The sequence below is a fragment of the Lytechinus variegatus genome, chromosome 4 (assembly GCF_018143015.1).
Source record: "Lytechinus variegatus isolate NC3 chromosome 4, Lvar_3.0, whole genome shotgun sequence".
Lineage (NCBI taxonomy): Eukaryota > Metazoa > Echinodermata > Echinoidea > Temnopleuroida > Toxopneustidae > Lytechinus > Lytechinus variegatus.
This window is the reverse complement of record NC_054743.1, coordinates 44985843-45111242: the sequence shown is the minus strand read 5'-3', so window position 1 is coordinate 45111242 and position 125400 is coordinate 44985843. Positions and strand designations below refer to the sequence as shown.

General features: G+C 36.1%; 5 protein-coding genes and 1 long non-coding RNA gene across 6 annotated transcripts; 4 read left to right on the top strand and 2 right to left on the bottom strand.

Moving 5' to 3' along the window:
• Nucleotides 1-9378: 9378 nt before the first annotated feature.
• On the top strand, nucleotides 9379-9894 carry LOC121412712. The gene is made up of 2 exons (XR_005969655.1): nucleotides 9379-9422; nucleotides 9750-9894. It is a non-coding gene; the product is annotated as an uncharacterized LOC121412712 (long non-coding RNA).
• A 4969-nt stretch (nucleotides 9895-14863) lies between these two features.
• On the bottom strand, nucleotides 14864-15610 carry LOC121413014. Its single transcript, XM_041605778.1, has one exon. It carries the CDS (start codon nucleotides 15608-15610, stop codon nucleotides 14864-14866), a length of 747 nt encoding a protein of 248 aa, XP_041461712.1.
• A 2449-nt stretch (nucleotides 15611-18059) lies between these two features.
• Nucleotides 18060-36340, bottom strand: LOC121413013 (myosin-10-like). Its single transcript, XM_041605777.1, has 5 exons — nucleotides 36084-36340; nucleotides 32383-32602; nucleotides 30789-30937; nucleotides 30137-30241; nucleotides 18060-20447 (listed from the first exon to the last, which is right to left on the bottom strand). The coding sequence occupies exons 1-5, from the start codon at nucleotides 36338-36340 to the stop codon at nucleotides 18314-18316; spliced, it is 2865 nt and encodes a 954-aa protein (XP_041461711.1). The 3' UTR covers nucleotides 18060-18313.
• Nucleotides 36341-37495: 1155 nt separating this feature from the next.
• On the top strand, nucleotides 37496-45002 carry LOC121412711. The gene is made up of 4 exons (XM_041605486.1): nucleotides 37496-37553; nucleotides 42857-42976; nucleotides 43588-43659; nucleotides 44686-45002. The coding sequence occupies exons 1-4, from the start codon at nucleotides 37496-37498 to the stop codon at nucleotides 44868-44870; spliced, it is 435 nt and encodes a 144-aa protein (XP_041461420.1). The 3' UTR covers nucleotides 44871-45002.
• An 8343-nt stretch (nucleotides 45003-53345) lies between these two features.
• LOC121414164 (ornithine transcarbamylase, mitochondrial-like) lies at nucleotides 53346-79125 on the top strand. Its single transcript, XM_041607236.1, has 9 exons — nucleotides 53346-53536; nucleotides 62157-62356; nucleotides 64451-64538; nucleotides 65282-65435; nucleotides 67157-67279; nucleotides 70307-70360; nucleotides 73809-73958; nucleotides 77301-77432; nucleotides 78326-79125. Exons 1-9 carry the CDS (start codon nucleotides 53391-53393, stop codon nucleotides 78383-78385), a joined length of 1107 nt encoding a protein of 368 aa, XP_041463170.1. The 5' UTR covers nucleotides 53346-53390; the 3' UTR covers nucleotides 78386-79125.
• A 5326-nt stretch (nucleotides 79126-84451) lies between these two features.
• On the top strand, nucleotides 84452-89151 carry LOC121412710. Its single transcript, XM_041605485.1, has 2 exons — nucleotides 84452-84949; nucleotides 86788-89151. Exons 1-2 carry the CDS (start codon nucleotides 84582-84584, stop codon nucleotides 87419-87421), a joined length of 1002 nt encoding a protein of 333 aa, XP_041461419.1. The 5' UTR covers nucleotides 84452-84581; the 3' UTR covers nucleotides 87422-89151.
• The last annotated feature ends 36249 nt before the right edge of the window (nucleotides 89152-125400 follow it).

The following is a 125400-nucleotide window of genomic DNA, read 5'->3' as shown; positions in this document are numbered from 1 at the left end:
TTAAGAACGATTTTAAATTTTATTTCAGTTTTATTTGATTTCAGTTGATATTTAAATAAATTCGTGTAGTTTCAATCTAATAAATACCTCTGAAACAACCAAAATGGACATCAATTATGCTGTAACTTCAAGTACATAGTTTCGTGTGCGCGTTTACCGGTGATTTTGCTTCGCTTTCGCCATAGTCCACCCACTAAACACCCCCCCCCCTCCCCCTATCACACAAAATACTTTATTCCTACGAATGCCTGTTTTATCCATGTTAATACTATTAGATTCATACGATGTGGGACTGATGAGAGATTAGATCCTTCTAGCATTCATTCCGATGGTGAACACAAGATAACGGTGGATATGGTACATGGCGAACCAGTTGGGTAAGTCATAATACCTTATTTTATCAAACATTCCTTTTTTCCAAATTTGTAATTCAGATTCCATCTCCACTCGTATTATGATTTTTTTTCTTCATTGTGTAAATGCTTTATCATGTGCGAAGGCATAATGTAAGAATTCTTATTCATTCTATACACTTAACAATGACAAATGGCTAGCACCTATGGTAGTAATTATGCAATGTAATTCCAATCCTTGTCTTGAGCCCGTAGTCTTTTTTGCACAAAAAATACTTTATATTGTTCTAAATAGCTGGAAATCATATCAGCAATGATATTGTTAACGCCGCCAGTTTGAAGTGTTTTATAATCAAACTGAAGAACAAAATCCTCGAATCATATAAAGCAAATTCCAATCGTGTGGTCCGTGCCCAACTTCCTTACCCCCCCCCCCCCGTCCTGCTTGTCAACTTCTCTTTCTCCGTGTTCTCATATACATAACACGTACCATTGGCGGAGGAGCAGAGGATTATCTTTTGTGTTTGAGGGACGGCTATTGTTGCGTCCCCCCCCCAAAAAAAAAAAAATAACACAAAAGATAATCCTCTGCTCCGCCGCCTATGATACGTACTCTATTCCTCTTCCCGGTTCCCAACATTCTTGCATATCTTTTACTCTGTTCCTCCTGCTATTATACAGTGAATACTTCTAATGATGGGGTTGCAGCATCCAGGATCTGACATCGAGTCCGAGGCTGATGAATCAGACGACTCTCTAAACATTTAAAACTGAAGGACAGCTAATTTGAAACGAATGGTTGTTTCGGCAATCTTAGCGTTTAAAATGATTGTAACCGGAAGATGCTCTTACAGAATCAATATATTCCTAAACAAAGAAAAATTAACTATCAGCACGTAATTCGTAATACTGGTTCTAAATAAATAATGGAATTATCAGCCTGAAAATATAAAAAAATATATGCCGACATGAATCTTAAAATACAAGCCAAAGAAAAACTATGATATGTAGGTATAATATTTGCCTCTATCCGATTCTCCGACTCAGTGTTTTGTACTTACTTTGGCTACCAATTCTACAATACAATTAGGGCATGTGACATTTTTCATATTACTTTGTTTGGAAATTTATGTTGTATCATGCTCATTCATAATACACATCTCGTGTCATTCTGTATAATCCATACTACTACTTGCTCGCCTCTCTAGCTCTACATATATCTCTTTTCTGCTCCATTCCTTTCCCATCTAAACCCCTCAAAAAAGTTTTGCAACTCAGTTTTGGGGGATGTTATCTGTTTGGTTAATGAAGTATAAAAGATGAAACTGGTTTCATTGGAAAGCTGAATTATTCCTTTTTACAATGACATGCCATTTGCTGTGATTATGTAATCATGGAATATGCAGTCACCATGAACATTGAGAAAAGTCAGAAGTGAAATGTTGGAAAGTGCATTGATTTCTAACAAGAGTCTCCATTTCTATAGAATTTCCACCATGCAGGTGACAGTGAATGCACTCGGTCCATCCTCGAAACAATTGGAAACGACGCATTTTGCAACATTTCATGTCTAACATTGCTGCGTATTATCATGTCTGTGTATTTCATGATAACACTAGCATTACAAATTTCACATGATTGTAAAGGAGAATAATCATGCTTTCTAAAGATATCACTTTTACACATGATGATGGCACATTAAGAAATTTATTGGCACTCAAACTTGCAGTTTGAGTTGCAGAACTCAAACATGAGATGGCAACGAATTTTACAACATTTCATTTTTGACATTGCTGCATATTTATCATGTCTGTGTATTTCATGATATTGCTAGCATTACAAATGACACATGATTGTAAAGAGGAATAATCATACTTTCCAATGATACCACTTTTACATATGATGATGGCTCACTAAGAAATTTATTATCACTCAAACTTGAGTTGCAGAACTTTTTTTGAGGGGTTTAGTTGTCCTTCATAATAATGTTGTGGTCTAGTAAGACAACAATATTACCTGTATATATTCTATTTCTGTACAAATAATTTAAGTACTATATTCATATCCGCTGTTTTGTGCATTATTGATTTCATACATTATTTGAAAAGTGTATGAAATGTCTGTTGGAAGAAAAATAAGTGTTTACTTTAAAAGATTGCAGTGAATATGACTTATCGCTATGGTTAATTGTCCAAACCGGTCGTATTACTGGGAGCTTCCAACACAAAAGAATTGAGAGACGGCGTTGTGGACTTAACAAAAGGATTATATCTACGCTAAATAGACAATTATTTAATCCACTTACACTCAGTCCTAAGAAATTTAGGACAACATGTACCCTCTAAAAATTATTGGGTAAAAATGTTCAATAAGGGTAATTATGTGTCCAACCAACATTGGGCATTTCTTTCGGGCAATTCCATTTATCCAGTATGATGAACATTCTGCCTATTCTATAGTAATTGCTGCTTATTTTATTAACCTTACTGGACAATATTTTTCCGCATTTGGTAAAATTCTGCCCCGAATTGGTTGGACAGAATTATTACCATGGTGCTGGTTAAAATTTACCCACTATTCTTAACAGTGTATGTTTGGAGTCATTTTATTTGATCGATAATAGGATAAGCTAAAGATTGGATAGGAAGTGTAATGTGAATAGTACTGCGCAGCATGGAACTATAGTTCCATATGTACAGGCAGTAAGAATTTAAAGGTCAAGTCCTTTGCAAGAAAAGGAGGCATATCAATGAAAAAAATAAAGGCCAATTAAATCAACAATAATCGGATGTAGTATGACATTTAAAAGTGTGAAATTCCTTAGTTTTTCCTCATTCTAGAGTAAAACAAGGGTTTAATTGAAATCGTTAATTCAATGGAAATCCTTTCTATTGTAAAATCGGAAATAACGCACATTGGATAATAAAACCAAAATTTATAATGAGATTATGTTATTATCCTGCTTGGGATATAACTGTTTTTGGAAAGAGGCGAAACATTACTATTACAAGTTTTCTATCTTTTATTAGGTTTTGATGGAATATCCAGTGTTATGCTTCTTTTGAAGCCCTTATTTTATTCAAATGAATCTTTAATGTGTTATTGGATGTGCCTTTTAAATTCTATTCTGACCAACCAATTCGAAAGAGTCGAGGACAGCTAGGTGTCTAAGGGCCCGTCTTGCATAGAGTTGCAATTTATCCGATCATTTCTTTTTTGTATATTTTATAGTTATCTTGACATGTATTTTAAACTGCAGGGCGCCATTGTAAAGCAGTTTTAAGAACTGAAAAGGCCTACCCTGCAGTATAAAATAAATAAAACAAAATAAATAAATAATAAACTATGGAAAGCCAGCAAATTCAGCATATAAAATGCATGTTTGTTTCAGAAAAATTATAGACATAAACTTACATTTATAAATTCATTTTGTGTGTTCTCTTTTGTTTACAAAGGACATTTTGCAAATTTTCTGTAGAAAAAAATTATGACACTGATGGATTTCCATAGAGCTATAATACGATTGATTGGATCAATCGTAACTCTTTGTAAAACGGGCCTGCGGCGACTGTAAGACCATCCCTTGCCATCGAGGACTGTACTTGACCGAATATTGTTATTGTTATTACCGCACCGATCAGTAACTTTCTTTTAGAAATAAATAGATGTTCGTACACATAATTATTGATGCCTAACACGATACGTGCATTTATTGTTGGGACATACACTTTTCCTCTGAGCCTTGTGAATGCATACGTTGTAATGATCTTGGTAAAATAAGTTATCATTTTAATGTGTGATATGATATTATACAAAAATTAATCGAAGCAGCCTACGTGGAGAATGCAAACTACCTATTATGTTTTTGTCATAGTAAAAAATGATTATTTTATTTTGTTGTTGACATCATTGGTTAATGTATTATATTTATGTTACATTAAGTTTTTATATATAATCGATTTTGCGTGTGTAGCATAGCACTTGATGTGATGAGATTGAGGAAATCAATTGTAAAAAGCATGAAAATGGGCATATTAGTGTGTGTTCATCAGAATTCGGCACAACAAAGAGCCTACACAACTTGCAATTGACTGCAACCTACAGAAAAAAATATAGTTAAACAAGCTTTATACAATCGCAATTTTGTTTCAATTACTATACATATAAGTGCAAGGAGATGTATGCAAGTGTTTATCATGTTTATCGTAGTGAAAAATGATTTCATTTTGTTGTTGACATCATTGGTTCATGTATTATATTTCTATTACATTAAGTTGTTATATATAATCGATGTTGTGTGTGTAGCATAGCACTTGATGTGATGAGATTTAGGAAATTATTTGTAAATAGCACGGAAATGGGTATATTAATAATAAATAATGTCTGCGTTCATCAGAATTCGGCTCAACAAGGAGCCTAAACAACTTGCATAAGACTGCAACCTACAAAAAATATAGTTAAACAAGCTTTATACAATCGCAATTTTGTTTCAATTACTATACATATAAGTGCAAGGAGATGTATGCAAGTGTTTATCATGTTTATCGTAGTGAAAAATGATGATTTCATTTTGTTGTTGACATCATTGGTTCATGTATTGTATTTCTGTTACATTAAGTTGTTATATATAATCGATGTTGTGTGTGTAGCATAGCACTTGATGTGATGAGATTTAGGAAATTATTTGTAAATAGCATAGAAATGGGCATATTAGTGTGTTTTCATCAGAATTCGGCACCTAAACAACTTGCATGTGACTGCAACCTACAGCAAAATTATAGTTAAAAAGCTTTTTATGCAATCGCAACCTAATTACCGCTACTATAGATATAAATGCAAAGAAAGTATATGTAAGCGATTATATATATTGTAAACTATATGCCATTTGAATAGATGTATTGTTCAAGAAATTATGTTAATTGCTGTTAAACTAAGATAAGATGTGTAAAAAAAATCAGCATTGCGAATGCTAGAAAATGTATGGTGTGTATTATGTCAACCGAAAATAAACTTGCAATTATAATCCAAACTGTTTCCCAAGAATTTTCTCAGTATAATTTTTTTTATTGCTAATTGTTTACTTATTATAAATGAAAGCCATAATAAGCAAGAGATGCTAAGTACTTTTATCACCATTATCTTTCCCCATTGGAAAGTCCCCTAATTGAGCGCTATGGCTTAAGGCCTCATGGAGAGACATTCATGACTCTAAACTATATGTTTTAGTAGTTTAGACCCAATCGGGGAGTATATAGCGACAGAGCCACCCCCTCCCCCCCCCAAAAAAAAAAAAATATATATATATAATATCTCAAAGAATGACAAAAATTGGAGCGCTTTTGACAAAACGCGGATATTTCTAGAGGTAAAACTTCAATTTTATGGCATTAGTAGTGTTATATGGGAGTAAGGGGCGTTGCCCTAAATTGGTTTACTAGTTATCTTTCAAATAGAAGACAATACACATGCTATAACTATTCTAATTCTGGTATATCAGTTCTGAGGTGCGGTGTGCCGCAAGGTTCTATATTGGGTCCATTATTATTTCTGATTTATATCAATGAAATTTGTTTGGTATCAAACACATTGAATTAGATATTATTTGCTGATGGCACAAGTGTTTTCCTATCACACCGTGATGTTGATATCTTAGAAAACACCATTAATGTCGAACTTCCGAAATTATCTAATTGGTTTCGAAGTAATATGTTATCACTGAATGTTAGAAAGACTAATTATGTACACTTTAAAGGCAGAAAGTCATGTGCTGATCATGATTTAAGATTGAAACTTGACAATGCTTTGCTGGAAAGACAGACATCTACGAGGTTCCTTGGGGTCTATATCAATGATCAACTTAACTGGAATGATCACATGAAACACATCAGTAAACCAATTTCTCGAAATATAGGTATACTCTATAAAGTTAAGTACCTTGTACCTTATAAAATACTTTACATGTTGTACAATACTCTTATTCTACCTTATGTGTCATATTGCAATATTCTTTGGGCAACATCAACGAGTGTCACAAACCCAATTATTTTGTTGCAAAAGAAAGCAATTCGCATTTGTGCTGGAGTTGGTTACCATGATCATACACGCCCTCTCTTTATAAAGCTGCAATGTCTTACTGTTGATGATGTCCATTTTCTTCAAACTTCCCTTTTTATGTATCGGTTTAATGCCAAAATGTTACCTACCTGCTTTTCCAATATGTTTCAACAAAATAATACTATCCATACCTACCACACAAGACAAGCATCTAATATGCATTTGTATAACCCTCGCCCACTGTTGGCTCACAAATCTGTCAGACATTGTGGACCTGATGTTTGGAATTCGATACCTACTAGTATTAGGAATATATTATCAGTGCATTCCTTCAAAAATGCGGTAAAACGCATACTTGTCTCTAAGATGTAATTTCTTTAGCAAGACACATTTTGTTGCACTGTACATTTTAAACTTAAGGATTGATATAATTTCAAGTATTATTACGCCTCATACACTCCTTGTAAATATTTGTAAATAGTTGTGGAACATTATAATTTGTTTATTTAGTTTTCTTTGTTTTCTTTTTCTTTTCTTTCCCTTCTTTGAGTAATCATTAGTTTTGACTTTTCAGTATTGTTTTTATATTTATGTATGCATTTCATATATTCAAAGGTCTGACAACAGCTCAAGCATCTGCTTATTTTGTCATACCACTGCATGTCTGCAACCTTGTTATAATCAGTTATGTTAATGTTATGTTAATCATCACAATTATACATTATTATTATGTAAAATTCAATGTAATCAATTTGTGATGGTTACACTATGTAAATTATCATGACATGCAGAAACAAATAAATAAATAAATAAATAAATAAATAAGTAAATAAATAAATATTCGTGGTGAGTAAAGTATATAGGGAGGTTAATCTGGAAAAAATGCAAGGCAGTCTACTGGCAGTAGATCATACAGTTCGTACACTCGCACTTTAAGAGAGCATTGATGAATTCTGCATTTCGATGCTATTTTTCGAAGGAGCGTTTTGCGACCGAGCGAGAGAATGTTTGAATTTGAGAAGTAAAAACTTTGATTTTAGAGGACTTGACACGAATGGGATAATGCGTGATGCCCAAACAAAAAATGATCAATTAACGGCCAAAAATGCTGTCACGAGCTAAACTGCTCTAATTAACTTATTAATCTACAGGCTACTTAACCACCCTGAATAAAAGACCAAAGGATAATCAAGATATAAATGAAGTGATCAATTTAATGTCCCAAAATATAATAAGTCATTTACAATGAATCGTTGAGAACATAAGTATATTGGCAAACAGATATTCAATAAATCTTTGCATATGGAAATCATAAAATGGCATATATGCATAGGAGAAGGAGTATAATCATCACTGATTGATAGTCCCAAGATTATGAGAGGAGATCGATCTGAAAATAGGCCTTTAAATTATGTTACCGAAAGTCTTGGAAAGTTTATCGATTGCTTGATCAAACCTTCAATCGGGTAAATGTGGAGTTCGAAAACAGAAGAGATCGACAAACCACGACGACTACGAAGATTGGACGATTATGACGAGGAACAAGTATGCCGATGATCGACGACGACGACGAAGAACACGACTGACGTCATCAGCGAAGACACGTGTCCTTGAAGAATGAGGAACAAGAGTTGAGTTGAAGCTCTAACTTGGAAGAATTACGGTCGAGTCCGACGAACAGTAGCTTCGGCTGACTGAAGTGAGTCATTCCCCTCGAATGACATTGTGACTCATGACCTTGACATAGAGGGTAGGTGCTACCCTGACCTACGTTGACTCTACATTGACCCTAGGTTGACAGCCGTCTAAAATAGGAATAGACCAAATACTTAACAGCAAAGGCCCTAACAATATTCTATTCACAAAGACATCAGCTTATCAAAATTAGCTTTCATATTTATTATCAAAGTAAATGAATAACAAGCTTCTATTAGCATGAGCTTTCTGATAGTCAAGAAAATACATAACAGTTGAGAAATCTAATATAATTAACTCTCTCTCTGAATCGTAGATCAATAATTGACTTTAACAGACTTGAAAAATACAACTTTGTTCATTTTAGTAAGGATAATTATATTCACATTGAAGACTGGAGTAAGATGTCATTTGGTGACAAAATGAGCAGAATATATATATATATAAATCTGTCTTTCTTTCTGAAAACAGACATGCCATATTAAGCATAAGAATTGTTATAATATTAAAACGTATGAACCAAACATTACTTACAATTCGGCATCGAGTAGAAAGGAACCTCCCCGCACTGGGTAGGGTGGCACACGCCCTTTTCCTTGGTTAGGAAACACCCCAAATTGGACCTTTTTCTCCGAAATCAAAAGTGAGAGTGAGCTGGCTTGGCTTTTCTTGCCAGCACACCAAACAGAAATATGAAACACAAAGAGTCTGTAATCCTATACACCTGTTAAACCATAGTCTACTTATTATGACAACCCAGCCTGTTAAAATACCAAGCAACCTATCATGCCTACAGTTTAGTTACTAAGGTATGCAGTCCACATCTGTACATGGAGTTTAACAAAAGAGTTTAACAAAACATGGACTTTAACAAAGGGGTTATCTAATTGTGAATAAGATCCTACAAATGCATTAATATATACATGTGTCACGATGAAAATGCAATATCTTTGAATCAAAGTCAGAGAGAGATTGATGGTGAGGAGTTATTCAACTGTGCAAGACATACCTGTCTTGGGTTAGCATTTTTTCTTTTGAATAGGAAACATAGCAATGCACTTAATTTGGTTTTATACATTGTATGTGGCTTGCTAGTGTACAGAGAGTGGTCACACCTCAACTTGAACGCCATGAGGAAGGGAGAGTCGAATTTGGCTGCTCTGAAAAACACATTTGAAGATAATTTGTTTTACTTTTCTTCCTAAACTTGCTAAGATTATGCAAGAGCTACCTATTTTTATAATCCAAAGGCAGAAGAGTTAGCCTGTTATATCATTGTAACTTAACACTTTTTTCAAGCATGTGAAACTCAAGCCATCGGTAAGCGAATGAAACTTTTGTAATTCAGCTACTATAATTAAGTTATTTTCAAATGCTTTAAAGACATGGCTGAACTGTGCTAGACCATGGTAGAATATTGTATTTGATTTGTAACAATTCGAACTTGAAATGTACTAAAATCAGCAAATAATGCTTCATATAATGTTAAATGCAATGCATGTCAGTAATTGTTAACTGAATATGAAGTAATGTATGTCATTTGTATTCTGCACGTGTATAAAATAAATGAATGCATACTAGAGAATATGTTATGTGCATAAATGAATGCATAATAGAGAATATGTTATGTGCATTCTCAAAATGTAGATGGCACGTGATCTTGGGACTTAGGACGAAATACACAATCTGGATGACTGAGTTGGCGGTTTGAACTACATCGAAGTAAAGTCACCCGCACAGCAGTTCCAAACCTTCGATTTGCAGGCCGACTGTCATCAATCGTTGAACTGGTGAGCTGTATCAAAGCGAGATAATGCTTGAAATGAAACTGTTATACAGAGAAAGGATGTCAATCTTGTGAAGAAAACCTAAACTGATTTTCAGATAAGACATGTGTTTTTGTCGATGTTTTCATTGTTGAATGGCGAGTAGCCCAGTAGGCCTATGTATTGAGTTCGTGCACTGAACATATTGTAGAAGCTGATTGTAGAAGTTGTTTGTAGGAGTTCAAACTCGACACAGTTCTGGTGTCCGTCACAACTCACTATGATTAGTAACTGGTGTAGAGAGCTTATGATATTCGAATTGAAAGTTGACTAACAGTGCAGGATGGTATGAGAAATAATTATGTACTCAAGTGATATCGATCTAAACATTCATACAGGTACTAGAGTTATATATTCGAAATGGTGAATGATAGATAGGCTAATTCAGGGCCTAATCCCATCATTGTTGGAGTGAGGTATATAATTAATGTATGGATAGTGAGACAATATTATACAATTAATGCACATTTATGAGTGTGTTATGACGATGCAGCACACTCGAGGGTATTTACAATTATGCGAAAGCAAGAGGCGCTTGCGCCGAGTGCTTTTGCATAATATTGTGAATGCCCGAGAGTTGCTCGCATCGTCACTAACATCACGAATCTTAAAATGTGCATTAATTGTTTTATAAAACGGGTCGGCAAAATGATTTTTTCATGGAAATCTTCTTGTTCAAATCCCTCCAACTTGTGTACGATCGCACAGACGAAGAGATCACAAGACTGTCAATTATGACATCACAGGCGTATCTACTATGCGCGCCTAAGTAAGCGCATCAAAATCCTAACCAGGTACTGAACGCGTATCAGTTTTTACGCGCTACTGGAACTAATGCTGCACAAAAATTGCACGGTGTTGCACAAAAAATGCACAGTGCTGCACGAAAAATGCACGACTGGAAGGTTGCGCATAATTAAAGCATGAACACGTGACACGAATACGCACTCACCATTGGCTATGTACATCCTTGAACCCGTTTTATAAATTCACTTAATGCTAATTGTGCTAAATAAACCCTGATGATTGTTCATTATGGTAAATGGCATGTGTTGAATCTTTATTATTTGAGTCTCCATGTGACAACATGTATACGCATATAGGACCTACACCTATTTTTTTTTTGGGGGGGGGGGCACTTCAGTCCCCAAAGCCCTTAGTTTCATCTTCAGTGGGAATCAAGACAACCACGCAGCGTTGTACGTCACAGTTCCCGTGTTTCACTGCTGCATCGGCTCGCAGTTCAGAACCGCGAGCCGATGCAGAATCGTCTTTTTCATTGCGTGTAAACGCGATTAACTTGCATCGGCTCTCGATTCAGGATCGGCAATTTCGCAGTAGGTTCAGACCCACAAGCAGATGCAGAATGGACTTTTTTCACTACGTGTAAACAGAAAGCCGATTTTGCATCGGCAATTTTATTTACTTTACCATTATGACGAACTTCAATTCAATTCAATTCATTTATTTTCTCTTTCAATCTTTTTACATTTACAATGATAGTTCAATAGACATATTTACAAAATATAATACATAAATCATTTCTATAATACAATAATGCTATGAAATCGAAAGAGAAGGAGACCAACTAAAAAGCAGAGCTTGTAGGGTGAAGGCCCCCTTTCATAAGTAGATTTCATGAATAAAAATATGATAAAATAAAGAAATAAACAATACATAATACAATGAATAAAAAATAAACAAAAATAAAATATATAAAAATAAAAATTAATGAATCAGTATACACTGTATACAGAAATCATAAAACGATTAAACATATATACAAAGAGAAATTAATAAACACATTTACATATTAAGTTCTGAGTTACATAACTTTGTGGAAAAAAAACGATAATCTAATATGAATCCAGAAGATATTTTTTCAGTTTTCCTTTGAAATTTTGTATTGAATTACATTGTATAGTATCCTTTGAAAAAGAATTCCATAATTTTGGACCAGTAAAAACAAATGTCTTCTGTGCAAACGATGTTCTATTCAGAGGTAAATGAAAGGAACTCGCCTGGCGAGTAAAGTGCTTATGAATTGTATTATTTTTTACAAACATATTATTAAAAGGTAACGGTAATTGTTTATTAATAAACTTGTACATTAACTGTCCGAGTTGAAAAGAATATAAATCTTTAACCTTCAAGACTTTATTTTTCAAAAACAGAATATTTGTATGTGCCCTGAATTCTGCATGACTAATAATACGAATCGCTCTTTTTTGTAATATAAAAAGTCTATTAATTTGAGAATTCGCTGCGTTACCCCATGCAACAACTCCGTAATTCAGATAAGGTAAAATTAACGTTGAATATAATGATAACAAAATATAATGGGGTAAGAAGTGACTTAATTTTCTAATGACACCAATATTGCGAGCAATGATTTTACAAATATTATCAATATGTGTTTTCCAAGAAAGTTTATCGTCAATGAACAGTCCCAAAAATTTAGTAGATCGCACTCTTTGAATAACAGTGTCATTTAAAATTACATCTTTTGGTACAGTCGTAATCTTGTTGATAAATAGCATGTAGCTAGTTTTTGCTAGGTTAAGAGAGAGTTTGTTAGCTGTTATCCATTTAGAAACATTTTTTAGTTCGTCATTGAATATTTGCGTCAATTGATCTGGGTCGGGGTGTGACAGAAATATATTAGAGTCATCAGCGAAAAGTATAAATTGAAGCAATCTTGATGACATATCAATATCATTTATATAAGTAATGAACAAAAGTGGGCCAAGAATGCTGCCCTGTGGAACTCCACAAAGAACAGGTTTACGTTCAGAAATATTACCATCAAGTGAAACGAACTGTGAACGCCCGGTTAGATAATTCTTGAACCACTTTAGTGGTTCCCCTCTAATTCCATAATGAGAAAGTTTATAAAGGAGAATATTATGATCAACTGTATCGAATGCTTTAGAAAAATCTAAGAACATACCAATCGTATTCGCAGACTTGTCATAAGCTTTGGCAACTGTTTGAACTAAAGAAAGTATTGCATGGGAAGTGCTACTCTTTTCTCGGAAACCAAATTGAGTATCGGATAGGATGTTGTGTTTTTTAAAAAAACATATGGTTCGTATGTGAACCAATTTTTCAAGAATTTTAGATAAGTTTGTAAGCAATGAAATGGGTCTGTAGTTACTTGCTAAAGAACTGTCACCCTTTTTGAAGACTGGTATTATCTTAGAAATTTTCATTGATTTTGGAATATTTCCCGATGATAATGACAAATTGAATATATAAATAAGAGGGTCAATTATATAATTCATAGTTTTCTGTAGAAGGATGCTATCAATGTTATCGAATCCTGCACTTTTATTTAATTTTAGGCTAGATATAATTTTAATTATCTCCTGTGCGTTCGTAGGAGAAAAAAACATAGAACTTTGATTTCTATCTCCCAGATATTGATGAAATGAATGGGAATTTGTTGGTATACTTCTAGAGAGCTCAAATCCAATTTGTGAAAAATAATTATTGAAAATATTTGCCATCTGAACTTTATCTTCAATAATAGAATCATTATGCATAAGCTTAGTTATCTTTGAAAACTTTGGTCCATTATTGATGGTAGAATTGATCAATTTCCATGTTTTTTTAAGATCATTCTTGCATTGATTAAATTGAACATTGTAATATGCCTTTTTGGCAGTACGGATGACCCCTGTTAGTATATTCTTATAATTGGTATATTGGCTCCGAGTATTTTCAGTTAGTCTTGATATATATTTATAGTATAATCTATTTTTTTTATTTATTGAACGAAGAATTGAATTCGTTATCCAAGGTAATCTAGGTGATCTTTTATAATTTTTGGACTTGGGCTTTGTAAAAGGAATATTTTCATTAACATGACTCATGAAGATATCAATAAATGTTTCGTAGGACTCGTCAACACATTCTGTACTAAATACATCATCCCAAGTTTCTTCTTCTAAACTCTGTTTCAAACGAGATATATTTAGATCACTGTATACACGCCTCTTAGGTACATTATCTGGATAGTTGTTTGGCTGATATTGATTAGAACAATACATGAAAATTGGGAAATGATCAGACATGTCTGAGATAATTATACCAGCTTTAAATTCTGAACGAATATTGGAGAAAAAATTGTCAATCAGAGTTGCGGAAGTATTAGTAATTCTAGTGGGTCTAGAAATAAGTGGCAAAAATGAGGCAGAAAGGAATGTCTCTAAAAAGTCATTTGCAAAAATATTAGTATCACTCGCTAACAGGTCATAATTAAAATCTCCCATTATGATACATCTTTTGTTTTGAACAAAATGATAATGTAGTAAATTATTCAAAGTTTCTAGAAAATCAGCACTATTGCTGCGAGGGGGCTTATAAACAACTCCCAATACAGTTTTTCTGTTATCACGATCACTAATTTCAATGAATAAAGTTTCTGCAGTTTCATTCATTAAATTCATGTCTTCAATAATAACATACTCAAATTGACTCGGCACAAAAATTGCAACACCACCACCAATTTTATCAACACGATTATTTGTAAGTATATCATAACCTGGGAGTGCATTCATATTAATACATTTATCTGACAGCCATGTCTCAGTTAAACCTATTACTGTATTTTGGGAAACACCTGATTTATCTAAAAATAAGCGAAATTGCTCAAAATTCTTGTTAAGGCTTCTGATATTAAGATGCAAAATAGACAAGCAGGAAGAAGGTAAACCTTTGAAAATGTTTTTGGCTGAAGCCTGAGTGTAGTAGTTTGAGGATATGGCACTCGAAGCCTCATCATTTGGATCTAACTCAATTTTAAGTTCATCATTATTTACACCAATATCATAAATAAAATCATTGGAATCATTTGAAATATTCGTAATCATATCAAAGTCAATCATTATTTACATAAAACATGAACAATATATACATATGCGTAAGAGAGTTTTACTTAATTTTGTTCAGATCCTCTTCTCGATGAATAGCAACCGGTGGAACATTCGGGCTCTTCCTCACCAGAATGGTGCCATTCGTTGTCCATAAGAACTTGTATCCCGCCTTCTTCCTCTCGTCATTCGCTTTCTTTAGGAGAGACTTCTTAGCTGGGGCTAGATTTTCGTTGAGGAACACCTTTCCTTCATCTCTTGAGAATCCCAGTTGACGGGTTGATGTTTCCCTCAGTTTTTTACGGCCTGAGTATAGAGTATCCCTCATCCTCCTGGTTGTGAATCGAACGATGATTGGTCTGGCTGGACCATCTTCTCTCCTCTGACCAAGTCGATGTGTCACATCAATGTCGTCGTTGGATACCTCTGGTGAAATTTTCTTCATGACGTGAAGGACAGCCTCTCTCACATTCTCACCTTCCTTCTCAGGAACACCTGCCACTTCTAAGTTGATCCTTCTATGATATTGATCCAATTCATTCACCTGGTGTTCAAGTGTCGTCATCTTTGCTTTCAGTTGCTCATTTTCTCTCTTCATGGAAGCATTCTCACTACTCAGTCTTTTCACCTCGCAGGTGAGCTCATCCACTTTATCGCTAAAGAACTCAGCAGATTTTCGAAGCTCATCTTGACCAGATTTTATTTCATTCAGTTGTGATGTCAGAGTTTTGTTTAGTTTTTGAAGTTCAGACTTGATTTCAATGAAATCTTCGAACGTTATGGATTGATTTTTCTTAGGCCCTGGCATACCGATGACGTCACAATGACCCGACCTGATGAGATGGATGGAGATGGATGTTGCGCTTCAAAGATGCCTTATTTTAGCGTAAAGTCATGTGCGTCTTAGTGATGCGCGTTAGTATCTCGCGCGTGATGTTGATTTTCAAACAATATTGAATATTGAAATTGACGAAAATTAATGTTCTTACCGACGATAACGTCGCGGTCTTCAAGAGTCAAACACTAAAAATCACATCACTGTCTCTGGTGTCCGATCAGCTTTCATACGATCTAAAATTTAACTGTTATTTCCATGTGCTTTCGGCTATTTGTTGACAATATTCAGAGCAAAGCAAAAACACGTCTTCTCCCTTCAAAATTTCTCAGCAATTTCAAAGCGCACGGATCCAGCGTTGTCCTTAACCATGTTTACACTTAATCGGCATTTTAATCGACTTTTTGATAGCGTGTAAACGCGAGTAACTTGCATCGGCTCTCGATTCAGAATCGGCAATTTCTGCAGTAGGTTCAGACCCACGAGCAGATGCAGAATCGGCTTTTTTACTACGTGTAAACAGAAAAACGATTCTGCACCGGCAATTTGTGCGCATTTCATTCACTTTACCATTGTGACGTAATTGTGAGCGCACTGATGTAGCGCTGTCTTTATTATGACGTATATTATTGGTGTACGTATCATTTCAGGTTTTGCATAGTTTCGCAGTTCTGAACCGCGAGCTGTAACAACGTGTAAACGCAAACCAAAAGCCGATTTTGCATCGGCTTTTGGTTCTGAACCAAATGCCGATTAAGCGTAAACAAGGTGATTATGACGTATATCGTTTGTGCGCGGATCATTTCAGGTTTTTTGACATGATTCTTAACCGCGAGCCAATGCAGCGTGTAAACGCAGTGAAAGATAAACCTAAAAGCCGATTCCGCATCGATCGCATGTAAACAAGGTAAAAGTTTGGACAATGCTGGATACTGCGTCCCTAGGCCAGAACGCGTCATTTAAATTACGTCACAATCGAGGCCCAGTCTGCTCATGACAAAATCGATTCCCATTCTTAAAATCTAAAATATCTACATTTTAATGATTTTTGCTCTAGATGTCTGATTTGGCTGATGATAGCAACATTGACTAGCTGGCCTTCGGGGTGAAAGGACATATATTGCCCTCACTAATTTGATATCACCCTCGTCTACCACTAGGCCGATATAAATCTAGTTTTGGCGATATATGTTGTATCGCCCCGAGGCAAGTGAATATTGCTTCAATATTATTTATTGATGATACTGAGAAAAAGGAGAATGGGACGACAAAGGACTGCAAAGAACGTTCCATGGCGAAAAATTATATATAGACGTCTGACACTTACACATGCATATGCACACACCATATCCTTGCCTTACTTCACATCTTCTTTCCTTCCCCCAGGCCTTTCCCCCTACACAGGCACACACTCGCACATCAGAAGGGCAGAAATCTCGCAAAGGTAGGGGGACCAGGGGCTGGAAATTTTGACAAGAAAAAAATAATCACCCCAAATGTACGCTGATTTCGATCAAAATACATTTCACAAGCCCCCCCCCCAAAAAAAAAAAAATTATCTCAAACAGTAACTAAGGTCAATTCATGTTTTATTTCGATTCTGAATGATATATTTCCATCCAGCATGAAAGACCAATAATTAGTAGGGGAACATTTGCCATTATTCCCCCCCCCCCTCCCTGTGATTTCCGCCCTTGGCACACTTTCACCATCACGCACGCACACACACCCTCACACAAATATGATTTCGTTGGAATCTGAATTCTGTAAGCTCTGCACTTAATAGCACGGTATATTCACTACTGCGTATTATAATCATTATACCTATGCCATAGCTGAACTGCTTTATCTGAACCGCCATGTGTGAACAAAACGAAAAAGTCAACGAGGCAGAGAGACTGAATAAAAGTCGTGAACTGTGTATTGATATCTCATTTTTATTCATTTTTTTATAACAGAATAAGCAAAACAAACTATGGATTACATCACCTTACGCACAATCCCATTTGGAATAATCCTTATCATGTTAGTAAGCTGATTAATGAACTATACAGTTAAACACATGCATCTACATAGAGAATATGGTCAGCACAAAATTGGCCAAAATATTAATGATTATTTGTGAGGCCTTTTCAAGGCATGTAAGGGGAAAGTTAAACAGAATCACGTGTTAAACACGTATGCTGAATTTATTTCTAGCAACAATAAAAATAATATCCGAAAATGTGTGACTGTAACTGAAAATGACCATAGAAATGTAAATAAATCTGTTAGAGCTTATTAGTGACCGGCCACCTGAAACCAACAACAGGTCGCCAGAAAAAAAAAAGTTTTGTGTAAGCAGCCAAAATTGTTAGGCCATGAACAACAAAAATTAGCGAATCCTCTTCCTGAAGGAGTAATTCTTCTTCACTGTACTCCTCATATTAGAAGTTGTAAAGTTACCTAAAAGACGAGATAGAAAGGGTTTTTTAGTCACCAGAATTTATGGACGGTTTCACGTATATTTCAGTGTGCACTTCCCTCACGCATGAGTTTTCTCTTGATTCTTTGATGAATCACCATGGGGCATCACTGAGTTCGGGGTCCACAAAAGGCAATAAACAGTTCATTGTGGGCAAGTTATTTTTGGTCATTGGTGACAGCTCCCATATTGATAGAAAGGAAACTGAGAGTTCAGTCGATTTCTTGCAAGATTGGTGAATTTTTGCCATTAGCCATGCAATCACGGATGACCTCTTGGGCATCAACGCAGTTGTCTTTCTTGCCTACTGCCTGTAACTTACGCTCTAAGTCAGCATATTCAGAGTCCATCTTTTCAAAGCGTTCTTCAATGTTGGTATTGACAGAGTTAAGCTGTTGAATAAAACTCTGCAGCTCTGCCTTGACTCCAACCAAGTGCTTCATTCTCTTTCCAATATCAACACTTTCTTTTCCCCAATTGTCCAATCTCGTTCGGATGCTTGCATTAATCATGTTTATGTGTTCGACAGTTGTTCGCAGCTCGAAATTTTCTCTCTTGAGCTTGTACAACTCCGATTCCTGTTCTTTGAGGCTTTCGACTATCGTGATGTTCCTAGCTTCCGCATCAGAAGCTTGCTTGGCCAGTGCGTCTTTACTAGCAACTAGATGAACATTCTTCTCCTTGAGTTGAGCATTCTCTAACTCCAGATGATTAACAGTATCTTCTAAGGCGTCCACCTTCGATCTGATTTGATGGACCTCAGCAGAGAGTTCACTGCTCATCTTGCGAGTTGCTTTCAGATCAGATGCCAGCTTCCGATTCTCACGTTCAGCCCTCTGCCTGGCGTCTGAATTAGCCTGATTCTCTCCACGAAGTTGATTTGTTTCGATGGTCATATCCCCGATCTGTCCTCGTAGGATCCCTAGTTGTACCTCACTTTCAGCACTGATCTTTGATAACTTTGCTGCTTTGGCGCTTGCTTCCAAGTGAGATTTCTCCAGTTTTCCAAACTCCTCACTCAAGTTATGTTTCTCTCTTGACAGGCTTTCATGTTTCTTATTAAGTTCGAGGAGTTCCCTCTCAGCCCTTCGGCGATCTAAGTCCAGTTTTGTCAACTCGTCATTCGCAGCGTCGAGTTTCTCTTCTACGAAAATCTTTTCTTTGCTAATTCCTGCAACCTTCTTTTCCAATTGAGAATTTACCTTGTCAAGATTTTTTATTTCTTCTTGATACTCTTCGCATGCCAGTTCTGTTTGTTCCATGTGATTTTTCATATCTTTAGCCTCCCGGCTCAACTTCCCTATGCGAAGTCGAAGGTTGGTGTTTTCCTCTGCTAATTTTGACAGCTGGTCTTCCACATCTGAATAGACGTTCCTCAACCTGCCAATCTCAGATTTAAGAGCACGACTCCTTTGGCGCATGCCAACCCCTGGTTCTCTGCTCTCCTCGACACTTGCAGTCTCGGACTCACTACTGGTGACACTGGACAGGCTATTTACGCTTGTTGAACTAGTTGTGCAATGTACAATTGAAGTTTTCGATGATACTTCTTTATCCATTGTCTTGACAAGTTCCTTCCCGATGCTATCTCCTGGTTTCTTTCTCGTGTTGGTCGACTCGTCTTTGGTATTGTTTCGGCTAGCGACAACCTCAGCGAGATGTTTCATGGATGTCAACTTAGCAGCCGTCTCTTCCTCCAATCTCTTTTCCAGCTCTTGCTGCTGTTCCTGTATTTCACGCATTTCTGATTCCAAGGCAAACACTTCTCCTTGAAGCAAACGATTCTCATCTCGTAGCTCCCTGATAAGCTTTTCATCACCAGTCATGCCAGTAAATCGTTTTTCTGTTTGTTCACCCCTGTCAAGCTTTTCTATGAACGTTTCGCTCAGTTCTGTTTGTCCTTCTTTATCCTTCTTCTCCGCCCGTCTTTCCTTGACCTGTGTCCCTACTGTGCGGACACCCGATGGCTTCTGGTTAGATTTTTCAGTCTTGCCCTTTGTCTCTACCTTATGGCTTTCATCCTTTTCGCCGTGTGTATCGCTGAAAGCCTCAGCTACCCACTTTTCAATCATTGCGTCGTCATCGACAATTGCGTTTCTTTCGTCACCTTCGTCATCGATGTTCGTACTTAGCTCGACCACCGATTGGAACTGGTCAATTAGGCGGTCCAGGGTGGCATTGACATAGCCCGACACCTCTTCTTTTGGGAGCTTGCCACCCAGATGGTTTTCAGGAATTTTCCCGTCTTTACCACGGTTGCTGTATCGGAGGATTGCCTCACACAGTCTAGCAATGATGTCACTAAACGACCCTTCGATGTCAGACATTTCAGTGACGATATCAGTTCTGGATGCGACGGAAGGGGGTGGGATGGGGAGGGAAAATTTATTTATTTATTTATTCATTCATTGCAACTATGGCAGTTGGATTATTGACAATTCAAAGAAGTACAATTAAATTCACAATTACATATCAAATAAATATTTAAAAAAACCAGTGAGAAATTTGTAACAATATACACTGTACATTAATACCAAAAACAAACAGGAAATAATCAGTATAAGAAGGAAAACGGAATATGAAGATTAAGCAGGGAATGAAAACAAGAATATCAATTCAAAGCTGACAAAAAACTCACATGAAAGAGGGTATGGGGGTAAACAACCTAAACCGCAATTCCTAATAATGGTCAAACCAGATCATTCAGAATAAATTAGGATAGTTAATAGATAATCCTGATGGGAAGGAGAAAGATTTGGGGAAAAGTAATGAGGAATAAGAGGAAGGAAATAAAAAGGAAGAAAATGAAGAAGAAAAACATGGTGAATATGAAGAGAAGCAGAAGAAGAAAGAAAAAATGCAAAGAGGAGGAGGGAGTACGAAAAGGGGTAAGGGGTCAAAAAGTAGAAGGAATGAGGAAAGGAATAAAAAAATAGATGAGAGAGAGAGAAGAGGAGGAAATGGAAGCATAGAGAATGAACCTGGGAGAAATTGTACATTGCATCACTTTCAAGTATACAAACTCAACACTATAGCGAATCCAACGCAATATTTAGATATAAAAATGTATTAAATGTATGACATCGAGAGAGTGCTTGATCCTTTCAACAGAGTATTAAACAAACTCATTTTCTAAAGCGCGAGAGACTATTCTTGCTATTGAAGATTGTACAGACACCAGGGGGATAAAACTCTGTTTGTACCTCTTTGTTTTACACATTGGCAAGGGAAATTGTTTTTTGTTCCTAAAATCATACTTATACTTACTAAAATAAGATCGAATGAAAAACGAAATGCTTTTAGCGCCTATGTCGGATCAATTATCATCTATGCAGTACGTGTGAATGTTAATGAGTACTGTGGATTGTGAAGAATGATGTCAACGTTTGTAGGCAGGACAATACCAAAATACGAATATCATGCAAATAATGAATGTTTTGAATGCAATGGATAAAATATTTCAAGAGATGAAAGGTATCTCATCGAATTATCGATAACAAACAACCAACGATATGATAAGGACTGTTCTACGTTGCAGGTGTCATACAAATACGAACATTCGTCGATTATTCAGGCCATTATGCAATTTTGGATCGATTCATCTTGCAATTTTAAATCCATACGATTTTGTTAATTGCACAAGTGCACCGAGACCCCGCCCAAGGCAGCACAATAAAAACATCGTCGTTTAAACCGCGTGTTTTGTATACTGTATTTACGCGACAAGACCGATCACGCGCTGCATGAGCAAAGTTTGCATTACAATTTAAATAAATTTTAAATGACAAGGATCTATTCTGAGGTGATATACGAACCCCATTATTGAATTCTTTTTCATTCATGCAATGGACAGAATGCTTCATTCAGTAAAAGATGAATGAATGATCCAGATCAGAGTGGCGTAGTCGTATAAAGTGTTCAGCCCATGCACTCATAAGCATAGATTACTTGGATAATATATAATTACAGGTAGGCTGTCCCCAATAACATGAAACAAATTGTTATCTCACAGACGATAGAATAACCGAGAGAGAGAGAGAGAAAAAATATTTGAAGTAATTCAATTTGGGAAGCAAAGATACGCGAAGAGTTTGTATACAGCATGATTTGGAAAAAGGGCACTCGGATTATTCTTTGAAGGGGAATAAAGTATGGGTCATCGGAACGGCATCGCGGGTTGTTTTATAAAGTCGATTGCAGGTATGGTGCTCTCTCGGGCTTTGAGAGTTATACAGGATGTATCTAAAAAAGGGTATTTAAAGTCAGCTATCCGTAATTTTAGAAAACGTACTTGAATCTTTTAATTCTATCATGTATAACTGAGCAACTCATCGGCTTTAATTTGACACCTTGCCGGCATCACAATATTGTGGAATTATGTAACAAAGAGAACATTAGTTATGTTATACAACTTATTTATTTTACCACATATAATGTATGGTCTGGAAGTATGGGGTGGGACGTGCAAAACAACCCTGAACCCTATATTATTACTTAAAAAACGAATAGCTAGAATAATGACATTCAACCATCATACTTCTCACGGCTTATTATAATCACTCGGGTCGCGTTCGCGTTCGAAATCACTCGGGTCGCGTTCGAAAACACTCGGGTTTTGGATTTTTGGCGATTTTTTTATTTGGATGCAATTTTTTTTCTAACGTTGTCTTCAATGGGACAAACACGCTGGGAAAATGAAATGAAATTGAAATTCTAGTTTCGTTTTAAGCCGGCAAGTGCCTCAAATTAAATGCACTCGCCTACTGCTTAACATAACAAACAAGCAAATACATCCAGACTTCTACTGTTTTTGTACGAGGACTCCGAGTCGGAACTTGCCATATCTGCCACATCGATATTACATCGTCATTCCCATGTGCGGACATGCATGCCTGCATGCAATTGCCCCAAGGCGGGACCCGGCCACGGTCGGACACGGCGTGCATCGGTAGCATGGAGCAAGGTAACGTGAGTCGAGCCGAGTTAGATCCCACGTTACAGTGCCAGTCAGTCTTCAGCGGTATGCATAGCCAGCCATCCATGGTTTTATGCATATATACGTAATTAGACCAAAAGCTTCGGTCTCTGTAATGTTCGTTGTTCCGCTGAACTCCGTTAGCTCCACTCACCAATACAGAGACCGAAGTTCTAGCTCGATCTGTACAGGGACCAAATGGCCATATGTTTATGCATTATGTTCCAATAAAACGGGGAAGTGAAGTTGCGCGACAGCCGAAGCAATTAGTTACTGCATGTTGTTTCCACTCCAGATATTTCGACGCAGGACAAATAATGCTCTGACAACCAAGCTAACTTTTCGTCAGCATCAGTAAAAATGTGAATGGGCTTTTAAAAACTTATACTAAAACTGATCTAAAATTGATCTTAGATCGATTTTAAAATTGATTTTGGAAATCGATTTTAAATGAATTTTAAAATCGGCTCCCGATTTTACCACAATCGGCGATCACCTGCCAATCTTCGATCATGCCCTTGAAGGAAAAATCGGATATAAAATATCGGCGGACTGACTGGCACTGTAACGTGGGATCTAACTCGGCTCGACTCACGTTACCTTGCTCCATGCTACCGATGCACGCCTTGTCCGACCGTGGCTGGGTCCCGCCTTGGGGCAATTGCATGCAGGCATGCATGTCCGCACATGGGAATGACGATGTAATATCGATGTGGCAGATATGGCAAGTCCGACTCGGAGTCCTCGTATAAGAACAGTAGAAGTCTGGATCTATTCTAGGATAGTTGAGCCACATGGCTGATTTGCTTGTTTGTTATGTTAAGCAAATAAAAAATATCGCCAAAAATCCAAAACCCGAGTGATTTCGAACGCGAACGCGACCCGAGTGATTATAATAAGCCCTTATCACTCTGCTCCTTTATTTTATGATCTAAATATTCTCGATATTTTCAAACAATACCAATATTTGATAGGAGTATTTATGCACGATTTTATTAATAATCGGTTGCCGCATAGTGTTATTGATTATTTTTCATTTATAGACCATCCTTACAATACAAGAAATAGAGAAAAGCGAAATGTTAATCTTGGCAAAGTAATACCAATTTGGGAAAACAATCAATTTCATTTTATGGTCCTACTTTATGGAATCATCTGCCAAGTAATATTAGAAACGCAGTCGTAAGATGTTTAGCAAATCGTTAAAATTAATGCTACTGGAAAATTATAATTGATTTGGTATGGTAAAATACTGCCTGAAAACAAATAATTCTACATAAAATTTTGTCAATAATTAAGATATTTTTCTTGTAAATAGTGTAAATATGTTCACTAAAAATGATCGAAATTTTCTGCAACAGTTAAGTAGAATTAGTATTGAATTTGATTTACAATATTGAGATTTAGTTAAATTTATTGTTTAAACTATGATAATGACATTATTTGGGGCTAGCCTCGATTGGCATCTTGCTATTATGTTAGCTCCAATTACCGAATGTTTTGTTTATATATGATGTACTATTTTTTTGTAATTATACCTGACAGTGATATTTGATAATAAATTCAATTCAATATTGTCACCGTTCACTGAGTTATGGTGCTTCGAATGCGAAGGGTACAAGTTCTTCTTTTTCAAAGTTATATGTTTTATTGCATATGCACGAAACCATTTTTTAAGGTTTTGGTTTTATCACAGTTTTCCTTTCAAGTTCAAATCTCAGTAAAATTATATCCCCTTTCTTAACCACCGTAAATGACTGGCATTAACATATCAGCTGCAATGCTTCAATCTTTATTGATGACGCCATTCATCCACAATATTTGTAAATTTTCACCAACATCAACTTTTTCAGGGTAAATTCCATATCGATGCTGCATGTCTTGCATTGCTCTTCCAGCCATTGCGGGTCTGTATTCGTTCTATTCGTGATTTATTGGAAAACCGTCAAATTGGAGCCAAACCCTTTCCGAGAGCGTATCCCTATTAAATCAAAATAATTCTGATCATCATATCATTCTGAATCATCGAATTTCTACATGACAATACAATCAATCCCCGCAGGAGTGAATGACCTCACCGTATCCGTACTTCATACTGCCTGGTATGTTTCTATACATGTTAGTAGACTTGTTAACTGCAAAAAAAGGGCTTACGGCTGCATTTTTTAGTACAAATGTCCCACTTGGCACAAATGTTCCTTGAGTCAAAAGAAAAAGATTCATCCAAAGAGACACGCTGTATCTATGCAAATAAGCAAGTAATTTGCATAAATTTGCATATTATGTCGATATAATAAAAACAAGTAATTCAGAATAAATATTTCAACAGAACTGCCCTAAAATTTGAAATAAAGACTTAGGGTAAGACAGGGAAGAAAACTGTCATAAAATAATTGGGATATCCTTGTTTATTATTACCTAATTTACATAAATTATGCAAATTATAATTTAAAACAGAGTATTCTTTCAAGAATCCTGAACTGTTTTTATAAATAACAGCAATTAATACAAAATGTCAACATTCTACATGATAGAGAATATATTAGCGAAAACATCGATATGCTTCATGACAGTATTAGTGTCTTAATTTGCTTAGAAAGAGGGCAAATAATGTCAAAATGTATGACGTGATATTGCGCTAAAACGAGACCAAAACATCCTCTATGTCCAGTCACACTCACGAATCGGACAATAAAGCGATCAATGGTATGTCATTCGAGATAACACAATCTCAACACAATAGCTTCCATCGGCTTCTCGTATCGCTTTTGTTGGTGTGTCTGCCACACCGTTATCTGTGATACATACGGGCAAAATGCATTTCGGTATCGGTAAAACACTATTAATTTTTTTTATTTGTTTCTAATTGGTTTCTCTTGGAAAATTTACAGGAGATATTGCTTTGCAGGTTACTGCTTAAATGAAGCTCTGGCACATGAATCATGACGAATGTACCCCACATCAATCCATATTTTAACTTTGTTAAAATTTATGTCTTTTGGAGACCCCGAAGTGGCAAAACTGCATTCCCCCGCAGCATTCTCGCTACTTTACAAAACCAGTTTGACTTGTATTATCGACTTGGAAAAGACAGATGTATGAAACATCAGTGAACATGTTTCCTGAAGAGAGTTTTTTTTTTATTATTTAAGCCTATACGTCCACGGGAGCCCTCCGAATTTACTCCATCCTCTCTCTGTATTTCGACACTAAATAAAAAAATATCGTGTTTAAAAACCACCGGCAAGGCAAGTTGCGTTTTTGGTATAATAAAGCAACTTTTATATCTATATTTCATATTTATCTATATTAATGATATTATTAATGTTATTATTATTATTATTATTGTTCTGCAGTTTGTAATAATGTTCTAGCACAGTAAAGGCTATAACCCAACAGGAGCATGCCTAGGATACCCTTTTCCCTTTTGGTTTTATGTATTCAAAAATAGTTTATTGTCTTTAGAACTCTTAAAAGATTACTTCTCTTTGTATCAGGGGCGGAAATTTCTCCCAAAAGGTAGGGGGACAAGGGTCTGGAAAATTTGACAAGCAAAAAAATGAAACGCTATTACCTAAAAATTAAAGGTCATTTTGACGAAAATATATTTGACAAGCAAAATGTGCTGCGTGTGTTATTCTCGATAGATAGCACCCCTTGGAATTCCGGCAGATGTGACAAAACGAAAAAGAAACGTTACCCAAAAAATCATTTTGTAGTGCAATCCTTTTTGTTTATTTCCTGTAAAATTTATTGATGTAAATTTGAAAAACGAAAAAGGTTTAATGTAAAATTTTGGTCCCAAGAAATCAAACAAGCTTCAGCCTCTTCCAAGTGCCAAGGCCTCCTCTAGATAATGTAGATGCTGCCTTTAATAAGTACCCTTTTCCAGATGAGGGCTTCATTTAGACGATATTCTAAATATATATTGTCAAAACAAAATAAACGGTTTTTTGGCAACTTCGACAGGCCACCGTCACGTACACGAACTTATATCATGAGAAATAAAAAAATGCCTTCTATGTTTTTTTTTCAAGAGGAGAACGCAAAGAGGCTTTACTGTGTGTAGTAGAAACAGTGGCGTAACTACGGGGGCTAACAATCGGCTGGCCAAAAAAGGGGGAAAGGAAGAAAAAGCGGGAGAAAGGAAGAAAAACGTAGTGGGGTAAGAAGAAATTATATTCATTATAAAATGTTATATTATATTATAATTATGTTATATTACATGAAAAAGCATTTTTTTCAAACTTTATGAAACATTATTTGCTCACAGGGCCTATGACTTTATTGTTCCCGGTGCTGGCATATACCGTTTAAAGAGATAAATAATCCTGATGTACTAAAACCTCCTGTTTTCAAATCAATACTGTACACCAAATACATTACCTCGCAATTCGAGTCATAATTTTTTCGTGTAGTGACATTTGCTATTTTTTATGACTACTTAAATTGATTGCCCTATTTAAGGTCTAATATAACTCATTTCCTGTCCGTGCTAACGTTCGCATTAGTTATTTGGTGAGATGTCTACTCTTCAATGAATTTCTAAAATCAGTCCTTAAAATGTCTAGTTTTCTGATCTCAATATCAAAAATTTTCAGCTCGCGCTTCGCGCTCGCATCATTTGGTTAATGAAATACGTACAGTCTTAGTGAATTCCTGCAAACAAACAAGACTTAGAATGCCCCTCTTTAGGTCTGAATTTCCGAAATTTTCAGCTCGCGCTTCGCACTCGCAGTATTTGATTAGTGAGATGCGTATGATAATCATGATTACCATGTCTCCAAAAAATGCTTAATGTGTTTATATGTAATTGTAACAAACTCAACAAAGGTTGGTACTAGCATTAGATAACTTTGCTGAGATATGTATAATCTTAATGGATTCCTAAAATATATTCACCATTTTGGGTCAATATATACAAAAATTTCAGCTCGCGCTTCGCATTGTATAGCGAGGCAGGTTATCATGATTACAAAAAAATTGCTTATAATGTCCCTTTTTAGGTCTGAATATCAAAAATGTTCAGCTCGCGCTTCGTGCTCACATTATTCAATCAGTGAGATACAAATCCGTTTAATAGCACTGCTTGTCCCTAAAATGTTTCTATTAGGTCAGTATACCTAAAAACTTAGCGCGCTTCGCTCCCTAAGTGACTCGATTTTTTTGCTGGTGCCCCCCCCCCCCCCATTGCCGTGGCCCACGGTACGTCACTGAGAAGAAATTGGGCTCTCAAAATATTTAAATTCAACATAGAGTGGAATCAATAAAGGGCCGTGTGGCTGTTCTTCACTTTACCACAGCTCCTCTACATGTCAATTGAAGAGTATTTTCTCCTCAATCTATTCCAAGGTATCAATACAAACAAAAGTAATCTTTTAAGAGTTCTAAAGACAATAAACTATTTTTAAATACATAAAACCAAAAAGGGAAAGGGTATCCTAGGCATGCTCCTGTTGGGTTATAGCCTTTACTGTGCTAGAGCACTAATTACAAACGGCCGAACAATAATAGTAATAATAATTATAACAATAATAATATTAATAATAATTATAATAACAATAATAATATTAATAATAATTATAATAATATCAATAATGATGAATGTAAATATAAAGATATAGATATAAAAGTTGCTTTATTATAACAAAAAAACGCAATTTGCCTTGCCGATGGCTTTAAAACAAGATATTTTTTGTATTTAAAGTCGAAATACGGAGAGGGGATGGGGTAAATTCGAAAGGCTCCCGTTGGCTTAAATAATCAAAAATATTTTTTTTTCAGGAATCATGTTGTCTGATGTCTCATACATCTGTGTTTTCCAAGTACTAGTAGATAATACAAGTCAAACTGGTTTTGTAAAGTAGCGGGAATGCCGGGGAGATGCAGTTTTGCCACTTTGGGGTCTCCAAAAGATATATATTTTAACAAAGTTAAAATGTGGATTGAGGTAGGTTACATTCGTCAGGATTCATGTGCCAGAGCTTCATTTAAGCAGTAACCTGCAAAGCAATGTCTCCTGTAAATTTTCCAAGAGAAACAAATAAAACAAAATTAATAGTGTTTTACCGATACCGAAATGCATTTTGCCCGTGTGTATCACAGATTACGATGTGGCAGACACACCAACAAAAGCGATACGAGAAGCCGATGGAAGCTATTGTGTTGAGATTGTGTTATCTCGAATGACATACCATTGATCGCTTTATTGTCCGATTCGTGAGTGTGACTGTGACATAGAGGATGTTTTGGTCTCGTTTTAGCGCAATATCACGTCATACATTTTGACATATTTGCCCTCTTTCTAAGCAAATTAAGACACTAATACTGTCATGAAACATATCGATGTTTTCGCTAATATATTCTCTTTCATGCAGAATGTTGACATTTCGTATTAATTGCCGTTATTTCTAAAACAGTTCAGGATTCTTGAAAACTACTCTTTTTTAAATTATAATTTGCATAATATATGTAAATTAGGTAATAATAAACAAGGATAGCCCAATTATTTTATGACAGTTTTCTTCCCTGTCTTACCCTAAGTCTTTATTTCCAATTTTAGGGCAGTTCTGGTGAAATATTTATTCTGAATTACTTGTTTTTCCTATATTGACACAATATGCAAATTTATGCAAATTACTTGCTTATTTGCATAGATACAGCGTGTCTCTTTGGATGAATCTTTTTCTTTTGACTCAAGGAACATTTGTGCCAAGTGGGACATTTGTACTAAAAAATGCAGCGTTCAACCTCTTAACAAGTCTACTATGTAAGCATTGCTTACAACCTCGCGAATTTACTTCACTTTTTGAAAAAGTGGTGCGTTGGTATAACCGTATACATATACTGGAAAGTTGAGAAAAGTTAGAATCGCTCGTTATAAGTAACGGGGGCATTAAAAGAAAGTTTGTCTTGTGCATTTGCAAAAAAAGATAACTGAATAAATATAAAGTAACGCCTTGGGCGTAGACTTTTCACTGCAAATTATATGTAAATTTATGGAAACGCATAAAGGAATTTATGGAAACGCATAAAGGAAACTTGCATTAATTTATCTTACCCTGAGTCATTGAAGATCTCCTGCTTTTTTGATCGAGATAGAGGAGTTGCCAGGCCAGGTTCAAAACTTCTTGACAAGTTCCGAGCTTTCTTCCTTGCCAAGCCACTAAAGGTATATTCATTGCAAAAGAAATGAACGATTGATAATGCTTTAATATATTCAATGTTAAAATACAAATGATTGTTAATGTTATATTACATGTAAAACTTTTGTTGTTGTTCTGCTCTGAAGCGCATTGAATTGAATTGTATTACCAAATATCACCGTCAGGTACAATTACAAGGAATAGTACATCACATATAAACAAAACATTTGGTAATTGAGCTAACATAATAGCAAGATTCTAATCGAGATTAGCCCCAAATAATATCAGTATCATAGCTTAAACAATAAATTAACAAAATCTCAATAATGTACTTCAGTACTAATTCTATTTATTACTGTTGCAGAAAATATTGAATTACAAGGACAGCAAGTGGTACGGTGTCCAAAAATCCAAGATGGCTTCCAAAAATGGAGTCTTAAAATGTGATATGCTTACAAATGGAAATTATTGCCAATGCTAGCATGGGGAATATGATTTATTGTCCTAACCATGTTTAAGAAAAAAAACTGTTTGTGATATTAATTCTTGTTTGCATTATATCCTCACCTTCTTTGACCAACTCCACTGTTTGTCTTTGTCGCAGAGTTCCTGCGCATGCGCCGTTTTTCTTGAAGCACGCATTCATAATTTCGTTGGAGATCTTTGTCTGGGTGTCCATCCCTGTCTGCCACTATGCCATCAAGCGTGATGTATATCTAATGTACATATAACATGAACAACATTAAATGGGCGTTGTGGCGTGCGCCTGTAATCCAAGCTGTGGGGAAGTTACAAATTGATGCAAAGGTTCGAGCCTTGGCCATGTCTTCCGGATGGTGACGTTAAATAATCATATTTGATTGATACACGCCTTAAAAAATCAAATACACACATGAGCAACACATTTCGTAATTACATATTATTCACATGAAGACAGTGGGTGGTTTCAAGTCCAGTGTTGACCTTTTGGTGTTGGCGTTAGGTCAATTTTTACATGAGTATAACACCAAACATAAAATGAAGACGGTCCTGAAAAGTCACTCACAGGATGTTGAGATATCAATAATGTTATTTTGGATCATTTTTACAAACTCAGAATAGGTTTTGGAGCTAGGGGAAGCAATCGAAATTCCAACACTAACACCAACACCAGACTTGAAATCACCCAGTCAGGCATTATGACGCAATTGGGCCGGGGGGGGGGGGGGCGTCGTGTTCGGAACACTGCTTCACCAAAATGCACTAATCATAGATATTGATAACATGAAACAACCTCCATATAGATGTATTCGGAGCTACAGATAAAGCAGGAATAGAAAAAGTGGTCGCTTTTATTTTTTACTTTTTATTTATTCATTTGTTTATTTTTCTTAGTTATTAAGTTATTCGTGCATGTACGTAATCATTTTTTCTATATTCATTTTCTTTAATTTTTTACATGGGACAATGAAGGGACATTAGGAATGTACAGAGTGATAAGTTGCTGGGGTGGTGATAATGTGCGATTTATCACTGAATCCAATTGAATTCAAATGAATATTTATTTCCGTGCCGATTAACATGTTCTTCTTCGTTTGATATATATCAATGAATTGTGAATAAAATAATAGGACTAATTAATATGAGTGCAATATTAGATTGTGCTATATGGAAGCGTGAAACTCATAAAACATGTATGATGCCTTAAACATGTTAAACAACACAGCAGGACAAAAATTTGATATTTTTAAAGCAACAAACTAGCTAGCGAAAATTTGATATTTTTAAAGCAACAAACTAGCTATAGCTTTTAGCGCATGCATGGTCAATATTAAAAAACGACTCGGTCACCACTATGCATGCGCAATTCTATTTTTGAAATCAACCAAATTCTGCCGTTTTCTTCATATAGAGGGTAGGGTTAGAGTAATCTGCTGTACAAACCCTTCACTCGAGTTAAGGGTCTGAATGTGCAGCCTTCTCATGCCTTGTGTACTGAAGGTTCTCTCCCTAACAGCAAGTTTTGCATGTGCTAGTCTTTGCGTGGAGACACACTTGCTGATCAAAGTTTCAATCAGGGTCTGTGCCTGCAGACTAGGAAAAGAGAGCCCATCTACATGTAGCATTATGCTTTAATCGGGAATCACATGAAGACAATCAAGTGAACATTTGGTTTGAATACCTGTTTTCCGTTAAGGAAGACCCTGTCTTCATACTCGACGAGCACGACACATCGACCGTCGTCGGCCTCGCAGAGAGTGAGGTCGAAGCTACCAAAGTTTTTGCTGTAGGGCAAGGCTGGGGAAACAATGTCAGCGATCTCACGAGCATCACGGGGAGACGATGGAACATTTCCGAGTGAGTTTTCCAGTTTGTTCTCTCTTGTTTTAGGAAGCCCGTGGCTAACAAAAAAGGTAAATATTAAGAAAATAAAATAGTATTATTGCTGCATGTATAGCATGCCATTAGCGTTATGGGCTGGAACTGGTGAAACTTGGAACCTAAATCAACAAAAAGGATTCAACAATACTATACACTGTAAAAAAAACTGTGTTAAAACTGACACCAGTTGGTGTTAATAGAGGACCACACCCTGAAGTGCTAAGATTACACCCTAGAGATTGAACATAACACTAAGAGTGAACAAAAGTGTTGTAATAACACCTATAGGTGTTGAACTAACACTGTAAATTTAACACCGATGTAACGTGACTGGTGTGGTCCTCTATGTTACAACGGTTAACACCTCAGTTTTTGTTGCGTGTATATTAGTTAGTTAGAATCAAGTGGTGTATGGGCACATTTAGATGCATCGTTAAACATTTTTTCAACATATTCAACATGTACAGACAGCACAGCAGCCTGCTACACACAGGCCCAGCTGGTGTCAATCGACACCAATGTGACCAAGGGCGGCGGAACATGTTTTCCATTTAGGAGATGGGGTGGGAGGCAAAGCCAATGAATGCACTATAGGCCTATGTCAAAATGGGCATTCGGTGCAATAATTATTGATGCGAGCGCGAGGAGCGAGTCAAAGGTTTTCTAACCTCAAATATACTTTACTTCAAATACGGTATTTCATTTTTAAGACATTGCACGTTTCATTTCGGACTTTTGTCTACATTAAATAGCCCCCCCCCCCCCTCCCCCACCCTGAATCAGAATGAGTACTTTAAAGTATATCAGCAGAAAAATGGTGTATCAACTGTAAGGAAATTATCAAATATTTATTCACTCTTCTCTGTTATTCTAAAATGTGATGAGTTGGGCCCTGTGGCTTGGTTTTGAATAGCGTGGGTAAATTAAAGTGTGGAGTCAGGGGCCGCTGGACGGGTTTTTTAAGGGGGCTAAGCAAAAAATGTTTGGGATGATCATGTAAAAAAAAAATACGAACACGAGCAGGGTCCCGTTTCATAAAACTTAAACATAAAAAACAAATCTAATAAAAGTTAAAAGCTACAAAATTCTGCCTTTCTGATTGGCTGGTGATGAATTTGCTATATAAATTTGACATTTTGTTGCAATTGTATAACAAGTCTTATGGAAAGGTTCACAGGTGGTCATTTTATATTTTTGTACACGGTTTTGGAAAATAGTCTTTTAGAACTCATACGTTTCTCATGTCAAAATTCGCGTGTGTCCATATTTTGCGGATGGTCATTTATCAAGGAAATATTTAAGTTCTTTTCAAAAGTATTCATCGAACTACAGAACGAAAATTCGGTGAATTTGTCACTGTTTGCAGCAGTAAAAAAAGAAATCCGAACTTCTCAACAACTTGCTATAGGCCTAGACCTCTAATAACATTATGTATTAATAGCTACAGAAATATGGTTAATTTGTTGCAATAAATTAGGGCCTATATATATATATATATATATATATATATATATATATATATATATATATATAAAATGTCTTTAAGAAAATGGACCCAGAAAAAAAACATCTTTTAGCAAGAGAATTCGTAAAAAAAACTGTGAGTGAAACGAATTCTTCAACATATTGGCGTCCATCTGAAATAAAATGTATCACCTTTGAGCTTGAATTTCTGTTTCAATCTGCACAATTGTGTCCACAGAATTGACCACACTATTTCAGAACGTTTCTCCCATGCAAGCTCGTCGATCTGAATAAAATTTTATACCGTGAAACTCGCAAGCGTCTTGATCTACATTTAGACCTACTTCACATTTTTGTCAACATTTTTTTTTTAGTTCACGACCTTTCCGTTAATTTCCTAGCTATTAATATTTGATTTGGTTTTGTATAAAATGTGAATATTTCGTTATGATGTTTGCGAGCCTGATGAATAATTTGAAAGGTTTGGACACCCATCATCATCCAAGCAAAAAGCAACATTCCTTGAAGAAAAACAACATGATTGCAAATTTTGGGACTATATTATTTTTACTTTTTATCTATTTATTCATTTATATATTTATTTTGTTATAATTCTTTTTGGAGGGGGTCCTATGAAATTGTTTTCTTCATTATTATCATGTTTTCTGGTGGTGTGACTTTAGTTCGCGAGTTACCTAATTTTGCGCACGGTCGAATATCTCTTAATCTTGAATGACAAAAAAAATACCCCAAAAAATATATACAGTACGAAATTTTATTGAAGGAACGGTCTCAATTTGTAAAATATTGGGAACCTCTCGGCACAGTTGGTTACCTTTTGCGTCTGCTTCGAGAAAATCAGGTGGGTGTTTTATGAAAGTGATCAGTGCTGACAATTTCAGTGAAATCCTTGGTTTTGATATGCCGAGAGGCACTGGCCTCTGACTGTTACTATGGTAATTGTTGGAGAAAAGCAGCTTGTCAGTGCCGACAACTTTCATGAAACGGTCGATCTTATCGCCAGGCAGGCATCAAGAAATCGCCAGTTTGCAAGCAGAGGTCTCCAAATAATTAGTTCTTAAGGTAAGTGTGACACCATCAGAATGTATGGCATTTTTACCTCCATCTGATACGTTGGGGGTTGGGTGTCCGGACACTTTATATTTTTGAAGCCTTCTTTTTTGTGTTTGGATTACACACACAAAAAATGAATTAAATAGTTGTAATCCTCTTCTGTTTTGTTCTCTATAATATTTCCTAATATTTTGTACTAAAAATTGATGATATTTCGCTTGTAAATTTTTCCAAATGACTTTCTAAAATGTATCGTCCGGATACACAACCTGTCCGGACACATTATATTACCTATGTCTACTTGATTTATTTCTAAAGCTGTGTAAAACGATCGTGCGCAAATTAAAGTCACATCTTTTTATGACACTTTTTCAGCCAAGGGTGCACTAGACGATCATCATTTTTAGATCGCGATACCGGCAAAACCCTTGGCCCACTTTTTAATATTGTGTAGCGTTAGCGAATTTGATCTTGCATTCTGTCTGGTATATTTTTGTATTTTGATTAATTTTGTGTTAACTGTGAGGATTTTTTTTTTTGAAAATCACCTTCATGATAATTTCCAAAATATGCGCAAATTATGGTCACCCCATCATAGAGGTTTTACTTGCTTTAGTGCACAGTCAGATAAGAAGTCTTAATTAAATGTTCATGATGATTAGTAAAGATATTTCAATCAATATTGTCCAAATTTTTCACGCTTCAATAGATATCAAATCTAGTCTAGGCAAAATATTTTCTCCAGATGCCCAAAATATGGTGGATCTAGGCCTACCATTCAATATCTAGGCTAGCTACCGAGAGAGATTTAATCGAAATCTAACAAGTTAGGCCTTAAAACATATTTAGTTCTAGTTCAAGGCCTATCTCCTCTCAATCTCATCATTGCTTTATTTGTGGTCTAGACCTTCTATTATTCGATCTATCTCTAGATGTAACTTTTTTCTGTTGCATTCAACTCACCTATTGTAATTAGCCGATGTGGAAGATAAAAATCCTCTCTGCTGGTCCCCCGCCCTGTTCGACATTTTCTTGCTTCTCGTAAGAGACGGTCTGTTGTCCTTGCCATTCGGAGATGCTTCCTCGTTGTCCATCTGAAAAGCAGCACTCCGACATCCAAATTTACCTTCTCTACCCGGCGACGTTTTGTCACTATCGAGGGTTTCACGACTTATTCGCCGTCGAATCCGCGACGGAGAGAATGGATTTTGCAATGGCATTTTGAGATTTTTCTTGTCAAGCTCGACTAACAATAATCCCAATAAGCAATATTTTTCTCGCGGATATATAGCGAGTGTGATTGGTGATGCGTTGCTGTAGCAACCATTCAGCGCAATAATTCACGCGGACAAAATGTGACGTCATATATTTGCCAAGTGACGCAGTATTTCGCAGACGATCAAAGGAATAGGAGAAATTGAGACGGGTGTTGTTTCTTTCTTGCCGCCAAATAGACATAGCATTGCATGTTGATCTTATTATTGCTGCCAGAAGCACAGAATGGGCCTTTGGAATATCTAAGCCCGGATATAGAAGAAACAAAGTAGAACTAAGGGTCAAAAGCAGAAAGCAGATTGTGACAGACAAATTCATGGGCATTTCACATTCCTCAAATAAATATGAAAAAAAAAACTGCGCACAAGTTGCGCGATAAACCCATTGCACCATCATTTTATCATTATGACGTCATGTTTTTTGTCAATATGATGTCATAATACTTATTTTTTATGTTGTTTATATGGAAAATACTGGATGAGCTTTGGCGCGTAATAATATTTTATACATGTTTGGCATTTGCTACGCGCAGTGATTTTATTCGCGCGCGCGCGCCTTTTGTGATATTTGCAAATACGTGACGTGGCATTGAGGTGTGGAAAGCAATAAATATTTTTAGAAATTAGATTTTAATCTGGATAGGCATAAAGAATTTCATATTTGTGACTGATACTGATTTTTTTTAGCACGATCGTACGACCATGTTTGCAAGTGTTTGGCTCGGTGGTAAGTTCAGTTTTTGTGTTGGTTTCTCTTATTCAGTGTATACGGGCCTTACTACGAGGTGGGGGGGGGGGTAGGTGTTCAAATGTCGAGACATTACGGAGATTAAAAAAGGTATACCTAATACCGGTACCGTATTTCGATCTGGATTTTTCAAAAGTCGTGTATTGAATAACACTAGTAATCGTTGTATTTGTGAGTAATCTATTTGTGCTTTGAATGCACTCTGATATCATTATGTTGTAAATTGATTAATGGAATATTGATCAAGAACAGTTCTTGAAATTTCCGGCCGCCCCCCCCCTTCTATCTTCTCATTCTCTCGTTATTTTGTCCTTGCTCCAGGAACGGACTATCAACTCATCAACCTAAACTGCATGCTTGTTAATGTAATGGATCTTCTTCGGAAAAAATGCAATATCGATGATGAAGATGGTAAGCTAGTTGAGCTGATTATTGTTTACGTCATGGTACCGTATTAGCACTAGTATTAAACCCGGCAGAATTCAAAGATTTTGACATATTCCCGAAAATATTTAGAACTTGGGAATTTATCTTTATTTCATACCTTTGTTGTTTTCAGGGTTATCTGTTGTCGGTATTTTCTTTATCAATCTGTCAACTGTATGCGTGTAGGATCGAATTATGTGGCGATGGCCTTTTGCACTGAAAGGCACTAGTATTCGGATAGACAGCAAATCTCAAAAGGGCTTAGATTGCTAAATAAGATCTAGATCTATGTAAGTCTCTGGCTTTGATTAATTCCCTTTTTGGTCTCATCTCAAATGGCCTAGTCCATAGTCGGATGGGACGAGGGCAGATTGAGAGACAGGGCCATCTTTCATCGCTAGGTTGAATACTAGTGCAGACGGGTGCCAAAAATCATCGCCGTAAAATTCGATCGCCCGCGCACAGTCGACTGGTTGAAGAAAAAAATAACGGAAAAAGAATAATCAGCATTTGCTCTTCGAAATAAGACGGGTCTGAAATTCAGGTAAATTCTGTATTTCTATATATTTGAGGAAACCCTCCAAATGGGTTGAATACTAGTGCCCTTACGGTATCTATGGTAAGTGGGCTGGGGGTTTTCGGGTGGTTGGCTACATTTATAATTTGATCTTAATTGGACAGCCTGAACCAGCTGACCACCCCTCCTCACCTCTGGGCCCATGATGATCTGGGGACTGTTTAATGAAAGTTGTCAGCACTGACAAGTTGTCTTTCTCTGACAATTACTATAGTAACAGTCAGAGCCAATGCCTTTCAGCCAATCAAAACCAAGGATTTCACTGAAATAGTCAGCACTGACAATTTAGTCAGTGCTGACAACTTTAATGAAACACCCACCTGTTCAGGGGGTGGTTGTCATCAGTACGTTTATTTTTTTTTTTAGATTTGGGAACTCATTTTCGCCAGAAGGAAAAGAAGTAAACATTTGTGTTGGCTCCTGACAAACAGGAAGAGAATGGTTCCCCCCCCAAAAAAAAAAAAAAACAAAAACAACTAAAAAAAATTATACATGAAAAAAAAAATGAAATAAGACAAATAAATGAATGAATAAATTAGTAAATATATAAATGGGGTTAATCTTTAATTTTAGAGATATACACAAGAAAATAATTAAGTTACCCTCAAACAAACATCAATAATTTCCGAACCAATGCGAGCTTTTAGTATATTTGTACATGAGTGTGTAGGTAATTTTATAAGCTACTCTCTGAGTAAATGTTGTGGACGAAAACATTTGTGTTGGCTCCTGGAAAACAGGAAGAGAATGCCCCCCCCCAAACCAAAAAATAACAAAAACAAAAATAAATTATACATGAAAATGAAATAAGATAAATAAATGAATAAATAAATTAGTAAATATGTAAATAGGGTTAATTTTAAATTTTAGAGATATACACAAGAAAAAAAGTAAGCCCCCCTTTAACAAACATCAATAATTTCCGAACCAATGCAAGCTTTTAGTATATTTTTACATGAGTGTGTAGGTAATTTTATAAGCTACCCTCTGACATGTGTGAGTAAATGTTGTTAACATATTTTGCGTCATGCCTCAGTGAGCACCGTCAGAAGGCAAAAATGTCACTTTTCAAAAGTCACAAGTCAAATATCATGACTTTGATTCTTACTGGAACTAATTCCACATTCTTATCATGAAAAATCGTCAGAAGGCTTGTAAAAAGTACTTTCTAAAGTACGACACAACTTTTTTGGCTAAATTTCATGGTTGAATAAACACAAGTCCAAATTTGCAATATTTTGATTTTTTACACATTTATATCAGTAAGAATGAAAGAATATGATGACACTTATTCAGTGGCGTAGACAGGTCCTTAGACCTGGGGGGGGATGATCCCTAGCTGGGTCATACTTTATATATATATATATATATATTATACATGTTTATACATACATATATATATATATATATTAATATATAAATATAAAGAATGAAGGAGATAACGTACTCGATAAAAACAAAATATCATGGGCCAAAGCAGACGAGTTAAAGATAACAAAATAACACGATCTGCCTCATGGATTATCTCGTGTGTCTTTTAATCACTTTGCTTTCAGCAATAAACAGGGCATCCAGTAAGAAACAAACTTCCTTGCACATTTTCCATGGCAGTAATCTTTTGTTTGATTAATGACAATGACTAAAGATGATCATAAGAGAAATGTCATTCGTCGGATGTCTAGTTATCATCTTGGTCATGACAGTCCTGCTAAACATGATCTGGAATAACTAGTATAGTAGTATACACTTTATAAGAGTAGCGATATTGTTAATGATCAAACGAATGAATCAACAACTAAAGGAATAAACAAATAAACAGCCAAATGACTAAAAAAATATCAATTACAATTATAGTAATAGGGGTCAAAATAAAAAAAAGCTCAACATTATATTTCTTATCCACGTGCAGATATGCAGACACTGAAATGATAAGCTCACTCTGTTTAAAATTACCATGATTACAAAGGCTTGATTGAATTAAGTATGGAAATGAAATAAACCTCACCGGGTTGTCGGAAGTAAACTGTATACATACATTAGTAACTTGTTATAATTTCGATTCATTTCTTATTATGTACCTTGTTATGATGATTATGATAAAAACATAGGTAAGGAAATGTAACAGTTTATAACCTTCAAACCTAGAAGACTGCGCACGTACAAAAATCACTGGTATAAGTAATTCCAAAATACATTGCGCCTCGACTTCTTCTTGAAACTGGAAGACGTTTATTTTCACCCAATATAGTTATGCAAAACAGTCCACAGTAAAGGATTATTTCATTCCAAAATCATTCATTTACTAATTCGCTCCTTAGAGACTGAAAATTTTCACCTTTCCTTTGCAAAGTAGGGGTCGAGGACATGGCCAGCAGGGAAAAGGGTCAGTGTATGTGTATAGGTAATTTCTTATTAATTCGTTTGAACAGTGTTAATGTGTTATGAAAGCAATTGCTCTGAAAGGGAGTGATTAAGCGACACTTTCTTAAATCTGTAATGAAATATTTGAACTTATCTCCTTTGCAAATACATAATTATTATAAGGAAATGTACTTGGTGAAACTCTGAATAACGATCCTTAAATGTATATGACGACGCAAGACAGTTGTTATTACTTAAAACTTGCAAGTTGTAAATGCATATAAGATGATTGACTCTGAATAAAAGTCCAATTTTGATCATGTTTGTCATTGCTGTACGTTATGATTATTACTGCTATTATTATTGATTGATTTTAACTAGCATTCATTGCTTTATTACTTTATACTTTTGCTTCTTCCCCCAGAAACCTGGGGGGATGATTGTACACACCATCCCCCCCACCTAAAATTCTGGGGGGATGCATCCCCCCATCCCCCCCGCTATCTACGCCCCTGCAGTTATTTTGGGAAGAGTATCTTCAACAATATTCTTCGTTTCACGGTTCAATGAACATTTATTGAAAACCAAAAATACGATTTTCAAATATCATAGGCAAGTATTGTTTCGTTTTGGTAACTGAAAATGATCTTTTCTCAACTTCTTCTTTATGTTCACGACCATTTAACATGCTTCAATGATTCAAAGGCGTTTAATTAAACATTCACGCTTGAATGAACATGTGGAATGTGATACTCTTTTTTTTGCGTTATTGGGAAAATGCAATTCGTAACTATGGATATCTGTTAAAAACCTCATTTCATAGTTCATTTGATTTGATTTTTATGAAAATCCCGAAGTTTAATGCATCAGTGAGCACACGATATTCAAAAATTATGCAAATGAGAAGAAAGTTCAAAGCTTTGGCCCCACTCTGTGCCGTGTTGAATAGTTATTTTGGTGTCCGCGCCTTTCGGATAGTGTTACTCCGAAGCCATGTGCGAAGTTTCATGAAATAACTGTTGGCAGAAGTAGCAAAACCGTCCATGAAACAAACCCTCATTTCATATTTGTGAAAATTTTGACTTCTTCTCTCATAGACTTGTGTACATTATTGGTGCATATGTTTAAGAATAAGTAACCCCTCATTCAATGGTGGAACTTTTTTTCAAGGCTGTCTTTAGCAATGTCATTTAGAAGTAACGTTTATCAACCTATGGGCAAGATTCTGTAAAAAAAAAAATGAAATCGATATGTATATTCATGGATGAGCGAGCACGCATCAAAGTGGGAAAATTTGTATTTTCAATGTCACAGACTCATTTTAAAGGGTAATAAAGTGAATGTTGAGGGCAAATTCGGTTTCAACTGTTTTTGTTTTATCATCCATCATTTCTATCACCACACACTTTCCGAACTTAAAACATTTTCATGGTTGAGCGAGCACATTCGAAAACTTAGGAATGAATACTCTTATACAGCATAAATGTATTCTTTTCGTAACAATTTCTCATGATCAGTTTAATTTATGAGCAAATTAGTGGTGGACCCAGAATTTTAAAATGGGGGGGGGGTCTATAATCGGGGGAGCCACCAACATCTTCAAATTTTAACATGATCTAGCAAGTTGTAAAGGATACTACCATAACCCCCTATGATGATACGTCACAATACAAGGGCCGCGGAACAGTTTTCAAAGTGGAGGGTGGGAGCAGACCATGCAAAAAATCACAATCGTATGATCATTTTTACATTTTTGTACATGCTTTTTGAAAAAAATGTGGGGGGCTGAACCCCCCCCCCCCCCCGCTTCCGTGGCCCCTGCAATATAATGTGCTCACTCAAACATGAACATAAGATATCAAAATTGTGTGCGGAGTGGCTAAATGATGGATAGTAAGCCAGTATAACACCATATAACTCACCTAAAAAACAACTTTTGTCCAACATTGTATTTGCACAATCTGAAACACGACTCTTTTGACTTTCAAAAATGGTCAGTTTTAATTCAATCTTTGGTCAATCTCACATTTCCCCAGGAGTTGCCTAATGAGTGTAGAAATCCAATTACGTACACTCTAAAAAATGAAGTGCAAATAGTGACTGCACTTCGGAGTGCTGATTTGTCTAGTTCAAATTTGAACTAGACAAATCAGCACTCCGAAGTGCAGTCACAATACAAGCTCTTTAAGAGCTAAATTAGCACTTCTTTTTTAGAGTGAAAACTATCATATTTCAAAATAATTCCGTTCAAAATAGTTACAGCAATTTGATTTAGGGGGGACTTACTTTTTTGTTGTGTATAGATAAATAAATCAAACTAGTATATCATTAATAATAGTTTCGTTTCTAGTTTTGTTAGATCTAGCCGATGAAGAAGGGTTGTTGAAAAGTCTACCAGATTACAGTACGAGGGTGAACACCAAGCACCTGCTCAAACCTAGAGCTACGTATGTACCGATCAAGATTGAACGTAAGTATTTTCCACTCATTTTCAAACTCAACGCTCACAAGACATATATAAGTACAACGCAGGGGGTACTAATTTGCCTATGGTTTTAATGTGATTTTATCTTTTGATGAAGACAACTATTACACTTAAATCGCATTAGTTTATGTAGGTCCCCTATTTGGCTTCCTTCAGGTGATGAGAGCAGTGCCCTCAAAGTCTTTTTAGAATCCTATGTAATATGGTTTCGTGTCGGTGATTACCTTGAAATCGTGCTGGAATCTTATGTGAGGGTTTCTTTTATCTGCACGCAATGAGATGAGATGTAAACATATCCCCCACCCCACTGGCAAAAAAGAATTTGAATCACCACTTGGTATAATTATGACGAAATAAAATGTGAATGGGAGATCGACTCGACGAACACAACGATGACTCGTCATGCTCCAAGAGCCATTGAGTTGTTATACCCGTAGCAGTGGGGGTAACTATATAGTTTAACCTTGGTCAAAAGTTTAATCAATCAAGGACATCCACCTCCCCCTACCGGAAATTAAGGCCTAGCTACACGGCCCTTTTTTACATTTTATTTTCTAATTATAACCATAACGGTGCCGTCAAATGTTTTCTCTTAGGTGACGAAAACGATACAGTCAAACCATATGAGCCTTATGTACAGCAGCTAAAGGAGAATGCTGAATTTATGAGTAAGATGACTTCATTCTTGGCTTATATACGTGTACCTTATAATTTTTAAGTATATAAATCACATTTTCAATTTTTTTTTAATTTCAAATTGAATTTGGTCTCATTTTGCGTTGTATAGTGTCTTTATATGCTTTTCATGGCCAAATATATCACAACAGTAATAACTTTATCGCAACTGCTGAGGCATTGATATGTATTTGACGATATGTCTCATTAATACACAAGCCTTTACGCGCTGGAAAAATTTAATTCATCTCACCTTTTTAAAATACGCAATTTAAACCGGAATAAATCTTATTTCATTTAATGCGTGGCTGTGTGATAACAAGTCCCCCAACATTGCCCAAAGCCCTAAGTTTGAAGAGTTTGATTGATGACTTCATGTTTCGTCCAATTATAAATCAGCTTGAATCCAGAAAATGCTAAATAAATGGCTCCAATGGCGGATCCGGGGGAGGGGGGGGGGCAAAGCTGGCCTCGCCCCTCCCTTTGAGAGACACAATTAACATTTGTAATGTAAAATGCCGTTAAGACAGAAGTGTGCCCCCCCCCCTTGAAAGTGAAGACCTCTTTTTTTTCTTGTCAAATATTTGTGCCCCTCCTGGAAAATCCTGGATCCGCCAGTGAATGGCTCTACCTCTCTCTTGATTGGTCCAATAATATACATCATTTATTTTTAAAACCACTCGCTTTATAGAAAAAAATAATGAAAAATAGGTCCTACAAAGTAATCAAGTGAAAGAATATACACAAAGATTAATCGACTAATGAATAAATGAAAATGTATATTCAATAATGAGATTAATGCATATTTAAGGAAACTTGAAAGTTGAAACCAATCTGTATTTATATTGAACGCTTTTAGTATTGATCAAATCCGGCATCGATTTTCTTTAAAAAAAGAGGATATTTTAAAAATTTCCTCGACATATTGTTACGAGGCAACAAAAACAAAGAACAAGCACATAAGAAAAAAAAACCGTGATTCTACTTTTTCAAAAAATGTGTCGTTTGTCTTTCTTTAGATACCCTTCTGGCTCAGTATCGAAAGAAAGAGCTGCCAAATCAGGGAAAGAAAGAGAAGAACGCTAGTGGACGTAATCGTGCTTCGACATCGTCGAGCTCGACACCCCGAGCAACGACGAGTGCGTCCAAGATGAAGAGTAAAAAGGGTGGCACCACATCGAGAGCCGGAAAGGCCTCAAGATAGATCACTGACCGTGTGGTCACAGCCATCAGAAGCAAAGATTTGCGCCTGTTGATACACCGTTTCAAGAATGGCTATCGTATGAGTCTTACCCCAGAACATCCACTGGAAAAATCTAGCGCAATATTTTGAAAATAAAAGCATTTTTTAAGTACCACCATATAGTAAGAATCGTCTGATTTCCTTGTCTTACTGTAAAACAAACAATGACAATTATGTATGTTAAACTGAATTTTGATCACAAAAAATTTAGAGATTTCCAAAGATTGTTAATGATACATGAATGTTATAGGGCTTTTTTAAGTTTTTAAAATTATGGTGGCGTAGTAGAAAAATAAAAGCCTCAATGGCCCGAATTCCAAAAGGTGGTTATTAAACGTACGCCCGGTTGTTTTATGCAGATTTCCTTTATAAATTACGCTTATTTTACCGCGTATATTAAAACACATATTTAATGCTGATGCGCTGTCTCAGTGCGCCCAATTGATGCCTGTTGCCATGGTGATTTTTATCCACGCTATTTTTTCATGAGTCCACTGCAGTGTTTCCACAGCTCCAAAATAAATTTCCCGAAATTGGATTCCAAATTTTCTGAAATTAATAAATATTTCCTGGCATTTTCAAGTTTGATTTTCAACGGAAATCGGGCAATAATACAACGAGTGTAAATTTGTTCCAGGTGGCAAAAATCAGGGGATTTAGCATTTTTTTTTGTCCCGCCATCTTTAAAAATAGGGATAACATTACGAAATGCGAGCGCGGAGCGCGAGCGAAAAAAATTGAGGTATGTATGGAGGTTAAAATCATGTAAATATAACAGGAATATTAATAGTTGCTATATTTAATTGTTTCATTGTAATTTTCGGATTTCCCGGAATTTCCTGGAATTTTTTCATTTCCCGGAAATTACCTGGAAAACGTCTTGATTTCCCAGAATTCGGGTAATTTCCTTCAACGTGGAAACACTGGGGAGTGTTTCATCAACATTTTTGTCCGACAAGTTGTCAGATCTGACATCTTTCTCTGACTCTGATTGGCTGTGAGGCATTGTTACTATGGTAACTGTCGGATAAAATGGGACTTGTCGGATAAAACGTCCGACAAGTCCTTTCATGAAACGCTCCCCGGGTCCACTGTTTTCAAAAATTGGACTCATGAATAAAACAGCATGGTAACATGCTAGGCGTAAATTTGGCGCACTGTGACAAAAGCGCGCATCAGCATTGGATATTTTTCATACACACGCGTCCGATACGCGCTAAATTAAGCGTAATTTATACAGGAAATCTGCATAAACCATGGATTCAACCAACGAACGTAGAGGGCAGCAACACACAAGCGTGTTGCTCTAAGGAAGGTCAACTCCGCTCGAATTTTGTGACCACTCTAAAAAATAAGGGGGACTTTTCGGAAATTTGTCGAGTTGATTTTTTTTCATTTGTTAATTTCAAAAATTTTTTAATGAACAATTATTAGATCGGTTATTCTGGGTAGAAATATTAAAAATATTAATTTTAATTTTAAAGAAATTATTTAGCTTAAATAATCATGATTTTGACATTTTTCTCATTTTGGAATATTAAGTCTATGACGAGGATCCCTCTTATCTCTTATTTTCCTCTGCTGAATTTCGCTGCACCACTAATAAATGCATAGACAACCACCGTAATAATCGAGGTCATTTTTCTGGCCTGGGTGCGCCGAGTCTGGGCCGGTCGCGTAGCTAACTAGTGACGTTGATGATGCGCTGGGGCTTCAGTCGACTCGTCATAGATCTTCTAGCAACATAGACAATGACATCTAATTTGCCTGGTCTGATTTGAAGTGCAATTGCTTCAGGGCTGATGTTTATCAACGATGATTGTTCAAGGTCAGATTTCAAATTTTAAATTGCATTTGACTTTTAAGTCTATAAATCTTAATACAAGAAGGTGCATCCCCGAAATCCGGGTCTAATTTCAACTTCGAGTCCGAGACTATGGACGGCGAAAAAAAAAATGGCTGCGCGCTGAGCTGCACAGCCATGCAGGCGCTGCGTCGCGTCGAAGGTCGATAATCATTGAGCAACCAAACTTCCAAAGCCAAATTAAAGCTTGAATAAACGGCCACCTATTCACATTTTCCCTGGTTTTGTTCAATAATTTCTAAGAAAATCAGCCAATTGAGGGAAATTAATTGCAATGTTACATCGTTTGCAGAGTGCCATCATCGACATTCGTTTTGCGTTAGAAACCTTAGTTATAGATCTAGGCCTAGACTAGAAATGGGGGCTAGATAGATAGATTAGACCATCTTAATTTCTGATTTTGGGTAGAAAGTAGACTTGATAGACAGCATCCATATCTTAATTTGACCATTGATTCTGTGCAATCAATGTTTAAAGACTTTTACATAATTTGTTTGCCATATTGCAATTGGTAAATTTTCCTGGGCCTGCATGGCCTGGGGCTGGGCTTGGCTGGCAGAACGCGTTTTTTTTTTTTGAGAAATTTCGAAAGTGAAAGAGCAAAGTGACTGAGCTCGTCGTGATTTTATTTTTATGCATTTTCTGACTGAATTTTAAAGATTTCATGCCTAACGCTAAGGCCTAACGGTAACTTGTCAACCATATAATCATGATAATCTTCTAGTTCTAGACTTTACCCTGTATGTAGGCATTTAACGGACTAAAAAATCATAACCTCCTAGCGGCTAGCCCATGCAGGCTGGCCTTAATTGAACCAAACTTAGCTTGCATGGACCAACCCTCAAATGGTCTAGATTTAGGCGTCCTATACTATAAAGACAATGTGGAATTCGTCTGTTTTGAGTTGATTATTATTTTAGTATTTTTTATTGTTCCATAGACTCATACCAACTCATACCAACAAGACGTGCTAGATCTATATATATTCTAGATCTACTTAGATATCCAGTGTGGAACAACATCTTCAACAAACAGATCGAGACTGGTCAAAGCATTTGTCTACAGTCTAGTTAGACAAATAAAGTTTTCTAGATCTTTAGACTTGGGTCTATCGATCAACTAGACAGGAATAACCGTCGTTTCTGGGGATTTATTCAACAATTTCTGACATTTTACTATAACCTCCATCGGTGAGTGAGCCAGCGCAGTTCAGCAGAGCAACCAAAATACAGAGACTGAAGCTTTTGGTCTATCGATCAACATGATCAAGATCTAGGTTAGATGTAGACTTCACTTATTACTGATTGGAATGTATTTCTAAATTTATAAGTTTTGGGGAAAATGGTGAAAAGAAATAATAACATACTACTGATAGATACGTGAATTATTTTTTTAATACCCATTGGCATTGCTGCCTGCTCTAATAAATAAATAAATAAATAAATGAGTCACGGCCTATATGGACTGCAGATAAATGCTGATCGACGCCTAGCAGAACAAGTACCAGTGCTAGACTAGGGGGTTGAAATCTAAGCAGACGACGGAGCATAATGTAGCTTAAGCATAGAATGATGATGGGTTCAGCGAAGAGCCCAGAGAAAATATATAAGGGGGACATATTCAATCCCGAAATGCTTTGCGAGTGGTCACAAAATCGTCTCGGCGCAAATCACCTAATTCAGCCGTCTGGTGAAATCGCTGATAACAACAATCACCGATTTGGTAATGATTTTAGTTTCCTGAAACTTGCATTTGTAAAGTTTTAAATATCAAAGTATGTTTTCATATTTATGTATATCCCTCAACATATTTTTTAATGTTATTTTTGATATCGTTGTAGTCATATTCTTTCATATTCGTTTCTTGATCACTACTAATTTGTTGTTGTATTGGATCGGTATTTGATTTCGTTGTCATGAACAATAAAATATGCGCGCAGCTCAGTTGCATGCGCGTATCGAGTTGACCTTCCTTAGAGCAACACGCTTGTGTGTTGCTGCCCTCTACGTTCGTTGGATTCAACCGTGTGTTCTCAAAACCACCTTGTGAATTCGCGCCAATGAGATCACAGACTGTGCGCTCTCAAACAATCAGAAGCAAGGATTTACGCCTGTTGACAGGCATACACCGTTTCAAGAAAGACTCTCATGTTAGTTAGTCTTGCCCTCAACAACCACTGGAAAAGTGCAATATTTGAAAATAAAAATATGTTGTTTCTTCTTTTTTAAGAATATAATAAGAATCGTTTGATTACCTTCTCATAATATAAAACAAAAAACCGACGATTTAATATGTCTGATTGTATTTTAATGACAGACAGGTTAAGTCGTCCTTCCATGCCTTCGGCGGTGCTTTCCAAAGCTTGGCATATGCCATATTGTGGTTTCTTTTTTTCTTTTTTTTTAATTATGGAGGGCGTAGTGAGCAAATCGATAAGCCCAAAAATGTTTTTTTGCAAATTGTGAATATCATAGTTACTCATATTTTGTCTGGAATTATATTTTAGTACTCTTTATTTATGATTCATGCAATAAATGCTAACACATTATGTTTATTATGTAATGAAAAACTGTATTATACGAATGTTATGGATGCAGAAGAAAATAATAAATCAAATCAAACATAGGGGTGAAGGAGCCAATGCAAATTTTCCATAAGGGACAGATATTGTCGGATATAATTATCCATACATTATACAATTTTACCCGACTAATAACCCACGTCTGAAGGAGGCTATTGTTTTTTCCCATTCTAGCCTGAGGCTGAGATTGATCCGGCCCAGACTCGAGAATAAATTTGAGTGATGGCCTATATGAGGTAGCTGCTTTCGATATGTGGGCATATATACCTACAGCTTTATGTCGCCTTAGGTTGTCACTTCATGATCGCGATTGCAGCTGCGAGATCGTTATTCCCAAAACGCTGACCTCAATGCACGAAAGAAAATAAGATGAAATAAACGTAGATTCAGATTGCGGGGCGCTGTGGCCCAGCGGATTAGTCTTCTGACTTTGAAACGGGGTCGTGGGTCAAATTCCATCCATGGCGTAATTTCCTTCAGCACGAAATTTATCCACATTGTGTTGCACTAAATCCAGGTGAGGTGACTGGGTACCGGCAGGATTAATTCCTTGAATGCATGAGCGCTGAAAGGCAGCTCGAGCTAAAGTCGGGGTAATAACGCGCCTCGGAATAGAATATTTCTAGATAGATGGCGCTATTATCATTATTATTGCTATTATTATTATTATCATCATCATCATTATTATTATTATTCATTGTTATCATTAGAGAGTGACCTCACATCCTCCGAAAAGGTCTCTTAAGTTTTGCAACCCGGGCAGCAATCGACTGTCTCCCAACTCCAGAAAACTTGAAATTGTGGAGCAAGAAACTTAATGAAACATGTAGCTTGTGTAGATGTAGAGGTTCACTTGTGAATATTCTAAATTCCTGCTCGATAGCCCTTGATCAGGGCCGGTTTGCGTATAGACACAACAGCATATTGCGTCATATTGTAAATGAATTGAATAGCAGAAGAAAACATGATTCCCGTGACAATATTTGCAGATCTTCCCGGGTTTAGAGTGGGTGGGGGAACGATTTCGCCTAACCTTATGCCGACAACTGAAAAGCCGGACTTGGTACTATTCTTCAGAGATATACCAAAAGTAGTGATGGCTGAGCTCACAGTACCATTTGAGCCCAATATTCCAAGAGCTAGAGTGAGGAAACTAGAACGATATGCACAGCTGAATGAGGATATTAGGGCAGCCAATTGTGAAACACAATTGATTTGTTTTGAAGTTGGAAGTCGAGGTGTTACTAAAGAGAACGGACAACAGGTTAAGAAGATTTTCCGCCTTGTAAATAGTAGAATATGTAAGGACACCATTCGCAAGATAAGTAAACTAGCTCTTGTGGGGTCATATTTGATCTTCAATGCTAGGGCAGAGCCGCAATGGACAGATATGACTCTTTTAGACTGTTGAATTTCATTGCATGGGAAGGCTTTTCTCTTTCTCCACTCACCTTTCCACTCTTGCATCTCTCTTTCTCTCAACCCTCTTTTTATCTTTCTCTTTCTCTCCATTTTTTTCCTCTCACCTCTCTCCCTCTCTCTCTCTTTCTCTCTCTCTCTCCCTCTACCATTTCCCTTCTCATCCATCCATGCTATCTTGTCAGCTCATCTAGTCTTCTGGATGTATAAGTAATTAGAGGATTTTTGTAAAGAATTAATAAATTATATGCCAATATTGCAATATCTCATTTACAAAACTTTATATTGCACTCCCTTACTTCTTCTCATTCCTCTTTTTCTTCATTTTCCTTCTCCTTTTCTGCCTCTCCTTTTATCCTGTTTCCCCCTTCTTTTCATTCGTCACACTTTTTCCACCTCCTATTTCCCTTCATAAACTTCACTCATTCTATCTCCCCTCTATCCTCTCTTCATTTCAGTTGTAAGGTAGTGTGCTTGATCTATTTCAATTTTTTTTTCCTGCAATCACCATATATAATCGTTTCATGTAAATTTGATTGTGATATGTTATGTATTGTTTTTCTGTATTTTTTATTAGTCCTGTACTTCGTCCTAAAAAACGAGTAACCTGGACTTATTTTCATTGTTTGTAACTTCCCTTTGTTTTGTTTTGAATAAAGGTGATACTAAAAAAAAGTAGACGCATCAATTTTGTTATGGATATCGATCACCGTTTGTAAAATCATTCAGGTATATTTAGGGGCGGAGCGACAAGCTAGCAACCGACCCTCTTTTCGATTTTCAAGGCGTAGAAATAAATGGGGAAAGGAGGGGCATGAAGGGGGGGGGGGCGACAGAAGAAGACGGTACCTCATTATGAGGCTTACTTGAAATAAGAAGAATCGAATACTGTAGTATTCAATACTATTAAGGACTACATAAATTACGCATCTTTTATTTTGTGCTTGATTTTTAATTTATATTCTATTTTATTTATTCATTTTTTGGTAGGGGGGGGGGGGCTTCTGCGCCTTATTCCTCAGGCTTTCGGGCGGTTGCGGGTTGAATGCCCCTTCCCCCTGTAACTCTAGAATCGAAAGTGCTTTACACAAATGCACGAAGTTAACGCTGTACGTATGACAATGGCAATTCATAATTCCCTTGTCACCAATAGAGTTAGTATTAGAGAAAACCATTGTAAAACGTTCAGAATCATCATTTAGCATTTCATCAAATAATTTACAGATCATTTAGAGTTAATACATTCTTTAAAAAGTTTAATACAAAATATAACTTTAAAGCATTGAAAATAATTTGATAATTACGGTTGAAATAATGCATAGGTACCCTGAAGCTTCTAATTATAAAATTAATGTACAATGGAAATTTACGTAATTATGATAAAAAGAAGAAAAGGCTCAAAATGTTATATTTCGAGCTTGGCAAAGGTTAGAAAATTTTAAAATTTTGATAATTACATTTGAAATATTGAATATCCACTCAAGTCAAGATGTATATTATTTAGTCAATGTTGAATTTTGTTCATGCTTTTATTCAAATTCAATTAATTTATCATGTAATTATTTGTATTATGTTTAACTAGGAAAAATAAATTGAATTGAATTGAATGATGAATCTTATTCAACATGCCATACATTAATTGCTCACCTTGCTCAATTTAGTTATTTAGCATGAGCTTTCTGAAATGAATTATTATAATTGAAGATAATTCCAAAATATACAAAAGTCAATGTAAAAAAACCGACCAAACGAAAAAGCCTTAGAACACATCTTGAGAGTTATTGGCACAGTACCTGCAAGCTGGCAACTTTAACATAGTCTGCTATGCAGACTCTGAATGGATCGTGAGGTAGGATCTGCTGGTTTGCGAATGAAACCAGCCTGAAAGGGCAAGCGACATATGCAGCCTCAGTAGACATAGTCTGCTATGCAGACTCGTTGAATCAGTTGAGGTACCCACACTGCATATGTGGGTCTACATTTGTAGACTAACTTTAATACAACCACTTGTTTAATTTTATGTGTTTCCTTCCTGTACACATAGGCCCGTTTTCTGAAGTCGGGTTTAACTTAAACTCAGGTTTAAAGTTGTGGTTTAAGTATAGGCCTAAACAGCCAATTGTTACATAAATCACTAACAATAGAGATATCATATTTCAGCTCATTTGGCTCTCAAATCATTCATAATTGTCTAGCGGTTATAAATACATGATTGTCTTCACGATCGATGCATCAGGGAAGAGCACAGTAAACACAAGAAACTTACAACTTGATAAAGATTTTGACACTTTTGGCTTCCCATACTTAAACCACAACGTTAATAAGTTTAAGTTAAACCCGACTTCAGATTACGGGCATATAGTTTAAGAAACTGTCAGTTTGACCCATTTTAGGGGAGTTGGGCAGTATCTTGGAATTAGGTAGGTAAGCAAGTAACTGTGAATAGTTTAGGCAGGCAACTCAATAAATAAATACCCAGAAAGTCTGGGTATTCGCCCCCCCCGTACATGCAGCAGCTGCATGCAGCTAGCTGAGCAGCGATTGGTCAAACTCCTTTGATCACGTGTTAAAGTCGCCAGCTTGCGCAAACGTGTACTGTGCCGATACCTCACTCAGGATGTGTTCCAAGGCTTTTTCGTTTGGTCGGTTCTGCGGCGTCATAAGCAAGGAATTGGTGCCTGCCAAGTTTAAGGTCACATCTCAAATGCAGTATGCGAGCCTTCATTCCAGCAAAAGTCTGTGCAATGATGGTCAGGACTCGGGGTAAATATAAGGACCTGATGACCCTAACATTTTTTTCCAGTTCAGTCCCACTCGCTGATATACATGCTGGGTCGTGTCCACTCACACAGTAGTTTTTTAATTTTAGCACTCTTTCTACCAATAACTTCCGAACATTATCATAAAGGACCCCATAGCTTTTCTTTACAGTTGGTCTGGTCACCGTCAAGTGCAACCGAAGCGGTACAAAGTTGATTTTCACACCTGTGGTACGTGTACTCGTCACCTGATCGGTCATTTCTCAGAGCTACCAATATACCGGTAGGCCTACCAATACACTCTAGGCGATAACGCAATACTTACCCGTGTTAAGAAACTGGGACTCCACTCACGCGCATTTGGGCTGCCCTAGCTTAGAACTAAGCTTTGTTTCACGAAATATTGAATATTGTTATAATTCAATACATGTAACTAATTAGATCATTAGTACTGTTTAATCGGTACTCACCGGTTCTTTTCTTGAATTTTCTTGAAAATTCCCACGCTTCTGGCTTCAATTCTGCGATAGATTCTGTTGCCATAGACAGCTACACATGCAACTTTATTTATAATGGAGCGCCCCTTACGAGAGTCGCTAATGCCGCGGAAAAATTGTTAGGCATTTTGGCCTGTGGTCAAGGCGTTCTTCTGTTCTATTTTTGTATAGGTATGAGATCGAAATCACAGCGACTATTCACACTGTTCCATAATGATTCCGAAAGGAGGTGCAACACCCCCCACCCACATGGGCGCAAATCCCAGGGGGACACTTCCCCCTAACCCAAAATAGTAGGGGCACATTATCAAATGTCCCCCTACTATTTTTGTTCTTTTATATATGATGGAAAGAAATAGGCCTACATCATTTAAATCGAAGTAAAACATGTATTTTGGACGAGACGACCTTCTTTTGGGGGTGATAAACCTTCCTTTTTGTTTTTTTTTTTTAGTTTGTTTTTGTTTTTTTTTTTGCCTGTTTTCCAGCCCCTGGTCCCCTACCTTAGATTTCCACCCTTGCCTCCCACTACTCTTGATATTGTTTGCGAATCTGTTTTGTAAATTAAAGGGGAATTTCACCCTGATAAAAAGATGATGAAAATATGAGAAAAATCATTTCAAAATATCGATGAAGGTATTATTTGACAAAAAAATGGAGTTGATAGAATTTAGAATGCTTGATTTATTGTGACGTCTATAACGAGCAGTTGCTCTATCCTAAATATAAAATGCCCAAATTTCCCATTTTTAATGGTCCGTAACGACCCACTTTTTTCTTTTTGATAACAAGTATGAATTGATATAGGCCTACTAAAATGTACCATAAAAATCATTATCATGTATTTCTTGACATTTCATTTACTTTTTTACCATAATAATAGCTGCTTGCAAAGGCCTACGCCGTCACAAAAAAACCCGGGGGGGGGGGGCCACTTACATTGACGAGTGGATACCATGCGCGACCAAAAAAAAACGTAAAAAGGATGTCCTTTTCACGATAGGGCACGTTACCTACGTAACGTGATAAGGGTGTGAAAAACACAAAAATAACGAAAAAAGGGTATCTATTAATTCGCTAGGAAAACCGTCGTGTTTAGGGTCTAATTTGCGGGGATGATAAAACAAAATCAAAATGTTTTATAAAGGATGTCCTTTTTGCTCCAACACTTCGTGTTTAGAGTCCGATTTGCGCGAGGTGTAGAAGGTGGGGTCGTACTAAACCAAATAAGGTAAAGCCGACGACCGAAGGACCCGTAACAATAAAACATTCCTGTACTTGTTTAGGGGTTCATTTCAGGGAATATTTGCCAAGAGTATCGTTTTGTTTCCAATACTTGTTAAGGGTAGGGTTTCACACGCCAATACTTGTTAAGGGGTGCATTTTCAGAATATGGAAATTACGTGTTTAGGGTGCTTTTCGAGACCCCATGGTCGCGCATGGTATCCACTCGTGAATGGAAGTGGCCCCCCCCGGGCAAAAAAAAATCTTACCTTTGAAAAAGATTGGTGGGGGATGGATTTTCCTCGAACGCATACCAATTTTTTTTCTGCTATTTTCATAATAAACTTTAAATGAATTCAACTTTGCACTACTTAATTTTTTCAAAGACAAAATAACAAAATTACATCTCGTCATCATCATCACCACTATCATTAGCATCACCATCATCATCACCACAACCATCATCATCACCAAGATAATTTTCATCATCGTCATTGCCATCATCATCTTTTTTTTCTTTATTTTTTCCCCATCCCTTCTTTTTTTTTTCTTCCAATATTCCTCCTTTTTTTTAGAGCGGCACACCGTCATGCTCCCTCACTGATTATCCGCCTCTATATGCTTGGTGTTGTATAAATTGGCGGATACCTGAATGAAATACTGAAGAGAAAATAAGGAAAGGGAAAAAGTAAGAAGAAAAAGAAGATGAGGAGAAGAAAAAAGAAAGCCAAACAAATGAAACAAAACAATGTCAAAATTTCGTAATAAAGTCTTCTACGTCAGTTTAATAATGATGTTTTCATTGAAATGAGAACAAAAAAAGAATTGAAACCATAGGCGGCGGAAGCGGGGACGTTCCCCCCTAAATTTGTTGTTGACCTTTTTTTTTTTTTTTGCTTGTCAATTTATTTTCCTACGTCCCCCCTAAAATGTTTGGGTTGAGAGCCTTTTTTTTTTTGCTTGTCAAATTTTTTTAGGTTGTCCCCTCCTAAAATTTGGGGCTTCCGCCGCCAATGATTGAAACAATGAGGTAAAAAGGACTACATTATATAGTGTAAAGAAATAGAGGGAAGCTCCGAGACAATAAAAAGGTTGAAAAAGAAAAAAATGTGAAAACACAAAGCTCTCACAACATGAGCATAATAACAAATAATAACAAATAAGCGAGGACAAGTAGCTGAGGGACCCCCCCCCCCCCAACTCTCTCTCTAGTTATCTATCTATCCGACTCGATTATATAAGAGAAGAATTTACTAATCAAAATATTATGAGCAAAAAGCACGAGCTGATATTTTTTATGAATATTCAAAACTGATAGAGAGACGCAATCGAATTAGACAAAATTGATGATCTGAGAATTTATTGTTTTTAGGAATTCATTAAAAGCATAAAGTTGATCAGCATTAAAATATGGCAGGCGCAACGCATGAGCTAAAGCTTTATAGGCATACACCGATAAAAAATTTTAAGTATTTTTGGTAATCATGAAAAAATTGATAATTCATGAAAGAAAGCTCAAATCCCGATGAGGAATATTCTTATGAATTGACTTAAAAAAAAACTGTGGTAAGCCCCATTTAATATTTGATTATAAGTCGAATAAAACAGTAAAAGCTGAAAAACGTTCGCATGATATTTGGCAACCTCCCCCCCAAAAAAATAAATAAATAAATAAATAAAATATAAAAAAAGTTTTTAACTATAATAATGATCGAAGGTAATTTTGTCTCGCGTAGAACTGGACAAATGAAAAAAAGATTGTCACTAAAAAATGAAGGTAATTTTGACCCACGTAAAATTTGGCGAGCCCCCCCCCCCCAAAAAAAAAGGAAAAAAGGTTTTAACAAGCAAAAAAAGGCTAAAAAAGAGAAAGAAGAGACAAGAATAATTATGAACGAAATATCCCCATTACAAATAATGCTGTGATCATCATAAGGGAGGGGTCGCATAACTAGTATGAACAACGTATTTAATTCCAAAATATTTACTACAAATCTCAATAGGGGGATCGGGCAGAAATGCTCACCCCCACCCCCACCCCCCCGATCCGCCAGAAATGCTCACCCCCACCCCCACCCCCCCCCCCCCCCGATCCGCCACTGATTCCAATCAATAATGACATTTATCTGCAATACTGATACTTTGGAATCAAGGTACTGAAGATTGATACGCTTTACATAAATTATGAACGTCTGACAAAAAGATAATCTACCGATCAGCTGACCGATCAGCTGACCAGTTCGCGTATCACTTCGGAGTTGATCACTCGTCGCAGCTGTGTGGAACGCTCACCGAAAATCAACAAAAAGGGCCTGAAATGTAAGTTTAATGATAATCTATTTTAATTTGAACTAAGTTTAATTAATACTTTTAATGTCTCCCCACCAAATGAAAGTCATATCACTTAACTCCAATTTGTATTAAGGCGTACATTTACCAAAGTCTTGGGTTGGAAATCAGAACAGCATTGTCTAACCCATATTTTTGGGTAATGTCGCCTATGAGGTCCATACATGTTAATGTTTGGACCTCATTGGTACTATGAGTGTACCAATATACCGGTAGGCCTACCAATATTAATTTTATTCGTGAGACTCAATCAGTTTGGACTCTTGTTCATCCCCTCAAATCTCTGTCTCATGTAACCCAGGGAACTCCCGCCCACGTAGCGGGCGGGAGCCCAGGATCTTACGTGTAAAGGCATACTCACCTGACAAGCGTGAAGTATGGTCAAAATAATTCTCCGAATAAATAGTTAAAACAGAAATCAAGCACTTACCACGATTATATGGATGAAGGCCTAACAAGTGGCAGTTTTTCTGACATCTGGGCACAGACTGGAACCTCAAAAAATGAAAAGTTCTCTCCTACCCCCGTTTCGATCGGCCATTTTTATGAATTGTAACGCTACGCGGGCGGGAGTTCCCTGGGTTCACTCATTCAATGAACAAGGTTATGATATAACATTGTTCTCAGTTACATCCCCATGTGTGGCAAAATAATGGTAGCAATGTTTGGCTTAATTTCTCTTTTTGTATGGGACAAATGCTTGATTTTCTTAAACTGTCAGTTTTCATTACAGCTATTCATCATATAACTTGGCACTTATGTAAACTTAATTCTTTAAATTATTTTTTTTCTTAATTAAAAATAAAGATTGAAAAATGAAAATTTTCTTGCCATATTACTTTCCACCAATAGAGGGCGTACACAAAAATATGTCCAAAATTCAAGTTTTTGAGCGCTCTGGTGAATACAAAAATTATTCTCAAGTTACTCATGAAAAATAAATTGCAACTGTATGAAAATTAGTAATTTTGGTCACAAAAGTGATATTTTAATGATTTTTCAAAGTGTGTGTTATGTACAGCATTGGCATACTATAGTCCTACCTGTAGATTCCCCACAGGCAGGATGGTTGCAGTGAACAAGTGCCTGGGTTATGCCTCACGCAACTATCACAGTTTATCCCCATATACATTGTACACAATGTCTGAGATCTCACTCACTCATTCAATGAACAAGGTTATAATATAACCTTGTTCTCAGTTATATCTCCATGTGTGGCAAAATAAGGGTGGCAATGTTTGGCTTATTTTCTCTTTTTGGCAAGACTTCCATAATATCCCCTCCACTAAAATTGAAGAAAAAATATGGAGAATGTTTATCAAGAATTATCTAACATATAGAGATTTAGGAAGGAAAAGTCGGATACATACCAAAATATGGCTTTATTCCGTCAAAAATTTGAGTGTGTGTAATTCCCAATGGCATCGGTTTATTTAGTCAGAAAAATGAATACCCAATACTCTTGGAGAGTAGACTAGTCGTAATATCGGTTGATAATTGTTATGAAACCCATGGCTTTCAACAATTCCTGCTAGCTCAGTGAGTAAGGCGACAGACTGGAGATGCTTCTTTCTGCAGTGAGAGGTTCGAATCCAAGTTCCCACCGGAAGTAAGAAGAAAAAAGAGAAAGAAGGGGGTTTGGGGGAACTATTTTTTTAAATTAGTGTAGGGGACATATGGAAGTCTTTCCCTCTTTCTTTGGGGCAAATGATTGATTTTTTTACATTGACAGTTTTCATAACACCTATTCATACTACTTGGCTCTTATTTCACTTTGATTCTTTAAATCATTTTTTTCTTAATTAAAAATAGAGATAAAAAAATGCAAATTTTCTTGCCATATTACTTTCCACCAATAGAGGGCGTACACAAAAATATGCCCAAAATTCAAGTTTTTGAGCGCTCTGGTGAATACAAAAATTATTCCCAAGTTACTAATGAAAAATAAATTGCAACTGTATGAAAATTAGTAATTTTTGTCACAAAAGTGATATTTTAATGATTTTTTGAAGTGTGTGCTCTGTACAACATCGGCATACCATATGTACATGTAGTCCTACCTGTAGATTCACCACAGGCAGGGTGGTAGCAGTGAACAAGTGATTTCACTCAGATTCACTGAAAATCTCACGCATAGCATGCATAGCTGGTCTTTGAACTTGGCATCTCTGATTTCTTCTTCAAGAACAACTGACCAATCTTGACCTAAGTTAGTCTTGAGGACTCCATGATGATGATGGCTTTTTTTTCAATCTCACATATACTTCTTCATCATTGAACAGGCCTTCATATATGTATAAGAGAACCAGGTAAATGAAGATGGATTTCCCTTAGAAATCTATCTGTAGATAAAAGAATCACGTAAAAAATATTTTTATTTTATTAATTAACTTCACCTTCCTACGCCTAATGCGTAGGAAGGTTTTAAAAAATCTTCGGTAAAAATTGACAAAATGAAGGTTTATTACCAGATTGATATCGCGTAGACCCCTCGATCCACATGTAAACAACGCAAATACATTAGCAGTAAATCACGTAATAAATTTTAGTATTTGTGAAATGATATTTTTTATCTATAAATTGTTCTTCAAAACGGCATTGCTTATCGGAAGTACGTAATACACAAGCGGTGGAAGGTCGACGCTATTATATTTGCGTTGTGAAATAATTTTGGTCACTTTAAAAAGGTATCTTATTACCGAACGTGTGTTTTCTATTGGAAAAATTTAGAAGACGACAAAATCACTGATGAGCTATTATGACCATATTTTAAAATATTAAGACTTTGAAAATTTGTTTTTGACAATTTTTCATCATCTTTCTATTCAAGTTCCCTTTGGAAGGATGTTGCAAAGTTTTGAGCATATATGAAATTATTTTCTGATGCGTACGATGCGCACGTTCGGTAATACAAGGTCGGTCGGTAATACAATCACGTACTATACTGTAGAGTAAAATAATTCTGTGATATCTATTAATGCTTCAAAGCTAGGGTGGCCCAAATGCATGTTAGTGGAGTCCCAGTTTCTTAACACAGGTAAGTACTATAGGGGTGTTGCCTAGAGTGATACTTAGTAGTACGAGGTTAGTATGCTATATACCAAGGTACTAACCTTCGACACTGAACTGGTTTGACCCTGGATCTTTAAGTCCTTGGCAAACATCGCTTCATTGCAAAAGTATTTGCGGAAACTTATTCTTGCTACTCGTCGGCATGATCAGGGGTTTTTCCGGTGAGTAGCCATACAATCGTAATTAGTTTCAAATTTTTTAATCAAAATCATACAAAATCGGCTTACGCCTACCTCTGCTCACCCATGGGCGCATTACTGCCGCCTTGTACAGGAAAATTGAAGGCACGGCGCATGCAATATTGCAACAAACTCCCGTGAATTTCAGAAGAGGTTTTATGAAATCAAGTCCTACAAAACTTACCTAACGATATGAAGTCAATTCCCTCTAATATGATGAATACCCCTCAAATAGCGTCATTTAAGCGTTGATTTTTCTTAACAAAATATGGAGCTTGCTTCTATTCCCCAAATTTTTTGTCTAATTTAGCTAAAGAGGGCTCACGATTAATCTTCATATCAAATCAAGGACACTACAAGGGAAAGACTAGGCACAAAAACTAGAGATTGTATTCAATGGGAGGAAATTGTTTCAGCATTACTTCTATGCGTTTGAGATCACATGCTTGATATGTAATTAAAATCATAAGTCAGAAAATAAAAGAGATTTAGTCATACACTGTCGGTTGGACATGGACCCCCAACATTGGTGGCATCTAATTAAATATGCAAATTAGATCTTTTCCAAGGATGAAATGTCCCATATGTAACATTTTGAGGATGTTTTTTTTTTAGTTTTTTTTTCAGAATACAATACCTGTATAGTTGAATCTCTTGGAAGTTCTAATTTATTGAGTATGAACATGTTATAAGACACAAAAATTTTCAAAATTAGAGTTTACCTTATAATTAAAAGTTAATTAAAAAAAAATTGATACCAATTGGACACATGTGTGGGGAACATTTAACACAATTTTTTGATCATGTCACGCCATGTGTGCCAAAAAACAGCATGAAGTATGAAGTAGGTCTTCTTGTAATTTAGCCTACATGTAGTCAATGTGATGACAGCAGCACTGGCATTGGCGGCGGAAGCCAAAAATTTTAGGAGGGGACAACCCAAAAAAAATTGACAAGCAAAAAAAAAAAGGGTTTCAACCCAAAAATTTTAGGGGGGACGTAGGAAAATAAATTGACAAGCAAAAAAAAAAAAAAAGGTCATCAACAACAAATTTAGGGGGGGGACCGTCCCCCCCTCCTCAAATTTAGGGGGGGACACGTCCCCCCTGTCCCCCCCGCTTCCGCCGCCTATGAGCACTGGTACATTGAGTTTTCTGAGACCAATGTATAAGGGAGAGTGTCTTTACTGGCTGTGTGCCTAGACTTTATTAAAGTAGATTATCTTTCCATCAAATCTTTCCACGAAATTCAGACTACCTGTATACATGAGAAAAATCAAAATTCCACCCCTTGTTTATTACAGCTGGTCTTCTCTTGTTGGGCGTCACTTCCTCACACTCAAATATTTCACAAAGGGTGAGATTGAGCAACTGCTGTGGACCTCGGCAGACTTAAAGATCCGCTACAAGCAGAATGGGGAGGCCTACAGACCCCTAGAAGGGAAGTCGGCTGCTCTGATATTCGAGAAGCGTAGCACTAGAACTAGAGTTTCTAATGAAACAGGTAAGATTCCATTGCCTACTGAAACCGAAACCCCCAACCATGTTAGGAATTACAAATCAGTAGTCATCCAATTGTATATTGGCTTCAGTAAACAAAGCCATCAACGAATGTGACTAGACAGTGGCAAAAACAACAAAAAGTCACCAGAAATGAATCTTCAACTAAATGTGAGGTCTATCGGAAACTGTCATTCATGGTGATCTACATACATTTTGTCACAACTGCAATATGTTACATTTTTTAGTACATGTACATACTAGATAATTAAATGTTATGGATGAGATTAGTTGTGGCCCATATTCTCAAAAGAAGTTTCGTTTGCACCTTCTTTGATAACTTGTACAAATCCATGGAGTATGCATATTTCTTGTATTTATCACACTTCATTTTCAGATTTAATTGTCAGCTTTTGCCAAAAGCATCTCATGTATGATGAAATAAGAGTGATTCTGTACAAAAAAATCTGCATCGTCCATGGATTCGTACCACGATGCACTAAAAAAAGGAAAATCTTTAGAGAACACAGACATGTTTACAAGCCATGTGCAATAGGCCCCTTAATCCCAAAAATCAATATACAATGTACAAGTGATGCACAGATGTGAGTGATTTGGTAGGTTTTATAGCCAACACATGGCTAGCCATGTAACTGGTAAATTTGCAGTGCGTCCGGGAATTACTTATGCATGGCAAATTTACCAGACGCATGGATAGCCATGCATTGGTAATTACGTTACTTTATATGCATGGTCATAATTTTAATTTGCACAAAAAACCCACCATTCTATATAACAAATGATACACAGGTTTGTTTGTGCATTGGCAGGACTAGTGATAATGCGGTAACTATGGAAACTAGTCTAACCCACTCGGTTACGCCTCATGGGTTTGACAAGTTCCATTCCTTATGCTCACAAAACTTTAACCAATGCACTCACATTGTGAATATTTTTTATATTATATGAGCATAATGTAATTTAAGGGACTTTATAAACCCATGAAGCATAGCAGAGTGGGGTTAGAATAGTCTCCATTGTTACTGCATGCTCACTAATCCTACTGATGCACAAACAAACCTGTGCATCATTTGTTTTATAGAATATTTGAATTTCTGCAAATTTTGTTTCTTTTTAATCATGTTTAAGTAATTACCAACGCGTGGCTAGCCATGCATAAGTAACTACCGGACACATGGCAAATTCACCGGAGCATGGCTATAATGCCACTTTGATCCTGCTCAGAATGGTGCTCCATTGTTTTGTCTATAGATGCTGAAATGGGAGGATTAGAAACAAAAGGACACAAGCCTGGAACTAATTCAGATTTTACATGCGACTTGGATATCTGTAAATGTGCCTGCAGCCAATTTCACTTTGATGATCCTGGGGGGGGGGGGGGGGGGGGAATTTGCAAATGTACAGTATGCACACAAATGTAGTGCAGTATGTGCCTCAATTTGAGTGCTGAAGCTTCAGTGCATCAATCAGTTATGTTGTTATGTGATGAGAAGACATATCTCACATATTCAATATCATATCAATACATAATCAATACTTCTACAGGAAGTACATGTACATGTATACCAGCTCCAACTTTCATTAGAAAAGTATTACTCATTCTTCTTCCAGCTAAACTTCTGACGCACACACATTTTATGGGTTTCTTATTCACTACATTTCATGTTCTCCCTAAAAGGTCAATGCGCCTAATTCAGAGTAAAGTTATGACGGTACAGAATGTTTTGGCCAAGCATCCCAGGTTGACCAGCACCTGTTTGATCGTAAAGAGTCTAGACCAGACCAATATAAAAGGGGTTCACTTCTGAACCAAAATCAGATTACCAGCATACAGACAGCTACAGTAGAGTTTATATTTTATACTGCACAATTTATATTATCTTCATATTCAGAGTATAGTCACCATCAGACTTACTTATCATCTTCAAGAAATATATATGAACTGTACACCTTGCATTGATTTGCCTCTTATTAAGTCTGTTTGAAAGTAAAAGAGCAATAAGATCCAACACAACATTATATCAAATATTCATCATGTAATGGTGATGTCTTTTTAATTGATGTCATATTCAAACAGGATTTGCTTTGCTTGGTGGACATGCTGCTTTCCTATCACCTGCTGACATACATCTTGGTGTCAATGAATCGGTTACAGATACAGCAAAGTAAGGTTGTGCTCGATCCTCACTCTGTGCTCATCCCCCACCCCTTTCTCTCCGTCTTTGTCTTGCTCTCGCCCGTGCACTTTTGAGACCAAAATTGCGACCCCCTGGTACTCTGTTCCTAATTACACAACATTTTGTGAGTGCATGCATACCCAAACATGAATTTGTGTACAAATCCAATGCAAATAGTGTTTATAGCAAAAAATCATAAATGTACCACTATTTTTTCCTTTTGCTGAATCAAATCAATTGATTACATCTTGAATATGGTAAAAAATAAAGTCTCAAACCAAAAAAGTAAAAAAACACAGAAATACATGCGAAATGTAGACAAATCATTAGTGTAAGAAAATATGTGTTTACCAATAGTCTTACAACTAACAAATGAACTACCCTCTATTGCCTGGGCTTATTTGAAATGGCATTCTGGGGGTGGGGCAATTCCCTTCCTGCCGGGCATTGATAGCACAATCGTGTCATGAATCAATGACTCGGGCCATAATGTGTTGAATTCAAAAGGGGATATACATTTGTCTCCCCAGAAAATTTATGGATCGACCATATTGTGCCCCTGTTTATTCACGCACTTTTACAAGAGTGCATTTTATTGGAACTTTCTTAGTGCATGAAAGCAAAGCATAGTTACGTACAAAAATATGCTTAGTTCCTAGTACAGCTGAAACTTCTTTTGAGAATACTTGCCCAAGTCATATTTTCAACCAAATTTTTATCTTCCTTTATAGAGTCTTGTCTGGATTTGTTGACATTGCTCTTGCTCGAGTTTACGACCATGAAACTCTCCTCACCTTATCAACAGAGGGCTACATTCCAATCGTTAACGGTCTCTCTGAGATTTACCATCCTCTCCAGGCTCTGGCGGATTTCCAAACCCTCCAGGTATTATATGAGTATGTGGTCTTAACATTTGAAGCAGTTCCGTAGATATTTTCTCTGTTTTTTTGCGAGCAGACCTCAAAAAAAAGAGTTTCAGCAGAGCCGAGAGTCATTTTTTGTGACAGATTGGTTTAAAGACTGTTTTCTTGAGTCTGAAGTATTTTTATGGAATTTGATTTTTAATAACTAGCAAGGATATCAAGGAATTTAAGTATATTTAGGACAATTACAGAGCCTCATTCAGGAAAGAAAAAAAAACAAAGAACATAGAATCCTCTTCCCATTCAATTTTTGCCTCTCAAAACCTTTTCATGAAAGCTCTCAACTTCCAGTGTCGAGAAGAAAACAATATGATGTTTCGTAATGTATTAGCTGCATAAACCCTTAATGCCATAAACACATTTTTTTATAGTTTCAACGAAGATGAAGCAGTGACGATGTTGCAGTGATAAGTATCTGCTTCTTTTGTAGTAATCAGCTTTCTCAGATAAAGAGATCCTTGTGGAGTGCAGTGTTATATTAGTACATTAGCATCAGTTCATTAGTAGCAATATAAAGCCATAGGTGAAGGAATGGCTATCTTTGTAGTATCATTCATTTCAAACCTGAATATTGCAGACATTGCTATACCTAAAAATATCTTGTCCTCTTGATCTTTGTTCTACTCTACACATACGTTAGGATGACCTGAGCAAATTTAGTCATCGCAAGATCAAAGGTGACTTCAGATGAAGTTTACCGGAGTGTGTAGTAGGGGAAGGCGGGGTAAGTTGTGACACTTTTTGCATTTTGCATGTTAGAATTGATATGACTAGTACTATTGTAGAAATAAGTACCTTGCCTTTAAATTTGATTCTTGGGAAATGTTTTTCACCTACATATAACTTTCTACCCCCACACTGAAAGTCATCGTGACCTTTGAAAAAACCGATGTCAAATGGCTCAACTTGCCCCATATATGGGGTAAGTTGTGCCACCGTCTGGGGTAAGTTGAGCCACAAAAACTACGTACAAAATGTATGGGGGAGAACCAGCATGTCAATTTTTTTTTTAAAGTCTTTTCACTTGCTAATTCTCTATAAATACTAACATCCTTTAAAAGGAAAAAAGCAGTCATGTAAATTTGCTCCTTTCAGCCTGCATTTCAATCAATTTTTATGGTTTGTTTGTTTTTTAAGATACATTACCATAAGAATTACCATGGCTCAACTTGCCCCATGCTGTTTGGCTCAACTTACCCCAGTCCGAACTTAGTGCGATAATTTTGTATCCACACATTTATTATGCATCCATCATATAAAAGACTATGACAAGAATGAAGATCCATACCTGGACTAACAATGTTGTTATCATGTCTTTACTATATTTAAAGACGTGTGTGTGAATAAAGCACTTATCTATTTCACACTCTTTTTTACTTTTTTGGCTGAAATTCATACTTTTCCCTCTAAAAAACTACTTTTTGTTTCAAAGTGGAAAACAATGTGGTGGGGTTAAGGGTTATGCTATGGGTCATCAATACATGACACCACCACAATATCTGACTCATTCATTATTGGCCTGGGGCTGGTGGCTCAACTTGCCCCTATGCTCAACTTACCCCGCCTTCCCCTATACATGTATTCTTGGTCAGGGGATGGCAGAGGCATAATGTTAACTCTATTCAATCTGGAACATTGATGTAGTTTTCTATTTTGTTTTTTCATCATCTTCATGTATGATAGGAGCACTATGGTTCTTTGAGAGGGTTGACCGTAGCATGGGTTGGAGATGGAAATAACATTATTCATTCCCTTATGATGGCAGCTGCTCCTTTGGGAGTCAACGTGAGAATTGCAACCCCCAAGGTATAACCAAACACCATTTGTATCCCGTGTAGATGTTAGTGACAGAGTTTGTATTGAGACTGTGAATGGATGGATAAATAATGGATGGATGGGTTGATGGATGAATGAGTGAATGAATTAATAAATAAATAAAAATTGATAGACAAATAAATAAATAAGTGGATGAATGAATGGAATTATGGATGGATGAATGAATCAATGAATAAATGGATGGATGAATTAATTAATGAATGAATGAATGGATGGTTGAATGGACAGACAGATGGGTGGATGAATGAATTATTGAATGTATGTATGATAAGTAATAATTGAATAAATGTAAAGGCTCAAATGAATGGATTCAATTGAGTGAGTGATTGGGTGAGGGAAGAAATGTTTGTTTATTCTTGAAAAATAATGAAAAATCGTGCATCAAATAATGTATTGCTATAAGGTTGGAACATCTTGAAATTTATAAAGCATTTCAAAGAAAAAAAATACCCCCCTCCCTGAAAAAGTGACAATGGTGCTTTTTAGTTTCATTATCAGTTGTGACGAGATATTCTGTCAGTACTTGATATTTTTATGAAGTTCATATTTTTCTTCAATATCCAGTATTAAAAACAGCATACACAGGGTTGGCGGATTTAAATCACGTTGATTTAAATCGCGATTTAAATCACCATGATTTTTTTTAAAAAATCATTGATTTAAATCATTTCCATTGAAAAATGTACAAATCATGGACAAAGTATTTGTTCAATGCAGTTTTAATTCTTCAAGTCAACTGAAAAACTTTGAAATTAACTTTATATCAATAAAAGATCAACAAAGTCTTCATATCTACTTAAAACAAATTAAAATCAAATTAATAAAATCAGGTAATTAAAAACTACAGATGAATGTTGTCAATAGGTACTCATTTTTTGTAAATTATGTCGAGTTTTTCTTCTGAAATTTCACATTCTTTGTCAGTTATTATTAGTCAATTTCTTTCTTAACGTAAAGTTTTCACATAATCCAAAGACATTTCAGAGAGCAGTTTGTAAAAAAAAAATATATAATATATAAAAGTCAATGAGGTAAGGTTTGTTGGCAGTTTTCCAGTTTTGATCCTTTGCCTACACATAACTACTTCTGTCATGTGAAATACAAAAATGATACCTGCATGTAATCAACATATTTAACATGCCTCTTATTTCGTATTGTTACATTTATCATACATTTGATGTTTTGAATAACATAATTATAAAAATCACATTAACATAATGTAGTAGAGTCATAATTTGACTGTTGAGAAGAGCTTTCTCTTATAAACCTTTTAAGTCACTGCAGCTCATTTTATGTTCAGTGCTACAAATAATGGAAGTTTTGTACCTGCATGTAATAATGGAAAGAGCTCTATAACAACAATTTGCAAAACTCAGAATAAACATTTAGCACTGCACTTTAATGTTAAGATGCAGGTACTTCAGTTACAATCATTGGCAGTTGTAAGCTGTGTCTCATTTAAAATAAAATACTTCTTTTTGTAATACATATGTTGTAATTTAAGCAGTTATGCAGTTTTTATCCTTTAAGTTAAAAGTAAGTAGATTTTTTTCATACTTCATGAATCAAACAGATTTTTTTGGTAGAGAATATGGGAATAAAAATTGTAGATTAATGTAAAAAAAAATCACAGTAACAGAATGTAGTATGGTCACCCTTTGACTAAGCTATCTCCTATATTGTTCTCCAAAACTGAGAGTTTTGCATCTATATCTGTAGCAAGAGAAGAGCTTTTAATAAAAAAGATCCTAAACATATACAGTTGTAGTTTCTTTTTGACTATTGTAAAGCTGTGACTAATTGAAAAAAAATCATTGATTTGAATTATTTCTCTTACAATATACATGAATACTAGTAATTGGCAAAGGGTTTGTTGGCAGTTTTGATAAGGGATTTTTTCTCTTGGATTTTTTAAATATTTGAATGAAAAATCCTCGAGGGGAAGTTTCTCTACTCACTGGGAATTCCCAATGGAATATTCCTTCATAGGCCTATGTATGATAGAATTAAGTTCAGATACATGATTCCTCAAATTTATTTTAATTGTCCATTTTTACTGGATTTTAATTACAAAATATGTGGTTAAGAACAATATTAGGGGTGAAATGTATAACATCAATATTGATGTCATTGTAAGAGTAAGGGGGGGATAATTACCCTTTTTTTCGAAGGAACTTTAAAAAAAATAAAAAAAATCTGATTTAAATTTAAAAAATCTGATTTAAATCAAATAAATCCGATTTTTTTAATTTAAAAAAAAAATAAAAAAAATCGCCAACCCTGAGCATACAGTATTATGTGGAATTCACTTCTTGCCAACGCATTCCCTTAGCTCCCAACATGGACAGATATATGATTAACGTTCATTCATATTTAATTAGCTTCATGTGAAACCTTGTACATGTACTTTCCATTTAATTATGTGTTATTACATGGCAGTCATGGGCCACTTTTCGACAACATCAGCCCCCCCCCCCCCCAAAAAAAAAGAAAATGATAATAATAATGCTCTCCTGCATGTGTGCATGGTAGATTGCTTGAAATCTGTCAAATAAATGAAAAATGCATGCATACAGCAAGGTTCTTGTACGTGATGCTAGTTGATGTAGAGTTTACCTCCCAGGCATGGAATTATGCATTGCTGTTATTTGTGTAACTGCCTGTTAAAACATGGCCGAAACAATACATGTATATTTTTGGTGAGCTTCCCAAACCTTGTATTTCCAAATTTACAAATCTTGAAGACTTTCCAGAAAAAGATGTGTAGTAGACTTATCCCAACTTGTAGCAACCTCACTTTTCATGGAAAAAAACCCAGACATCCAACCCCTGCAGAAAACTCTTTCAAATGGAAAATTAAGTTTGCTACATGCATACAGTATGTAAGAATTTTGAAATAAATATTTTTTTCTGAATTTTGAGATGCAGTTTTTTTTTCAAAGGCCTATCAACATTATGTTATTATCGCACATTCGTATCATCTTTTTTTATTCATAGGGTTATGAAGTCTTCCCACAGGTAGAGAAAGATGCAGCTAAATTGGCAGAGCAAGTAAGTGCGTTATATTGCATTATCATGTTGCACATTACGGAACCCAATACTGCTGGATAATGTCCCAAGGTGGCCTTGTCAACTGTAAAATGTACGGTTGAGGGAGGGTTCACCCCCCCCCCCCTTATTGCCTGGCAATGGGGAAGATCAGGTCAAATTAATTACAAAATGGATTATGAGTTGCTGCCAAAGGCTTGATATTACATTTAAGGATACTTTGAATTGTATAGGCCCTACATGGAACCAATAGAGACCAGGATGACTACTGCTAGTAATAAGACAAAATGAATTTGCTGAAACACAAATTATACATTGTATTTTTAACAATATAATTGCAAGCATAAATTACACAACTTGTAATTAGTATTGTGTGGCACATTGCAGAGTATGTAGTAGATCTGGGCCCAGTCTTACAAAGAGTTGCGATTGATCCGATCAATCGTAACTCTGGAAATCCATCAGAATCGTAATTTTTTCCATGAAAAATTGGCACCATGTCCTTTGTATGAAAAGAGAAGTGCATTGAATTTTCAAGAAAACAATTCATGCATGAATGTACATCAGAGAAAATATTTTGAATAAACATGTATAGTAGATGTTGACGTTGCTGGCCGTCCATAGTTGCGATCGATCGGATCAAAGGAGAGAGTTGGGCATTGGGTGACCGACAGAGAGAAAGAATGTTGAAAAAATCTCAATAAAACCACTTCGATGACAAAATAAAGAGATCTACTAACATGGAAATGTAACTTGGCCTCTAGGTGAGATTGGATAGCCCATTAGGAAGAGCTCAGGGCCCAGCCTAGTCCAGATTGGACCTTGTTGTTTGGAAATGCCCTTTCCCAAAAAGCTAACATAGAGGGCACATGTCTCCCAATCTCTAATCAGCGACGAAGATGAGTGGATTGTCGCTGATTAGAGATTGGGAGACATGTGCCCTCTATGTTAGCTTTTGGGAAAGGGCATTTCCAAGCAACAAGGTCCAATCTGGACTAGGCCCAGCCTTGCAAAGAGTTACATGTACAATCGATTTGATTAATCCCAACTACATGGAAATCCATCATTGTCATAGTCTTTTTTCTACAGGAATTCCGCACAATGTTCTTTGTGGACAAAGAGAAGCTATAAACTAAGCTTCGGAGGGGAGTTGAAATGTTATTTATTAAAACGATAGACCAGGCAATATCTGTTATATTATATAGTATATGTGGATTCGCCATCAGAAATTGCATTCATCATCTGGTTCAAGAGCAAAATTCTTGCTACAGCTCTGATCCGTCTACGTCATAAGAGATTTTTTTTTAAATACATCAAACGCGTTCTTCATGCAATCGACGCGTTAACACTAGCGCGTACATCAAATAAACTATCTTGTTGCGCAACTTGTATGCAGCGAGTGACGTCACCTTAGTGGATATAACGCCGCAATTGAAAATACTACGCAGTATATTCCCTGAGGTGACGTCAAAACCTAGAATATAACAAATGCGATCCTCGCAGCTATGGTCACGTGATGGCGTATTGACCTATCACTGATTCGAATCTACATAACCTATGTAATATTATACAGATATTGCCTTCCTAGAGTTTGAATATAACATTTCCTTTCCCCGATGGAGTTATATTTTTCCCAAGGGAATATATTTCGCCCGAAGCGCGCAGCGCTGAGGGAAAATATCCCGAGGGAAAAATATAGCTTCGGAGGGGAGTTGAAATGTTATTTATTAAAACGATAGACCAGGCAATATCTGTTATATTATATAGTATATGTGGATTCGCCATCAGAAATTGTATTCATCATCTGGCTCAAACCCGAAATTCTTGCTACTGCTCTGATCCATCTACGTCATAATAGTTTTTTTTAAAATACATTAAGCGCGTTCTTCATGCAATCGACACGTTTACACTAGCGCGTACATCACCTACTTTGTTGCGCAACTTGTATGCAGCGAGTGACGTCACCTTAGTGGATATAACGCCGCAATTGAAAATACAACGCGGTATATTCCCTGAAGTGACGTCAAAACCTAGGATATAACAAATGCGATCCTCGCAGCCATGGTCACGTGATGGCGTATTGACCTATCACTGATTCGAATCTACATGACCTATGTAATATTGATGTTTATGTCGCTGGCTTTCCATAGTTGCGGTTGATCGGATCAGTTGCAAATCTTTCCCTCACATTCCTTTTCTGCAGATATTTTTTCAAACGTAGCAATTTAAGCGTTTCATACTGATAGACATGGCCGTAAGATTTTGCCCTTATTGTGATGTCTCTCCATCACACGGATACTTAGAGTTTGGATGACCAGCAATATACGTTAACATTTTTCTATTCCAAAGAGATTAAAGGCCCATTTGAGCACCACAGTTTTTTCGATCACACTCGTAAATTTACATTAGATGTACATGTAGGCTCGAATTCACAAAGGTGGTTTTGAAAACCCACGGTTGAGTCCATGGTTTATGCAGATTTCCTGTATAAATTGCGCTTAATTTAGCACGTGTATAAAACATGTCCAATGCTGATGCGCGCTTTTTGTCATAGTGTGCCAAATTGACACCTGTTACCATGGGTAGATACGCTATTTTATTCATGAGTCCACTGTTTGAAGAGTGGACTCATGAATAAAATACAATGGATAACCACGGCAACAGGCGTCAATTTGGCGCACTGTAACAACAGTGCGCATCAGGATTGGACATTTTTCATACACGCGCCCGATCCGCGCTAAATTAAGCATAATTTGTAAAGGAAATCTGCATAAACTGTGGACACAACCGTGGGTTTTCAAAGCCACCTTTGTGAATTCGGGCAGTAGGGTCAGTTGAATATTTCTGAAATTTTCTATTTTTTTTGCGCTGCTTTGTGTGCTATAGACATATAGGCACAAGTTAGTTGGTAGATCCGCGAGGGGCTCAATATTATTGTTAAATGCATAAATTATGATAAAATGTGATGCTAAAGGGGGTGTGCACTGTGTGTGGTCTCTCATTGGCTATGTGTGATAAATACATAGTCTTAAAATATGTTTTCAGATACTACAGATGATAAATTTACCTACAGTATATAATTCCATTTGTATAGAGAAACTATTATGTTTTAAGAGGAAAAGTAATTCCTTTGATACTCAAGTGGTATCATAATTATTGCAGTATAAATGTTTTGAGTAGTTAATTAGCATGTTATCATTCAAGTGGGTCGATATTACTAGACTAGCATTATGGGTCAGGAATCTGGCCAGGTATGAGTAGTTGAGGACTCGAGATGGCGTTTTTGGTTCATATGTGCTTTAAGATATCTAGGTGAAAAAACTACGTCTTGTTGTATTAGTCTCTGCCAACTCCTGTCTGCCCTAAAGGAATGAGTTAGCGACTGAATGTTTTTGATCCCTTGACAATGTAACAAACTGCTTTAAACCTGTTCTGTCTTTTGCTTCAACAGTACGGTACATCCTTCTACTACACCAATGATCCTATGGAAGCGTGTCAAGGGTCAAATGTCATCGTCACAGATACCTGGGTCAGCATGGGTCAGGAAGAAGAGAAAGCAGAGAGATTGAAGGCGTTTGATGGTTACCAGGTCAATATGAAGGTATGCAAAGCAGAGGGGAAACAAAGAATGGATTTTCCCTCAAAAAAATGATTGGTTGATATAGATAATGATTATTTGTATATTTTTTATATTTCCATCCATTTGTTCACTTTTATTAGAATTAAAACCAAATTTAGGATCATTTCCCCCTTTGAGAATAGCTATAAGCTATAAGCCATAATGAAACCTTTGGAACAAGTAAGCTTGTGTGGAAACATAAAAATCAAAGAAAGTTTGAGAAAAATCAAGACAAATAATGAGTAAGTTATGAGCATTTGAATCATCTTTGTCACATTGCCAATTTAAGGATCTCCATAGCATTAGTGATCGCATTAATCAAACGCTCATAACTTTCTCATTATTTGTCCAATTTTTCTAAAACTTTCATGGATCTGTTTCTTTGATTTTTCTGTTTTCACAAAAGCTATCTTGTTCCAAAGGTTTCGTTCTCCTTTAATGAAAAATGTCTAAGGGAGTAAAATGGCCCTTGATGGGCAGTCTTTTTGCTATGATATATTTTGTTGAATAACCTTTTTTTCATAACTGAACACAAAACAGGTTGTCTGTTTGAAAATGATTTACTTGTACTTTCCTCTTTTAAGGGATGATGAAAACGCATGATATCAAGGTTTAAGGGGATAATTTTGATTAGCATTTGTGGTCAAATGAGAAAAGCTCTCTGCTTTTATTTTGTACAGTCCTGTGTAAAAAGTCTTTTGTATTTAAGCAGTCTTTATATCGTGGGACAAAGTGCAATGTGGCACCAAGAGTATTATTCCCTAAAGATATTATGCAACTCTTTTTTATTTCCAGTCTTGTTCATATGGCATTTACTAGAAAATGATATATAAGATGGGTTGTATGAGAGAAGGCTTCTGATTGGTCAGTTGCCCTCTTCTTGCAGTTATGTAATCTGGTATATGGCCACAATTGTGGCATATACCAGTAATTTCTGCAAGGTGCATGCAGAGCTGCCAAGTAGTACGATTTTCACATATTTCATACGGAAATCAATTTAAAATACAGCACTACGCTTTTTCATGATAAAATACAGGAAAAAAAAAACAAATTAGAGAAGAAAAGGTATTGTTCGCCCCACCAAGCATCCGGGAGCTTTCGGGCGGAGATGAAATAATGGCAGCCGTGTGTTGCTGCCCTCCCTGTTCAATGAGTTGTGCTATCATCAAGGCTTTTAGATTAGAATTTCCGATATCCTGGCGAATCAGTGCTGGCGACAAGTTCCAAGCGCAAAGCAGCGGCTCAAATCGCGATATATAGTGACTGGTAAATACGTTTGTAATGATGATGACGTCATCCAAGATGGCAACTTATGTTGACCACAGGATCGAAGATGACGATATTTCGATCATCATTTGAAAGGCATTAACGGTAACTGCTGTCTAAGGTACAATATTTCTGAATTTCATACATTTTTCCATAAATATGGATGCAAATTCTTTTTCACAATGTGACAATTTATGTACAAGAAAACGATTGGAAAATCAAATGCCAAATGTTAGATCTAACGTTACTGCTAATTTAGTATGTTGTCTGTACGTATGGGCCTCCAAGCTCTTCTGTCTATGTATTGGTGAGTGAGCCAATGCAGTACAGTGGAACAATCAAAATACAGAGACTGAAGCTTTTGGTCTCGTGTGGGGTGCAAATGTAAGAAGTGATCAAACTTTGCCATTATGCATGCATATTTATCTCACATGGTGAAAATACAGATTTATTTGTCAAAATACCGATTTAGGGGGATAAGAATAATGAAAATGTAAAATACAACTTGGCAGCTCTGCACATGTAGCTGGTGTATAAACTCTACAAACCCCACAAGCGCGCATGATATCTAGGCAGCAGTGCCCCATCCAGCAGACTGCACGCATACGTTACACCTTCACTTTTTACTGAAAGCGATGAATTAAATTGTATTGTGATGTCGCCTCCTAAAGCCTTGCAATGGTAGGCCTTCATTTTGGACAGTTCAGATTTATTTTCACACAATATCAAGTCAGAAGTGTTCCCATCTGATATATACATAGTATATGCTAATTGTGGTTCAATATATAATATCATTTGTATACATAAATTTCTAATTTCTCTTGTGCGTTTATTTCTCATATAAACGCACGCGAGAAATTTGAAATATATGGACGCTCATATCATGGTATATTGAAATCCTTAGCATGCGCTATGTGTATGATTTTGAATTAAATTATTTTACATTACAATGTAAGCAAATTTATAACTAAAATGAACCTAAAGACAAGAGGCAGTAAATTGTATGGCTTCCTTATTGTATCCGGATAACACTTCCCCACACTCCATCAGATCGCTTGCAGGTTGAGTGCATGAAAACCGTCCTTCCCAGATACCATTTTCGTCTCCAAAATATGGTTGTGATTGGAATCAACTGGTAAAGCCCCAGTCACATATAAACATGGATCCTCAATATTTTTAACGGCAGTTACAGAATGATCCGTGCAGTTTTGGAATTGTTTTGCCCTGCATGGAGCATCAACGAGCACGGATGTCTGTTACACACAGCCCCGGTGGGGTCACTCAATATGACTTGGATCAACTGGGTGTCATGTCAGCTACACGGACCATGCCGGATTGCTCTGCCAACACTGCAGTCCAGGGTTGATGCATGATGTTTTTGACCCTGCAAAACCTGCTGTGTTGGCCTCCCGCGGTTCTCAAAGGATGCCCGAGGCGTCTGTATTGATCTCTAGCCTGACCACCCTGAAACTGGTACAAGGGGGTTCGGCATCGACATGTGACTGGGGCTTAACCCTAACCAGCACGGGCACTTAGGGGTATTGCTGAAGCACCCCCCCCCCCCCCTTTGAGATCTTGGCTGCGGAATGGTCATGGAATACAAAATGTTGAGGGTGTTGATTCAACCTCCCCCGGGTGTTTCAGGGGGGCGTTTCATCATTATTTTTGTCCGACAAGTTGTCAGATCTGACAACTTTTCTGGATATTGATTGGCTGAGAAGCTCTGTTACTATGGTAACTGTCAGATAAAATGGGACTTGTCGGATAAAACGTCTGACAAGTCCTTTCAAGAAACACTCCCCAGGATTATGTTTATGCAAACTGATTCCTTTGTATTCATACAGGCCTTTGATTTTTACTAAGTAGTCTCTTTATTAACCGAATTTTTGCCTGTTGACTACTGGAACTTTTGAGAATTTTAAGTATTCAATTGTCAATAAAACAAAAAGATATGCTTAGTTGTAGGACCTAGGAAAATGAATCTTAAACTGCTTCCTACAACAACACCAAACTCAAAACCTAATGCGTATAATGTATATTTTTATTTTGCTGATGTAGATGTGTGGGGTAGCCCAGAAGGACTGGACATTCCTCCACTGCTTGCCCAGGAAAATGGAAGAGGTGAACGATGAGGTGTTTTATTCTCCTAGATCCTTGGCATTTCACGCTGCAGAGAACAGAAAATGGACTGTGTTCCATGGTAAGTATCTCTAGGGGGGATTATTCTATTTTATATTTAAATCCCCCATATACTGACCGACCCTATGTTCCTTAGATAAATTAATGATAATGATAAAAAATTGTAACTTACACATAATCAATTGAAATTGCTCTATGCGCTTTGTACAAATTGCTCTCCAATATTACAGTTGCACTGAAACAAAAATAAATATGTTTTCAAATTTCTTTTAAAATGATTCAACAGAAGTACTTGATCAAAGTTGAATTGGTAAACTAATCAATAATAAAAACAAGCTTCCCCCCCCCCTTTTTAAACTATTCTAGGAATGTGTAAAATTGTAGTGTCCTCACTTGAACGAAGTCTGTAATTTGGCCGGTGTGGGGATCTAAGTAAAATATAGAGGTATTCGGGTGCCATTTTATGCGTACACTCAAAAACTAACATTGCAACTTTCTAAGATATTCTTTTGTCCACTGGTAACCAGTGCAAATGTTTTAACAAAGGAGTGGCCTGCTCATACTTCTGAGCTTTCAAGATAATCCTAGCGGTGCGATTTTGAATGCGCTGGAACCTTTCACGATCTGTTTTATTGATATTGATCATTAGAGAATTTGAGTAATCTAGCCTACTAAGCACGAGAGATCGGATAGCATAAGACATGACAAAAATAATGAATGAGGAACACCATTGACTCTCTCATTTGCATATCACTGACTTGTGCATATAATTGTTTTGTGAAAAGTAAGGACAATTTCAAATGTCGTAATTTTCTTATTTTACATTCGATTTAGATGAAATTTTCAGCGTTATGTTTGCATTATTTTTTTTTCTGAATTAAAATTGACATTTTTTCTTGGGTGGAGTTAACTCTTCTTTTTTCTTCTGTCTGATTTTCTTGCAGTCCGTCATGCTCTCTCTACTAAAGGATCACACACCAACAACGCCCAAACCAACATACTAGGAGCATTGCCATCGAAGACCTTGCATTTTAGATGGATTCTCATCTGCACCGAGTCAGTATCATGAAGACAGTTCTAATTACATTTTATATGTAACTTGTGTATTCATCCTTGTTCCAAATCCCTAGATTTCAAATACTGTCCACATCCGATATTACTAGATGTCGTGATCCCTCAGGCACTTGACGCATTATTGATAAAAAATCAATGTGTACAATTTCTGACCTCACCTTTGAATTGATGAAGTTTTAGTCTTACAAAGACATAAACTCTGCAATTTATTTTGTCAGACATGAAGCCTTTATGACTGTAAGCCAGAGACGAAATTGTAGGGGGGGGGAGTATTCAAGTCGGTCGCCGGTGAGGCCCATACAGTACCAGACAAGCTAAAAATGAATTCACATCCTACCGGGTACCCATTTAGCACCTGGGTCGAGAGTGGCAAAGTGTGGATTAATGCCTTGCCAAACGATGCCAGACCGCATTGGGATTTGAATACACGACCCTCTGTTTGCAAGGCGAGAGTCGGCACCACCAAACCACCGCTCCTTAATCAATAGTGATTTGCATGTTGGTACATATATAACTTTGATAGAGATTTATAGTTCACTATGGTGTCTTGTACAGGACTGTTTGGTTAGTAGAATGGGTAATAACAATGAAGTTTATATGACACCTAGATAGATCCTTGTGATTTGACTGGTTGTTTGATATCGTTCATTCAGTCCATTTTGCAATGACGTCATCATCAGCTGTGCAATTTTGGATCCATTCATCGTGCAATTTTGGATCCATACAATTTTGTCCATTGCACGTGCTCACCGAGCCTGCGCCTGCAGGCACCAGCAGTACGCGTGTTATAATGATGTAACAATGAACATACCAAACTCGCACTGCATGAGCATGTTTGGCATCAAAATTCATGAATTTCAAATGAAGAAAAATCAATTTTTAGGTGTCATATAAACCAAATAATGATTTTTTTTCATTCATGCAATGGACAGAATACTTCATTCGGTGAAAAATGAAATAATGATCCATTCAACTCGGCTACGCCTTGTTGAATGGATCATTTCATTTTTCACCCCCTGATGTAGTCTGTCCATTGCACTCATTAACATTCATTATTTGTATAATATTAATTGGAAGACGCAAGAAAGTGGTAAACTAATCCTCTATATTGTGTCACCTTCAATTTCCCATGTCGAATATTCACTGAGGAAATCTTTAGACTAGATTATGCAAGTCATGATATACTGTTACTGTACTTATCTCCATCGAATTTCTTCAAAGTTAAATACATGTAGATTACTGTTGTCCTATAAATTTGAATTAGGCCAAGTTGTATGTGTTGCATGTTTTTGAATCATGATTGTCATCGCTGCACATGGAATCAAATTGCATGTTTGGTGAAAATTGTTTTACTTGCACTGAAATACATTTGTTAAAGAACTGGCAGTCAAACTGCTTTTGTAGAGAATTATGATAATATCTAAATGCAATAAAGGGGCATCCGTGCACTTTTCATGCCTTTTGTACTAAGTTAAAAACATAACAAAATTTTTCCTATGAGGTGTTTCATTTTATTTTATTGGTGTATTTTAGCTGAATTGGGAACTGGTGGTGGTGGGGGTGGGGGGGGGGAGTCCACCTGACTTTGGTACTGCACAATCTTTCCAGTTGTAAAAACTTTTAGAATTGTTGAACATGTTAACAGCCATCGGAATACACTATTGGAAACATGCGCAACCCACCACACAACAGCAGGGTCTGCTTGAGGTGAGTCCAATGGAACTCGCTGGCTTGTCGGCTGCCTGGCCGGGGTTAGTCTAGTCTGTTCAGCTGGCCTGCCTGGGGCAGTCCAGAGATTTATAACTTCAACCATGAGAGTGGCTCCAAGGTTTTACCCTAAAAGGGTCGGCTATTTAGACACCTAAGAATACTGGGGGGAGGGGAGCATATTTAGGTAATTCAAGCAAATTATGACGTTTGTTTTAGCCTACAGTGTCAATTTGAAAGGAATCGATGTGAATAGAAATCACGATATTACCGTGAAACTTGAAGAGTAATCCCTTTCAGCAGCTTCAAAGCTATCCCGGGATGAAAACATTCTGTGTGTCAATGCGAGGTGCCGTGGTGAAGTGATTTGAAATGTCACTTACATGCATTAAATGTTAATTTTGCATTGTGCAAGTAAGAACTGCCTCTTGGTTTACAGCATAAGAGACCCAGCAGGAGCCTGAATGGCAGTGCAGCCTTTAGAAATACTGGTGGGTTTGCTCCTATTACAACAGCTCCTGGTGCATGTAGCAGATTCCAAATTTTCATTTTGACAGTATGTGCAAGGAGCACAAGTAATCATCTGTGGTTGCTTTCGGGATAGCATTTCTAAGGCTGTTCTGTGATTTTCAGTTTTTAACCCCCCCCCCCCCTTCCTTTTAAGGGTACCAGAGCAATTTTTTAAAATATATATTTCAACATGCATTAAATGTATGTTAGTGAAAATATTTACTTAACTGAAATATAATCATGATCGCAATTCATATCATTTTCTGCTTTATTTCATTTAATTCTCGGTTATTAAAAGATAATATTTAAGGTACAGTATTTATCCTGTTTTAAGTTGGACGTCATGTTTTCATTCTTTCGGTAGATTGGAAAATCAGTTGCTACAAGCGTTTTTAAACCACATTTGTTGTATGAAGAACTTTGTATCAATCAGAGTAGTAAAGGCAGTATTTATGAACATATTAGAATTACAAGAAATTGTGTTAATGATTATTGCCGCGTACCCATGAATCTAAAATCTTTTTACAGTTAAAGGAGAATGAAACCATTGGAACAAGATAGTTTGTGTGAAAACAGAAAATCAAAGAAACAGATCAACAAAAGTTTGAGAAAAATCGGAAAAATAATGAGAGAGTTATGAGCATTTGAATATTGCGATCACTATTGCTATGGAGATAGCAAATTGGCAATGCGACAAAGATGTGTGATGTCACTGATGAACAACTCTCCCCATTACTTTAGTATATATTTCACTTGAATTGCCTCTTTTATCACATCTATCCATAGATCATGTGTTCTTTCTACATGAGGGCATGTAATACATATTTTTTAAGAATACATAATGGATAAAGAGTTTGTATCATCGTAAGAAAAAGCAAAAAGAGACATTTTGAGGGTATTCTATAGTCCACCAAAGGGAAAGTTGTTCATCAGTGACATCACACATCCTTGTCGCATTGCCAATGGGAGGATCTCCATAGCACTAGTGATTGCAATATTCAAATGCTCATAACTTTCTCATTATTTGTCCGATTTTTCTCAAACTTTTTATTCTTATTCTTTGATTTTTCTGTTTCTACACAAGCCTATTTGTTCCAAAGGTTTCATTCCCCTTTAATTTAAACTGTAGTACAGTGGTTGCTATTCATTGTACTGCTGTACTTAAACATATGGGCCCGTATTCTGAAGTCGGGTTTAATTTATACTCGGGTTTAAAGTTGTTTAAATATGGCAAGCCAATTGTGACATAAAATACTTACAGTAGTGATATAATATTTCAGCTCATTTGACTCTCAAATCATTCATAATTGTCTAGGAATTATGATTAGATAATTGTCTTCACAATCAAAGAACCAGGAAAGAGCACAGTAAACATAAAAAAAAAACATACAACTTACTAAAATTGTTGACATTCTTGGCTTCCCATAATTTTAGCCCAGAGTTAGACCATGGTCTAAGTTAAACCGGACTTCAGAATACGGGCTATCATGTAATGTATTTATTTTTAGGTGATGTACGCTTTACAGGGTTCCCTTACACTGTATTCTGCTTCTTTGTTTTCTTCAAATTTGTGCTGAAAATTAAACCACTTTTGAATATTTATGTTTCCTTTCAAGCCTGCTTTCCTGAAGAAAATCATTTATTTGCCGTCCGTCTGTTACAATGAACTTGATGTGAACAAGAACAATAAGCAGCAACTGAAAATTGATTTAGGATGGAGAGAGAGAGAGAGGAGTGATGAAGATAGATGAATAAAGAGGTATGGATATATATATAAAAAGAAAACTGACCAGGGAGAGGGACTGCAAATGACAAATCAAAAGACTGCTTGAAAGGGAAAGAGTGAAAAACGGAAGAAACTGCGGTGGAGTGTGAGTAATTAAATGAATTGATTGGCATTGCACCACATTGGTGGCCAGTGGTGCCAAAATATAAATGAATAACGAACATCTGCAACATCGTCAAAATGAAGTTGAGTTTAAGCTTCAAGCCAACCTAAAAAAAATTAAGTGACCTCTTAATGTTGGTTGAAGCTTAAACTTTGTCACCCCCATGTTTTCTGTTTCATTTGTTTTATTGTATGCAGTAATGATGTTCTGTATCTTGGCATTGTTTCTGTTCGATTTTCTTTGAATATCATTATTCATGGATGGATGGCCATAGCACGTATGGGGTGGATTGTTAGTTGTGCTTGCAACGCTTATTTGCTGGAAGTACAAGCGAGATCAACATGTGCATGTTTTGTACGTGTGGATGAATTATGAGATTCAACCATTCACCTTTCATAAAGTAAGCTCAACAAGATGATGTTTCTCGTCATGTTGACATATAAGTCGAATTTGGGAGATATCCCGCCATATTTTGTTCTAATTATGTCGACTTTGAAGGAAGGTCAGGTATTTCATCTTAATTTTTAAGAAATCTTAAAATTGTGTGCAAATTAACGATAGATGTGTTATCATACCAAAGTCAACTTTTTTAAACTCAAATTCTGGCTTGGGAAAATACTCTGTCGTTACCTACTGCCTACATGATAAGGAGATCATGTCGACATCTCCCCGGATGTAGAGGGACCAGTGGCTGGAAAATTTGACAAGAAAGAAAAAAAAAGATATCACCCTAAATGCATGGTCATTTCGACCAAAATGAATTTGACAAGCAAAAAATACCTTGTGTCCCCCTCCGTTCTATAATGGGTAGGGGAGGGGGTCCGTGTGACGTGACAACATTATGCTGACGTGACAACATTATGCTGACCTTTCCAGGTCAACATACGACCATTGGGCAAATAAGCCCCCCCCCCCCCATAATCGGCGGGGCTAATATGTCATCATTAAGCAAAATTTGAAAACACACCATTCTTTCTTGTTTTAATGGTGGCTCTGAAAAGAGCCGTTTTTCTCAGCCACAGAGAAGTAATATCTGCAGGAGAACTAGCTGATCTACCACGGCTTCGATGAATTCTTGAGATGAACTGGCACCGTTGCTTGGTTGTTGATTTGGTGAATACCTGCTTGATCACCACTTGAAGGTTTAGCGATGGGTGCACTCCCCATCCCCGGGATGGTGGATGGGTTCGCTTGCTTCTTTGCTTCGGTTCTTCGAGCTAGCACGATACGACGAGCCATCTTGATCGCAAGTCCACGAGTTGGTTGGGGTGTCGCCAGGCGAGAGTGAGATTGAACGGTGAAGAGAAGTTGAATGAGAGTTTTCGACGGTTGCTCTGGCTATTTATTGGGCACAGGCCATTCGCTGATCTACCATTTTAACCATGTCTAAAGCAGTATTGATTGATGGTTATTTTTGTTCCCTAACACTATGCGTATGTACGTCCAGAACAACTGCCTTTGTTAATAGAGTGCATGGATCACGTCTTTTTTCATTTATTATTAACTTAATCCTTTGATAGTGAAGTAAGGAGGGTAATAGCGTTCCCGGATACTAATTAAGCTTCCCGGATTTAAATAGCCTGGTGTTAAAATGAATGATAACTAGTTAATCTGGTCAGACCCCCCCCCTCCCTCGACCTTCTTTACCCAAACGTCCCAATCTTTCTCTTGTTTGTCTTTGTAAATAAAGTGATGATCTCGTTTAGTTTGTATTGGTGTTTTAACATGGATACATCTGAGCAAAACTTTTGGTAGGTGGTTTCCAAGTATACATGGAATTAATCCGAGAAAAAGAAATAGAGAAACATGAAAAGGGAAGAGGGGGGGGGGGGGGCATTTTTCTTCAAAATTCTGTATGGGTATTCTTGATATACAGAGATAAGCAAAAAAAATAACGCATAGTCATGTACATCACAATGATATTGTACAGTCCAAAGTTTTATATTTTAAGTATTTGAACATTGAACATAAACATGATTTATTTTAAGGAATAAATATTTATACAGGCCACCTTACATGTATGCTGATAATTCATGCATCCCTGAATTTATTCGTGCTAAATCATTTATTCATCCATGCAAAATCTATTTTCTCCAATCGAAAGTGTTCATATACTTTTAAGATCATGGCGGACAAGCAAGTCAAAGTTGCGTTGTGGGGAGTGCCTCGAACGATGTCGACGGTGTTTACAAAATGCATCAGTGCCATTGACGGGATTGAAGTTTATCTGGAGCTTTATTCGTATTCTAAAACAGCGAATGGCGTTTTCAAATCAGCGACCGGTCGTGACATGCCAAAGAAACTGGAAGGGAATGAGGCGGTATACGCCGAAGTCGTAGAGGTGTTTAAGAAGGAAACGAATAGCACTTTGATACCAAAAAGAATTTCGTGAGTATTGCGCTGAGGAATTAGGGTGCCCTGATGCAACTCTTTAGTTACCATTTTCTATCTTGCTGATATTTTTGGCGAAAAGATTATGTACGGCGAATTAAAATCGAAATAGCGATCAGATATTATGATTTAAGGGATACTCTAGGTTGGACATATTTGTATCTAAATAAATAAAGGAAAATTCACAAAGCAAATCGCTGAAATTAAATCTCATCAACCAGATAACAAACAGAAAAGTTATTGAAATTTGAAGTTTAGCAATATTTTGTGAGAACAGTCATATGCACGTCGTCAGGAAAAATCAATAGGTGGGCTGATGATGACAGTTCCCTACTTTCCTTTTTTTCTTATGGTATTACATGAAATCATAGTTATTTATTTTTTTCATACATGACTGTTTGTGCAAAATGATGTGACTATATTATGACGAAATATGTTGCTACAATAAATACCTAATACACTTAATTTGCTGTCAATCCCATTGTATTAGTTCTTGGTAGAAAAAAATTGGAATAAACCTAATTTCGTATGATAAAATACAAGAGAACAAGTGGGATATGACATTATCAGCCCACCAAATGAATATTCATGAAGACGTGCCTAGAATTGTTTCACCGGAAAAATCTATAAAAATTCAATAACTTCGTTATTTTGTTAACCTATTTTGATAACACTTTTCAGTATTTTTCTGTGTGAATTTTGCTTCCTTTTTTTGAGAGTAAATATTTTCAGCCGGGGTATTCCTTTAAGGTATAGGGTCGTTTATATGTTTGCTTTACTCGCTCGTACATTTTCAGGGAAATTGCACTCTAAACATCTTCAGTGCCTTCAGACCTTAGCAGTACACCCCGTAATGATGTCTGATCACAATCATTTTTAACATCAAATAAGAGACAGCTCCTAAAAGTCAAATGCAATATTCTCCAATTCACCCTGTTATTTCGGGTGTTATATCTGCTGAACTATATGATGATCAGACGAGGTTTCTACAGTACAACAAAATTTTGTCTTCAGGTTTCTGTTCAATGAACCTATAGTACCGCAGTATTTCGGGTCATATCTTTGTACCCAAGATCTCGGCTGCGGCGTCTTAATGCGCCTTTGATAGCTGAGACTCTGAGCAGCGTAATTAATGTTTGCGGCTGCTTAGGGGAATTTCATTGACTCTTAAAACAAGATGTTTGCCCTTTAGATTAGTATTGCAATTGGTGAGCAAAGCAATTAATGTATCATTATCATTATTATAATAATTCTATCGTCATTATTAGGCCATTTTCACCATTTTTACTTTTCGTTGCACATCATTATCCTAATTACTTCGGTATCAAATAACATGCAATGAAATTATTTTCATTTGTGAAAGTTGAAAACAAGGACGCGATTATGATTTTTGGATAGAAACTAAATTTGCATTGGATTTGTACGTGAAGTGCCATATCTCTCGGGATTTACGTCGATCCGAACTTTCCACATTTTCTACGGGGAAACTCTTTGCATCGCGTCAATTCCTTTGAAAATACAAACACAATCCCAATGGACAGCTGAGACGTATGACCCTGGACGACAACTAATTTGCAATTGTTCGTTTTGTGCAAACCTTTGGATGATCTGTTGTCCCAGTCCACAAACTTTTGACTAAAGCCTCTCGGCTCTCCAATGTGATTTTGATTGGATTTTCAAAATATAGAATTCGATGTGTTCAGTTGTAGAGAGGTTCCCCGTAGTTAATGCGAAAAGTCCCTAGAGATTCGTACTAGACCAACATGTTCTGTTTTCTCAATTTATGAAAATTGGAGTCCGATTCTCATTATCACATGCTTTATGTTTTTTTTCAGATGTTGTGAAATCAAACGAGATTTGGAGACTACGAAGAGTCGGTTCGTCTTTATAAAGGAGATGGCCTTTACAGATTACATCCTAGAGTATCTTCCTGAAGGCTTCAAGCATGTCTTCCTTATTAGAGAACCAACGAAGGTCTACACGTCTTTCCGCAAAGGACTGATGGCATTGGGAATGTTTAATCTTAATGAAGATGATGTCGACATCATACGCGACGATAAAACACAAATACAGCCGATGTCGTGGTACAAGGAACAGCATCAGTTATGGAAATATGTTAAAGAAAATATCGACCCCACTCCCATCATCATTGACGCTTACGATCTAGCCAGGAACCCACAAGGGATCTTGAAACGATTCTGTGAAGCTGTTGGATTTCCCTACAGTGATAACCTTCTGCTGTGGTCGCCGAGTCACGAGTTCCCGGAGAACTTCGTGACGGCTGGCGAAAACCTCTTCAGGTCGTTCTCTGTGATGTATAAGACGGCATTCAGCAGCACACATTTCATGGCGCCTTCCGAAAAGGGACCATTACCACGTGATCAGCTGACAGATGACGTCATCCAATGTGTGGAGTATTCCAATCCATTTTACCATGAGATGTACAAGGAAAGAATGCAAGTATCTTGAAAATGCCCTGTTCCTGCTCTATACAAATTAAGAGAGCTAGCGCATCTGGCAACGTTTTTTTTTCGTTTTCTTTCTTCCTTTGTTAATTTGCAGCGTCCCCCATGAGGAGTATAGGTCTACACTATCCAAAATATAAGATGGTTTGATAGATAATGGGATGATCCCCTATATATATTGCATAAGGTGAAACCAGTTATCCAATGTAGGCCTACATGGTTTCTCGTCCTACGCACTGCACTATTTACATGATTTGTGTCGGCAATTTTTGTTTAATTGTATGCCTATTTTCTTTTGATATTTTTTGGGGGGCTAAATGTTGCATTTTTGGCAGGATTAATCGTTAAAAAATGAAAACTGTTACCAAAAATTACATAAAAAAGACACTGTATCATGCTCTAAAATGTGATAACTAAATGTGTTTTACCATATATTGTTATGCTTTCAGGTCACATTCGCTTTTATTTATTTTTTTTTTTTTTTGGGGGGGGGGGTATCAGAGTACTCCGAAACTCTTAGGTTTACTTAACAGATCTGTTTTCTTATTTTTGAATCTTGTAACCGCAGATCACCTTTAAAAATTGATTTTCAACATTTCTTAAAAGGTGATATTCTATTGATTATCAGTTATTCAAATGATACATCTTTGTAGTCTATAATAGTAAATTCTTACAATGTCTTACATGCAGGTTGTATGTTAAAGTACAGTTCTGTATTTTCGCCAACAGATGATATTCCAAAGTATTAAGCGTATAGATATTGAACGCTCCGGTGAACAGCAATAAATAAAAAAAAAACAGACGATACTTGAATATGGCGAAGTGTTTTTCTTTGTAAATTCCAAGAATTATATTTGTGAATTTATTTTACGAATAATGTATAGAATAATCAGCAAGGGTGATTTTAAGAGGCGGTGGAAGGGATCGTTTTAATGGTCCAGGTACGGTTTATTTTTAATTAGTGTACTGCCATTTCGTCCAATTATCAACTCGTCTTTTATCATTTACATGCGTATCCCGACACAAGCACCTGGTGCTTTCTAGTTTACGTCTTCTTCCATGTACATGAATTACATATTGTGTGTACATTCATTGTCATATAACACTATATTATTGATTTTTCTATTTTATATGAGTTGGAACCTGTGTGATGTCAATAGGAAGAAAAGAAATGTTTACTTCAATTGAGTTAAATTTGGTATACCATCAATTCGTCAACTAACCACATGGTCTAATTGCATTTCGTCCACTCACCATTTCATCAAATAACTAGTTGGTCCAATAGCCATTTTTGCCTAATATACCGTTCGGTCTATTTCGATTTGTAGTGTTAATAGGGCGAAATGGACGTAAACGAAATTAATATTAGACCATCTGGTAATGAGACGAAATGGTCGTAGACGAAATGGTGGTATTAGACGAAGTGATGATAGACGAAATGGCATTAGACTATTAAATGAAGATAGACCATGTAAAGAGTGGATGAGTTGGCTGAAAACAAGGTCAGTTGAGAAACTGTTTTACATCATGGTTCTGACATTAAAAACATTTGGCAATATTACCATTGAGAGGTTATGGCTATATTAATCTAATAGTTGTAAAAGATTGTTTTTAACAATAGAGAATAAGTACGTGCGACCTAATTTTTCTATTTCTCATTTTTCGTCTTTTGTTTTTCATTGTTTTGTGAAAAGGAATTATTACAGACCATTAAACAACTAAATTAGACCCTGATGAATAAGCAGACTTATCAGAATAAAAAAAATCACCCGCTGGCATTGGCGGCGGAAGCCAAACATTTTAGGAGGGGACAACCAAAATTATTTTGACAAGCAAAAAAAAAGAAAAAAGGTCTTCCCCGTCCCCCCCCCCCCTCGCTTCCGCCGCCTATGCCCGCTGGTGATAGAAATGAGCCATCTCGGCATGACATTGTCTCGTTATCTGTCATGTGGCATATCGCAATGCTTTACCCGTATGTGGCTAATTTGGTCTCAAAAGTTGCGTGAGACTTAAAAAAGTCACAAAGAATTGCGGCACTTTCTTAACATGCTTAATGCGTTTCAGAAATATCGCGCGAAACGTTGATAGGGGCCCCCAATCCCTTTGGGGTTATTAATGCTACCCCGATGTGAACAATCGGGCGATTCCGTACGTTCGTATGGGGCAGTGTCGAGTCTCTTGGATGATAGCTTGAGCAATAAGAAAATATTTCAGTTATAATAAATTTAAAGTAGGAAATCATGTGAAAAACCTATTACCAACAACAGTGTTTGATTTGGGGTGAATTAAATGCAAAAATGTGTGTCGTACGGGACTCAGAAATGTCCCGTGCGACAAGCAAAATTTTCACCTCTAATTCAGCGATTGACAACATATTTTTGTTGGTTGTCATTTTTGGATGACTACCCATGCAGTAGTACTTTATTATTACCCCAAAACAAATTTAAGTTCAACGTAATTTGGACAGTAGGTTGAATATTTTGTGAAATGGTTGATTTTTATAGCATGGAATCGCCTATCTATTTTCCGTTCCATTCTGTTTACATTTTTCGTAATTTATGCTATGTATTTCCATAAAAGCTACCACTCGTTCTATAGAATTTGATAACTCAGTAAATCAACACTCTTTACACGTGTTTCCCGTTTTCTATTTATTTATAATATAAAGAGTATACAATGAATATAAAAAACACGTAAAAATGGTGTAGAAAATAACACTCGAATGGCAGGAATAAAAATAATTTTGGCAACAAGCCATTATTCCCATTTCCAGCGATATATAGGCCTAATAAATTGCTGATGACGATTTACGGTACACCATGTGGAGTGTTATAGAAACAGGATAGAAGACGAGAAGAAGTGGATAGGCGAGAAAGTGGAGATATGAGAGTAGAGTATTCTTTCTTGAAAATAGTCCTGAAAAGGACTGAAAAACCAGAGGGAATGTTGATTGAGAACAGCTTGAGTAGTAGAGCTGATGAGGAGATGCTGGCTTGAGTCGGCGAGTACAGATGAGTACTAGAGAGACTCGACGTTCGGACAGGTTGACTGTCCGTCTTCAGGAGTGTTTTCAAGAAAGAATACTCTACTCTCAAATCTCCACTTTCTCACCTATCCACTTCTTCTCTTCTTCTTTCCTCTGTTTCTATAACACTCCACATGGTGTACCGTAAACCACATCAGCAATTGTACATGCCACCATGCAAACCTTCAAACAACAGGTATAATAAATTGTACTTCAAAACTAATTCTAACAAAAATATTTTATAAATGGCTAATAACTCTATCCGTAATCGCAAATCCCCCTAATTCATCAACATCTAAATAACGCCTAAAAATGAAAAAAAAAAAACCCGGAGAGAAAAGTATAGGGGTTCTGAATCGTCCTCTTCGATTGGAGGGTCTAGCTACTCAAGGCATTAATTTCCTTCGGTGACAAATTCCCAATAGGTAGCCCGAAAATGGTTATCATCGATTAGCAGTAGTCAATGAAGCCCCCCATCACGAACACGCTTATATCTTACAGCAGCAGCTAGTCTTAATGTAGAACATTTAATACTCGTCTGTTCCTTTTCCTTTAAAAAAAATATATGTATAACTGATGGAAAATACACTTTGTACAGATTTGACCTTGATTACATAAATTTATTGATGGCATTTCTATGCAGATATGTTGCCTCAACAGCAATAGAATTTGTTTCTTGGTTAGAACTAGTGTATTCAACTATAAACTTAACCTGGAAACTGGGACTCAGAATGAATTTACAACAGTGAAAAGTCTGATATCATTTCTCAAATCCATGACCTTCATTGCTGATGATCAATATTTTGATAAGTGAACAGCCAGAATCTTAGAAAACTTTATGAAAAACTGTATACAAACTCTATGATATGACATTGTAGGGTTTCATACAGTAGATTACATTATGTCCCGTTCTTGCGGTGAAAATACAAACATATACATCACATTATACATGAGTTCATGTGGACCTACTCTAGGCATAGAGCAATGAAACATGATTATTAAAAAAACACAAAATGCATGAATGGTAACATTTACAAAAGTCTGATCTTATCCTCTGTACAAACTTTATGAAAGTACAATATTAAGGTTATAGTGATTGCGTAATTACATAGACATACAAATGTATATACAGCATCATATCACGTGCGCTTGTTAGGCGTACTCCAAATATAAGAACAATTACAGCAATGGAAAACAAAAAAATACAACAACAAAAACTACACAGAGTTACGTTCAAGCAACATAATGCTCATTAGTATATACATGTATCAACTTTTATACAATTTACACCCGGTACTGTAAGATTCGATACTTACACTGTTAAAAAACCCGTGATTTTACAGAAAATAAACAGAAGATTTTGCAGAAAGCAATAACAGAATCATTCTGTAAATTCATAAAACACGAATTTTTCTGCAATTTAACATAACAGGTCTGTTAAAAAAAGGGGAAAAGGGTGTTTTATTCAAGGAAATTTGTAAGATTCCATACACCAAATACCAAATTCCTGTAAGATTACGCAATTCAATAAGATTACAGATGATCTCGAGACTCTGCTGCAGGAACTTCTTTTATTTTAAGGATAAATTTTCTAACAGTGTATGCAGCAACCAGCAACATTGTGAGGTTTGTATATAGATTGTTTAACATGTTGAACATCATTCTTTTTTACTTCAACTTTAATTGCGACTCATTTGTAACTGATAACCCATGGTTTCCTGCACGCCTGTTTAAGGTATGCCATGTACTTCACATTCATTTTACTGCCCTTTACTGACAGAAATGGTTATCTTGATCTCTTTTGTGTCATTACTTTTTAATTTCATACCTTTTGTAGGCAACAAAGCTTATCTTTTTCCTTTATTTTTTTATTATTTAGAATCTTTACACGATTATTTAAAAAGGAGGATACGCTCTTCATGCAGCATCCTCCATTCATACCAGTTTGTATGATTGATTGTCTTTGTAGTACTGCTTATTATGGGAAGATGTACAAACAAAACATAGCAGGGGCCGCGAAAATGTTAAAATGACCATATGATTGTGATTTTGTGCCTGGTCAGCCCCCACACCCACACACTTTGAAAACAGTTCCGCGGCCCCGGCCTGCATAGTGTAATCGCGGGAAATGAACGATTTAAAAATTAAATGAAATTATGAAATGACATAGTCATCGGAGTAATTTTAGTCGATCAATCTAAATGCTACATGTACAAGTCATCGAACCAATGATGCAATCAGCAATGTAAATAATCGTTGCTTTAATAAACACATATAGTATTAAGTAGCTTACATTTCTCACCTAAGACTAGTTTATATACAAATCATGTCGTTACCATATTTACAAATGATATGTAGATACAACATTCATCCTCATATCAGACATTAAAACGATCACTTGTTTCTAACCAAGATCACAGCAATGTGAAAAATAAATGTAAAATAAATAAACAAGAAAATTAGCATACCGTATCTTGCATCAAAAAATCGATTGTGAACGAAAATTCAATAATTTCTGAACGAAAGTTTATATCTGATCGGTGAAAAAAGTTGATTTGAATTAGTAAAGAAAAATCTAACAACTGAGCATTACGCTGAAAATTATCGGAAGTGAAATAAAAAAGAGTTGACAAAGTTTCGTTTTTTACTCAACATAGCTATAACCGATAATATGCAATTGAGAGATTCGATGTTGTCCATTACTCGTTTTTTCTTTTTTTTACTTTTTTAAATTATACAATTTTGTAATGTTTAATGAATTTACAATAATATAAAACTTGATTGAACCACATAAAATTGAAAAATGTTAATTTACTCGGCTCCAAACATATGTTGTCCTTTTTTGACAAAGTGTACTGACACCATGGAGTGGTCTCATTTGTCATGTTTGTATAGATCTAATCATTTTCAAACAATAAAATACTTAACGCCCTATAACATCAGATGCATTTTAATACCCCCTGGTATAACGCCCAGGTCGGTCATTTAACTGTCATAGTACAAGTCATGACGTTCATGACGTTGCCAACTGATCGACAGCGGGAGCATATCTACCTCTATAACTATTCCGAATACTGTACGATAAACCGAAATGAAAAAACAACCCCTTTGTTTCATGTTGGCTGCCATGTTAGGATCGTCTGAGTCGTCATGGCCTTGATGCCGCAACTTCATCTTCGAAAGTACTACCTGTTTGTTGGTATATGAGAGAAGAGAGAGATACTTACATATAAGATTTTTGCGAAATGGAGGAAAAAACTAATAAGAACATGAGGAAATGGCGAGAGAGAAGCCGGGGGTGGGGGGCAAATATATTGATCTACACACGCGTTACAAAAAAAACCGCGTGAAAAAAGGGGGTGTCTTTTAAAGTTTTGAACGCGGACCGCGCATGCACTCGTTAACCCTAAAGATCAATTGAGGACTGGTTGGGGAGGGGGCATCATGCCCCCACCCCCTTCTGATCTCGGCCGCCGTTCGCGCGATCTCACCGAAATTTGGCACGCACATTGCTTACCACGTAAACTACAAGACAGTACAAAACAAAATCTTGTTTAGTGTAGCCTCTTTTACTATAGTACAAGTATAGGCTAACTTGTACATTATACATGCATAACTCAGTGGCGTAGCTACGGCGGGGGGGGCACGTGCCCCCCCTAGGATTTGGTGTGCCCCCCCCCCCAGGTGCCCCCCAGAAAAAAATTGCAAGAGCAAAAAACAACGAAAAGAAAAAAGGGAGAAAGAAAAAATAAAAAGGAAAAGAAGAAGAAAGACAGAAGAAAAAAGAAGAGGAAAATAAGAGGAGGAAGACGAGTGAATGAAATATGATGGGAAGACTTGCAATAAAAAAAAATCTTTTCATGTTACTATGTAAATTTTTTGCTGGCGCTTCGCGCCATAGTTGCCTGTTCGATGGGATTCATATCTTGCTCAATAGGCTGATGTGGGGCAAGTTTTGAAGTCAATATGCAAAACATACTTTAGCTCGGACATCGAGCTTTCATTATTTTTTTTTCATTTACAAATTTAAATGCTCTGTAAAATGTCCGTTTTATGGTCTACATATCAGCATTTTAAGCTCATGCTGCGTGGACCCATTGTTTGATTTGCCAAGTTTATGTTGTCTACGTGTATTCCATAATGTTCCTTTAAACAAATGTATTCAGAATGCCCAGATTTTAGGTCTAAATATAAAACATGCGCGATAGCCTGCATGTTCTTTATTTAAAATGTACTTGAATTATCCAGTTTTACATCAGAATATCAATGATTGTCTGCTCATGCTTCACGATCGCATTATTAATGATACCCAATTGACTATATCATATTTATGAATTACAAAAGATGAATAGAGTGTCCCGCTTTTAGATCTAAAATCTCAATTTTCTTCCTCTCGCGCTTCGCGCTCGCATCAATTGTTTAGTTACATACATTTCTCATTAATTAATACAAAAATTGGTTAGAATGCCCATTTTTTTAAGGTCGGAATGTCAAAAAATTTGCTCGCGCTTCGCGAAATATGTACCGTTTTCGTGGGTAACTAAGGGCAGTCATTAAAAGGTCCCTTTTTGATAATGCTAAAACAGTTGATAAAAAATTCTGTTCGCGCTTGGGGGTACATTTGAATCTTGTTCAGGATCACACTTAACATTGCCCAGAAAATTAAATGTTCAGGAAAAAATACATTAAAGTAAAAAAACAAATGTTTATGTTGTTTTATAAGAATAAAACTAAGAAGCGACTAATACAGGTGAAGATACTTTTGGGCCCCGTCCCCTATTGGCGAAAGTCGGATCCGCCCTTGTGGACACATACACACACACCGGAAAAATGGCCGGTGCCCCCCCCCCCTGAAAAAGCAAGCCCCCCCCCCGGGAAAAAATCCCAGCTACGCCACTGGCATAACTAAAATAAATAATACTACATTTAATTCACTGAAATAACACTTAGAAAACATGAGAAACTAGGAATGGGTTGAAATAATTCGGGAATTTTTTAACTTCATCAGAGAAAAATCAGGGAGTTTTGTTTTCTTGAAAAGTTGGGAACTGTGATTGGATTAAGCCAGCCGTTAAATTTCTACAGTAGATCGTATACATAGAGGTGGATAAATAAACATCATATTTTTCCACCTCTACATGTATATTAGCTTTATTTTACAGAAAAATAGCAAATTTGATTGTTTTTCACAAAAACCTTCGAAAATCCCCTGAAACAGACAAAAAATCCCTAAAGTTTGTTTAGTCCCCATATATTTTTCGTCCCCAATGCACAGACTTTGGAAAATCCCCACTAATTTTCAAAATATTGTTGGGGATGAAATATACGTCGCTCTACATGTAATTGTACTCCCCGGGGCGCGCGTGTGAAGATTTGACGCCGGCGCGCGGAAAGCAACTTTAAAATTTTCACCAGAAAATTGAAAACAAGTCACCATTCAGACTTTACAAATTAGAGGCATGTAGACGAAATTAATGTTAGACTATCTGGAAATTAGACCAATTGCACATTAGACTAACTGAATAATGGACCAAGTGAGGATTAAACCAACTGGTATTAGACCAACTAGTATTAGACCATCCGACTATTAGACGAAATTACAATTAGACCAAAATTTAGACCAAGTGACAACTGGGCATAAGACCAAGTGGCTATCAGACCAAGTGTCTATTAGACCAAGTGGCTTTTAGACCAAGTGGTCATTAGACCAAGTGGCTATTAGACCAAGTAGTCATTAGACCAAAAGAGAATTGGAGTAAGGGGGTTTAGCCCGAATGTTGTTAGCCCATCTGATGATTAGACCAAGTGATAATAGACCATCCGTCAGTAAGCCTAGGGAGTGTAGTAAATAAGCGTGTACCATGATGAAAACGCACTCATTAATTTCGACTTTAATATTAAAGTTTCCAACGCGATTAGATGAATATATTCTTTACGCACATCTTACTACAATTAATTGTTAAGATAACGTTACATTTTTGGGTATGCATTGTAAGCTAACGAAGTAAACTTTACATAATTAGAAGCTCTTATCATTAGGGTAACGTGGTTATGCTCTCTCTTGAATAGTCATTTAAATTCAACTTTGGCAACAATCTTTATTTCTCTCATCTGCTTTTTCTATTAGTGATCACACACATCCCTGAATGCATTTTTAAAATGTTATTTTCTTGCCTTTTGGCCAGACTAATCGAACAAAAACTTTAGCTTCTTATTCCGCTACAAGTATTTGAAAACATACTTTCTGTCAAAATATTTATTATGAATTATGATGAGATTAGAATGATAAGGACATGTCGACGATCGGTTTTAAATTTCACAAAATTTATTGGAAAATATAATGGTCTCTAGCCAGCTTTCCGTGGAAAGTGTAGAAGTGTAAAATTAGTTTTATATTACATAATTGTGTAGTTACCAAACACCTAGATAATTCCGTTGGAGAGGGGATCTGGGGATCTGATTGCACAATTAGAGAGAAAAGAAAATATTTGATAAAATGAGGTCTGATGACTTACCCCTCTGGTTCGCCATGTACTATCTCCACCTGTATCCTATGTTCATCATTAGAATCAATGCTAGAAGGATCTAATCTCTCATCAGTCCCACATCTTATGAATCTAGTAGTATTAACATGGAGAGAAGATGCATTCGTTGGATTAAATTGTTTTGCGTGTTATGGGGAGGCTGATATTTTGTGGTTTGGCTCTAGGGAAAGTGAAGTAAAATCACCTGCAAAGGCGGGGACAAAATAAGGTTAAATAATGGACCTACAAGACATGAATACCCATTTGATAGGTTAAAATGTAAGTATATAGAACATAAGATGTGCATAAAATTAAAAAGAAAATAAAATGCAAAGACAAGGTGTTGTCATTTTTAGCAGAAGAGCATCTACCCATCCATTTCCAGCATGGCCCAGCAAAACAAACTGACCCCAAAATAAACGCAAGACAATAACTCACTCCGGTAATTCTCGTTCGAATATTTTAAGCAGTACCAGTACAAGTGGAATGCCTCTGGCCGTCTCACCTGCATCACGCGATTCAACATAGCAGCAGTGCTGACTTTGAAAACTACTATTACTCGCACAAGAGGTTCAGCGATACTTGGTTACTCTTATTTCCACGTTTTATGAACTAGACCAATACACTTTACAGAAATAGGGTGGTAATTCAACAAATACCCCGAATGTGGCCAAAGTTCATTGACCTCACATGACCTTTGACCTTGATCATGTGACCTGAAACTTGCACAGGATATTCGGTGATACTTGATTACTCTTATGTCCAAGTTTCAAAAGTCATATCAATGAACTTGCAAAGATATGATGGCAATTCAGAGATACCCCATTATTGCCAAAGTTCATTGACCTTTGACCTTGGTCATGTGACCTAAAATGCGCTCAGGGTGTTCAGTTATACTTGATTACTCTTATGTCCAAGTTTTATGAACTAAACCAACATACTTTTAAAGTTATGATGGTAATTCAACAAATACCCCAATTCGGCCAGTTCATTGACTCTGAATGAACTTTGACCTTGATCATGTGACCTGAAACCTGCAAAGCATGTTCAGTGATACTTGATTACTATTATGTCGAAATTTCATGAATCAGATTAAAAAACTTTTAAAGTTTGATTGTAATTCAACGGATACCCCCAAATCGGCCAAAGTTCATTGACCCTAAATGACCTTTGACCTTGGTCATGAGACGTGAAACTCATGCATAATGTTTGGTGATACTTGATTAGCCTTATGTTTAAGTTTAATGAACTTGGTGCGTATAATTGCTGATGTGATTTACGGTACACCATGTGGAGTGTTATAGAAGCAGTGGATAGAAGAAGAGAACGAAGTGGATAGGCGAGAAAGTGGAGATTTGAGAATAGAGTATTCTTTCTTGAGAATAGTCCTGAAAAGGACTGTAAACCAGAAGGAATGTTGAGTGAGAACAGCTTGAGTAGTAGAGCTGATGAGGAGATGCTGGCTTGCGTCTGCGAGTAGAGATGATGAGTAGTGGAGAGACTCGACGTTTCGGACAGGTTGACTGTCCGTCTTCAGGACAGTCAACCTGAAGACGGACAGTCAACCTGTCCGAAACGTCGACTCAACATTCCTTCTGGATTACAGTCCTTTTCAGGACTATTCTCAAGAAAGAATACTCTATTCTCAAATCTCCACTTTCTCGCCTATCCACTTCCTTCTCTTCTTCTATCCACTGCTTCTGTAACACTCCACATGGTGTACCGTAAACCACATCAGCAATTGTACATGCCACCATGCAAACCTTCAAACAACATCTTGGTCCGTATATTTTCTAAGTTATGATGACATTTCAAAAACTTAACCTCATGTTAAGATTTTGACATTGATTCCCCCAACATGGTCTAAGTTCATTGACCCCAAATGACCGCCGCCGTCGCCGTCGGAAAGCGGCGTCTATAGTCTCACTCTGCTATGCAGGAGAGACAAAAAGTATGTTTAACTACGTCAATACGTGCGGTCGATTGTACACATCAAAGGGGGAATTAACTCAATCTTAATAACTGCCATATCTTTAATGTCATGCTTAAACACAGTATAAGATCATACTAGACAACGGATTTGAGCTGCTTTCTATGAGTATTTATTTTACGTTATACATAAAATATCATTTATATAACATTGTCCATCGAGTTGCATAAGCGTTTCTTGTTATGTTTTAGCAGTTTGTGTGTATCTTTCACAATAAAGAACCGAACAATGGACATTTATAAAGGGTGTAACTGAATCAAATCATTAAATGGCCATCGCTAATCAAAAGATGATAGAAATGAAGGAAAAATAGCTCACCCCAGGATCCTCAGATTTTTGAAATCGGGTGTTAAAATGGAAGCTTGAATGATACGTTCGGCGTGATCGTTACCGATGTTGATATCTGTGAATGTGATCTTGACAAGCTGAGATGAGACATTGTGGAGAGCATTGGGTAGTGAAGTGGGATCATCATGGAGAGAAGCTGGTCCCCTACCATACTCATGTGTTTGAATGGTGAGCTCTGTCGCGGCTGGTAGATGGATCCTCTGGATGACGTCACATCTGATCGTGTACCGTCCCTGTATGGTGATCCTCTTCACATTGTCAAACATCGAACCACAATCTTGCCATCCTTCTAGTGCCCCATCAGTAACAGTCAAATCAGTCACAGTTGAGCTCGTGTTGCATTTATCCTACGATAGATGCATAATAAATAAATAAATTATAAAATATAAGAGATTGATTGATTGATTGATTGAAATTTATTTCTGCGTTCAACATGTTCAACATAATACAACATAATCAATTATTACATAGATTTTACAATTACATGTATATACATTTTAGACACACGTATCATTTACGATCTCTTTCTGAATATAAAAAAAAGTATATGAAGAATATTATTTAACTCAATTTCAGAACGCAGGAGACCGTCGTCATGAGCGACCTGCTTGATGTTGACGACGGCCTCAGGGTAAAAAAAGCGACATGTAAAACTTACACATTTTTTGACAAGAGGTCATGAGGGTGTAGTGCAAGTGTAGTGCAAGTACATTAGAAGAGGGGTCAAAATTCATCATTAAAAAAAATAAAAGTATAATCAATGTGGCGGATTTGAATACAATGATATTAGGTTGCGCTTCATAGTGGCTTTAAAGGAATAAAGTGAGGAACACATTTTTGTAGTTTCGGGTAAATTGTTCCATAAGTCGGGGCCATGGTGTCTAATTGATTTATGAGTTATTAATAACTTTGGGTTTGTTAGGTGAAAATTTCCAGAAATACGTGTAGGGTATGTGTGAATTGTACTGTTTAGATTAAATAAATTTTGAAATGAGGAGGGAAGTTGGTGGTTTTTGTATTTGAACATAAAAACTGCAACTTGCATGACATTCAAATCAGAAACCTTCAATGTTTTGAGCTTACAGAATAGTGGATCAGAATGAGAAAAATAAGACGATCCTGTACAGATACGAAGAGCCCGCTTTTGTAAGGTGAGAATAGGGTTGAGTTTGGTAGTTCCACAATTGGCCGAAACAATATTACAATATGTTATGTAAGGAAGTACTAGTGTATTGTATAGTAAAAACAGAGTTACTCGTGGTAACATAAACTTTAACTTATTAATAATTCCCACGCCTCGAGAAATACATAGTGTAACATGATTTATGTGATTATTCCAAGTTAAATTCTCGTCAATAATGACACCCAGGAATTTCGAACTCTTCTTTTCTTCGATTGTATTGTTGTCAATGTTAATATTAATTGGATTATTATTCACATGGATATTGTTATGCTTGAAATGTATAAAATGGGTTTTCTGAATATTGAGAGAAAGTTTATTGCATTTGAACCATTTCGAAATTTTTATTAATTCGGCATTCAAAATATTTTCTAGAGACTTAAGGCTCTTATGAGAATAAAATATGTTAGTGTCATCTGCAAATAAAACAAAAGATAACAGTGATGATGTATTGATTATGTCATTAACGTATAATAAAAACAGAAGTGGACCCAGGATAGATCCCTGGGGGACACCACATTTGATTGGAAGAGACCGTGAGTTAATACCATTAAAAGTCACATACTGTTTTCGATTGCTTAAATAACTTTTAAACCATACGAGCGCCGAGCCCCTTACACCAAAGGAATACAATTTCGAAAACAATATATCATGATTAAGAGTGTCGAATGCTTTACTAAGGTCTAAGAAAATACCAAATCTTTATATCATGATTAAGAGTGTCGAATGCTTTACTAAGGTCTAAGAAAATACGAAATTTTTATTAATTCGGCATTCAAAATATTTTCTAGAGACTTAAGGCTCTTATAAGAATAAAATATGTTAGTGTCATCTGCAAATAAAACAAAAGATAACAGTGATGATGTATTGATTATGTCATTAACGTATAATAAAAACAGAAGTGTTTTTATTATGTGTTCCTCTTATGAGGAATACAATTTCGAAAACAATATATCATGATTAAGAGTGTCGAATGCTTTACTAAGGTCTAAGAAAATACCAAATTTTATATATCATGATTAAGAGTGTCGAATGCTTTACTAAGGTCTAAGAAAATACGAAATTTTTATTAATTCGGCATTCAAAATATTTTCTACAGACTTAAGGCTCTTATGAGAATAAAATATGTTAGTGTCATCTGCAAATAAAACAAAAGATAACAGTGATGATGTATTGATTATGTCATTAACGTATAATAAAAACAGAAGTGGACCCAGGATAGATCCCTGGGGGACACCACATTTGATTGGAAGAGACCGTGAGTTAATACCATTAAAAGTCACATACTGTTTTCGATTGCTTAAATAACTTTTAAACCATACGAGCGCCGAGCCCCTTACACCAAAGGAATACAATTTCGAAAACAATATATCATGATTAAGAGTGTCGAATGCTTTACTAAGGTCTAAGAAAATACCAAATTTTTATATCATGATTAAGAGTGTCGAATGCTTTACTAAGGTCTAAGAAAATACGAAATTTTTATTAATTCGGCATTCAAAATATTTTCTAGAGACTTAAGGCTCTTATAAGAATAAAATATGTTAGTGTCATCTGCAAATAAAACAAAAGATAACAGTGATGATGTATTGATTATGTCATTAACGTATAATAAAAACAGAAGTGTTTTTATTATGTGTTCCTCTTATGAGGAATACAATTTCGAAAACAATATATCATGATTAAGAGTGTCGAATGCTTTACTAAGGTCTAAGAAAATACCAAATTTTATATATCATGATTAAGAGTGTCGAATGCTTTACTAAGGTCTAAGAAAATACGAAATTTTTATTAATTCGGCATTCAAAATATTTTCTAGAGACTTAAGGCTCTTATGAGAATAAAATATGTTAGTGTCATCTGCAAATAAAACAAAAGATAACAGTGATGATGTATTGATTATGTCATTAACGTATAATAAAAACAGAAGTGGACCCAGGATAGATCCCTGGGGGACACCACATTTGATTGGAAGAGACCGTGAGTTAATACCATTAAAAGTCACATACTGTTTTAGATTGCTTAAATAACTTTTAAACCATACGAGCGCCGAGCCCCTTACACCAAAGGAATACAATTTCGAAAACAATATATCATGATTAAGAGTGTCGAATGCTTTACTAAGGTCTAAGAAAATACCAAATTTTTATATCATGATTAAGAGTGTCGAATGCTTTACTAAGGTCTAAGAAAATACGAAATTTTTATTAATTCGGCATTCAAAATATTTTCTAGAGACTTAAGGCTCTTATAAGAATAAAATATGTTAGTGTCATCTGCAAATAAAACAAAAGATAACAGTGATGATGTATTGATTATGTCATTAACGTATAATAAAAACAGAAGTGTTTTTATTATGTGTTCCTCTTATGAGGAATACAATTTCGAAAACAATATATCATGATTAAGAGTGTCGAATGCTTTACTAAGGTCTAAGAAAATACCAAATTTTATATATCATGATTAAGAGTGTCGAATGCTTTACTAAGGTCTAAGAAAATACGAAATTTTTATTAATTCGGCATTCAAAATATTTTCTAGAGACTTAAGGCTCTTATGAGAATAAAATATGTTAGTGTCATCTGCAAATAAAACAAAAGATAACAGTGATGATGTATTGATTATGTCATTAACGTATAATAAAAACAGAAGTGGACCCAGGATAGATCCCTGGGGGACACCACATTTGATTGGAAGAGACCGTGAGTTAATACCATTAAAAGTCACATACTGTTTTAGATTGCTTAAATAACTTTTAAACCATACGAGCGCCGAGCCCCTTACACCAAAGGAATACAATTTCGAAAACAATATATCATGATTAAGAGTGTCGAATGCTTTACTAAGGTCTAAGAAAATACCAAATTTTTATATCATGATTAAGAGTGTCGAATGCTTTACTAAGGTCTAAGAAAATACGAAATTTTTATTAATTCGGCATTCAAAATATTTTCTAGAGACTTAAGGCTCTTATAAGAATAAAATATGTTAGTGTCATCTGCAAATAAAACAAAAGATAACAGTGATGATGTATTGATTATGTCATTAACGTATAATAAAAACAGAAGTGTTTTTATTATGTGTTCCTCTTATGAGGAATACAATTTCGAAAACAATATATCATGATTAAGAGTGTCGAATGCTTTACTAAGGTCTAAGAAAATACCAAATTTTATATATCATGATTAAGAGTGTCGAATGCTTTACTAAGGTCTAAGAAAATACGAAATTTTTATTAATTCGGCATTCAAAATATTTTCTAGAGACTTAAGGCTCTTATGAGAATAAAATATGTTAGTGTCATCTGCAAATAAAACAAAAGATAACAGTGATGATGTATTGATTATGTCATTAACGTATAATAAAAACAGAAGTGGACCCAGGATAGATCCCTGGGGGACACCACATTTGATTGGAAGAGACCGTGAGTTAATACCATTAAAAGTCACATACTGTTTTAGATTGCTTAAATAACTTTTAAACCATACGAGCGCCGAGCCCCTTACACCAAAGGAATACAATTTCGAAAACAATATATCATGATTAAGAGTGTTGAATGCTTTACTAAGGTCTAAGAAAATACCAATAATGTGTTCTTTTTTGGCCATGGCTTCTGTAATTTTATCATATATCTGAACCAGAGCTAGATCCGTGGAATGATTTTTTCGAAAACCATACTGGTTTGGATTTAATATTTTATGGAAGTTTAGAAAATTATATAATCTATTATAAACAATTTTTTCTAAAATTTTTGATATACTAGGGAGAATGGAAATAGGACGGTAATTAGTGATTTCATGTTGGTCATCTTTTTTGAAAATTGGGGTTACTTTGGCTATTTTTAACAAGTCTGGGAAAATACCGGATTGTAAAGACTGGTTAAATATGTGTGTTAGTGGATCAGCAATGAAATGGATTATTTCCTTTAAAAGTGAAGTATTAATGTTATCATGACCTTTGGATTTCGAAGAATTTAATGATTTAGCAATATTAATGATTTCATTCGGGTTTGTCGGTCTTAAAAATAAAGAGTCTTGAATCGGTTCTGAAAAGAATTCAGTAAAATGAGCATTATTCGGAGTAGCAATTTGGGTGGCAAGTTGAGGACCAATATTAGTGAAGAAAGAATTAAAGCTATCGGCATAGTCGTTAGAATCTGTGATTTTGTTACCATGGAAAGTAAGGTTATCCTTAGGTATAGTCTCGTTTTTTGTTCCCATAATTTCTTTTATAACTTTCCATGTGGCTCCTGAGTTGGATTTTACCTTTTGTAATTTGTTTGAAAAATGTAACTTGCGAGAAAAACGAATTAACTTTGTTAATTTGTTACGATACGTTTTGTACACAACTAGACTTGTATCCGTAGGGTTTTTCAAATGTTGTTTATAAAGTCGGTTTCTTGTTTTTATAGATTTAAGTATACCTTTCGTTATCCATGGGTTTATGGGTGTATTACGTTTATGTTTATTTCTTACAAGTGGAATGTTTTTATTGTAATAGAATTGTAGCTTTGAATTAAAATTTTCATATGCAGTATTCATATCATTTGTATTTAGGATATCATTCCATTCTTCGAATAATAAATCTTGTTTTAACATTTCAATATTACGAGGGGTTTCTTTCCGATACATCAAATGTTGTGGTGGTTTAAAACGAGTCAATGATTTTCCACACACAGTAAATATAGGCAAGTGATCAGATACTTCGGAATAAAGCAATCCTCCAGTTATCTTTTTGTCGTGTATATTAGAAAATATGTTATCAATTAAGGTTGAGGAGTGTATGTTTATTCTAGTTGGTCTGTTAATGAAAGAATAAAATCCATATGAATTCATCAGTTGCAGAAACCTATTAGAGAGATTGTTCTGATGCAATGGAAGAAAGTTGACATTAAAATCACCGAGAAAATATATCTGCTTATTTTCGTTTGCTAATTTGCTAACGCATTGCTCGAAATTATCATAAAATAGATCAAAGTGAGTATCAGGAGCTCTATATATTACACCTAAAATTAAGTTTTTGCATTGAAGATTGTCAATTTCAATAAAGAGAACTTCTGTTTGATCAAATTTAATATCATTTCGAATTTTGAAATTTAAATGATTGGCTACATAAAATGCGACGCCACCGCCTCTCTTACCTATACGATCAGCTCTGACTAAATTATAGTTAGGTAAATTAAACAATGGTGGGGAAGATTGGTGTAACCAAGTTTCACTTATTCCAATTGCAGTGAATTTAAAATGTTTCAATGAATCGAGAAGATTTTGAAGATCGTCAAAATTCCTGTTTAAACTTCTAGCATTGATATGCAATAATTTAACATCTTCTATATCATCTTGAAATGTTTCACTGAATTCAGTAGGAGTATAATATTTGCTCTCAAAAGGATATTCATTTATAGCGTTGTAAAAATAAAAGGATTGTTATTCATCGCCATGATAAATTATTGAAACCCCAGAAGGGAAATGCAGATAAGAAAACATGTGTAGGTGCTTGTGCAGTTGCGTGCAGGTGCATATGCGAATATGAAAAGCAAGAAAGAGTTATCTGTGAATGGATAACACCTGTCATGACCCACATAGGACGAGCTTGACTGAGCGGAGCCCAACCGTTATCAACATAGAAATAACATAAAATGGGAATGGCTGTACATTCCTAAACCAGATTTCAGAAGGAGTAAAAAAAGGGAAGCGTGAAAAAATAAATGAAATAAATAAAGAGTGAAATTCCGCGTATATTTCATAATTAGCGGCATTTATTGCATGACATTTCGAGCTTATCATGAAAGGGAAAAAGAAGAGATAAAGAGATTATCAAGAAAATAGATTTACGAGGTAAAATCAGAAAAAGTAATATCAATGCAGGAAACATGGTCTGTCGATATTGGCGTGTGAATAAACCATCCCCGCTGTGTGTTTAAGAATAAAATAAAATAAAACTCAGTCAAATCAGGACAAACTGAGCAATTGCGTGTGTCATAACACACACAACATACTACGCATAGGTATAGCCTATACTGGACAAAAGACCGGTTAATAAATAGGTGATCTCTCATATAGACAGACCACCTAATATTAAATGAAGGTGAAATTTAGGTCTGGTCATTTACGGTTTAGGAAACATAAGGGAAAAACTACTCTCATCGAGCGGGTGGATAGATTGAATGGGTGCAATATAGGTTATGGTACATGAGCTAGTGCTTATGTATGAGCGTATTATTCTGCGAGTGTTACATAATAGGTATTTCCACCTGCTTGGATATTGCTAAGTTTTGCTAACAATAACATTCAAGATTGAAAAAGTGAAGTGAATGGTGAACTTGCACGAATACGCAAGGAAGGGTATTTCATGATGTATACAAGATTGAGACAATTAAATTTGTCATGAATGGTTAACGAATACATCACTGAGAAAGCAAACGTTATTTTGATAAGATTTGAATAACAAAGAGCAGCTACAAGAAAAGAGCATCCCTTGACGTTTGAGTGTACAGTAGCTTGCTTAGCAGTTGATAGCTATAACAAAAAACGAGAATTTGAATACATGATCATCATGAAACGTATTTGTTAAGGTAGTCTATAACCCTATGGTTGAAAAAGGAGAAGAAAATGCGATTGCAGTTGTACATCTGTACATGATCAGTTGCAAGAGGGGAATGTTACCAGCATCAGAAGGGGGGGGGGGGGGTGAGTGAACATGGCTACTTAACTGTAATATTATACATAGTGGAACAAGAGTTGATTTTCGTAAATGCTCTTCTATAAAAATGATACATGTGTGTACATGCTGCTGAGCTCTCCATAGAGGAGATAAACTTTGTATAATCAAAAAAGGAGATTGACCATCTTGCAGTATTCGGATAAGATATGGAATAGAAATAGTAAACATTCAATTTCCATATATGTAAATATAAGTATGTCAAAGTATGAAGTAGCATATGCAGTCAATATCCCTGTTCAGTAAATGTGTAATATGGGATACAAGCTTCGAATTTTCAGTTTCCATATATGTAAACACATGTTGCGGAATGCATGAACGGTCAATATCCTTTTTAGGGATTCACAATCATGTAAATATGTGATATTGAACATAAACCATGTAAACAGTCAATACTCAGTTTATGTTTATGTAAATACATGAAGTAAAATATATACACAGTCAATATCCTTTTCAAGCATTCATAATGTTATGTAAATATATGGTATAGAATAGAAAACATTCAATTTCCATATATGTATGTAAATCCATGTAAGTATAATACATACACAGCCAATACCCCTATTCAGCATTCATATCACTGTTACGAAAATATATGAATACAACTAGTCAACATTCAATTTTGCATATGTATAAGTATAGAGTAGCATGCATAAACAGTCCATATATCCTTTTTCAGGAAAATGTATAATATGGAATGCAATGTGCATTCCACCACATACATGTAAATATATGTAGTGCAATGCATAAACGGTCAATATCCCATTCCAGCATTCATAATTACGTATACATGTATATGTGATATGGAATATAAACCATGTAATTTTCATATGTATAAATATATGAAGTAGAATACATACACCGTCAATACCCCATTTCACCATTCATATTCATAATGCTATGAAATATACGATATGGAATAAAAAGTCAACATTCAATTAACATGTATGCATGTAAAGGTATGAAATTAGCATACATAAAAAGCAGTCCATGTTCCTTTTCAGTAGATGTGTGATATGGAATACAAATACTCTATATTCAGTTTCTGTATATGTAAATATATGAAATGGAATGCATGAACAGATAATATCCCTTTTCAGTATTCTGTAAATATGTGATATAGAGAATAGACTTTATAAACAGTCAATATTCAATTTCCATATGTAGAAATGTAAATGTGTGATATGTAATTTAATTCATGTAAACGGTCGATATTCAATTTGCACATACATAAATACATGTATATGAAGTAGAATATGTACACAACAAATACCAATTTTCATATATAGAAGTATATGGAAAAAGATATGGAATACAAAGAGTCAATATTCAGTCTCCATGCGTATTTATATGAAGCAGAATACATACATAGTGGAACAAGAGTTGATTTTCGTAAATGCTCTTCTATAAAAATGATACATGTGTGTACATGCTGCTGAGCTCTCCATAGAGGAGATAAACTTAGTATAATCAAAAAAGGAGATTGACCATCTTGCAGTATTCGGATAAGATATGGAATACAAATAGTAAACATTCAATTTCCATATATGTAAATATAAGTATGTCAAAGTATGAAGTAGCATAATAAGCAGTCAATATCCCTGTTCAGTGAATGTGTAATATGGGATACAAGCTTCGAATTTTCAGTTTCCATACATGTAAACATATGTTGCGGAATGCATGAACGGTCAATATCCTTTTTAGGGATTCATAATGATGTAAACCATGTAAACAGTGAATACTCAGTTTATGTTTATGTAAATGCACAAAGTAAAATATATACAGTCAATATCCTTTTCAAGCATTCATAATGTTATGTAAATATATGGTATAGAATAGAAAACATTCAATTTCCATATATGTATGTAAATCCATGTAAGTATAATACAAACACAGCCAATACCCCTATTCAGCATTCATATCACTGTTATGAAAATATATGAATACAACTAGTCAACATTCAATTTTGCATATGTGTAAGTATAGAGTAGCATGCATAAACAGTCCATATATCCTTTTTCAGGAAAATGTATAATATGGAATACAATGTGCATTCCACCACATATATGTAAACATATGTAGTGCAATGCATAAACGGTCAATATCCCATTCCAGCATTCATAATTACGTATATATGTGATATGGAATAAACCATGTAATTTCCATATGTATAACTATATGAAGTAGAATACATACACCGTCAATACCCCATTTCACCATTCATATTCATAATGCTATGAAATATATGATATGGAATAAAAAGTCAACATTCAATTAACATGTATGCATGTAAAGGTATGAACTTAGCATACATAAAAAGCAGTCCATGTTCCTTTTCAGTAGATGTGTGATATGGAATACAAATACTCTATATTCAGTTTCTGTATATGTAAATATATGAAATATGAAATGGAAAGCATGAACAGATAATATCCCTTTTCAGTATTCTGTAAATATGTGATATAGAGTATAGACTTTTTAAACAGTCAATATTCAATTTCCATATGTAGAAATGTAAATGTGTGATATGTAATTTAATTCATGTAAACGGTCGATATTCAATTTGCACATATATAAATACATGTATATGAAGTAGAATACGTACACAACAAATACCCTTTTCAGTATTCATATCACTGTTATGTAAATCTATGATTACAAACAGTCAACATTCAGTATGTAGCAGTATGAAGTAGCATGCATAAGTAGTTCATATCCCTTTTCAGTAAATGTATGATATGGAATACGAACTGTCGAATATTAATTTCCCATATATATAGGTATATTAATAGCCATTCTTAAACTGACAATATATTTTTCAATATTCTGTGGACATGTGATATAGAACATGAACCATGTAAATGGTCAATATTCAATTTCCATATATAGAAGTATATGGAAAAATATGGAATACAAAGAGTCAATATTCAGCCTCCATGCGTATAAATATATGAAGCAGAATACATACATAGTGGAACAAGAGTTGATTTTCGTAAATGCTCTTCTATAAAAATGATACATGTGTGTACATGCTGCTGAGCTCTCCATAGAGGAGATAAACTTTGTATAATCAAAAAAAGGAGATTGACCATCTTGCATTATTTCGGATAAGATATGGAATACAAATAGTAAACATTCAATTTCCATATATGTAAATATAAGTATGTCAAAGTATGAAGTAGCATATACAGTCAATATCCCTGTTCAGTAAATGTGTAATATGGGATACAGGCTTCGAATTTTCAGTTTCCATATATGTAAACACATGTTGCGGAATGCATGAACGGTCAATATCCTTTTGAGGGATTCACAATCATGTAAATATGTGATATTGAACATAAACCATGTAAACAGTCAATACTCAGTTTATGTTTATGTACATACATGAAGTAAAATATATACACAGTCAATAACCTCTTCAGGCATTCATAATGTTATGTAAATATATGGTATAGAATAGAAAACATTCAATTTCCATATATGTATGTAAATCCATGTAAGTATAATACATACACAGCCAATACCCCTATTCAGCATTCATATCACTGTTACGAAAATATATGAATACAACTAGTCAACATTCAATTTAGCATACATGTACGTATAAGTATAGAATAGCATGCATAAACAGTCCATATATCCTTTTTCAGGAAAATGTATAAATCATACTAGTGGAAACATGATACTTATTGATTACCACCCCATCAGCTGACAATTATCAAAATAGAACAGGACAGAAACAATATAACAAGGTAAAGAAAAAAAAACATATCGCAAGAAAAATATATTTCATCAATGATGCATTTCTTTACTAAGATTGTATTTGTTATCATGTTGATCATAATTTCAAGAAACACCAAGGTTGATTCTGTATTCACTTTTCTGCATCCCCCCATGTATTTTTTATGATAAATTCACATTAACCAACATGTTCTTACAAAAAATACTTCATTTTATGAATACAAACAGAAGATCAGTAATTGCACAACAAAATGAAATGGAACAAAATTTAGAGTAGAATCAGTAATTTAAAGGACAAGTCCACCCCAAGAAATACTTGATTTAAATAAAAAGAGAAAAATTCAACAAGCATAACACTGAAAATTCCATCAAAATCGGATGTAAAATAAGAAAGTTATGGTATTTTAAAGTTTCGCTTCTTTTCAACAAAATAGTTATATGAACGAGCCAGTTACATCCAAATGAGAGAGTTGATGACATCACTCACTCACTATTTCTTTTGTATTTTATTATATGAAATATGAAACATTGTTATTTTCTCGTCATTGTCATGTGAAATGAAGTTTCATTCCTCCCTGAACACGTGGAATTCCATTATTTTAACATTTTGTGCTTCAGGCAAGGAGGTCCTAATCGTCAAATTCGTAAAAATTGAAATATTGTATAATTCAAACAATAAAAAACAAAAGAAATAGAGAGTGAGTGACATCATCGACTCTCTTATTTGGATGTAACTGGCTCGTTCATATAACTATTTTGTTGAAAATAAGCGAAACTTTGAAATGTCATAACTTTCTTATTTTACATCCGATTTTGATGAAATTTTCAGCATTGTGCTTGTCTGATTTTTCTCTATTGATTCAAATCAACATTTTTCTGAGGTGGACTTGACCTTTAATCAAAACGGGATGTAAAATTAGAAAGCTATGCACTAAAAGTTCATATATGTTTTTCCCACAAAACATTTCTATGCATGGCATAGCGATAAACAAACGGGATAGTCGATTTTTAACTCGCGAGGCTGTCTATTTTGTATATTTTGTTCGAATTATGCAATATTTCATTTTCACAGTACAGTAACACTTCATTAAATCAAAATAGTTCACAATAATGGAAATTCACCTTGATCAGGAAGAAATCAAACATTATTCAACAATCAACATTGTAATGAGAGAAAAAAATATATATATCATGCAAAATCAAATAATGTAAGGGATTGCTTCATCAGTTTCCTCAAATACATGCCAATCATACATAAATATCTTTGTAAAATTGATTGATTTGGGGGAAAACGGTAAGGAAAGAAGCTTGTTTTGTTTTCATTTTGTATGCATTGCAACTATTCGAAGAGCAGTAAAATGGAATGGCGTCCTTGGGTAAATATGTCTATATTATTATTGTTATTATAATTATTATCATTATAATAATCATTATTATGTGCAAAACGGGCTAGACATTCGTGGCTGAAGAAGATAAAGGCATTTCTACTTCACTCCCTAGTACATATATCAGTGGAATCAAATTCAGTGGAGGAATGAACCAAATACTTTAAGGGAGCGGGCATGGCACGAGAGGCAAAATCCCCCCCCCCCCTCAAAAAATGCGAGAAAGAAGACAACCATTTCTTTCTTTTTTGCCCTTATTTTAATTGTTACATATAAGAATAATTGTAAAAGAATTTTAAAAGCAATTACATTTATCTATTAGTTATTTCCCTTTAAGGTTAACCAAGAATTGTAAAGAACATTCAAGAATGTCTTGTTTTAATGCTGGCCTTGCCTATTTAAAAGGCCAAGGAGTTGTATTGTTATTTCTGAATAGAGATTAGGAACAATAGGCTTAGCTATGTTATTGACACACTGTTGATTTCAATGAGGTCATTCAAGAGTCTTCTGGATTTTTGACTGCTCCATTATAGAATGTTCTCTTGGAAGAAGGTGTTAGAACCTTCTATGGTGGTGACATTTTTTAGAAGCTTCTAGATTAGTTGAAACTTAGTATATATAGCTGCAGTTTCTTTAAGGACATCATCACATCATATTAGATCACACCATCACATCATATGAGAGCAGGAGATCACATCACATCATATGAGATCACTTCACCAGATCAGATCAGAGCAGTTTATGCATCAATGAACTGTTTGCAGTTATTTTGAGAAATTATCAGTTCTCATCGAGATCATCAACATCATCAACCTGTTCAATGAACACGCTTCAACCCATGGATTGCTGAAATTGACTGTTAATCATCATCAACATCGTCTTCACGGACATTTCAACTCGTTGCAGTGACTCTTATTATTCATCGGACTTCAACATCAGTTTCATCATCGCCATCATTGTGAATTTTCGCCAGTCAACTGGGATTTTTATCATTTGGATTATTACTTGGATATAGCATCATCACTTCGGGATTTTACATCGGACACTTCAAGAGATTTATGTAAGATCATTATTTGTTTTATTTATGTATAATTATTTCCTGTAATAAAAAAAGAGGAAATTAAACACAAAGAAGAAATTAAACACTTGTTATTTGTTGCAGTATCGTAACAAATAATTTTGGGGGCTTGTCCGGGAAACAAAAACCAAATTTGTACAAGCCAAGGCAATTTGAAACGAAAACCAAATTTGTATAAGCCAATTTGAAACTAAAAACAGTTTTTCAGGAAACGAAAGCCAATTTGAGACGAAAGTCAATTTGAAACAAAAGCCAATTTGAATTGGAAACATTTTGGAAATTTTTGGAAAGTTCTAGAATATACTGTACTGTGTTATTACGTGCTTGTATTTGTGTATATTCACTATGGCTACATTTGATGTTGAAGAATTTCTTGCAATGACAGAATTGTCATATGATCATTTGAAGTCACTGAAGAAAGATGATTTGATAACAGTTTGTGATCATTTGGGTGTATCTCTAGCCCCAGGTTTAAAGAAGGCAGAGATAATTGACTTGTTAGCTAGTCACATGAAGCTTACAGAGGAGTCTGAAACTTCTATCAATATTTCAGACGATGCTCAGATACAACTGGCAAACATTGAATTGGAAAAGGAAAGAATCAAAGAAAACCTTGAGAAGGAAAGAATCAAAGAAAACCTTCAAAAGGAAAGAATCAGAGAAAACATTGAAATGGAGAAAATGAGATTGGAGTACCAGTTAAAGTTGAAAGAAATGGAGTTAGCTCATGCAAATACTAATACTAACTCTGTTAAAGATAAATCTCCCCAAGGCTTTGATGTGGCGAAAAATATTCGCCTTGTGCCAAAATTTGATGAAGAGGGAGTTGATACATATTTTGTGTCATTTGAAAAAGTGGCCAAGAGACTGAATTGGCCCGAGGAATACTGGACTCTTCTCCTCCAAAGCGTTTTTGTTGGAAAGGCTGCAAAAGTCTATTCTTCACTCTCTGAAACGCAATTTTGTGACTATGCTACAGTAAAAGAAACAATTCTCAATGCATATGAGTTGGTACCAGAAGCGTACAGACATAAATTTAGGAACATGCAAAGACAAACAGGCCAGACGTATGTTGAATTTGCTAGGGAACAAGAAATGATGTTCGATAAGTGGTACAGATCACTGAAAGTTGACAAAGATTTTGTTCACCTTAGGGAAGTTGTCCTCCTAGAAGAATTCAAAAAGAGTCTTCCTTTTGGCATTAAATCTCACTTAGATGACCATAGAGTTACTGAAGTCAGTAAAGCAGCCATAGTAGCTGATGAATTTGAGGTCACACATAAAGGTAGTGGAGATAGGCCTCCTTTCAAGAATTATTGGAAAAAGAAAGGTAAAGGGTCATTTGAATCCCACAATAAACCTAGTGAGGGAAAATATGCAAGCAAGGACAAAGACACTAACAAGAATCAGGCTAGTGGGGGCACAGAATCAACCAAAAGGTCTGAGAGTCGTAGTTCCAAAATTTGTGCTCATTGTCATAAATCGGGACATTTGAAAGAATCATGTTGGAAATTGGTTGGAATGCCAACCAAAACTAAGAAAGACATGGGTTTTGTCAAGCAAACAAGTGTTCCCTCGATGGAGTTTGTTCCATCAGAGCCCAATCAAGATGTTGAGAGTGTTTCTCTGGTATTTGCTGATAAAGTCAAGCAGGTTGATGAAACTTTTAGAAGTTTTTTGCATGATGGTGAAGTATCCCCTTGTTCGACTGGTGCTGCTGGTAGGTCAGTGGTGATCCTTAGGGATACAGGGGCTGCACAGTCCCTGATGGTGCCAGGGGATTCGGCTCTTCCTCCGGAGAGTTCAGAGAATGCCAACGTCTTAGTTCAAGGTATTGGCCCAAATTTCATGTCGGTTCCTTTGCATAAGGTCGACTTAAAGTGTGACCTAGTTAGTGGTCCTGTGACTGTTGGTGTCGTTCCAGAATTACCCATGAAAGGTGTTGATTTCTTGTTAGGTAACGACTTGGCTGGAGATAAAGTTGTTGCATCTCCAGTGGTTTCGGAAAAGCCTGTTGAGGTAGCTGAAACTGAATTGTTGCAGGAAGATTTTCCAGGGATTTTCCCGGATTGTGTTGTTACTAGGTCTCAGACTCGTAGAGCTGAAAAGGATGATGCGGAATCTGCTGATGTAGAGGAGAGTACTGATGTCTGGTTAGCTGAAACCTTTTTCAAGGATTTGAATGGGGATAGTGTTGAAGGCTCTGTTGCTAACAATGGTAGTTTGTTTAGTAAATCCTCCCTTGTACAGGCACAACAGGCAGACCCAGAATTAAAAAGCTTGTCACAAAAAGCATGTTCTGAGGCTGAGGCTGATAAGGTTCCTGAGTGCTTTTATGTCAAAGATGACATTTTGATGAGGAAATGGAGACCTCCCCGGAGACCAGCTGATGAAGATTGGTGTATAATTCACCAGGTTGTAGTTCCTCCTTGTTACCGCACAGATATTCTGAAAATGGCTCATGAGTTACCTATGGCAGGTCATGTCGGTATTCGGAAGACAGAAGATAGAATTATGAGGCATTTCTATTGGCCTAAGATGCACAAAGATGTTGTGCATTTCTGTAAGACATGTCACACATGTCAGATTATTGGTAAGGCACAGCCTTCTATCAAGCCTGCTCCATTGATACCAATTCCTGCATTTGATGAACCTTTTACTAGGGTTCTTGTTGATTGTGTCGGACCCTTACCCAGAACGAGGTCGGGTCACAGATTTCTCCTGACGATTATGGACTTGTCTACACGGTTTCCAGAGGCGATACCTTTGAGAAGTATCACTGCAAAGACAGTGGTGCAGGCGTTAGTGCAGTTTTTCACTAGGTACGGTCTGCCGAAGGAAATTCAATCTGATCAAGGGTCAAATTTCATGTCAGGAATATTTCAGCAAGTTATGAAGGAGTTGGGAATAAAGCAGATCAAATCCTCTGCTTATCACCCACAGTCCCAAGGAGCGTTAGAACGCTATCATCAGACTTTGAAGACCATGATTAGGGCTTATTGTGAAGACTATCCCGATGACTGGGATAAAGGGATCTCATTCCTACTGTTTGCAACTAGGGATTCCCCGAATGAGTCCACAGGTTTCAGTCCATTTGAATTGGTCTATGGTCATGAGGTTAGGGGTCCTCTAAAGCTTATCAAAGAGAGGTTTATGGTTCAGGATGATGATGTAAACCTTCTAGACTATGTGTCAAAGTTTAGAGAAAGGCTCTCAAAAGCTTGTGATGTGGCTAAGGAACACTTGAAAGAGTCGCAGGGAAAAATGAAAGCTCAAGCTGACAAAAATGCAAAAGAGCGAAGTTTCAAGCCTGGAGACAAAGTATTAGTGTTGTTGCCTTTGCAAGGTGAGCCCTTGAAAGCTAGGTTTAGTGGTCCCTACATAGTCAAAAAGAAATTGAATGATGTCAACTATGTGATCAGTACCCCTGATCGAAGAAAGTCTCAAAGAGTTTGTCATGTAAACATGTTGAAAGAATACTTTGAGCGAGAGGCTAGTCAGCCAATAGGTATAACACAGGTCAAAGAAGAAGAAAAGCATGTAGATGTACATGAAGAAGAATGCTATGGAAAGACAGATAATGAATTGTCTTATACAGATGTATCTAAGAACGAACCATGTGGTATCAAGTTGTCTAACTCAGAGATGTTAAGAAATATGGATGAGGCATTAAAACACCTGCCTGAAGATCAGAGAAATGATATATCTGGCCTGTTAAGAGAATATGAGAATGTATGTAAAGACAAACCAGGTCGTACACCTTTAACTGTACATGATGTAGACGTAGGTGATGTAAGACCTATCAAACAGAATCCTTATAGGCTCAATCCAAGCAAGTTGGAAATGGTGAATAATGAAATACAGTTTATGTTAGATAATGACATAATCGAACCGAGTCAGAGTAGTTGGAGTTCTCCCATTGTAATGGTTCCAAAGCCAGACGGCTCTCAGAGATTTTGCATTGATTACCGAAAGGTGAATGCAGTAACTAAGACTGACTCGTATCCAATTCCTAGGTTAGAAGATTGTATTGATAGAGTTGGAAATTCTGCCTATATCACAAAGATAGACTTGCTTAAAGGATATTGGCAAGTGCCACTGACTGACCGAGCCAAAGAGATATCAGCCTTTGTTACACCTGAAGGCTTGTTTCAATGCAAAGTCATGCCTTTTGGAATGAAAAATGCACCAGCAACCTTCCAAAGGTTGACAAATCAAGTGATTGCCGGACTTGACAATTGTGTCGTATACATTGACGACATCCTAATATACAGTGATACTTGGAATGATCATCTGAATCATTTGCGAGCACTGTTTGACAGGCTGGACAAAGCCAATCTAGTAGTGAATCTGATGAAGAGTGAATTTGCCAAGGCAAAAGTCACATATCTTGGTCATGTGGTTGGTCAAGGGCAAGTGCTACCAAGAGAAGCCAAGATACAAGCTATCTTAGACTTCCCAATTCCCACAACTAAGAAAGAATTGCTCAGATTCTTAGGTATGAGTGGCTTCTACAGGAAATTTGTTCCAAATTTCAGTACAGTGGTTAGTCCTCTGACAAACCTGCTGAAGGCAAAAGTGAAGTAAGTTTGGTCTGACGAATGTCAAAGATCGTTTGAGAAATTAAAGGCCATTTTGGTGAATGAGCCTGTTTTGGCAGCTCCAAACTTCACAAAGCCATTCAAAGTAGCTATTGATGCTTGTGATGTTGGAGTAGGAGCAGTATTGCTCCAAGAAGACGAAGAAGGCATCGAAAAACCAGTGTGCTACTTCTCTATTAAAAGAAACTCAATAGATTTCAGAAGAAGTACTCAACTATTGAAAAAGAGGCCCTGAGTCTCGTACTAGCCCTTCAGCAGTTTGAGGTGTATCTAACCAATGGAGAGATTACAGTCTATACAGATCACAATCCTCTTGTGTTTTTGGAGAAATTCAAAACAAAGAATCAAAGACTGTATAGATGGAGCCTAATGCTCCAACCATTCCCTTTGAAAATTGTACACATAAAGGGAAAGAATAATGTAATTGCTGATGCTCTATCAAGAGTATAAAAAGTGAAAATTTTCATGATTTTGACCAAGTGTGTCATTTGAAGAAAACATCTTTGATGTTCATTTATTTTAACATGTTCATTAAGTACTATATCTTTGTACACGATAACTGTAAATGATTTATCAAGATGACTTTGAACAGTTAAAAGAAAAAGTTATCTTAAAGAAACCTTTACTACGGTAAAGCTTTCTTTTCTCCGGTGGGGGAGGTGTTACATATAAGAATAATTGTAAAAGAATTTTAAAAGCAATTACATTTATCTATTAGTTATTTCCCTTTAAGGTTAACCAAGAATTGTAAAGAACATTCAAGAATGTCTTGTTTTAATGCTGGCCTTGCCTATTTAAAAGGCCAAGGAGTTGTATTGTTATTTCTGAATAGAGATTAGGAACAATAGGTTTAGCTATGTTATTGACACACTGTTGATTTCAATGAGGTCATTCAAGAGTCTTCTGGATTTTTGACTGCTCCATTATAGAATGTTCTCTTGGAAGAAGGTGTTAGAACCTTCTATGGTGGTGACATTTTTTAGAAGCTTCTAGATTAGTTGAAACTTAGTATATATAGCTGCAGTTTCTTTAAGGACATCATCACATCATATTAGATCACACCATCACATCATATGAGAGCAGGAGATCACATCACATCATATGAGATCACTTCACCAGATCAGATCAGAGCAGTTTATGCATCAATGAACTGTTTGCAGTTATTTTGAGAAATTATCAGTTCTCATCGAGATCATCAACATCATCAACCTGTTCAATGAACACGCTTCAACCCATGGATTGCTGAAATTGACTGTTAATCATCATCAACATCGTCTTCACGGACATTTCAACTCGTTGCAGTGACTCTTATTATTCATCGGACTTCAACATCAGTTTCATCATCGCCATCATTGTGAATTCTCGCCAGTCAACTGGGATTTTTATCATTTGGATTATTACTTGGATATAGCATCATCACTTCGGGATTTTACATCGGACACTTCAAGAGATTTATGTAAGATCATTATTTGTTTTATTTATGTATAATTATTTCCTGTAATAAAAAAAGAGGAAATTAAACACAAAGAAGAAATTAAACACTTGTTATTTGTTGCAGTATCGTAACAAATAATTTTGGGGGCTTGTCCGGGAAACAAAAACCAAATTTGTACAAGCCAAGGCAATTTGAAACGAAAACCAAATTTGTATAAGCCAATTTGAAACTAAAAACAGTTTTTCAGGAAACGAAAGCCAATTTGAGACGAAAGTCAATTTGAAACAAAAGCCAATTTGAATTGGAAACATTTTGGAAATTTTTGGAAAGTTCTAGAATATACTGTACTGTGTTATTACGTGCTTGTATTTGTGTATATTCACTATGGCTACATTTGATGTTGAAGAATTTCTTGCAATGACAGAATTGTCATATGATCATTTGAAGTCACTGAAGAAAGATGATTTGATAACAGTTTGTGATCATTTGGGTGTATCTCTAGCCCCAGGTTTAAAGAAGGCAGAGATAATTGACTTGTTAGCTAGTCACATGAAGCTTACAGAGGAGTCTGAAACTTCTATCAATATTTCAGACGATGCTCAGATACAACTGGCAAACATTGAATTGGAAAAGGAAAGAATCAAAGAAAACCTTGAGAAGGAAAGAATCAAAGAAAACCTTCAAAAGGAAAGAATCAGAGAAAACATTGAAATGGAGAAAATGAGATTGGAGTACCAGTTAAAGTTGAAAGAAATGGAGTTAGCTCATGCAAATACTAATACTAACTCTGTTAAAGATAAATCTCCCCAAGGCTTTGATGTGGCGAAAAATATTCGCCTTGTGCCAAAATTTGATGAAGAGGGAGTTGATACATATTTTGTGTCATTTGAAAAAGTGGCCAAGAGACTGAATTGGCCCGAGGAATACTGGACTCTTCTCCTCCAAAGCGTTTTTGTTGGAAAGGCTGCAAAAGTCTATTCTTCACTCTCTGAAACGCAATTTTGTGACTATGCTACAGTAAAAGAAACAATTCTCAATGCATATGAGTTGGTACCAGAAGCGTACAGACATAAATTTAGGAACATGCAAAGACAAACAGGCCAGACGTATGTTGAATTTGCTAGGGAACAAGAAATGATGTTCGATAAGTGGTACAGATCACTGAAAGTTGACAAAGATTTTGTTCACCTTAGGGAAGTTGTCCTCCTAGAAGAATTCAAAAAGAGTCTTCCTTTTGGCATTAAATCTCACTTAGATGACCATAGAGTTACTGAAGTCAGTAAAGCAGCCATAGTAGCTGATGAATTTGAGGTCACACATAAAGGTAGTGGAGATAGGCCTCCTTTCAAGAATTATTGGAAAAAGAAAGGTAAAGGGTCATTTGAATCCCACAATAAACCTAGTGAGGGAAAATATGCAAGCAAGGACAAAGACACTAACAAGAATCAGGCTAGTGGGGGCACAGAATCAACCAAAAGGTCTGAGAGTCGTAGTTCCAAAATTTGTGCTCATTGTCATAAATCGGGACATTTGAAAGAATCATGTTGGAAATTGGTTGGAATGCCAACCAAAACTAAGAAAGACATGGGTTTTGTCAAGCAAACAAGTGTTCCCTCGATGGAGTTTGTTCCATCAGAGCCCAATCAAGATGTTGAGAGTGTTTCTCTGGTATTTGCTGATAAAGTCAAGCAGGTTGATGAAACTTTTAGAAGTTTTTTGCATGATGGTGAAGTATCCCCTTGTTCGACTGGTGCTGCTGGTAGGTCAGTGGTGATCCTTAGGGATACAGGGGCTGCACAGTCCCTGATGGTGCCAGGGGATTCGGCTCTTCCTCCGGAGAGTTCAGAGAATGCCAACGTCTTAGTTCAAGGTATTGGCCCAAATTTCATGTCGGTTCCTTTGCATAAGGTCGACTTAAAGTGTGACCTAGTTAGTGGTCCTGTGACTGTTGGTGTCGTTCCAGAATTACCCATGAAAGGTGTTGATTTCTTGTTAGGTAACGACTTGGCTGGAGATAAAGTTGTTGCATCTCCAGTGGTTTCGGAAAAGCCTGTTGAGGTAGCTGAAACTGAATTGTTGCAGGAAGATTTTCCAGGGATTTTCCCGGATTGTGTTGTTACTAGGTCTCAGACTCGTAGAGCTGAAAAGGATGATGCGGAATCTGCTGATGTAGAGGAGAGTACTGATGTCTGGTTAGCTGAAACCTTTTTCAAGGATTTGAATGGGGATAGTGTTGAAGGCTCTGTTGCTAACAATGGTAGTTTGTTTAGTAAATCCTCCCTTGTACAGGCACAACAGGCAGACCCAGAATTAAAAAGCTTGTCACAAAAAGCATGTTCTGAGGCTGAGGCTGATAAGGTTCCTGAGTGCTTTTATGTCAAAGATGACATTTTGATGAGGAAATGGAGACCTCCCCGGAGACCAGCTGATGAAGATTGGTGTATAATTCACCAGGTTGTAGTTCCTCCTTGTTACCGCACAGATATTCTGAAAATGGCTCATGAGTTACCTATGGCAGGTCATGTCGGTATTCGGAAGACAGAAGATAGAATTATGAGGCATTTCTATTGGCCTAAGATGCACAAAGATGTTGTGCATTTCTGTAAGACATGTCACACATGTCAGATTATTGGTAAGGCACAGCCTTCTATCAAGCCTGCTCCATTGATACCAATTCCTGCATTTGATGAACCTTTTACTAGGGTTCTTGTTGATTGTGTCGGACCCTTACCCAGAACTAGGTCGGGTCACAGATTTCTCCTGACGATTATGGACTTGTCTACACGGTTTCCAGAGGCGATACCTTTGAGAAGTATCACTGCAAAGACAGTGGTGCAGGCGTTAGTGCAGTTTTTCACTAGGTACGGTCTGCCGAAGGAAATTCAATCTGATCAAGGGTCAAATTTCATGTCAGGAATATTTCAGCAAGTTATGAAGGAGTTGGGAATAAAGCAGATCAAATCCTCTGCTTATCACCCACAGTCCCAAGGAGCGTTAGAACGCTATCATCAGACTTTGAAGACCATGATTAGGGCTTATTGTGAAGACTATCCCGATGACTGGGATAAAGGGATCTCATTCCTACTGTTTGCAACCAGGGATTCCCCGAATGAGTCCACAGGTTTCAGTCCATTTGAATTGGTCTATGGTCATGAGGTTAGGGGTCCTCTAAAGCTTATTAAAGAGAGGTTTATGGTTCAGGATGATGATGTAAACCTTCTAGACTATGTGTCAAAGTTTAGAGAAAGGCTCTCAAAAGCTTGTGATGTGGCTAAGGAACACTTGAAAGAGTCGCAGGGAAAAATGAAAGCTCAAGCTGACAAAAATGCAAAAGAGCGAAGTTTCAAGCCTGGAGACAAAGTATTAGTGTTGTTGCCTTTGCAAGGTGAGCCCTTGAAAGCTAGGTTTAGTGGTCCCTACATAGTCAAAAAGAAATTGAATGATGTCAACTATGTGATCAGTACCCCTGATCGAAGAAAGTCTCAAAGAGTTTGTCATGTAAACATGTTAAAAGAATACTTTGAGCGAGAGGCTAGTCAGCCAATAGGTACAACACAGGTCAAAGAAGAAGAAAAACATGTAGATGTACATGAAGAAGAATGCTATGGAAAGACAGATAATGAATTGTCTTATACAGATGTATCTAAGAACGAACCATGTGGTATAAAGTTGTCTAACTCAGAGATGTTAAGAAATATGGATGAGGCATTAAAACACCTGCCTGAAGATCAGAGAAATGATATATCTGGCCTGTTAAGAGAATATGAGAATGTATGTAAAGACAAACCAGGTCGTACACCTTTAACTGTACATGATGTAGACGTAGGTGATGTAAGACCTATCAAACAGAATCCTTATAGGCTCAATCCAAGCAAGTTGGAAATGGTGAATAATGAAATACAGTTTATGTTAGATAATGACATAATCGAACCGAGTCAGAGTAGTTGGAGTTCTCCCATTGTAATGGTTCCAAAGCCAGACGGCTCTCAGAGATTTTGCATTGATTACCGAAAGGTGAATGCAGTAACTAAGACTGACTCGTATCCAATTCCTAGGTTAGAAGATTGTATTGATAGAGTTGGAAATTCTGCCTATATCACAAAGATAGACTTGCTTAAAGGATATTGGCAAGTGCCACTGACTGACCGAGCCAAAGAGATATCAGCCTTTGTTACACCTGAAGGCTTGTTTCAATGCAAAGTCATGCCTTTTGGAATGAAAAATGCACCAGCAACCTTCCAAAGGTTGACAAATCAAGTGATTGCCGGACTTGACAATTGTGTCGTATACATTGACGACATCCTAATATACAGTGATACTTGGAATGATCATCTGAATCATTTGCGAGCACTGTTTGACAGGCTGGACAAAGCCAATCTAGTAGTGAATCTGATGAAGAGTGAATTTGCCAAGGCAAAAGTCACATATCTTGGTCATGTGGTTGGTCAAGGGCAAGTGCTACCAAGAGAAGCCAAGATACAAGCTATCTTAGACTTCCCAATTCCCACAACTAAGAAAGAATTGCTCAGATTCTTAGGTATGAGTGGCTTCTACAGGAAATTTGTTCCAAATTTCAGTACAGTGGTTAGTCCTCTGACAAACCTGCTGAAGGCAAAAGTGAAGTATGTTTGGTCTGACGAATGTCAAAGATCGTTTGAGAAATTAAAGGCCATTTTGGTGAATGAGCCTGTTTTGGCAGCTCCAAACTTCACAAAGCCATTCAAAGTAGCTATTGATGCTTGTGATGTTGGAGTAGGAGCAGTATTGCTCCAAGAAGACGAAGAAGGCATCGAAAAACCAGTGTGCTACTTCTCTATTAAAAGAAACTCAATAGATTTCAGAAGTACTCAACTATTGAAAAAGAGGCCCTGAGTCTCGTACTAGCCCTTCAGCAGTTTGAGGTGTATCTAACCAATGGAGAGATTACAGTCTATACAGATCACAATCCTCTTGTGTTTTTGGAGAAATTCAAAACAAAGAATCAAAGACTGTATAGATGGAGCCTAATGCTCCAACCATTCCCTTTGAAAATTATACACATAAAGGGAAAGAATAATGTAATTGCTGATGCTCTATCAAGAGTATAAAAAGTGAAAATTTTCATGATTTTGACCAAGTGTGTCATTTGAAGAAAACATCTTTGATGTTCATTTATTTTAACATGTTCATTAAGTACTATATCTTTGTACACGATAACTGTAAATGATTTATCAAGATGACTTTGAACAGTTAAAAGAAAAATTAATCTTAAAGAAACCTTTACTACGGTAAAGCTTTCTTTTCTCCGGTGGGGGAGGTGTTACATATAAGAATAATTGTAAAAGAATTTTAAAAGCAATTACATTCATCTATTAGTTATTTCCCTTTAAGGTTAGCCAAGAATTGTAAAGAACATTCAAGAATGTCTTGTTTTAATGCTGGCCTTGCCTATTTAAAAGGCCAAGGAGTTGTATTGTTATTTCTGAATAGAGATTAGGAACAATAGGCTTAGCTATGTTATTGACACACTGTTGATTTCAATGAGGTCATTCAAGAGTCTTCTGGATTTTTGACTGCTCCATTATAGAATGTTCTTTTGGAAGAAGGTGTTAGAACCTTCTATGGTGGTGACATTTTTTAGAAGCTTCTAGATTAGTTGAAACTTAGTATATATAGCTGCAGTTTCTTTAAGGACATCATCACATCATATTAGATCACACCATCACATCATATGAGAGCAGGAGATCACATCACATCATATGAGATCACTTCACCAGATCAGATCAGAGCAGTTTATGCATCAATGAACTGTTTGCAGTTATTTTGAGAAATTATCAGTTCTCATCGAGATCATCAACATCATCAACCTGTTCAATGAACACGCTTCAACCCATGGATTGCTGAAATTGACTGTTAATCATCATCAACATCGTCTTCACGGACATTTCAACTCGTTGCAGTGACTCTTATTATTCAT

Excerpts from the sequence above, each read along its gene's own strand:
- LOC121412711 (XM_041605486.1), top strand. The coding sequence starts at position 37,496 with ATGCTTGTTAATGTAATGGATCTTCTTCGGAAAAAATGCAATATCGAT. Across the intron at positions 37,554-42,856 it reads CAATATCGATGATGAAGATG|TTTTGTTAGATCTAGCCGAT; the intron begins GTAAGCTAGTTG and ends TTTCGTTTCTAG. Across the intron at positions 42,977-43,587 it reads TGTACCGATCAAGATTGAAC|GTGACGAAAACGATACAGTC; the intron begins GTAAGTATTTTC and ends GTTTTCTCTTAG.
- LOC121413013 (XM_041605777.1), bottom strand. The coding sequence starts at position 36,340 with ATGCCATTGCAAAATCCATTCTCTCCGTCGCGGATTCGACGGCGAATA. Across the intron at positions 30,938-32,382 it reads TCTTCCTTAACGGAAAACAG|ATATACATCACGCTTGATGG; the intron begins GTATTCAAACCA and ends TATGTACATTAG. Across the intron at positions 30,242-30,788 it reads AGTGGAGTTGGTCAAAGAAG|TGGCTTGGCAAGGAAGAAAG; the intron begins GTGAGGATATAA and ends ATATACCTTTAG.
- LOC121414164 (XM_041607236.1), top strand. The coding sequence starts at position 53,391 with ATGTGTTCCAAGGCTTTTTCGTTTGGTCGGTTCTGCGGCGTCATAAGC. Across the intron at positions 65,436-67,156 it reads CGGATTTCCAAACCCTCCAG|GAGCACTATGGTTCTTTGAG; the intron begins GTATTATATGAG and ends CATGTATGATAG. Across the intron at positions 73,959-77,300 it reads GTTACCAGGTCAATATGAAG|ATGTGTGGGGTAGCCCAGAA; the intron begins GTATGCAAAGCA and ends TTGCTGATGTAG.
- LOC121413014 (XM_041605778.1), bottom strand. The coding sequence starts at position 15,610 with ATGCCAGGGCCTAAGAAAAATCAATCCATAACGTTCGAAGATTTCATT.
- LOC121412710 (XM_041605485.1), top strand. The coding sequence starts at position 84,582 with ATGCTGATAATTCATGCATCCCTGAATTTATTCGTGCTAAATCATTTA. Across the intron at positions 84,950-86,787 it reads TTGATACCAAAAAGAATTTC|ATGTTGTGAAATCAAACGAG; the intron begins GTGAGTATTGCG and ends GTTTTTTTTCAG.